At 47.7% G+C, this 133974-nt stretch overlaps 1 protein-coding gene across 3 annotated transcripts; it reads left to right on the top strand.

Moving 5' to 3' along the window:
- Nucleotides 1-14942: 14942 nt before the first annotated feature.
- Nucleotides 14943-91040, top strand: LOC125633741 (uncharacterized). 3 transcript variants are annotated; one of them, XM_075127042.1, is made up of 6 exons: nucleotides 14943-15587; nucleotides 37385-37463; nucleotides 38682-38880; nucleotides 41282-41772; nucleotides 70138-70191; nucleotides 88586-91040. In XM_075127042.1, the coding sequence occupies exons 3-6, from the start codon at nucleotides 38814-38816 to the stop codon at nucleotides 88712-88714; spliced, it is 741 nt and encodes a 246-aa protein (XP_074983143.1). In that variant the 5' UTR covers nucleotides 14943-15587; nucleotides 37385-37463; nucleotides 38682-38813; the 3' UTR covers nucleotides 88715-91040. The 3 variants fall into 3 exon arrangements, with proteins under 3 accessions (XP_074983143.1, XP_048699400.1, XP_048699399.1); XM_048843443.2 differs by lacking the exon at nucleotides 38682-38880 and having other exon boundaries at nucleotides 14944-15587; nucleotides 70141-70191; XM_048843442.2 differs by lacking the exon at nucleotides 38682-38880 and having other exon boundaries at nucleotides 14945-15587.
- The last annotated feature ends 42934 nt before the right edge of the window (nucleotides 91041-133974 follow it).

Raw genomic sequence — 133974 nt, 5'->3', positions numbered from 1 at the left:
CAATCTACGTCCACTATTGTCTTCCTCTAAAGCACTCCACCATCTCCCCTGAGACCTCCATTCACTTCCTACAAGCCATGGGCTTTCTCTCTACAGACAGCCCCATTCTATTACCCCAAATCACCCACCTTCTCCCCCAGACATCCCATTTCCTCCTTCCAAAATTATCCCATTTTCTCCACCAATGAGCACTATTCTCTCCCTCTACCCCACCCCACTTTCTCCCCAGGACACGTTCCATTCCCTCCTCAACTCCCTTTCTCCTTCCAACCCCTCTCCCAAACTACTCCACCTCTCTGTCTTCCTCCTTTCTCTCCAACCACCCCATCTCCTTGGGTTGTGAGTGGACACCTCTAATATTTCTAGTGGTTCTGTCCTGCCGTTTGCATCTCCTTCACACCACATGGGGTGGGATCATTCCTTCCTTTGAAGTTGCCTCTTAATGTACCTGGCATTGATCTGCGTTGCAGCTGGAGGTCTGCACTCTGTTGGGCTTAGCAGGAGGAAGTCCGCACTGAAACTCTGCTACAAAGGGGCCTGGATAATGGATGATGTGAAGCGTGAAGTGGAACAATATGGAACATTGCAGCTGTCAGGCAATGCCAAAATATTTATAGTTGTGAGCTACAGCACGACTGATTGTGGAAGATAGTAAAAATATACCACTAAGGGAGAGGGTGAATACAAAATTAACACCCCTCTGGAGATTTCGTAAAACACCCAGGCGATTTACATTCCTTAAACCTCTTCTTTGAGAAACCCCAACAAGATAATGTGTAGCTTTAATTATATAGGTGGCTTCTCCATCCTCAGTCACCTCTTTAGAAATGTTGGATGAGTCATCAGGTCTGAAATACCCAATGGCACATAGGCCAGCTCTGCTGGCTAATAAGACGATCACAATTCTGCACTTCAAGGAAAGAGGAAAGTGAGGTGACTAAAGGGTTATTGTTTTGTATTATTTGTATTGCAGGAGCCCCTAGGAGCCCCAGCCACAGACCAGGACCCCATTGTGCTAGGGAATGTACATGCACAGAACCCAAAGAGTTACCACTAGGTAATCTGGTTCATTCCAGGTTAGGTCAACAGTGATGGGCAGTAGTTGCTGTGTGAAAACTTGCTCTGGACTAGGTGGATACTGGCTATTCCTATGTCAAATTCAAATCACTTTCCAAATGTTAATTACCTAACTCCCCTGTCCCCCGCCCTCATTGTTTGATTGGTATTAGCTCTATTTTACCAAAGGAAAAACTGAGGCACATGAAGGAGTGGTGCCTTAGCCAAGATCACACTCAGATGGGACTAGACCGCATGAATCCTATTCTAACTGCTGGACCACACTGCCTCTGCCATGGCATTGAAACTGAAGCGCACAGACAAGCTTCCCGGGTTTGGAGGCAAAGGAGTTGCTCTCAGGTTGCTGCTGTTGGATTGCTTTTTTGTAACACTGTGCAAAGGAGCCACATTCTCAGAGTTCAGCAGTGGACCTGGCTGCAGATAAGGATTTCAGTCTCTGGTGTCACAGAAAGGCCACAGAAACAGAGCCTGAGGCTGTAGGAAGAGACCAGAGGCAGTGGGCAATGTGAACTGGCGTGGGCTGTGTCTTTCTGTCCCATGTAGGAGTGGGAGCATGGAAACAAGGGATCCAGAGAAGTAGAACTGTCACCTGATAAGTGAGTATTTACGTTAGGGCCTAACGTAAACAGAGGCTATTTATTTGGCATATTTCTTACCATCACAGTAGTAGATTTTGTTTATGCCCTGTACTTAGGTGGTGCATTTTATTTGACAATTTCCAAGTACTTTACCACCATCAATTAATTATTGTCACATTGTTACAGATGGGGAAGCTGAGGCCCTGAGAAGTGAATTGATTTTCTCAAGACCATACAAGATGTCAGTGGTAGAGATAGCACAAGAACCCTGCCTCCTTATTTGTTATCTTCACTAAAAGATCACATTGGCCAAACTGGACAGTCTCTACGTAAAAGAATAAATGGACACAAATCAGACATCAAGAATTATAACATTCAAAAACTAGTCTGAGAACACTTCAATCTCTTTGGTCACTTGATTACAGACCTAAAAGTGGCAATTCTTCAACAAAAAAACTTCAAAAACAGACTCCAACGAGAGACTGCTGAATTGGAATTAATTTGCAAACTGGATACAATTAATTTAGGCTTGAATAAAGACTGGGAGTGGATGTGTCATTACACAAAGTAAAACTATTTCCACCCCCCCCCCCCCCCCCGTACTGTTCCTCAGACATTCTTGTCAACTGCTGGAAATGGCCCACCTTGATTATCACTACAAAAGGTTCCCCCCTCCCCCCAACCCGCTCTCCTGCTGGGAATAACTCATCTTACCTGATCACTCTCCTTACAGTGTGTATGGTAACACCCATTGTTTCATGTTCTCTGTGTATATAAAATCTCCCTGCTGTATTTTCCACTACATGCATCCGATGAAGTGAGCTGTAGCTCACGAAAGCTTATGCTCAAATAAATTTTTCTTTTTGCGGATACAGACTAACACGGCTGCTACTCTGAAACCTTACAGAGAGCTTTTCATCAGAGGGATCAAATACTTGCAGAGGTGGGTATTATCCACATTTGTCACACTGAAAACAGCTAGGCAGGTTCAGAGATTTGTCTGAAGACAGTCAGTAGAAAAATCTGGATATAGGACCCAGGAATCCTGCTCCACTGTGCTACAACAGACCTGGGTTGTCGGCGGGCGGGATTGAGCTCAGAACCTCTGGAGTTTAGTGCATGAGCCTCTACCGCATGAGCGAAAAGCCAACTGGCTGTTAGCTAAGGCTATAGAGCAGACTCACTTAACTCTCTCTCTAAGTGGTCTTGGTGCCCCTAGATGGGACAGAACACCACACCCAGGAGGTGTGTGGGTTACACTACCCTTAGACCACACCAGCTACATAACCCTACTGCCTCAGGTTTAATTTTTATCCTCCCTCTCCAGTGTATTTTACGATCATCTCTATGCAGGCTGCACACCTCCTCACCTGTCTCTGGGTGGACTGTGCTGACAAACTAGGTGTGTGGCAGAGGCCCATGACTGGGTTTAGGTTTGCAGCTCCTCTCCCCTTCTTGATTAATTTGTTTTTCAAAGTTAGAGGTGCTTCAGCTGTGGCTCCTTTTGTAGCAGTACCTCCGGAGTTTGGGCAGTGGGATTCAGCTCTGCTTTGGGGGCCTGCTTTAGTAATTAGTGGTGTCAAAACTAAGAATAAAGCCGTTGCTGCGTTCAGAGAGAAAAATGGGGGTGGCAAATGACAAGGTAGGGGCTAGACAAGGCCCTATTGTTGCAATGAGTTGCGAGCGTAAGTCACTTTCCAAGGGGAACTCATGTGTGGTCTGGAGATGCTAATAATATGACTGCAGTAATTCCAGTAACTTAGCAGGATCTGGTGGGTGGGGGAAGGGGAAGGAACTCTGCAAGCCATCACAATGGGAAAATCTTGGCAAGGAGTTGCGACATCATCTAGTGTCCCAACTCACCCAAGACGGGAAAACTAGAGGGGGAGGTGACATAATGTCTTTTCTTGCTCTACAGCATCCTGCTTTCACAAAACCTCATCAACTATCTGAGGAGGGAAGCACAGAGGAGGGTGTGTGCAGGAAATAATAAATCCAACCACGCTATGCCATCCCCATGCCTGGAACTGCGTGTCTTACTGAGCTCTCAGATGGTGGGATACACAGGAGAGCAGACCTGACGGCAGGCTGCCTGTTGCAGGCCCCAGTTACACATAGCTAATCCCACTGAGTGACTGTAGTGGTGGGATGTCCTGAGATGCTCCATCAGGGCTAAGGAATCAAGACTGATTTTTTATTTTTTTTTAATGAAAGCAAACTTTAAACAGGCCCCCAGTTCAGTCTGGTTTACTGAAGATCTTCTATATGTCTTTTTGGAGGTGGCATTTTCTAGTGGTCAAGGGAGGCTTTGATGTTAGGAGACCCCCTTGTCTGCCACAGCCATGCTGTGTGACTTTGGGCAAGCCACTTTGCCACTCCATGCCTCAGCTTCTCCACCTGCAATATGGTGATAATATTCCTTACCTTGCATTTTGTTGAGGCTTCATTCAAAGTGCTCCGAGATCCTCAAATATAAGAGAGTATATAATTACCCAGGATTATTAGGTTCCTAGGAAGGGGCAGTTTCTTCTTGGGAACACATTTACTTCTCTAACTGCTAATAAAACAAAGTATAATCAATCAAATTTAGACAAGGTAAAACTTCATCAGCTTCAACAAGAGCTGGTGCTGAATTAATTAGGGCTGAATCTGGCCCGTTGCCTTAAAAACTGCTCTAAAGTTTCCCTTTTTAGTGACTCCAGTTAAAGATATAATTATGAATAACTTTGGACTGTGTCTTATGTATAAATGTGACTGGCTCTCACGATCACGTTCTTTTGCTGACCCCTGGTGGCTAATAGTCACATTGCTGTCTGCCTGGGTGAGTTCTGCAGGGCTTGGCAGCCCCCTGCTGTTCAGTACTAGCCATAGTGACAGCATCCACTTTGTTTTCCCTGCTTGGAGCAACAGGGACTGGAAAATTTGAGTGTCCTTTAATTCCAGCTGTTTCAATGAGTCCCACTGAATAAAAACACACATAGTAAGAGTGGGATTTTTTAACGTTGCCATTAATTGTAGTTAAAAAGGAGCCAGCAGCTCCCAGGAGTAACTTCCTGTTATTTAGAAAACATCACTCTGCTAGACTTATCATTCTTAGGTCAGAGGGTTTTCCTCAAGGAGTGATCTTTGTTTGGCCAGGAGAGTGTGACATTTCCTCTTGGATACAGGCCTGGCCCTTGTTGCCCATGCCTTTGCTCCCTCCTAAAGAGCACTCAGAAACCTCTGCTAGTGGAAAATGCGGCTGCTCCACGGCGTTCCCCACACAGACCATGGTAGAACATGCTGGCTTCTAATTCATTTCAATGCACTGTTCCGCAGCCTGCTTACCCAGCGGTCACCTTTCTCAGCTGTACCCAAGGGGCAGCTAGGACTCTCTCTGACAATCCTCAAAGTTGGGGTGTCAGTGCCGACCCCTTGACGCTGTAATCGTCTTCCCCCTTAGGCTGACAGAGCCTGGCTCTGCTGAACTTCAGGCAATGCCTATATATTTGCTAAGGTTTTTACCTAAGGGGTGATTTGATGGGGGAGGGGGGGCTGATTCTGCCTAGTATTTACATGGCCACTCTTACAGTAGGACCTAGGCATGTCTGTGAATTTATATTAAGTTTGTGTTTTTACTGGGCATCCTCTTTGGGCCCCTTGGCATCAATTTGGCTCTGCATTAATCGATCTGCCTTTAATGGCTATGCACATGTTCCTAGATGATGCAATGGATGTTTTGTATACATTTAAAATTAATAAATAAATTGCCTGTGTTTCTCTTACCCCTTTCAGAACACTGGATCCTTGACTCTTAAGGGATTTGGGCCTGGGCATGCACCTATTAAAGTTAGTGGTAAAACTCTCATTCCCCTCCTGAAGTTAGAATTAGGGGTAGGCATGAATGATATTTAATTTACCACAGACAACCTTAACTCTGACCCATCCTCCATGTTTTCACCAACAATCCCTTTCCAACTGACCAAACCATGGTCATTTTTCCACGTTCTACTTCTTGCACTGCTAATCCTCACTGCCCACCCTGGTAATCCTGATCTACCACTCCCTTTCTCATCATCACCCACAAGCTCCCGTTCCAAACACTGCTCTGCTTTGACTAAGACTTCCTCACTTATGCATCATACACATCCCTAAGGCCAAGGACTGTACTTGGTGTATTATGGTTTGCAGATTTGAAGACAGAATGTTCTTAGAAATCTGGACTTGACAAAGATACTTGAAATGATGGGATCAGATTCTGCTCTGAGTTACATTGATGTAATCCAGTGTTACACCACTGACATCAATGCTGTTACTCCACATTTACATCAGTGTCACAGGGAGCAGAATCCGGCTACTGGAGTATGATGTTGCTCTAAGTTTATAACTATATGAAATTCAAGCGATCTCTCGATGCATACACTTTTTGGGGACTGCTCAGGTTCTTCATACCCTGGTCTTGGAGAAGGTGGAGAAAAATGGGATGAGAACACCTCTATTTTAAAGACATCATCCTGGAGGTGTGTTACAGGATGGCCTGCCACTTTAAGGGCCAGGAGGCCTGGGCCAGGCAGCCCTGTTAAATTAGCCCCACCCTGAAAAAGAGGAAGAGGGTAGGCTGGCTAGGAAAGTGGGCAGGTTGCTCTGTAGGAGGTAGACCTGACTCAGATGATTCCTGGGTAGAACTGGTGGTTAGACGGTGGAACAAGTCATTGCTGCTTGGAGCCTGCCTGTAGGGAAGGGGGCAGAAGACTCTTGTTTTGATGTTTTTCTGGTCTTGGACTAAGGGACTTTTACCCTGGTACATGCTGAATGCTTTAAAGTGGCGTGGCTGGAGGGCCAAGTCACCTCCTCAGCGGGTGTAGGCTGTAGGGTGTTTGGGGAATCTGTGGTGGGAGAGCTGCAGTACTGAGTCATGCTGTGAGGGGGTGCTGTTGGGTGGTGAGACTTGTAACAGTGTGTAACATTCCTTAAGAACAGACAGTAAAGAAAGCAGGCCCCCCAGTGAGGGCCAAGCAGCTGTCAGACACAGGCACTGTAAGCCCGTGCTTAGAGACCCAGCTCCTGGAGTGGTGTGGTGAGATCAGCACCTCAGTTTTCATCTAAAACCCCTGCTTCTAGCCTTTACAGATGCAAAGAAAAGCTTGACAATGTGAACTGAGCGTGCTGGATGTCCACCTGAGTATGCAGGCAGCCTGAAACCCTAGCTCCAAGAGGTTTGAACTGCCTCACTCATCCTAACTCCCAAGGAGGGGTGGGGCCAATCATAGGGGTGGGCTACAGTATGAGGGGCAGCACCAAGGGAAGTGTTCCTTGGCTTTTCAATTGCCTGCACTTGGCCATGCTTGCAGGAAGAGAAATATGCACACTTGGAAGGAGGCAACCAGATGGGAGACTGCCTCTTGGAGAACCCTGTGTGGGGGACATGACAGAACTTGTTTGAGGCTGATGGCCTTTGACAAGAACAAAACAACACCTCTCTCTAATGCTCAGTCACTTCTTGGACCCAGAGACGTTAGCCACATGACCTGGGCTGACAGCTTGGCTCTGAATGGACTCTTGTGCCAGAGTTGACTTGGTGGTCCCCTTGGTACACAGACGGCTTTTTAAACTCTGGCTCAGACTTCTGAGCGATCCCCTAGCTAACATTCCCCACTTGTAACACAGGCTGCCGACTGCCGAGGGACACTTCTGGTGCTGTTGGCCCCTCTTTCACCGATTATCTCTCTAATTTTTTCCTCTTCTAATGAAGGCAGTCTGACATCGGTAACCACTGAGCTGGGTAGCAAACCCCACCTAGCAACAGGAGACCTTGGTTCTATTTCTGGCTCAGCCACATGAGTGTGGACAAGTCATTTCATTTAGCCGGCATCTCGGCTCCATCTGTCAAATCTGCCACTTCCCTAACTAACAGGGGTGGTGTGAGGACAACAATCCAGAAATGATTGTGAGGTGCTCAGATGCTATGTTGAAGGGGGACATAAAAATACCTAGGCAGAAGATACCATAAGAAATGTATCTGAGAGGCTTTACTGAAACTATGCAGGTCTGGAACTGTAGATTATAATCCTACTCAAATCCTTTGATAAATCATTGGTATGGCAAATTAATAACTATTCCCCAGTGGCCAGGAACTTGAGCTCAGAGTGAAAGCTGTTTATGGTGTCTCACCTATGAATTTCCTGACTTCCCAACTTTTGGTGTTTTATTTTAAACTTTGAATTTCCTGCCTTTCAAGTCTCTCTTGTGTGTGTAACTCCAATGCTCCAGATGGTTTGTGTGAGTCACTGCTGTGGATTTACAAACATTTATATCTGGGAATCCCTTGAAGATTCAGGTGCGGTGCATGAGCTCAGAGAGAATGAAACGCCTAAGGAGCCAGAAAGACGTTGTGAGTCCAGGACCCAAATATAGTATTGAAGTGCTACCTTCTATTTTTAATCCAGACATTTGTTCATCTCTGCTTAGCAGTACAGGTTTGAATTGCCACTCAGGCTGCTTTCTACATGGCACAGGTGCAGAGAGCTACTCACCTCATTGCAGGGTAAATAGCAATAAACAGGACAGGATGTTTTAGGGGAACCTGATTTTGCATTAACAAGGATGCTGCATTTTAATGAAACCATTATTGCAACCTTAACTGTGGAGTTTCTACCAAATGTCTCCAAGGGTGGGAAGCAGGGGAGCGCATCCCCAAAGGAAGCAAGAAGTGCACGGGGCGGTGGAGTGGGGTGGGAGTGGGGAGAGCATCCCCAACCAGGTTCTTTCTGATATCTATGGCAAGAGCGGCAGGGATAGTGAGAGGCCATGGCACATTGCATAGGGACGAAGTGGATGTCAGCCTTCCCGCTTTTCTGCAGCTCTGTGTGTATTTGTGGTGGGAAGGCTGCTGGAGAAGGAGATAAAGTGTGTGTGTGTGTGGGGGGGGGGGGGGGGGGAAGGAGAAGCCACACCCTCCTCCAAGGGTTAAAAGGAAGCAACTTCCTAGAGTTGGGAGAGTCTTCTCCTCTAGTCTGCCTTAGTTTGTGAGGTGCAGGGTTGCCTTGATAGCAATGGGCCTGGTGCCATCTGCTAGCTGGGCTAAGCACCTGTCTGCGGCCTACTACGAGCACTACTGGTATAAGGCACTGTGAGTATAACTGTATTACAAGGCCTCCCTCTATGCCAATCCACAGAGAATGAGTCTGTTACAGTCCCCAACTAGAGGAGTGTTATGACAAGCTGTAGCAGCTGGTGCTTTTATGCTGGAGGTCCCTGGCTCGATCCCTGGTGGCCTGGTGAGACAGTGGCTGCCACACTGGCAGAAGCAGAGGAAGGGATGAGTAGCCAGCTGTAGCCTGAATTATTGTAATAAAGCGGAGGGGACACAACAGTGCTGTTAAGAGACTGGTCCCAGTCACATGGCATGGGTCAGGGTTACAATGGGTGCACTCACACTGAAGGGGTCAGTAGCCACTGAACCCAATGTTACAGTTTCTTTTCTTTTCTTTTCTTTTCTTTTCTTTTCTTTTCTTTTCTTTTCTTTTCAATGCAAATAAAATATATCAGCCCAAACCAGCCATCACAGATAAATAGACACTACTCAAACACACTCTAGAGAGACCTCTGGGATGGGGTGAGCATCTGTCAATAATTGGACATTCTCAGTGTCTAGTCCTAAGTGGCTTTCTAATCACACACCCATTCCTTGTTCTCCAAACAGGATTTTTTTGACAGTGACCTACTCAGTTGATTGGATCTTGAGCCTAAGCTGTTTGCATCCCTTATTTCTAGTAGCCCTAGTGAAGGAATCCTCAGTGACTCATGGTGTGCAAGTTTTTAGGGGAAGCCACTGGGGGCTGCAGCATGAAGAGCACAGTGCTTGCCTCTGAAATCATGCTACCAGACATAAGAGGGGATGTGGATTGCACCCAGGCAGGCCACTTGTCCAGTTTTAAGCCGGACAGCCTTGTTTTTGTGTGGTCTATCCACTGTCTGGTACTGTGTAAAACCAGACATGGTTTTGTCCAGCATCACACCTGGAAGATGCCATTTTGAAGAGCATGTCGCTCCGTCCCCGCTGGTGTGACTTCGCATGTGCCATGCATGTGAGGTCACGCCAGCAGGGGTGGGGCCACGCAGACAGAGGTGGGCCCACAGTGTTCCCTGAAGTACCAGAATGCCCCATATTCTGGGGATGCAGGGGTGGCCACCCTAACCACAACACTCACAGCAATGCCTTGCAGTGGGGTCACTTATGTCATTATTTTTCATATTACAGTGGTGCATTGAGACCTCAACCAAGACTGGGACCCCTACTGGGCTAGACTCTGTACAAACACATTGTAAGAGACAATCTCCACCCCAAGGAGCTTATAATCTAAAAGGAATTGAGGATGGGAGGGAAAATAGAAGTGCAGAGTGGTTAAAGAGTTGCTCATGGTAGATTAGAGGCAAAACCAGGAATAGAGCCCAGTGCCTCTGTACGGTGGTGTGGCCAATGGTCCACACTACCTCTCCTTTACCACTTACAATTTCTTGAGAACATTTCTATACATATCAGGGCTATGTAAACAATCCTCCTCCCCCATTTCTTTTTACAGACACTGAAATCTGACTGACAGTCATGTTCCCCTGGATCTACCTCATTTTGGCCCAGTTTCCCTATGCAGCCTTGCTCTAGCTTCAGCTTTCACCCTGCTTTTGCTTTGCTGCCCCTGCTTATCAACTTTTGCAAAACTTTTGGGAACTTTTGCAAACCATTTGGGTCCCTGGTTCCATGCTTGGGGCCAAATTCAGCCCTGGGGTCATTCCAGTTCTGCAGCTTGTTTTGGTGTAATGACAGGAGATGCCCACTAGATGGCGCTTGAACCATCTGGCCTGCAGTTCATTTCCCCTGCAGCCTGGCCTGTTCAATCCACAGTCTAGGTTGGAGAGCGCGATGCAGTTTGGCTTGGTAGGTGAGGGAGGGAAGGTAGGAGAGACCATCAGTTTACAAAGTGCTGTGGGCCAAAAAAAATCCCCTAGTGATGTCCACAGCAGCTCTTCTCGTAGAAGAATCCTTCGCCTGGGCCTGCCTGCTTGGCTTGCTGCAAGGATGTGGTGCCCCGCTTGTTAGCTTCCTGCTCTTGTGTCTGGAACAAGGGAGTCAGGGGGTCAGATGGGTTGGATGAGCTGCCTCAGGTATCGTGTTGTCCCCTGGGGTGTAATGGACAGGGGAACATAGAGGGAATCCGTGCCCTAAATTAATCCTTGCTTAACCACACATGGTGTCCTGTCACCCCAGTTGCGCTGCTCTGGCATGGCTCCCACAAAGCAGCATCTTTGATGAGGAGGGTGCATCACACAGAGAGTTAAGGCATGTTCTCCAGGAGCTGCCTTCCCCAAGGCAATAAGAAATGCAACAGGTGGGTCTCACTGAAGATAGCTGGCTCGGCTCGCAGCATCATCCTTGGCCTGGCTGTGCAATTGCAATGTTGTATGTTGTGTTGTACAGGGAACTAGTCACTTTCCCTTCCTTAGTCTCCGTTCCATCCAGATCCCATCCCAGGGGATGGGGTCTGGTTTTGATGGGCTGTCTCATGTCCTAGGCTGAGGCTCACTGGACATTGAAATTGTCTCTAGGTCTGAGATTGTTTATGATGCTGCACCACAGCATGGGAATATGGGGGTGAAAATGTCACAACGCAGTTAATATGGGGTACAGTGGTAAAGGTGGTAGTGTTCTGGGGTCCCTGCTCTTGCCTTAACTTCACCCCTTTCTCTTGGCATGGACACAGGGAATGTGCTATTTTCACTAACCTTTTGAGGGGTGCTGAAGCCGATCCATGGGTTCTGTTTTACATCATCATTGTGCATTGTTCACCATTTTTGTTGTGTTTTCATTGTGCAGCCAGATGGAACTAAACCCTTTTGACTGAGTTTCAGTTTGAGATTGAGCTTTGGTGTGAACCCAATATTCAAAGCAAAACTCCAGGGGTGAAAAACCCACAAGAATCAAAACCAAAGCAAATGTTCATATGAAACCTTGGAAGTGAAACCACTGAATTCTGCATAGCTCCAGTACTATGATCCTTCATCGAACAACAAGTTAGGTGGCAATCTGGTATAGTGCTTAGCGCATGCAATTGGGAGCCAGGAGACATAGCTTCTGTTCCTGGATCTGCCACTGATTTCCTATGTAACCTTCAATAAGTCACTTAACCTCTCTGTCCCTCAGTTTTCTCCTTTGGGGTGGATAATACTACTTACCCACCACTGGAAAATATTTTGCAATCCTTGTGTGAAAGTTACTATGTTCAGATTTTGCAACCTGTACGCATGTTGAGGTGTAACATCCCACAAGCCATTGGGACTGCCGGTGGGAGCATGTGCTTGCCAGCATGAGAAAGTGGTGGGACGACTCATGCGAGTACGAGCCACTCAGTGTGAGTAAGTGTAACCCGCACACCTACTGGGTGTGCTGGTCTCTCCCATGTAGTGGCACCAAGACCACTTAGAGAGAGAGATTAATGAGTCTGCTTAACAGCCACATGGCTTTTAGTTCATGCAGTAGAGGTTCATGACTGAAGTCCCAGGTTCAATCCTGCCCGCCACCGATCGGGGTCTCTCGGTATTGCATAAGCACTGCGAGATGTGAGATGTTGAGATGTACTGAGTGAGATGTACTGCTCAACGTAAGTCCGAAACGGGCTTGCTTGTTTGAGTTTGTGCTAGTCAGCGTTAGTAAGGGCTGCAGAATCAGGCCTCAATACAAAGTATAATTATTATTGGTCTGCTCATGTTTCTGGCACAATCACAACCCTTCACGGTTGTTTTCTCTTGCATGCTCTGTTAGCAGCACCAATCCAGGAAACGTGTTAGATTCCACTGGTGCTGGACCTGTCACGTCACTTTCATGGTGGCTATTCTGCACTCCGCTGGGTCTATGCGGGTTTACACAGAGGCTGCCAGCTGCAGGCCTGTCAGATGGCAGGTTCTATCACAACCTGCAGGCCCTTTGGAATGGCACTGTGTTCTAGGTAGTTATTTTATCCCCTCTTCTGCCCTGAAGCAAACAAGTGGGCTCTGGAACGCGCCTGTCCTGGTTCCTGGTAGGAAATGTGAGCAAGCCTGGCATGGTCCCAGGGGTTGCTCAAATACAGGAAAGGAGTCAAACCCTGTAGTTTTAGCTGACTGAGGTTTACGGGTCATATTTTACAGCCCATACTCCTTATTTAGGCAAAGCTCACACGTCTCCAGTGCCTGAATATGGAGTGAATAAAGGCCTCAGGAACTGGCCCTGCGTGAACTTCTGCAGTGACACTCATTAGAACAACAACATTAGAAGGGCTCTGAATCCTCATGCGTCAGGGCATGTGCCTATTTCCAAATGGAGGTTAGGGATAATTCCTTGCCCAACAGGACATAATATCTCACAGCTTTGTGGAGGTTTTATGTTTTCGTCTGGCATTTGGTATTAACCTCTGTTGGAGGCAAGATGCTGGATTAGCTGGAACTATGGTCTGATCTGATATACCAACACCCATGTTCCGGTGTACATGAAACACATAGATAGAGATATCTAGACAGTCTCCTGATATTTGCTGAGGCATAGTTATAGGGTCTGAGTTTGATTTCACTTTGGTGTAATTTGGGAGTACCTCTTGGAGAGACATAGGGAAAATCCACTGAAAATGAAACAATCAGGCCTGTAGTCTGATAGAGGTGGAGTATGCTCTGAGTACACGATACCAGATGCAAGTGTTGAAGTCCTCCACTCCCAGCACCTTGTAAGGAAGCAGCATTGGAAGATGAAGGGGGTGTCTTCGTGATGTAGGCTCAGGGAGTGTGGTGGCCCTTTAAGAAAAATAGCTTTGCTGACTGGAGCTGAACTCAGTCCCTTTCTTGCGAAGCTAAAACATTCTTTCACTTCTCCACAGCCAGCAGATTATCAGTTCTTGCCTTATCTTGTTACAGGCACTTTGGCTGAGAACAGAGAATTGACGTGTTAACCACGCCAGCCTTCCTTGGGATTCCTACGCTAGCTGAGACCTCCTTTTCCCAGGGACAGGGGGGCTGAAAGGCTTGGTTGGCTTGAAGGGCGGGCAATGGGGCCTTTCACCTACAAACTGATGGTTCAAATTCAGTGTAAATTGGGAGTGACTGAAATAACTTTGTCATTACTGATCCCGAAGGCCACATGGTAGCCTATGTGAAACGAGCTGGTGGCCGACCATTAGTTCAGAGTGGCCAAGGACCACTGGTACCATTGTTGGCAGGGTCGCCAGCAAGGCTGAGAAGCATATGGCTCCTGGAACCTGCACAACCCCGGGTCGCTGCAGACACATTGGCACCGTTGTGTGGGGGAAGTTGGTGCTGTCACTACCCGTACTGCACCTGCGCTGCGGAGAGAAGAGTTGTCTCCAAGGCTGTCATTGCGGTGCCTTTCCCAAAGGGGCCTGGATGGCTGAGGGGTTAGATAGGGAATGTTTCAGTGCTAGGTCATGGGTTTGAATCTGACTTGGATAGACAGATTCCAGGAGGTCAGTTCATGTGGCCCACTCCCTCCTTCTCCTGTGTGAGCAGATTGCTAACAAGGGTGTCCTATAGTGATGGATACACCTGCCCACTGGACAGAGACCACTCAGTGCCCATTAGTTAATGAGGACTTTCTGCCACTATATGGGTGGATTCAAACCAGTGGTGAAAGACTCCATATCCCATTACTGATTCCTAAAGCCATCCTCACTCTGAACGTCTCAGTTCATGAGCAGAGGATACTCTTACCTTCCAGTATTCTGGTACGTGGGCTCACCCCTGCCTGCCCTCACTGCCTTGTAGTCCCTGCTGGAAAGGGAAAGCCAGACATTGTGTGTGCACTTAGGGGGGTTCAGGGAGCTGATGGGCTTCCTGGATTTCAGCTTCTCCCCCGTTTTTCAGTAGTTGCCATAGGACAACACAGGCAGCCATATGATCCTGTACAGCAGGATCAGATTGTGTATGAGAGAGGAGGGCAGGGGTAAGGCTAGTAGAAACCCACCTTGATTCTTTTTTGTTTTAATAAGAAACACTTCCTTCTGCTACACAGCAAGTGATCTCTCTTGAATCCCCCTTCCAAGGTTTATAGTGTGAGTGTGTGTGTGTGTGTGTGTGGGGGGGGGGGGGGGAGACCTGTTATTCTGCCACTCCAGGACCCACAAAGTGGTTTGGGGGAGGGGGTGGCTCTCTGCCCCCTTCCATTTCCCTTTAAATGGAAGCCCGGCCCACTGAAATTGACACAGTCCTCCTTGACTGGCCAATGGGAGCCTTGGCTGGGTGTTCTGTTTGTTACAAGTTTCACATTGCTGGAAGACACAGAGACTGAGAGAGAGAAACAGAGAGTCAGTGTGTGTGTGAGGGAGCGTGGATGAGGGGGGGAAGAGAGCAAAGAGGGGCGCGACAGAGAAAGGCAGAGAGGGAGGATGCCTGTTTGGAGCAGCAGGCATCAGGGAGAGAGAGAGATGGCATATTAGACCATTACCATGAGCAGAGCCCAGGGCCTCTGCTAAACAGCTTTTTCATTTCTTAATAAAAACATATTCCACCAAATGTCTCCTGTCCCTTGCAGAGCCCTGCCAGCTGGTACCTTCACTCCTTCTGCAGCCTGTAGAAAGAAGGGAAGTTTCATTTTTTTTTAAGTGTTGAAAAGGGATTTTTTTTTAAGTGAGGGCCAAAAGACAGAGCGTGGTGGAGGAGGAAGGGGAGGGGCAGTGCAGAAATCAGGGTAGCTGAAGCTTGGCCGCCTTTAGGAGGTCTGTGTACCTGGGGGGGTGCTTGAATGCAAGCTATTCTGAGTGCCTCCAAGCAAAGCTGCAGCAGCTCAGCAGATGTAGATGTGTGCGGGTGTGCATGCTTAACCCTTTCTTCGCTCCCTGGATTTATACCATGCTGAAGATCCTAACCAAAAAGCTCAGGGACCAGAGTTTGAATGAGATCCAGCCTTTCCAGCTAAAGGTAAGAAAAGCTCCCAGCATGTCTTTTTTTTTTTTTTGGCATGCTGCAGCTAATTAATAACAGGGATAATAAAGCTATTAACTTTCAGCATTCTGTGCACTGGGTCAGTTGCCTTTCACGCTGCTCAGAGTGCCAGGCAGGGTTGGAACTGGCCTGTACTGCATTAACGTTATTAAGACCCATTCCTTTGAAGGCAGGCCTGCCTTTTTGCCAAGGCAGGATATAATATAGAAGGGGTGTGTGGTGGAGAAACATATATATTGGTCTTTTAGCCTAGTAATATTTTTAATAAGGTGCATGTCTGAGTGCTGAGAGAGTTGCCTAGCAGAGGTGCGTGTATCTGTATCACACCTCTTTGATGTTGCAGTAGCACCTAGAGAGCTCAGCCAGGTTGGAGCCCCATTGTGGTAGGCACTGTGTAAACATAACTAGCTCTGAGCTCCATTCGCTTCAGTATGTTTGCAATTCTCTTTCTCTGTATCTGAAGGCCAGAATCAGACCTGGATTTTGCAGCCTGGCTCACTTCACTGACCTAAGGCTTTCTGAACCTTGCTTATATCCTTGTTTAGTTTGTACAGGAAAGCTAGGGACTGAAAACTCAGGACAATGTATATCCAAGCCCCCTCTGCAAAAGGCAAGGAGGAATTTATCAACCATATGCTGTGAAATAAAAATGGAGCCATGGTGAGAAGAATACAAAAAGTGCCGGGTTCTGGTTCAGGACACTGGGGGTGAATCTGGAGTAATCCTGCTGAAATTAGTGGAGTTTCACTGGATTTGCATTGGTGTAGGTGAGAGCAGAATCTGGCCGCAAATCAAAGAAAGGACCAGGGAAAAGTAGCAGCCTTTATTGCCTGGTTTGGGGGGGGAGGGCGCTATGCCCCAGTCTCCAGTGGAGTCTTTTGTATGCATTACACAGGGGAAGATTGTAGTATGCATCTGTGCTACTGCATAGTTGCTCTGGCTAGATTGGTGGCAACTTTATGAGAAATGGGGCTGATATTTCCTCCACGTTCTTGTCCCGTTCACTTCTTCCAGTTTGGATTGTGGATTCTGTTGTTTTTGAGGTGTGGGGGGGAGAGGGAGTTGTTAGGAGGCAATAGGGACATTTAGATTGTGGCGGATTGATCCCATGCTGGACACGCTTTGTGCGTGGGCAGTGTGCAGGACTATTTCTTTGGGCCTTGTGTGGCGGTAGCCACCTTTTGTTTTAATTTTCTTTCTCTCTTTCTGAAACTTGAATTCCGAAACCTGCAGGGTTTCTGGGGCTGCAGGTGAGACGTTGAGAACCAAGAGGGCCCCATAGGCTTTCAGGATGCACATATGTGTTCACAGAAACTGGTGCTATAGGGTATCAGCAGCCATTTTATTCACACAAGCGCCAAGGTTCTGCAGCGCAAACAAGCAACTTGCATTTTTGAAGGCCTATTGATACGGCCTTTAAATCTCAGTGTCTCCAAAGCCTGACACTTAGGCCTGTGCAAGTGGCATTGCAACTTGCCGGAGTTGCTAGTACAATGACTGGCACAAATGTGCGTGGGCACGAAGCCAGATTTTCCACACTCTGGACTCAACGTGCCTTAATGGCCACTGGGGACAATGTGGAGCTGAACCACTGTGGGGAGCTCTGGCTGGGATTTTACCTCAGGCCAGCATCCCTTCCCCACTGTTTCATGGAGTACACAATACTATCCTTTGTGTGTCTGGATAGATCTTCTAGCGGCTGTTGACTTGGGAAAGGTACCACTGGGGACACGTGGAGTCCCTGTGGTTTGGAGAGTTGTGCCTGGTGTCTGGGGCCTGCCCCAACCCCACACCCGCTCCTGTGCACATGCTGGGAGCAGCTGGTCGCAAACGGGCCCTCTGAGCTCCCCATTCTCAGAGCACACGTCAGCATCTCCTCAGCTTCCTGATGTGCACATTTTGCTGCGTGCGTGACGCATGTATTATTGGGTTACAATTACTCACCCAAGGCTGTTTCGAAAGTCTAAGGGGCCAGTCCTGCTGGCAGTGAAGTTAGTGGGAGTTTTGCCATGAATGGCAGTAATATCAGGTCCCTGGTTGTCAGACTAAGGATGAGTGAATCACTTCGGATAAAATAAGATCTGACCTCCAGCCAAAACCCAAACCAAGCAATTTCTGAGCTTTAAAAATATATATATATATATCTGGTTAGCTGATTCCACGCACATTGTCCTGCGCTTCTGCACTTCACATGCTTGCTGGAAGTTCCTAATACCATGGAACGGACTGTTCTTACATTTCTAGCGCTACTGGAAGCAGGCAGTATTGAAATCTTGCAACTCACACCATTCTTCAGTTGATTTCCAGCCCAATTTTGCAGACTCAGGAAGTTTGGAAAGATTTTTAGATTGGCACTCAAACTTTTGGATGTTTCTCAGAGTAGAGCCCCTGAACATTTTGTGGATCTAACTAATGGTACGGAATGTAATAAATGGGCTTAGTGTGTCTGGTCATGTTGCTTTAGTGGCTGGCTTCGTTGAGAATAAGAACCTGCTACCGTAGCAGCTGATGGAATTACTACTCTGGCGCTGCTTGTGCTGTCAGTGCTGGCGGCTCTGGGTTTTATTCCTACTAAAGATGGTGTCTTTATGCAAGTGGCCATTCCTTCCTTACACTGAGCTGTCCCATACAGCTTCACCTGTTGCCTTTGTCATGTGACCATATTTACTAGCGAGGAGGCCCAACTTGAAACGTGAAATACAAAACCCTCAATACCTCGATGGAGTGTTAGAAATCTAGAGGCAAAGCCAGATCTGAATTTTACAGTGTGGGACCCATCTTCTGTTACAACTGTCAGCTGTAGAACAGACTCTGTAGGGGCGGGGAGGGTGTCTAGAGGAATGAGAAAGGGAGTTTAAATTTGTGAGCAGCATTCTGTTGAAATTTTCCAAGTGAGGGAGTAAGAGAGAACCATACCTCTCCAAGAGTCCTGCTTTTTAGCTGGGCCTCAACGAGGCCTCCAGAATTGAACCCCTGAAGCAGGTAGTTAGATATCCAAATGAGTGCAGTTATTTGTACCCCAACATGACACACTGGCAAATGATCCCCAGTTCTTTGCTAACAAGTGTCGTTTCAGACCTGACAAACTCAGTACATCAAGTACATTGCTTACAGGGTATTTATCCATAAAGAGTAACATGTAAGGTCTCTGTTGAAAGCTTGCAACTTAGTGATATTCATAATCATAGTGTTACGTGTGTACATGTGGTATGTAAGGAATAATGTAGTTATATGGAAGTTTATGCCCTTGTGGTCTTAAGGTTAAAAGGATTACCAAGGGAACGATATTACTTGGTGTCAGCCTGTTCATGAAGGAGGAAGTTGCCGCTTCTCCCTAGTTAGCTGGTGAGGTAATTCCAGGCTCAATTGTCTACCATTGCCCCATCCCAGAACAGTCAATGGAAAAACATCAGACAGCTGCAAACAGGCAAAGCCACTTGGAGGTAAAAAAGGACCATTACAACAGAAAAGGGGATTGCCCTGCCTATGAATAGAGACAAATGAATGTTTCAGTATAACACAGAGGGAAGAGAGGCACTCTGGATCCATTCACTGAGGAGACATCTTGTTGAACAGGGGTGTTTTCGTGTACGTTTGGATCCTGGTCCCTGTGAAACCAGCCAGCTCTGCAACAGACTGAACTTTGGGGGGAAAGCCTCATGTATTAGATAGGAAAGGTAACTATTAATATGTATAGGCCCTAGTTTGTTTTCTGATTTTGTTTTGTATTCATTTGTTTCCATCACTCTCTCTTGTTTCTAGGGGAATTGCTATTCTTTCTTAAATAAACCTTCCTTTGTTTCGTTACAAGTGCTGTATATTATTACGAGTGGTGGTTTAAGGGAAACCTAGTAAACTGAGGCACAGAGGATCTGGGATTTCTGTGAGTAGCTGGTGTCAGGGGTTGGGAGTCACAGGGAAATGCTTCAAAGGGACATGGCGACGGGGGTGCACTTCTTGGTAATCTGCAGGGCAAAGGCAGGGCTGGCTTAGCCCAGAGGAGAGTGTTTGAATGGTTAATAAGCTGGTGGTATTAGGGAGCTAATACCCAGTGACCACGGGTAAGGGTAAGCCTCCCACTCTCTAGAAGCAGAAGATGATAAGGTGACTCACAGTCCTGGGTATGCAGAGAACCATCACACCCCAGTTTTGGGCTCACTGCATTGGAGATCATTTCTGGAAAAACTAGGCCTAACCACAGAAGGCCAGTTTTCAAAAATATGCCATGAAGTTGTACCTAGGTACATGGGATAAATAAGATGCAGGTAACCGGGTGTGCAAAAATATACAGCGATAGGAGCAAAATGGCTAATTGTGTCCAAATGAGTTTGCATGTGCAGCCGTAGCACTCTTTTTATTCACACAAATCACACAGATGCATTTTTTCCATCCACAATTAACTGTTGGCACCACTGCATGCATGTAGTTGGTGCAATTTACGAGTCTAGTTTTTAAGCCTAGATTTCAAGCTCTTTGGGGCAGGGACTGTGTGTTCATTGTGTGTCTATACAATGCCTGTCAAACGAGGGCCTTGAGTGGTGCGCCTACGTGCTACTGCAATGCAAATAATCAGTGACAGGTTGAAATACCTAGCCCAAGGGGCACAAAATTCATAGCGTTGATGCATCCATCACAGGTTCTAGCCAATCACTTTTTGTTGACACCATGACAACAGTGAATAACTTTATTGACAACACAGTAATTGTTGAATTACTGTAACATCAACACATTTATTATTTTAATCCTGAATATTATTGAAATGACTCTGTATCTGGAATACTAATTCTGTTCTGGTGTGAAGCACTGTTTTCTGGGTAGGGGAACGAGAAGGGTGTCTACTTTTTAGCCCATGAAAGGCAGGCAAATGCTGCTCTCATCTGAGTTTCATTGTAACAGAGAACAGCCTCTCATGACTGCTCAGTGCATAGAGCAATATGGTCTAGTCCAGGGGTGGGCAAACTTTTTGGCCTGAGGGCCGCATCGAATTTCTGAAATTGTATTCAAGGGCTGGTTAGGGGAGGCTGTGCCTCCCCAAACAGCCAGGTGTGGCCCAGCCCCCCGCCCACTATCCGACCCCTCCTGCTTCTAGCCCTCTGATGGCCCCCCGGCGAACTCTGCCCCATCCACCCTCCCCTGCTCTCTGTCCCCTGACCACCCCCGGACCTCCTGCACCATCCAACCCCCCTCTTCTTCCTGACTGCGCCCCCCCAGGACCCCTGCCTCATCCAACCACCCCTTCTCCCTGACTGTCCCTGAACACCCTGCCCCTAACTGCCCCCCGCTGCCCCATCCAACCCCTCCTCTCATTCCCGACTGTCCCCCCCGGGACCCCTGCTCCCATTCAACCCCCCTGTTCCCCACCCTCTGACCACCCTGGCCCCTATCCACATCCTCGACCCCTGATCATCCACTGAACTCCCCTGCCTTCTATCCAACCTCCCCCTCACCTCCCGCACTGCTCCCTGCCCCCTTACCGCGCTGCCTGGAGCACTGGTGGCTGGCAGTGCGGCTGCACCAGGACAGGCAGCCACGCCGTGCAGCACAGAGCACCGGGTCAGGCTGGGCTCTGCAGCTGAGCTGCCCCAGGAGCTTGCAGCCCTGCCGCCCAGAGCATTGTGCCGGCGGAGCAATAAGCTGAGGCTGCGGGGGATGGGGGAACAGCAGGGGAGGGGCTGGGGGTGAGCCTCCTGGGCCAGGAGCTCAGGGGCTTGGCAGGAGGGTCCCGCGGGCCAGATGTGGCCCACAGGCCGTAGTTTGCCCACCTCTGGTCTAATCAATAGAGAAGTCTCCTCATCAGCCCCCTCACTCCTTCAATTATTTCCCCCGGTGTCTGCCTCCAGAATCATCTACGGGATTCTGCCGTGACCCTCTGGGCTTTCGATGGGTCCTGACAAGAAGCCATGGACGGATTTTGAGCCCTGGATGAAAAAGGTGAACCACTGGTCGAGTGGGCTAAACATGGGACTGGCAGACAGGGACTTCTGACCCTGCTCTGACTCATTACTCTGTATTGCCATGGGCACGCCACTTAACCGCTCTAGCCATTTACCAGGTCTGAATTTGGCCCCTCTCTCTCTCTGTTTCCCCATTTGTAAGATGAGGTAAATAGTATTTACCATCTAGCTCATTACTAATGCTGAATGGGTTCCCTTACAAAGCACTGCATAAGTGCTCATGATTATTATTCGTCAGGGCAGAGTATTGGCTTTCTGATTTTTCTGCTGCTGCTGCAGTTGTGTGCTCCATCTATCTGCTGGCCTTCTACCAGATTGCTCATTCAGCTGATGAAAGTCTTGCTCAATGGAATTTATTTTCATCCCTGTCTCCTTAGGAGGCTATTTCCCCCGTCCCTTTCTGCTTGCTGCTCATGCCTGTTTAGTTCTTCCCATCACAAAGAATTCATTCCCTTAAGATCGTCAGGCTCCGTTTAAAAATCTGAACTGAAGACGTTTTCCTTTCCTCATCACTGTTCGTGGCTTTATGCTATTTTGGTTAGTTTCAGCATTTTTGGGGAGTCGAGCAATAACTAAGGACCCAATTTAGCAAGGTACTTTTAAGCAATGTGCCTAATTTTAAGCATGTAAGTACACCTACTGATTTAAAATGAACTGTTAATGTGCTTAAAGTTAAGCATATACTTAAATACCTAGTGGAACTGGGGCCTAAAATTACACCAGCAGGTTAAAATGAGATCCTTAGTTGATCCATATTACAGTATTGCCAACCCACAGCCATTCAAAATCATGACTCAGGAGGTTGCCAAAAGTCATGAAATTGACTTAAAAATCATGAGACCTTGAACAAATTTGGGGGTGCTTATGGGTTTTGAACTTTTAGGACTCACATTTGCCAGCTTTTCTCCTCAGTCACGAGGGCTAGAAACTTAAATAAACAAAAAACCTGAAAGCTGAGATTTTCATATAATCTCTTGACTTCAGAAACTGGGGATTTAAGAAAAATATCACACAGTGTGAGCCTTGTGTAACTAGAAGTGAGAAGCCAGTGAAATGACACTGATTTATATCTGATAAAGATCTAACCTGTAGTTTTAAAAAAGAAATGTCCTTAGCTGTGGGTCAAGAAGGGACCTCAGGGTTTGTCCCTATATTTACTAATCCCTGAGTTTATTGAATCTAAAAATTAAAAAAATCCTAATATACTTTACCTTCATTGTAACACTATTCATTTACTTTTTGAATTTCAGTGAAAATAGTTTGCTCTGGTTTATGGTCCATTTTGAGCTGGGTTCCCTTCCTGGATCCCAGGCAGCAGCGAACATGCACAGAAGTGTGTCTAAAATGCACCACAAGCGTTCAAGGTGCTACCCGAAGCCCTCTATCTGTGTGTGGCTTTGCACATTTGGCCCTTGTCGCTGGTCCAAGCGACCTTCCTAGTTCCTCCTTATTTTTTTTCCCCCATCCTTAAAAGTCCCAGAGCAAGTTCGGCATCTCTGTCCTTTTCAGGCTGGAGTGGGTTCGTCTGAGTGATGATTTCTCTTATCTGTGTTGGAGGTCGTAGCTTGCAGTTGCGTACATGGGCATGAGGTAGAAGAGGAGACCTTTGAATGGGGAATTTCCTCTCTCGATATGGGAGTGCCAGCCTGCCAGCCAGATACAGCAATTTGGTGGGAAAGGGTCTGCAGTTGAGCTGGGGGGAAAAGAAATCCTCCTTTGCCCTTTCACCTATTACATATGAAACAACGTGTTTGTTCCAGACGTTTGTCTAAAGTCAGATTTGTTATTTGGAGGAGATAAACAAGACAGTGAGGCAACTAAGAATTAATATTGCTGTTGGCACCATGGCCAGTGGCTTTTAGGGAGCTGTGCTGCTGCCAGATGTGTGCATGCGAGGGTGAGGGGGAGCCCAGCTGACAGACCGAGAGATCAACACCTTCTGTGTATATATTTTTGGGTAACAGAGGCCACTTCAGCTGGTTCGGATTGGACAGTTCTCTCTTGGGAAACCTGTCGGTGACATTCCTCAATCAGCCTGCAGGGGTCACTGTAGAGCAATGCAGCTCCCTCCCACTCTTTTTGCCTCCTCTCATCCAGAGACTGAGCAATTTTTTTTCCGGTGCCACAGCTTTCCCTGCCCTCTGCTAGCCTGAGTGAGCGAGAAGACGAGCACAGGGCTCCGGCTCAATGCACAGTGTATTGCATTGGCCACCAGGTTGGCTAGCTGGGTTGCTACTCATCTTGAATTGCGTGAGTCTAACCTGCAAGGGTAAAAGCAATCCCAGTTTCTGTTTGGGGCATCACTGGATTGCCGTGTAACATTGGCATGTAATCATGCAGAGGCTCAGGTGTGCTGGCCTGTTACCACTGGACCGGATCATGTGTGTGATGGGGAGGAAGCCCTGCCGGCTGGTTCTTGTGCTGCAAGATCAAATTCTCCAAAATGGGAGGACCTGGGGAAAATCTGCTGCCTGGTTCGAAAGGATCCAAAGCACTTAGGGTCACCCCAAATTTGTGGATGGTCCTGATTTCTGCCAGCAGCGTCTCCCGTGATCTGAGATTGTGGGCACCAGAACTGGACAACTGTGTGGCTAACAAGCTCTGAGATTTACTGAGGAGACATTTGAGCAGGTGGAGCCAAGGTCTGATCCTGAACGGCAAGTCCTTCGCTCTTGGCTCTCTTGGCGGTGAAACGCATGTAATGTAAATGATGTACATCCCGAGGGGATGGGGCACTTAGATCCACTGGCCCCGAAAGGGTTAAACTGGGATTTATCTGGGTTGCCTGAAACATCTGTGCTGCCCCTTACAATGCATTTCCATTGGGAGGCATGTGCATTTAAAGTCCTACGGCTTCCTCAGCTTCCTCTCTGACCTTGGATGGATCTGGGGATGGGACCGCTGTAGGCAGCACCCATCTCCCCACCCCACCCGTAGCTGCACGAGCTGCGGTCACTATTGTGAATAGGTATCACTCCCTCCCAATCTTCACTTCCCTTTCCCTTCTCCCTAACTTATTCCCTCTACTAAGTGCGTGCGGCAACTTTCTGCAAGTTCCTTCCTCCACTAACCCCCTCCCTGCCCAGCCCTGTGCCCTCCTGTGCTGCTCCCAGAAATCTTTTGACCACATCAGCAAAGCCATGAGCTTTGAGACACAAAAGTGGAGAGAGACTTACTGTGCGGCAGTGTCATGTGTGGTTAACTGCTGACCAAGGTGAGGCTGTGGCAGGGGTGTTTGCTCCAGGCTGGATTCGGGGTGTGTGTGTCTTCTTATGGAAGAAGCTTGTTGGAGGCCAGATACTTGTCTTGGAGGGTGAGATGTGGGATGGGATGTTTGACTGAAAAAGGCAAGACTAGAATCAGGGAATCACACAATTTTCCTCCTCCTCACAATAAATTGCTAGACTCTACCGGCCCTTTAGGCTAACAACGTATGATTGGTTTGAGGAGACAACGCCCCTGCCCCTCACCGCCTGCAAATTCACTAGTTACCTCTGCGGTTGGGCGTTCCAAGGCATAGGATCCCTACAGTACTGGACCCATACCTTTCTGCTGTCTGGCAGGAAGGGCAGGCCTTGTCTTTGCCGGCAGGACCTCGGTGGTATTCAGCGGCATTCACCCTGCACAGCAGAAAATGCCCAGCAGGCCAGGAGGAATTTGAAGGCTTTATGGCTCCAGGGTGGCTGTACTTTTCACCCCGTGCTCCATCTCGCCGTGGGCACCCTTCTAAGTGCCCGACCCAGCGCCTGCCCATCTCTTAAGGCGGAATGCAGCTCTTGTGGACACTTCTCCTCCTGTTCGCGATCATGCTGACTGCCTCCTCCCATTCATGAGCCTGTAACATCCCAGTGGAAACTACAGCCACCGCTTACCTGTAAAAAGAATACTGGGAACATATTTAGCAAATTGTAACAGTCTCTCAATTCAGCCTCGCAGTGGGGAAGGAAGCGAGCCAGCACCGGGGACCCAGTCTGTCTGTGGGGTTTGTAGGATGCCTATCACTGTAAAGTCTGGTGGAGGCACCGCAGTATGGTTGGGCAAACCATTTTGAATGAAGTGAGAGCTGATCCGAGCCCCTTGTCTGAAATCCAAGGGGGGAGGGGGCAGGAATGAGTTCTCCCTAGCTATGTAATCAGCAACAGGGCTGGGGCTTTTGTCTCTCTCCGACAGGTTTGTCTTTGCCCACTGCAACCACTGAGACTAGCTCAGTTAAGTCTCTCTACAGGGCACGCATGATCTGGGCCTTCATTTAGTAGTAGATGAGGTGCTCTCTGGAGAGTCAGGGCTGAGCTAAGCCCGTGCAGCAAGGAGCTCTGTATTCTGAAGCACAGCGGTAACTATCCTAGGAAGCCAGCGTTTGAGAAGTGGCCTGCTTTCCTAGGTGTGTCCGGGGTGAGACCAGCTGCCTCAGACACTTAATGTCACCAGTTTGGATGGAACAAGCTGCTGCTTGAGAAAAGGCAGGAGTTTTCCAGCTTGAAGGGGGAGAGTGAATGAGCGAGATTGAGGATGATTTGCAGTTAATCCCCTGCCCTTCCAGCCACGATGATGGTTTGTTTCATAAATGTATTTACACAGCTCCAGCTTCCCCCTGAGACGATATGTGCATCATGGGGAGTCCTGGAAACAGCAGGAGCAGATCTCTGATTCAGCACACGTGTGCGTCGTGCACTCGCATACGTTCCCAGCCTCTCTGTCCTGAACGCAGTCATGCGTGCTCAGCAATGTTGTCACACGCACGTTTGCGCGCAGAGATGAATGTTGCTAGCACCGAGAGGTGAACACAACCACTCGTTCAAACACTTGCATGGATGCACCAAAGCACATACCTTTGCTCTCACTCCCTGGTGCTCCCGTGCACACACAACAGCCACACATCTATACTTGCACCCAGACATGCTTCCAGATATACTGGCTTGCATTGTCTCACATGTGCACCGATGAACTGCCATTCACATGTAAGCAGAGTCAGGATGAGCTCTACCCTGACATCTGGTGGCGAGTCATGGTGGGTTGTGGAAAAGAACTTCAGGGGCTGATCTCATTTGCATAGGCACACCCACCCCGCCTAGATGGTCACTTTGGCTGCTGTAGGAGCCCCAGTTTCTCTGTTATTGGGGCAGGAATAAACTGTTATTATCCTGATAATGTGAATCAAGGACAGTGGAACTGTACTTGGCCTTTTGTTATGATGGAGGGACTCACCATCAACTAAGCAGCACTCGCTAGACAAGGGTCATGGGTTCCAAAACCCAGTGAATGGAGAGAGGTTGGGGATAGATATTAATACTGGGTGGTATGGGCCCTATGGGGAGGGTATTATATACTAATTGCACTTCCTCCTCTCTCTACGGTGGAATATCAGGGCTAATTTTGATTCCATTAGGAATCTAGTTACAGGCTGTTGAGCTGAATTCACTTTGGGCCAATGGTGCACCAGCACTGAGGCTCTACTATTACAAGCTGAAATCACTGAGTGTTGTGTTAAGTAGTGGGGTAGCCTGAAGATATATTGCGGAGCAGTTTGCGGGATGGCTGGCAGAGCAGAGCAGTTTGCAGGATGGCTGGCAAAGCACAGAGTCTGAGTGTAGCAAAGCCTTTTAATAACAGAGAAACAATGTGGCATTATGTTGGGGAAACACCACCACCAACAGGATTCATAACACAACCCATGAACAAACAACCCACCCCAAGCAAATTAGGGTGTGTCCTTTCCCTTTGGTTCTTGAGTCCAGCAACCCAAAATCACCCAAAGTCCCAAAAGTCCAACACCCCAAAAGTCTGTCCCTGGTCAGTGCAGTCCCAGAGTTCAAAAGTTTATCTGCAGAGTTTTACCTCCCAACCTGGGTGGAGATGGGGGGGGGGTTTAAGGGGCACCTTAAGGGGCAATCCAAAGCCGATTGCCCCACCTCTCCATAGGGCTCCGCTCCCCCAGCCGTCCCACGAATTGCTCTGCTCTGCCAGCCGCCCCATGAGCTACTCCAGACATCCCACAAACTGCTCCACTCCACCAGCCATTCTGTTCTGCCAGCCGTCCCATGAGCCGTTCCAGCCGTTAACCGTTTTACTGGTCTTATTACCCTATCTCGTCTATTGAGAATTTCTGTTGCAGGGGTAGGCAGGACATCTTCTTGAGCAACAGTTGGAGAGGTTTCCTTTGAGGATCCCTCGGCTACTGGTATAGGTCCCTGCATTTCCAGTTCTGACCATGGAAGGTCCAACGTGACTAGGGCCCCCTCCCCCTGGATGTCTCCACTGTCCAGTAATCTGTGTGCATCATCACAGGCGGGTCCCATCGGTGCCACAGGGGTGCCAGTAACGGGCCTAAATACCTCTGCCATGGGGTTTAGGGCGGAGGAGGGGGAGATCTCTCTTGGTTCAGCTGATCGAGACTGAAATCTTGTCTCCATTCCAGGATACACCATGGTTGTGTCTTCCTCCTCAGACTCACTCTCGGATGTGCTGAATAGGGGTAGGTTAGCTGCAGAGGGCCCGCTGTCCGTGTTGGATGGTGGCTTTGGTCTAGCACCTTTATCCTGCCCGGTTGCCCTGTTGTGGTCCATCTCATAAGGGGTGCCTACCAATTCCCCCACAGGGAGCAAAAGGTTTCTATGCACTGTCTTTATTTGCCCTGGACCCTCTTCAGGTTTGATCTTGTAGACCGGCAGGTCTCCCAGTTTTTCCATCACCAGGTAAGGTATTGCCTTCCATCTGTCAACTATCTTGTGTTTGCCAGCAATACCCAAATTCCGCAGCAGGACTCTGTCCCCTGCTGGAGCTCCTGCAAACGTACCCTAGCATCATATCGATGTTTGTTGCGGTCTGTGTTCTTCCGAGCCGCAGATGAAGCTAAGTGATAGGCATCCCGCAGCTTTTCCCTTAGTCGGGATACATATTGCTGATGAGTTTCATAACTATCTCCATCCTCTGATGCACCAAAGCACAAGTCTGTGGGTAATCTTGGTTCTCGCCCAAACATCAAGAGATATGGGGTGACTCCTGTAGCATCGTTCTTTGTGGTGTTGTAGGCATGCACCAGAAATGCGACATGTTGGCTCCAGGTTGTTTTCTGCTCTGGTTGCAAAGTCCCCGACATATCTAACAGGGTTCTATTGAACCTCTCTGGCTGAGGAACACCTTGTGGGTGATAAGATGTTGTCCTAGACTTTTTAATTCCCGCTATCCTCAGCACCTCCTTCAGAAGGTGACTCTGAAAGTCCCGCCCCTGATCCGAGTGTATCTGGGCTGGGAATCCATAGACTGAGAAATATGTCTCCCTGAATACTCAAGCGACGGCGGTGGCCCTCTGATCACCTGTGGGATATGCCTGCGCATACCGTGTAAAATGGTCAGTCACTACTAGAATGTTCCCAACATTCCTCCTGTCTACCTCTAAAGACAAGAAATCAATGCATACCAGTTCCAAAGGTTTGTTGCTGGTGATGTTCTTGAGATATGCAGCCCTCGTGGGCAGAGTTTTCCTTTGAACACATTGAGCGCAAGTCTCACATTTCTTGCGAACATCTTCAGCCATCTGGGGCCAATAGAACCTACTACGAATAAGTTTCAGGATCCTCTCCATCCCTAAATGCCCAAAGTCATCATGCAGGGCCCTCATGGCCAGGGCTCTGTACTCTTTTGGCAGCACTAGTTGTGCTTGTTACTTTTGTAAAAGGTCGGTGGTCATTCGGTGTAGCACTCCCTGGATCAGTTTTAGTTTGGTCCATTCTCTCAATAGTAGTTTACCCTCCGGGTTAGGTGGGACAACCGCAGCTGGGCTTTGCCCCTCCCTTTTGGCCAGTAGTGTATCATGAATGTCAATATCTTGCAGCTGGGCTTCTTGCCAGTCAGCTGCATTGAGCATGGGCAAGGGAGATTGGTCCAATGCAATATAGTTCACTGAAGCAGAAGGCACGCATTCAGGGGGCAGGTCCAAAGCTTCTGCAACACATCCATGAAGGCTCTCACGGGCCTCTGGCTCTCGGCAACTCACACTGCAAATAGCTCTCACTCCATCTGTGGGTATCACAGCAACTTCTGGTGCCTGCGGACGCCTGGACAATGCATCTGCATCTACATTGCTTCTCCCTGATCGGTATTGAATGCTGAACTCATAGCTAGCCAAGGCAGCCACCCATCTCTGCCCTGTAGCATCCAGCTTAGCACTTGTGGATAAGTCAGCGGATTGTTGTCTGTCCACACCTGGAACTGAGCACCATACAAGTAGTCTTGAAATTTCTCAGTGATGGCCCATTTCAAGGCCAAGAATTCCAGCTTGTGGGTGGGATAGCGAGTTTCACTATCAGACAATCCTCGACTGGCAAAGGCTACGGGTTTATGTTTGCCTTCCACTTCCTGGTACAGGACTGCTCCCAGACCCTCCAAACTGGCATTAGTATGCAGGATAAACGGTTTGCTTGGGTCAGCAAAGACTAGGACTGGAGCATGAGTTAGGCAAGTAATGATTTCTTGAAAAGCCCTTTCACATCTCTCATCCCACCGTGGCCCAAATGGTTCGAAGGGGCCATAGTGTTGCTGCACAGGAGGCTATGGGGACCTCCCCTTATTCTTGTTCTTAGATTTGTTCTTGCTGGACTGGTATCCCCTGGTAAGATCATTCAGAGGCTTTACAATCGTAGCATGGTTTTTCACAAATCTGCGGTAGTAGCCACTAAATCCAAGAAAGGTCTTGAGTTCTCTGTAGTTACTTGGACATGGCCATGTAGTGAGTGCTTCTATTTTATCGGGATCAGTACTCGCACCTTCTTGGGACATGATGTGACCCACAGACTTTACTGAGGTTCTGCAGAAATGGCGTTTGTCAGTTGAAAGCTTCAGACCATAATCCTCCAACCTATCAAGCACTTTAAGAAGTCTTTCTTCATGCTCCTCTAAGGTTCTTCCAAACACAATCAAGTCATCCAAATAAACCAACACTTGCAGTAAATTCATGTCTCCCACAACTTTCTCCATGAGACGTTGAAATGTGGCAGGTGCTCCAGAAATCCCTTGGGGCATGCGTTTGAACTGATAAAACCCTAATGGGCAGATGAAGGCTGTCTTCTCCTTATCTTCTTCTTCCAGAGGGATCTGGTATCCACTTCGAAGATCCGACACAGAGAACCACTGGCTTCCCAGCAAACAGTCTAAGGCATCTTGGACTCGAGGCATAATGTACTGGTCAACCACAGTATGGCTGTTTAGGGTGCAGTAGTCAATACACATCCGGATTTTCCCATTCTTTTTACGGACCACCACAATGGGTGAGGTGTATGGGCTGCGGGACTCTGTAATGATGCCATTTGCAGCCAGCTCCTGAAGATGATGTCGCACATCTTCCATCTCAGAGAGAGCAATCTTCCTAGATCTCTCCCTGAAAGGTCAAGAGTCATGTAGTCTGATAGTGTGCTCTACTCCTTTTGCACATCCCACATCCCACTCATGCAGTGAGAATACTTTGGATCTTTCACAAAGTTTCTTCCTCAGGCGATCTTTCCACTCTCCGGACACTGGTGAATCTCCAAAGTCAAACTTTGCTGGGTCTATTGCCGGAACTTGAGTTTCACACTGGGGTTTTACAATCGACTCAGGCTCAAAGAGGTCTGCTATCTTTTGTCCTTGCTTCACAACAACAGCACGACTCGTTTCATTAGCTATCAGTATAGTCACCTTGTCTTGGGCTTCAGCAGGCAGGGTTATGACTCCACTGGGGACCAGCACTCCTTCCAGGAGCTTTCCTCCCATTGGCTGCTCTATCGTTGCTAACGTCCCTTTACTGCCTTTCAGCCAGGTACTCATGACAAGCACTTCTTGCTCCGTCCTTGCAGGCACTACGAAGGGGGTGTGCCCGCGTACTTCAGTGCCCCAATCAGTAGCTCAGATGTCTCCCTTTTAGTGCTCTCAATTTTGATATAGGCTTCAGCACAAAGCATATGGATCATCAGGGTATTGAGGTACTGGTCCCCAGCCCGTCTTCTGCAGTAATCCGCGAGTACCTTGAAGAGGCTGAAGTTGGTCCCTATCAGCATAGACACAGACACAGGTCCCTTTAGGGTCAGGGCATATTAAGGCAGCTGTGTCTACCTCTTCTCTTACCCCAGCCACCTCCTCTGGGAATTCCAGGTGCACTATGACATACCCTTGGTAGGAGTATTCATCCATGCTGAGGCCACATAGGCCAAGGCCAGTCAGTGGCTGTATAGGCAGGTGCCTAAGCATCTGTTGGTAGAATGACTGAAATATAATAGTCACTTGAGATCCAGTGTCAAGCACTGCTTTACATTCCACCCCTTCAATGCTCACCGTGACCTCTGCTTGAGGCCCTATCGGTCCTGTGGGGATCCCACCTGGACAGTCTTTTCTGGGGGAATCTTCAAATCCTGCAGGTGGTCCCCGTCCCCAGACCCTCTGGCAGCTACCGGATCTTTCCCAACTGATCCTCAGCTTTCCATACACTAAGGAGGGATTTTCTTCATTACGGCACTTGGTAACACTGTGTCCATCCTGACCACATTGGTAGCAGAAGAATTGTCCTTTCCCCCTTCGCCTGGGTGGAACGGTGGCTCTATTTGCTTGGGGTGGGTTTTTTGCTCATGGGTTGTGTTACGAATCCTGTTGGTGGTGTTTCCCCAACGTAATGCCACATTGTTTCTCTCTGTTATTAAAAGGCTTTGCTACACTCAGACTCTGTGCTTGCGAGAGGGGGAAGTATTGCCTCTTGGAGGCGCCCAGCGAGGGTGGTATATATTTGTCCCAGGTCACTGGGTGGGGGCTTGAGCCAGTTTTGCATTGTGTTATTGGAATGGAACCCCTAGATACTGAACCCGGCCCTTGTTTCTGCCAACTCTGATGGGCAGAAGGGTTACACACATGCATGCAGACATTATATACACATTTGGCCCTTGTGCTCCACCCCATGACCTGTGGCTTGGGAACATTCAGATGTGTGTGTGTGTGTGAACTGGAGACCCCCATTCCTGCTAGTTTCACACACAGGTTTAGCGTGGTTAAGTAACAACTATGGAGATGCATGATAGTTGTCTGCAGATATTTGTAAGGTGGAAAGACCAAAAAGGGAGAGTAACTCTTAAGTGTGGTCTCTAGGGGTCTAACTATAATAAGAGTATTGGGATGTAATTGAACAAAGGAAAAGTCTAGACTGAGTATCAGGTGACATATTCTACTGGTAAGATCTGTTGGATGGTGCAATGGCCTCCCCAGGAAAGTGCTGGGGGAGAGATAGGATGACTTAGTAGGTGCCAGGGTTCCCCCCCCACTCTGAACTCTAGGGTACAGATGTGGGGACCTGCATGAAAGACCCCCTAAGCTTATTTCTACCAGCTTAGGTTAAAACTTCCCCAAGGCACAAATTCTTTGCCCTTGGAGGGTATGCTGCCACCACCAAGTGATTTAACAAAGAATCAGGGAACGGACCACTTGGAGTTCCTACTCCCCCCCTCTAATATCCCCCCAAGCCCCCACACCCCCTTTCCTGGGGTGGCTTGAGAATTAAACAAGATGAGCACAGACCAACCTTGGGGTTTTTTAGGACACTAAAAAAAATCCCAGTCAGATTCTAAAAGAAACAGAACGTTATTATAAAGAAAAAAGGTAAAAGAAGCACCTCTGTAAAATTAGAATGGAAGATAATCTTACAGGGCAATCAGATTCAAAACCACAGAGGATTTCCCTCTGGGCCAAACTTTAAAGTTACAGAAAGAAAACCAGGAATACACCTTCCTCTCAGCACAGAGAAAATCACAAGCCAAAACAAAAATAAGCTAACACATTCCCTTGCTAGTACTTACTAATTCGAATGGAGTTGGATTACTTGCTTCCTTGATCTGTGTCCGGCAAGCACACAGAACAGACAGACCTAAACCTTAAACCCCCCAACCCCAGATTTGAAAGTATCTTGTCCCCTTATTGGTCCTTTTGGTCAGGTGCCAGCCAGGTTACCTGAGCTTCTTCCTTCTTAACCCTTCACAGGTGAAAGGATTTTGTGCCTCTGGCCAGGAGGGATTTTATAGTACTGTATACAGGAAGGTTGTTACCCTTCCCTTTATATTTATGACAGTAGGTATTTTCCATCTCTAATTGCTGTGATTCTGGAATTAGACCTCACTTGGTGGTTTTGTGAATGCCATGTGAGGTAGAACGGAGCATAGCTTATTGTCGCGTGGCTAGTGCTAAAAACCTATTTGTCTCAGTATGATAAATAGTTATACGGATGCTAGAAGCCACATCTATCCATGTGGGCATTTATATCACTCTGCTCTCTGTACCAGAGTATGGGAACACTTATGGGCACTCCCGTAGTATTACTGCCACGGGCTCAGTTTTTCCATTCTAATCATCGTTAAAAGCACAGAGTACGCTCTTTGGAGTAGGGACCATCTCTTGCTGGGCATGCCTTCACTGAAGCGTTAACTCGTTATCTCCACTGGAGTTACTCAGCTTGAGCGAGAGCAGTCACAACGTGAAATGACACTCCAGCTGCCATGGTGTGTGGCATGCTGAGACTTCTGAGGGCATGTCCCTAGGGTTGCCAGCCCTCAAGGATTGTCCTGGAGTCTCCAGGAAATAAAGATCAATCTTTAATTAAAGATAATGTCATATGATGAAATCTCTAGGAATTCAACCAACCAAAGTTGGCAACCCGACATATCCCATGCTTCTTAGCACTACAGTAAGCTGAGCCGCTCTGTGTATTCTTTCCCAGGGCATTGTGGGAGAACTTGTCTGCCCTTTCTGGGCACATGGGGCATTGTGGGAAGGCACTGGAGGAGTAGCGATGCTCGAGGAGGTAACCTGCTTCCATATTGCAGAGTGGACATGTTAGCAGCTGACAAGTTTTAGCCTATCCCCCTTGCTAAGCCAGCCAGCTTGAGTTAACAGCAACCACAACTGAGTTCAGTGTGTGTGGACAGAACTCAAGTTAGGGCCAGCAATCGAGTTACAAGTTGTTAACTCTGCATTGAAGAGAAGCCCACTGTGTGTTTGTATAGCGTGTCCCACAGTGGGGCTTCAGTCTCAGTTGGAGCCTCTGGGCACTGCTGTAATACAAATAATAGCAACATATTGTATCAGCTCTGTGGACAATTGGAGGACTTCATACTCCATGGCTGTTAACGTGGCACCTCTCCTCAGCGCTAAATGTCCTTATTAAATTTTGTGTGTGTGTGTGTGTGTGTGTGTGTGTACTCGTGCACAATATAATCTTAGCTGCTGTGGAGAAACAAGCAACCGTATTAACTTCAGCAGCATGCCAAGCTCAGGAAAATCCAGCTCCTGCAGTTTTATGGTTTGACAAGTAGTAGTGGGAAATTATCAAACCGCCCAGGAAGGAAAATAACTTCCAGTTTCTAGCAGGGCATTGCAAATACAGGAGGGTGAGAAGCAAATGTGAAGGGATGTAGGGAATACTTGCCAATGTCCACTTACATCGGACTGCAGGATGGTGGGTTGGGTTGATACAGTTGCCGTGCCTGTGTTGGGTGCCAGCTGTAGACCTTCTCCACTCCTCTTATTTGTTTTTTCCACATATGGCCCCAGTGAAGTGAATTTTCTTCTTCACTGCTAGTCCTGCGTGCACCTGTTGGGCTGTGTCACTCCTGTGATATTTCCTGGGGACCAGTGGAGTATGAGAAGATGGATGTGTATCAACATCATGTGTGCATTCTAACTGGATCACCATGCAATTTAAAAGGCAGCCTATTAAAAACTTTTAAAGGAAGGATCTTTTCTCCCCCTCCCCCATACACAACTCATAATTAACCTGTGAGACTCATTGCCACAGGATACTGTTGTGGGCCAAGAGTCTAGAAGGATTCAGAAAAAGATGTTGATAATTAGATGAATAATAGGAACATGCAGTTATTTTAGGCATGATTAAAAATGTATGGGGGATAGAAAATTGTATGCTTTGGGCAACCACTAATTGCCTGGGATTACAAAGAAAATTCTTCTACAGGCAGTTTATTCCAAAATTGTCCATTACGTGGGCTTTCTTGGGATTCTTGCATCTTCTGAAACATCTGGTGCTGGCCACTAGCAGAGACGGGATACGGGCTAGCTGGATATCAGGTCTGAGCACTATGGTAATACCGATGTGTGCCACATTCAGCAGTGTTGCAGGCACAGCCTCCATAGGCGTATCAGCACATTTGGCAACACAATAGGTGTGTTTTCCCCAGCTATATGTGGAATGTTCAGCAGAATGTCAGATGTGTTCTATCTAGAATGGGACCCAAGCTGCGGCAATTTGATCCAGGGCTCTGCTTCAGTCCATCTCAGGCACAGGGGCCAGCCACCAAATTTAGATTAAAAAATTCCAAACAAACCCATACCCCTCATGTTAGTAGGTGCTTGGATATGGGGTTTTGGTTCAGGCGCATTGGTTGTCCAAATCCAGGTATATCTGGAATTGTCAGCAGCTTGAAATGTCTATTCCAAATATACCTAGAACATTTAGCACCAGTCAGAGTGGCTGCTAAATCAAGTCACTGCTAGTGGGGAAAGCCTAATGGTGGGGTGTTTGTGTGGGTTGAGTGGTGGCAGGCTATGTGCATTTGTGGGCGTGTGGTGGCATGGCATGTGTGCCTGTAGGAAAGGGGCATTGTGGGTGTTTTGGCTTTGGAGAAAAAGGTGTATATGCTGCATGGCCAAGTGTAAGGTCCTTTATGGAAGAGCCTATAGACCAGTGGTTCTCAAAGCCAGTCCACTGCTTGTTCAGGGAAAGCCCCTGGCGGGCCGGACCAGTTTGTTTACCTGCCGCGTCCACAGGTTCGGCCGATCACGGCTCCCACTGCCCGCAGTTCGCCGCTCCAGGCCAATGGGGGCTGCGGGAAGTGGTGCGGGCCAAGGGACGTGCTGGCCGCCCTTCCCGCAGCCCCCATTGGGTTGGAGCGGTGAACTGCGGCCAGTGGGAGCCGCGATCGGCCGAACCTGCGGACGCGGCAGGTAGACAAACCGGCCCAGCCCGCCAGGGGCTTTCCCTGAACAGACAGCGGACTGGCTTTGAGAACCACTGCTATAGAGCATAATAGCAAATGAGAACCTTTCTAAAGATCTTTTTCATCTGTCCTATAGGATTTAATTTGTTATAAAATTTTGGGAGGTGGTTCTAAAAGGCCTATAGAAAGAATCTTTCTGTCATATTCCATAGGCTTTTGAGAGTAAATTTTAGACAGCCCTATGACATTTCTATAGGATCTAATTTATATCATCCCTGGTAAATTTCACTGGACTCTTCCAGAAAGTGTGGCATGGCATGTATGTTCTTAGGTGGTTCATGTGTTCCTAGAAGGAGAGGGTGGGTGCGTACGTTGGGTGATTGGTGTAGGGCCATGTGTGTGGTTTGTAAGATGGTGTGGTTGTTGACAGGATGTGTGTGTGTTTGGGGGGGGAGTTGGTAGCAGCATGGTGTCTGTGTTGGTGGGGAGGAGTTGGGGAAGTGGGCGTACATGTGGGGTGGATGTGGAGACAGGTTGTGTGTGGTTACAGGGTGTGTGTGTTTGGGGGGATTGGGAGGAGGAGATGTGATTGTGTTACGGGGACATGGGGAGGTGAGGTGGAAGCAGGTGGTGTGCGTTTGTACTGGGTTTCGGTAGCTGGGTACTTGTGGGTGGGGGTGGAGTTGAGGTTGGGAAGAAAGGAGGATGTTTACGCAGAGTGTCTGCATGGTGGCAGCGTGATTGTGGTTCATGGGGGTGAGTGGGTGTAGGGTATGAGTGGGAGAGGTTGGGGAAGCAGCGGTGCAGGGGGCATCAGATGTTTAATACCAACAATGAAACCTTCCCTTTCTGACTTGTTGCCTAGATCTCCTATCCCCCAAGTGATGAGGAGGACAGCGACGACTCTGAGGGAGAGAACCAGGAGCTTGCTCAGATCGACAGAGGTAAAGGGACAAGGGAATCAAGAAGATAAATCAGGGCTGCCATGGTGGAAGTGCATTTTGCCTTGACCCTCTGCCCTGAAGGAGACCTGCCTTCCAGTTCATATTATCCCTCCTGCACCACAGCCAGTTCTACTGTCCTGCCCGCATCTCCCTAGTGGATGCTTTGCGTATGCTCCCATCTCCATGCACATCCTCCTTAGCTTGACAACCTTTGCTCAGGAAGCCCTATGGGGCTGCTGGAATCAGCAGGGGTTGTAAACAGCAGCTCGCAAGGGTATCAATAGAAAGGATTCTTTTTAAGCTCCCTGTACATGAACAGGTCCCAGCCAATGTACAAGTACACAATTGGACTAATTTCAGTTGTTCTGTTCGAGTGGCTTTAAGCCAGTCTTGCACCCACAGATTCTGAGACCATGCATAGACCTTCTCAGTCCCTGGAGTAAGACAGAGCAGCCTTGAAGTCAATGGGACTACTCACATCAATGAAATTGTGCAAGTGTTTGCAGGACCAAGGCCGCAGTTCTGTAAGCTGTTCTCTAAGGGCTTGTCTGCACAGGGACCTACCTACTGCCTCTCGGGGAGGTGGAATAATGACAGCAATGGGAGAACCTCTCCCGTCGGCATTGGTAGTGTCTACACTGAAGTGCACAGTGGCGCAGTTGCAGTGGTGTGGCTGTGTACTGTAGGATTTCAAGTGTAGACAAAGCTCTTAATCCTCCTTTAAAAGGAGTGAAGAAAAAGTGAACTAATTCCTCTTTACTTCTGAATGAGGCTATCCACGTGGCAGGGTGGGGTTCATGCACTTTAACTTTACACCTTTAGTTAATTCAATTGAGAGTCCTTGTGGAGACAAGCCCTAAGTATCATTAACCTCCTGTTAAGGGCAGGGAAACAGTAGCTCAGGGAGGAGAAGGTCTCAGGGCAGGTCAATGGCAGAGCTTAGAACCCAGTCTTCTGGCTTCCAATCCAGAGCCCTATCTACTGGACAATGCTTTCTCTTCATAAGTTTCAGATAACAGACCTAGTTTTTATATAATATCATGTTACTCACAAAAAAGTACATTAAAAGAACATGATTAATGTTGCCAAGTCTAGCTCTCAGAAGATAGGAAGTGCTAGAAGTAAGATTGCGTGTGCTACATTAAATCAGTCCCCTTGGGGGTATGCATTATGAGACAGTTTTTAACTACATGAGCACATACTGTTTTTTTTCCACAGGACCCATTGCTCACTGAGTGCCCAGAATGTACAATGCTCACTGAAGGACAGCTCTTCAATATTTTGGTTTCTCATCATTGTTGAGTGTTCATTATTTACTGCACACTCTTCAAACCTTGCTGTGAAGACACAATGATTCATTTCCTCCTGGGTTTTTCTATGGTGCTCATCACGACAGTATCAGAGTGCTTCACAAAGAGTAATGAATTTATTTTCCCAACACACCTGTGCCCCATTTGAGATACATAATACTTGATTTTTCAGCGAACTTATCATTGGATAGCACTTTCTATGTCCAAAGCACAGCTCCCATTGACTTCAATTGCAGCTGTGATGAGCACTCCCTTCTGCAGATGAGATCCCAGGTTTTCAGGTCAGGCACCCAGAAGATGAGGAACACACAATTCATGGCCACCTGTGAAAAGTTTGGTTGAAGTGTTTTGCCCAGCACCACGTAAGAACTCTATGGCAAAAGCAGGGATAGAATCCAATTCTCTAGAATGGCATTCAACTGCCTACATCATGAGTTCACTCCTTCTCTTTGCATAATCCCCTGCCTCGGTCACTACACACCTGATTCTGTTGAAGTGACTGGACCTGCACTCCACATATGAGGCAGGAGTTGTATAGGCCACAGTCTTCCTCTCCTTCGCTACGCAATCATGATTCATCTCCAGAGCATGGTCGATCCTGTGCACTGAATGAGGCAGGGTCCTGTGGAAAAAATAGTGTATGCTCATGTCATTGAGACCATCTCATAAGGCACACACCAAGGGGGCCGACTTAAAGAAACACAGGCAACCTTACTTCTGGTGCTGCTTGACTTTTGCGAGCTTGGTTTTGCAACCCTTCATATGGTTCTTTTAACTTAAGTTGTTTTGGGGGTGCCATTTCATAGGTTTTCTGAAAAGAAACGGAGAAAACAGAAATTCCATCATGTGGCATCAGATTAACACCCACGTGGGTCAGCAGCCGGGCGGAACCTTGAGATCCACCAGTGAGACCACTGCCACATGGGCTAACAAAGTAACAGGTAGCAGCAATAGCAAGTTGCCGTCCCCTCTGTGGACCAGCGTGAGAGGGGGATGAGACATGTGGCCAGTGGGTTTCATAGATATTCGCTGACAGAAGAGGAATGTGAGACTCAGGAATCTTGGGTTCCATTCCAGGCTCTAGAAAGGATTCCAGACTCTTCTGCCCATTTCCTCCCAAACTTGACCCCTTCTACCCCATACAGTCCTGTCTCTTCCCCGCTCTGGCTCCTTGTCCCACCCCATTCTCCTCACCTAGCCAATCCCTCTCTCCAGTCCCCTGGCTTCTCATCCCCTCCAAGTCTGGCTGTCCAGCAAGTCTTAGTCTCATCCCTCCAGACTGCTTGTCCCGCTCCCTGCACCCCATCTCCTTCCCCACGCTTTTCCTTCTGCCGGCTCCATGTATCAATCTTCTTGCCCAACCATTCCCAGTTTCTTCTCCCAGAAACTCCCAGTCTTCTTGCCCAAATAGTACCAGTCTCCACTTCTCCCAGACTCCTTGTCCTCACTCCTTTCTGCTCCCCAACTCTGAGGTCTGGCTCTTGGCCGCTCTGCATTTGAACAAGCAGCATCCATCTCCACACTGTCTGGACCCAGCAGGGGAGTCATTGAGAGCTCTCAGCTCCAGGGCATGGTCCACAGCAGCTGGAAGTGCAGGGGAAGTCTTGCTCAGCCTTCAACTGGAGCAGGCCCAGTGCAATGAAATCTCTGGAGAATTTAGCTGCAAAACTCTAGCAAGCCTCTGCTGAGCTTCTGTGAATTCATTTTTTTGGGGGAGGGAGTGTGCAAATCTGGGTGGATTTTTATGGGGAGGGCAAAAGGCACATGCCTGACATAAAGGGCTCCCCATGCCAAATTTTAACTCCCTGCTGTGCGAGGGCACTAGAGCTTCTCAAAGAAAAGGTCAGCAGAATTTTTTTAACACTGGCAAAACAAATGTGTTTTTCCCTAGCCTTGTTCTTGGAAACCAGTTGACCATTGTGGCTGAAGTTTTCTGGAAACATTCAGCCTGAGGTCGACGCCTGGCATAGAAAATTTTAGCACAAATGGTTAATGTTTGGCAAAGTTATAAGCAACTGAAAACAGGATCTAATAATGAAGTGTTCCGCGACTTTAATAATTGGAGGGGGGTTGGTAGTGCATATGTAGCTCAAAAACACCACTTCAGCTGTTAGAATCTCAGGAAAATTCCTTTAAATAACACTACTTTTAAGTCCCATATCATCTCACAGAGTCAGCCACTGGAAGGCAACGTCATCCACTTGTTCACACACACAAAACCAGCACATTATATAGGGACCCAGCTTTTTAATAGATTCAGGTGCTGAAATAACTGGTGTGTCAATACACTTGCTGTACAGTCTGTGTCCAACTGGTGGTTCTCCGGCTGGGGTCCAGTGAGCCAGCTTAAAGTTGAGCTGTGATCTGTGGACTTCCAGCCATATGCTAACGAGCAATTGAGGCGATTATTTGGAGGAGCAAGGAGGGGTGATCAGAAGCTAATGGGCCTGATTGTATAGCAGGTGTGATTCAGACCTGTTCTACCACTCACATTTCTCCTTCCCTCAGAGAGAAGACGGAATTGCGCACTGACCCCTCTTGCGACCAATCAGCTCCAGAACCAGGAGAATCAATGCTGTAAGGTCCGGGCCCTTTTCCATGCTAGCCTGGATCGCCACAGCTCAGAAGAGGAATTGGAGCGCATCAACCGAGAGTTTGCCACCGAGAAGCGGAAGTGGTCTCAGGTCAGCAGGCTTTCTTGCTGCGGTGACAGCAACAACACGTCCTCCAGTGACGAGGAAGTGAAGAACTTGTGTGGCATGTCCTTCCGGCCCGTAGTGGAACAAGCCGATGGTCTGCATGCTAGCCCCAGCCCCGTGCTGTTCAGTGCCTCCCCTCCTAAGAGACTCCAGCCCCTGGTGCGGAACCCAGCCTCCAGGCCTCTGATATTCACAAGTGTTGGGGCCGGCTTTGAGCAAGTCATGCCTTGTAAGAGACACCGGCAAGGCTACGGGGACAAAGTCAGCAGACCCAGCCTTGACCTGGAAAAAATGCAGCAGGTAAGTCAGCTTCACACAGGAAAAGTCAGCAATTCACAGGGGAGAGGCAATGCTTGATTTAGTCCTCAATGGAGCACAGGGATCTGGTCTAACAGGTGATTATAACTGAACCCCGCTTGGTAATAGCGACCATAATATAATTACGTTTAACATCCTTGTGGGGGCAGGAGGGAAATACCAAAGAACACCACCACAGCAGCATCTAACTTCAGAAAGGGGAACTGCACAAAAATGAAAAGGCTAGTTACATGGAAATTAAAAGGAACAGTCACAAGAGTGAAATGCCTGCTAGCTTCATGGAAACTTTTTAAAAAACACCATAATAGAAGCTCAAATGAATTGTATACCCCAAATTAAAAAGAGGACCAAAAATGACACCATGGCTAAACAACAGAGTAAAAGAAGCGGTTAGAGGCGAAAAGGCATCCTTTAAAAATTGAAAGTCAAATCCTACTGAGGAAAATAGAAAGGAGCATAAACTTTGGCAAGTCAAGTGTAAACATATAATTAGGCAGGCCAAAAAAGAATTTGAGGCGCAACTAGCAAAAGACTCAAAAACTAAGCAAAAAATTTGTTAAGTACTTCCAGAAGCAGGAAGCTTAACAAACAACCAGTGGGGCCACTGGATGATTAAGATGCAAAAGGAGCACTTAAGGAAGACAAGGCCATTGCGGAGAAGCTAAATAAATTCTTTGCATTGGTCTTCACTGCAGAGGGTGTGAGGGAGATCTCCACACCTGAGCCGTCTTTTTAAGTGACAGATCTGAGGAACTGTCCCTGATTAAGGTGTCAGTGGAGAAGATTTTGGAACAAATTGATAAATTAAACAGTAATGTCACCAGGACAAGATGGTGTTCACCCAAGAGTTCCGAAGGAACTCAAATATGAAATTGAAGAAATACTAACTGTGGTATGTAATCTATCACTTAAATCACCTTCTGTACCAAATGACTGGAGGATAGCTAATGTGATGCCAATTTTTAAAAATGGCTCCAGAGGCGATCCTGGCAATTACAGGCTGATAAGTCTAACTTCACATGAAGTCAAGCAATGTACAGAGTTACTACCCCTACCTCAGCGGCAACCAGGCCAGTTGCATCATCAGTCCATCCCTCTTCTCCTCTCTAGAATTTTAGATCCGTGGCCAGCTAGGACTTCTTGTTTGAGGTAAAGGCTCCATTAGCTGTATTGACTCTGTGTGACACAGTTGAGCAGTCCTGATTTCCACCCATTAAGAGGGCGGAGAGGACACAGCCACGCTAGCCAGTTCATTGTGCTATAGAGAGCCAGATTCAAGTCGGTTGACTTCAGTGGAGTTATAGCTACTATTTCCAGGTCTTAGGTTCACCCACAACGCTCAGTTATTCAGAGGCAGGGATTGTTGTTTTTAATGGAAACATTTGGGAAACGGAAGACCATTTTTCCAGTCTTGTTTTTAAGTCTCATTGTATGAATAAATGTAGTTCTGTAAATCAGACAATGTTGGATCCCTTTCTAAATGTTTTGGACTCTTGAGCCTACTTTTTCACTGACTCGTATGGGTTTTACTCAGGTGTAACTATTGACTTAAATGGCACTGCTCCTGATTTCACAATGTAGCAGGATCAAGACATATAAATCACTGGATCTTGCACTGACTCTTATTGAGTATAAATAAACTTGGTATTTATGGGCTGGATAGATGTCCTGCTTCTGGAAGGACTGGCTGTTCTGTTTCATGCCTGTTTGATCTGTCTCTTCACTAGAATATTATTCCAGTGTTGAGTATCTGAACTCTCACTTTATTATTTGCTTTTCTTCCTACACTGATGTAGTGTCAAGTTTTTAAAATCCCACCAGGTGGAAAATGGGTGTAATATGCCTCTGGACATCTGGTGACCCTAGTGGAGTGCAGTAGGTTAAGGACAGAGCCTCTTATTTTAATTCTGAATTTCCTGCCTTCAGGCCTCTAACTCAGACTTTTCCTGCTCGGTTTTTTGCCTTGGTGTACTGAATTTAGCCTTGTTAACAAGGCCCCTTTTCAACTTGTGTGAGGGTCCCTCTAAAAGAAAGATCAAATTTGTTCTGTATCTTTAAAAAAAATACAGAACAAAGGGCCCCTTTTTCCATTGTCTCCAAGACATCATCACTCCTATTACAATAGCTGTCCCTCTCTATCACGGCTGGCATCATGTGCTCCATGAATGCATAATGCCCAGCCTCGTGATTTCAGCACATTACCCCCATCTGCCCACCTCTCTGCCCTGCTCAATGAGCAATGAATGACAGAACATTCAGAGGGCCCAATTCTGTACTCCTGGTGCACCCAAAACTTCCACTGATGCCTACAAAAGTGTTAGCTGGGCAAGGAGCACAGATCAGGGCCCTGCATAGTTAGAGAAGAAAAAAAGAAGAGCCTGTGCTCAGCTGAGCAAAATGCGTCCGTTTCGGGAGGTGTGTGTATGTATGGTTGGAGGGACTGGGACCCTTTCTTGGGACCTGACACATGTCTCTAATCTCAGAGTCAGGGGCATGAATTGGTTCTTCCCATGGTCACTGCGCAGCACCATGATTACGAGTGTGCGTTGGCAAAGGGTGAACTTCAAAAGGGTTGGAGGCTCCTTCGATTCAACTTCCCAAACTGCTGAGGCTTTTCAGAACCCGTGAAGTGGAGCTGGGGAATCTTGCAGAAACAAGCTTCTTCCTGCTTCCAGCGAGGATAGAAGTTCCACTGGACAGGCCTTTTCCACAGTAGTTCCTCTCCGCTCGGATCACAGCATGAGAACTGGAGGAGGAGAGTAGGCTGGAATTATTTTGAACATGATGTTTTTGTTTTTTTAATGAAACATTTTGCAAGTTGCCGTTTTAGATTTTTTTTGTGACTCTCTTCAAAGAAAATTTGAGAATATTATTGACGCTTTTCATTTTCAGAAACCCCAGGTTTTGGTAAATGAAAAACTTCAATAATGGTTTTGATTTAAAAAAAAAAGGGGTGGGGAGGAATAAAATGGGTCAGTCCATCTTGACACCTGCGAAATGGAAACAATTTTGAATTTTTTCACAAATTTATTTTTAAAAATATTGAACATAAGCTAACCAAACACTTGCAGACTTAGAGCTTCATGATCACAGCTCAGAAGGGCTGTCTGGCCTCTAATTTATGCCCTCGTTGGTTGCTACTTATGCCCAGTTCTGCAGGACAGACCCAGGTCCAGGGGAACTCCCTTGTGTTCTGAGGATTGGTCTAAAAGCACCAATGAAGGGTGGCTACTGCCAGAAAAATCCGTATAGAAGTAACATGATTGAGTGGACTGTTGAGGCCATGTCTACACTACAGCGACTCAGTTACGGCACCATACACTTCCTACAGCAATGGAAAGGGATTTTCCATCACTGTAGGAATTCCACCTCCATGAGCGGCAGTACCTACATTGACAGAAGCATTCTTCTATAAGCCTAACAGTGTATACAATGGAGTTTAGGTTGACATAGCTATGGTGCTCAAGGGTATTTATTTTTCATGTGCCTGAGTGCTGTAACTGTCAACCTGACTTTTAAATGTAGACCAGGCCTTAGTTTCCCCCACTCATTTCAGATTCACTTTGCTTCAGCTAAATCAATGATCTTGTGGATTAAGACACTTGGCTGGGACTTTGGAGATCTGATTTCTGTTCCTGCTCTGCCACAGACTTCCTGTTTGACCTTGGGCAAGTCATGTAATTTTCCAGTGCCTCAATTCCCCATCCATAAAATGGGAATAACCTAATAACCCTTTCTTTGTCTGACTTGACTCTTTAGATCGCATGCTCTTCAGGGCAGAGACTGTCTCTTTTGATATGATATGCTTGTATAGCACTTGGTGCAATGAAGCCCTGGTCTCTGGATACTGGTGTAACTCAAATGAGTAGTAATAAAAATGGCCAGGAGTTGCAGATGCCACCTGAGCTTTGAACATCAAGCTGTTCCTTCTGCCTTGTTCATTATCTTTACTAATACACATTCAGCCAGCAGAATGTAGCTGATGCTTTTGTTTGATGCAAGGAGGAAAATAAGCTGGCTTGCTTTCCCCTGGCTGCACTGGGTCTGCACGGCCAGCAGTGGGTGCTGGAAGTTGGCAGGTAGGACTCAGACAGGCAGGGAGCAAAGATGTGGGGCTGAGCAAGAAGGAGCCTGTTTGTTTTGGTGGAGTGGGGACTGCATGGTTTAGAGGCAGAGGTGGGATGTTGAGTCCTTCACCTCTATGTCAAACCCAGTCTAGGTTGAATAGTGACACAAAGTGGATCCAGACAGTTGCTTGGGTCTCTGTGAAATGAGATGGTGAGTCTCAGTCCTGTTCCCAGTGTCCAAAGAAATTGACACAATTGGCCACTCCCTGGCAGTCTCTGAAGAGAGGCCAAGGACTGGCTAGTTAAGCAATCTGGGGCAGGGACTATCTGTTTATTCTGTGTTTATACTATGTGATGGGGGCAAGGCCAGATGACTAAAGTAAAGTAACGGGAGACAGATATATTAGCCACAGGCTAAACAAATCCCTGTTACCAGAATAAGCAAATGGCAGCTGCTCCAGGTCAATTAAGGCACCTGGGGGCAATTAAGATCTTTCCAGAAGGCAGGGAGGACAGCTAGGTTGATTGGGACACCTGAAGCCAATCAGGGGCTGGCTGAAACTAGTTAAAAACTTCTCAGTTAGTCAGGTGGGCACGCGTGTCAGGAGCTGTAGGCGGAAGTTGCGCTGTTGGAGAAACTGAGTGGTACAAACCATATCAGGCACAAGGAAGAAGCTTGAGGAAGTAGAGCCTGCTGTAGGGAAGCAGCCCATGGAATTGTACGCGTCCTGTTTCTAAAAAGTCAGCTACCATAGCTGATACTATTAGGGTCTCTGGACTGAAGCCCAGAGTGGAGGGTGGGCCCGGGCTCCCCCCTTTGCCCCCCTGATTTACCACTGAGACTGGGAGACAACAGAGACTGTGCAAGGGAGGGTAGCTTCTCCTCACCTCCTTTTCTGGCTTATGATGAAAATGGCTCAGTAGGCTATGACCCTTGCCTCTAGAGAGAGAAGGGCTACGTGGAGGGTCACAGTGAGCCTCTGAGGCCAGCGAAATCTGCCAGGAAACACGGTACCCACGGAGACAAGGACAGAGCTTTGTCACAACAATGTCTAGCACAACAGGGTCCTGGGCCCTGATGGGGGGAGCTCCGAGATGCTACAAGAATACAAATAATGGACTTTGAGTCTGAATTCCCCTCTCTCCTCTGGAGGTATGGTGCCCCTGGTTCAGGACTGATACACATTTATGAAGTATAGTGTATGGGGGAAGCTTGCCCTGCTGTTTCTCACACCTTACCGGTCCTGTAGATAACCAGAGGACTCTGGCCTGGCCTCTCAGTCTAACCTAAACAGGTGGAGTTTTAAAAGAAAATCATTATGGGCAGGTGTCTGGCTATCCCTTCCCAGCATTACATCACAGCGTGATGGTGCCGCATAGTGCCATAGCAACGAGCTTGGACAAGTGGCAGCCCCATTCCCTGCCATGCCTGGCTGCCACACAGTCTCTGCCTTTTGGAGCTGGCATGATGCGGTCAATAAACTTTCTTTGCTACTGCAAAGAATTAAAAAAATTTAGCCCAGAAGATCTTTTTCCATTCTTTCTTTTAATTGGGCTGAAATGCCCCGGCATACGCAGGCACACACAGCTCCAGTGAATAGCCGGTCCAGCTGCCGTTTGATCATTGTCTTTGGGCAGCGTCCATGCCAGCTGCATGCATTTCAATGAGGGTTGTACATGTCCCTGAAAGGCTGGGGCTGCTGTTGGCCTCTGGGGTTGGGTGCGGTGTTTATTTGGAACTCCCAAACTCTGGGCAAGTCACTGCACCTCAGTGCCTCAGTTTCTTCATATATCAAAGGGGATAATATCTAACTCCCAGAGGGTGATTTGGGATGTAATTCATTCCTATTTGTAAAGTGCATTCCAATCCTCAGATGCAAGGGGCTATAGAAAAGGAAAACTTATCCGGTGTTTTCATTTGGAGCGTATCCTAAGGGAGAAATGGAGCTCCCCCTGTTGACTTTGTATCCTCTCTGGCGGGCGGACAAACCTTCAGTGTGTGAGCAAACCAAGCTGGGAGGAGGGCCTAGTGATATCATACCAAATGTGAAGGATCTGAGAAACTTCTGCTCCACTGACTACTCAAGGCAATCCTCTCCTCTGGACTTATCCACAAAATCCACCCTTTAGCTCCTTTGCTCCAACTTCTGTATGGCTGCAGGTCACATTGCCATTCCTTTCTCCTGCTGACGAATACTGGCATTTCAGGTGGAATGAACCTGCCATGTGGGGCAGCATTGAAAGCTCACTTGGCCCTCATAACGGTCATATGAAGGAGCAGAGAAAGAGTGGGAAGTGTGTGCGTGCGTGTGCGTGTGTATGCATGTGTCTGCCCCAGTGTGATGGGAATTCAGCACCCATTTAGCTCTGGTTGCTGAGCTGTAAACATGCAGCTGACTTCACTGCATTAAGTAAAAGGGGACGGCGGGATGGTGGTGATTTACAAATCCCCATGGCGGTTGGGGCTTGCCCTTGTCTGGTAAATGGAGACCGGAAAAGCAGCCTCTGGACAGAGAAGGCTCTAGAGGTCACCAGTCTGAATCAAGCCCAGGTTGTTAATGACTGAAAATTATTACCGTCTGCTGCAGAGGCCCTGCGAGCCCACTGGGGGCCCTAAGCAGGAGTATTTTTGTGCCTCTCCAACACATACTAAATAGTGAATGGGGGCCCCTTTGAGCTGCTCGGGATCCGGCCTAGACTATTGCTTAGAATGCTTATCTGCTGGCTCTTTTTAACCCTTCGTCGCCTGCTTGATGGATCCTGCAAAACAGCTGCCACAGTTGGTGCTAACTTGCCACTACCTATGTTGCTCTTCTTTTGTGGTTAAGTGGCGGACTTCAGTCTCCAGGGCCATACATCATGAAATTTCCTGGCCTGAGTTTTGCAGGTGCTCAGACCAGATGAGCCCAGTGGTCCCTTCTGGCCTTAAAAATCTATGAATCTAGCCCCAACAGCTTCTATTGGTTTCAGTGGAAGTTGTGATCATTCAGCAGCTCTGAAAATCAAGCTGTTGACTGGGTGGCGTAATGATAGGCACTGGAGTTTGAAAATGTGGGCCTTAGCTGCTGTTGTGTCTAAGTGCTGCTCTGCTTCCTAGTTGGAGCCATATCATGAAAAACCACGACAGCAGCAGCCTGATCCCCAGGGCACCATCAGTGTCCTGATTCCTGCTTTTCATAACCCTCTGGCCTCTGCAATTATGGAATCCTGGATTCCCCACCAAATTGCATCTTGCAATTCCGCCTTATCACAATGGGGGAGTCTCCTGCCGCTCTGTGCTCCTTCCCCCAGCCAACATTCTGGGATGATATGCCAGGCACAATGAGGGGTTCAGAGCATTATGGGGGGGTGGGGGGGGGCTTGACTGCTGTGAGGTAGGACTGTAGCAGTTTCGGACTGAAAAGATTTATTAGCTCATCTGATCCGTCAAGCCCACAAAGATCTATAGCCCTGCAGCAGAGAAGGGATCAGACATTACCACACTCGCTGCCCATGAGGAATGGCAGATCATTCCCATTCTCTCTCCCGCCCCCTGTCTCTGTTTCCCTGGAGGAGGCAGGGAGATAGCGGCTGTTCTGTCCTCTTGGTCCAGTGTTTACTGGAGAGAATCTCTGGCTCTGTGCCGTCGGAGCTAACGTCTGGTTTGCTGATTAAGACATTTATAGAGTCCGTGTAGGCAGAGAGCAGGGGAAGGAGGGAGGGGTGCCATCTGAGAACACCCAGGTGCTGGGAAGTAGAGAGAGGCTCAATGGGGAGGGTGTGGGCACCCCCACCCTGCCTCTGAGGAGGTGATTATAATTCTGCCAGCCAGCAGCTATCTCTCTCTCTTCCATTGTGCCCTGTGAGTGCGCTGTGGATGGTTATCATCATGGAATGCCTGGCAGATGTTTTCTGTGCAAACACACATGACAGTGGAAGCTCTTGTACGCTGGCACGGCTGGTTGAATTGGAGTAGGAGGAGAGCTGCTTCTCAGCTAGAGATCAGCCACTGTTCTGCAGGAGCTGCAGCTCGCTTTGATCAGCAAAGCTGCCTCTGAGCATGGGTCACCACGAATCCTTTGGTGCGTCTCCACCTCAGTGACTCACCGTTCATAACTTCTCCTGCAGCTCTGATTGGCAGTGCCTCCTGCTGTTCCAGTCGTGGGCTCCCTGCACGCAGCTCTCTGGGTGCACATCAATAATCCTGATTTGTGAGCACCCCTCTGCTCTTCCAGTTCCTGCCCCCCGGTCTGCTCTGCTATTGCCCCTCAGTGCTGACTTGGAGCTGCTGCTCCATTTCTAGGTCTCCTTATAGCTGTGCTGCTAATGAACCCAGTTCCCACCTTCTAGCATCTCCTGTTATTCCAGCCACAACTCTACCAGGGCACTTCAGTCCTGATGTGGAATACATTTGCTATTCCATTCCTAGGCCCACACATCTCTGCTACTGTCCCTCAGTGCCTTCCTTCTGGTTTAGGTCCTGGCCTATCCTGAGCCAGTTAAGAGTTGCCTTTGTCATACACGCAATGGAAGCAGGCTGAAAGAGGATGGATGGGTGAGTCTCTGCATGGGTGCCTCTGTCAGGAAAAGACAGCTGTGCTTCCATCTTGTTCTCCCTAAGGGACCAGCAACACAGCATCGCCTCCTCTGTGCTCTCCGTCCCTGTGAGCTTGTGCAACTGAGAAACCTGCACGGTGGATATAGCTGATCTGAGCGTCATGCTATCATACCACCACGCTTGCTGTTATCAGCTAGCAGCAGCAAACTCACGTCTGTTCCTTCTGGGAGCATCTGGAGCCTGTTGCCCTGATGAGCTCCTGCTTTGGTTCCTGACTGAAGGCAGGATTGGGCGTCTCCTGAGGGAGCAGGAGTCAGTCTCCTGAGATCTAGTGGTCACCTACCAAGCGGGAGGTTACACTTGGATTAATAGTCCCAGTCGCTCCTTCCCCAAGACAGCAGAGAATGGGAAACAGTAATGCATTCAGCCCTCATGGAGAAAGGCAGTGACCCAACAGCAACCCCTTCCGGCTACGTAATGGCGGCATCAGCAAGTCCCCAAGAGAGTCTTGTTCAGTCCTCACGATGCTTGTGGCTGCATTGCAGGGCATTGAGAAGGGAAGGAAATCGGATGTGCATGGGCTGGGGGAGAATGAGTTGAAGGGTATAGAGACCCAGAGGAGCCCACTGAGGAGCAAGAGAGGAAGCCATCTGGGGTGTATCGGGATCTTCAAAGAGACAGTAATAGCACCTGGCACCAGGGACACTAAACTGTGAGCCTGAAGTTGAAGTTACTGGCTTTTAATTGGGGTTGGCAGGCTGGCTGGAAACCTTTCCAGCCCTGCTGTCTGGTGCTCTGGCTGCAGGCCAGAGGGAAAGGAGGTCAGATGGGCACATTGGCATGGATACTTCAGAGATGATCCAGCACAGGGCAATGTCCGGAGTGTTTCCAGTATCTATGATTGGGCTGGAGCTGAAATGTATATGTGCCTCTAAGGACCAAATCCATGAGATGGGGTGGTCTAGCCCAAGTTACTGGTGAGAGGTGGCCTGGCCTGGCTGGTGAATGGCATGTGACTTTGCCCCCGAGCAAAAAGACAGGCCGCTCACTAAGAGGCTGTTGGGGAATCTGCATGGGGGAGGAGCGTGCTGGGGTCTGAACCTTAAGTGTCTTTGTCACTCAGTCATATCGTTGCATATGGCAGGGCTTGGCAAAGCCTGACTCCTCCTCCTCCTCCTCCGCTGGGTGCTTGTCTGCCAGTGTCTGGAATTGTCCGTGTTGGACTGGCAGGCCGTGTACAGGCCAGACAGGTTCTTGGGGGTGGGGTTGTAAGTCGAGGGCTGTCCTAACACAAAAGTGACTTGATGAGGAACGAGCAACTTTCACTACGTGGACGCAAGGCTGGATCCTTAGGAGCAGCGGTCCACTGGGATTTCCCTCCTACTTCTCTTTCAGATAGCTGGGTGCTTCCTTTCTGCAGAGGGTTTCCCAAAGGCGTTCTTTCAACCCAGCCCAGGAGGACAATGCCAGCTTTCTTCCTGGCTTTGGACTTGCCCCAACTGGCTCTGAGGGCTCTGGCGGATTAAAAAGTTTTGCTGGAACCTGTTTGTACTTTCCTGCAGGACAAGTTAGTAGATGCTGCTTGGGAATGTACAGATGGGGTCTGACCTGTGCACTATAGGTCTTGGATAGAGAGAGGGGAGGGTTGGGTTATCCCACCGACATTCTCCTTGGCATATCAAGGCTAGGAAGACAGCTAGGATTCTGAATGGACTGTTTGTCTCCTGGGCCCAACCCACCCTGGTGTGGGTGCTTCATTGTGATGCAAATACCGCACGTTTTCTGCACACTCCTTACTGCACTGTGAGAGTGGGAGAGGGCAGGCAGCTCCTCCATATGCTGTCGCTACCCATGTTGTTTTTGTTCTGTGGGTGAATCAATTTCAGTTTCCAGGCCTGGAAAGCCACACCTTTTGCTAGCATTGAAAGCCCGAGCCCCAAATGGAATCCCCAGGGGAAAGCATTTGATGGCTGAGGACCAGGAGGTGTTTGGGCAATGGAAGGCACGTGGCTGTTGGAACATGCTCAGCTATTCTCCACATAGTTCGGCTAATCCAATATTAGTGTCAGTGATATGTTGCACTTTGGCTTGCATCCGAGGGTTTCAAAGCACTTTACGCTCATTAATTAAACCTCACAACACCCCTGCGTGTTAGTGTGTATCTCCATTATATAGATGGGGAAATTGAAGCAGAGAGGTTACGGGCCAGATTTTCAAGAGACCAGGTCCTGTTTAGGCACCTAATTCAGTGGCCAGACTTTTGAGAGGGAAGTAGTGGGAGCTGGCCGCTGAGCGCTCTTGGCTGTAAGTGACTTGCCCAAAGTTATACAGAGTTGGTGGCAGATGTGGGAGCAGAACCCCAAAAGACGTATCTTTGCTCTAGTCATTATACCCCCTCCCTCCAATAGCATCCTCCTGCACTTAACTGACAGCACCAAGCATTGCTGCAATGAGACATGACACAGATGTGTCTGGATCATGTAATCTCCCCATGGAGAGATCCTGGGTGCAAGAAGAGCAGGGAAGCGAGGAAGAGACTGCGGCTTGGATATGGAAGCGGTAGAAACAGGATGGTCTCATGATGATATGGGATTAGCAAGTAATGCCAGGCTTTTGCACTCCCCTTGTGCCACAACAGAATTAGAGAGACTTATTACAGAGCTTTCCTGTGCCAAGTTTGAGAGTCTCTGTTGTTCCAGTTCGATGCGCAGGACTGGGTGTGCCATCGGTCCTGTAACTAGTGTTAATACTCTAGGAAATAATCTTTTGGAAAAGCTTTGGCTTGGGAGTCTGTGCAGCCCAGCTGTTACTAGCACAGCTGTCCTAGCGTGGGCTGAGTTCCTAACTTAGATTTTTCCGCCTTAACTCTGAGTAGTCCATCTCTTGTTGGTTCAAAGGAGACTTTTAAAGTTACAAAACTGCACCTTTGTGGGCCTATCTTGCCTTTCTAGCACCCATTGAAATCAGTGGGTGTTTTGCATTCAGGACTGGGACCTTTGTGTTTGAACCCCTAGGCTGAGATTTTTAAAGCCTTCAATGTTGGTCTAACTCTGCTCCCCCTGGAGTTAGGCTAATGCTGAGTGCCTTTGAAAAATCTCACCCGGCTCTATTCCCGTACACATAGCTCTTTGGTGAGCTGCAGTTAATGTGGAGAAAGGTCAAGGGTTTAAAGGAAAACCCCTGGAAAGCAAAGTGTAGTTTTAAAGTCACGCATCGAGAAAATGTAGAATTTCTGCTGGCTAAAGGGAAGTGAAAAAATAAAAATTGGAGAGTAGAGCTGGGAGATCTCCCCCCCCATACCCTTCATGCCTATTTCTTAAACAAGTGGTCTCACATAGGAATGAGCTTGCAAAGCTTGGAGTTCTCCTAAGGGTTGTAGGAATCCTGTAGCCTGTGTTGTAAAATCTATGGCCATGCCTACGCCAGGAAAAAAGGTGTGTTTTTTACAATGAGATAGTTAACATTGTAAAATCCTAGTGTAGCCAGGTCAACCTGTAGTTTTACCTCTCTGTAGCTGGTTAAGGTGAACCCTAGTTGCCCAGGTGCATCAAGGTAACACTACAGCTTGCCCTGCCTATATTAGGATTTTATAACACGTTAGCTATTTTGTTGTAAAAACACACACTTAGTGCAGATATCACTTTGGCTACTCCTGCAGAGTTTGCAAGCTCTGTAGGGTAGAAATCCCCTTGTACGTTCGCCAGATGCTCTTGCAGGCTTTGGCTTAACGGTGCATGGGGCAAATGTAGTATTCAGGAAGCATCTGGCAGGTTGGTAGATAATTTCTGAAGCTCATATAACTGGGCCTACACTGTGGAAATGTGGAAATGTCTACAAAGTGAGAACACCTCTGATTTTGCCTCCTCCCCGCCCCGTTTCATTTCAAATACCTTGTCCAATTTTCCTGGATGGATAAATTCTGTGCTGCTGTAAGTTCATGCTTGTGACATTGCAGGCAGGGTGGTGTGGTGAAGCTGTTGGAGATCAGAGAGTATAATGAGGTTTATAATGGAAGGCTTGTTTCAGCCTTTACCTCTGAGGAGTCTAGTGTCACTCTGTACCGGAGAAAGAGAAGAGACGCATGCACACCGATACAGAGAGAAAGAACACACTCTGCCTAGCTAGGTGAGAAGACTATAAGTTCAGCGTATCTTAATGCAAACCTCCAAAGCAAAGTTGGAGTGCTTTGGTCAGTACTCACTGCCTGACATGTCGCTGTGATATCATGATGGGTGCTATTTGGTTGTCGTTTATTTATAACACAAAGACACCATGTGCAAAGTGTTTTTAAAACATTCTTTCAGTTTAATCAGGGTTCTCATCATTCCCTAAATCACACCTTTACCCCTCTTGTCTCTTTTTGAAATGCTTTTTGGAGTGAGTCTAATTGTCAAGGATGGAATTGGTGCCACGTGGAAAATGCTTTCAGGGCTTTTGAAAAATACATTGTGCACTGATCAAGATAGTGATAGTACAGGATCCTCTTAAATATGCCTGTGTCTTCTCTGCAATTTTGATCATCACCATAATGTTTTTTCTGTAATATCTGAGTCATCCTGCATGGTGTGCTTGAAAGGCATTTTATGTTGCCATAATCCTTCTCTTCTGCTCGCTACATTTTGCAAGCTCTCCAACTACAGGCAGATGCTCTGAATATTCTACAAGGAGACCTCAGAGATGGGTGAAACCATAAACCACAAGAGGTTGAAAAATATCAGGTTATTTTCCTCTCAGTGCGGCTGCTGGGTATGTGGTGGGGCTGTTGGGTGAGATAGAAAGCGGCTGGAGTTAGCAATTTTGAAACTTGCATACATTGCTCGTTCTGCAGTACAGAACTCTCCACTAAATTCAGCCACTGGTTTCTTTTGCCCTCCAAACTTCTGGATCCAAATCATGTGTATTAAAAGACATAGGCATGTGTGGCATGAGTTTATATATATACATAAGCTCATGCCTTTTTTTATCCTAATGTCGTTAGGCATAAGGGCCAAACACAACTTGTGAAGTTCAGATTTGCATCTGTACTCTGACTGTTGCTATTATGGACTGAATCAAAATCTTGGCTCCAAATGCATCACTAAGGCAGCAGCTTGTTTCAGTCAAGGTGCTAGGAATGAATTTGCTTGAAAGAAGGCACGGACATACACTAAGATCACGAATGCAGAGGAGGCAGAAGTAGTTTCAAGAGAGGTCTGATGAAGTCCAAATGGATCTCTCTTGCCATAAGAAATTTAAAATGGTGTGACGTGTGGCGGCTGATGTGTGCTAACAGCCAGGGGCAAGGATAATTGCTGAAGCTCAGTCCTGTATGTGTTGAAGTGTGTATGTGGGTACGGGGAACAGTGCTGCCTATTGAATTGCCCACTCCACTTCCTGCAGTATCTAGCTCCTGTTGGCCTGATTCTCCGCCACCGTGCACCACCTGCAGTGATTTAGAACGGAGCAAAGTGGATGTAAAATGCTACCCGATCCAAACAGTGCTTGGAGACTACAGTGATGAGGGCCATATACATGCAATGCATTGAAAGACAGACAAAGCGCTAAGGCGGTGGAATAGCAAGTCCGACGTGTTCCGTAGTGATTACTCAACCAGGTGCATGGTCTAGCCCTTTAGCACGTGAGATCAAACTCCATCACAGCCCAACGTGCTATTGCCACAGATGGGCCCTAAGCCTTGCCAGCTAGTGAAACGATCTTGATATGAAGCAGGTGCAGACAGGGTTCCGTTGCATTCAGGCCTCATGCAAGTCTTAGGAAGCCGAGCAACTGCTGGGGAGACTGTTCTGCAAGCACAGCGGTTAATTACGTGTCGTATAAATGGATTAGCTCACTGGAGAGTGAGATCCTTTTATCCTATTAGCCAGCCAGCAACTCCAGTGTGTTCCCCTGTGTCGTTATTATGTACATGGTGTTCAGAAGGGAATACGGGGGCAAGTGAATGGTGGAGAGCAAATGGGTTAGTCCAGCATTTCCCTCTGTTATTTATTATTTTATTTATTATTCTAGTCATCGTCTTGTATTATTCTCATCCCCTGGTAGCTCATAATGCTATGAGAAGTAGTCCCTTCAGTCTGTTAATCATCCTGGCCTGTAATTTCCAATATTGTACTTATTTATGCAAAACTGTGCTCATTTGCATACACAAATGAAGTTAATCCTTCATAAAAAAGCCCAGGCATGTGAAGGTGAAAGGCTTTCTAAGACATTGATGGGCTGTCGTGACGTGGGTGCGTGTATATTGGGAGGGAGGGATGGCGCTTAGAGAGATCAAGCAAACCCCAGGGTCTCAGCAGCGGCCTGTGTGTCTGTTTTATGCAGCCTTGTTTTGGCTTTGCAGAGCCCTTGATGCAGTCAAAATAATGAGCTTTTGCCTCTTCAAAGCTGCTCCACCACGCAGGCATTTAAATCTTAGGTGAAGATCAGATTTTGTGGGGGGGTTTGTTGACCCCCCCCATAAATGGCTGTCTCCCATCAAGGAATTCCCTCTTGACATGATTGCCAGGATGTCTCAGTGTCTTCCCATTAACATCATTTTTTGTCCTGGGCTGGACATTGGATGGTTATTTGAAGCCAGTTCCGTGTACACATCTGACTTTGGAAGCGCCACTCCTCGCTTAACTGCTCACCACCCTGCCATGAGATGGAGTTGGAGTTTGTGGAGTTTTCTATATACACAAATACATAAATTCATAACCATGATCTGTATACATGTCTTGTGATGACCATTGAGTTCAGAATATTATAAGCTTTCATAAAATACCCTACTTGATATAATAATACAGTATGCAATCAGATGGTTTAACGACTTATTTTGGGGGTTTAAACCTTCTGTTTTCCCCGGGGGTTCCTTCAATTTTGATTTTTCATGAGTGCCTCACAATTTTTAATGTATTTCTCCTTCCAGCACTCCTGTGATGTAGGAAAGTGCTATTATCCCCAAGTTTCAGATGGAGTATTGCGGCACAGAGAGAGTAAATGACTTGCCCAAGGTCACACAGGAAGTCTGCAGTGGAGCAGGGAATTGCACATGGGTTTCTGGATCCTAGGTTAGCACCCTAAGGCCCAGTACTAGTCTGATTTATAATCACTAGGGTCCTCCAGCCACTAGAGGGCTACATATACAGAAAGGCATCAGCAGGTCTGACTTTCCATTCAGCAGAGGGCAGTGTTACATATATACATGAAGAAGTGCATTGCAAAGGCTCCTCAAGTTCTGGAGGGGAATGTTTGATTTGAAGCAATTGAAGGGATTTTATTTTGGGCACCAAAAGATTATGTTTAGCAGCGCTGTTGAGGCTGAGGGAATCAGCTTTCCCGTCATAATACTCAGGGCCACAGATCTCCTTGATCAGCAGGCATTTACTGGGGAAGAGAGCAGCAAACTACTAACAATACGAGTTGGTTTCCACCTTTTGTTGATTCCCCAAGACCACTCCCTTTTTAGAAACATTTATGCAGTATAGGGACATCTAATGCCTGAATAGCATAACTGCAAAGACATAGCATTACATCCCTGAGCCTCTTGTGCTCCACATAATGCAGTCACCGAACCTGCATTGCCTAAAAGCTGATTGCTTTTCTGGCAAGGGCTTAGTCTCAAGTGTAGATGATAGTGTCCCCTCCTAGTGGCCCCAGCCTGTATTGGTTCTAAGTCCCCGTGTTATTTGCAGGTTGGCACTCATATCGTAAAAGAATAAATGGACACAAATCAGATGTCAAGAATTATAACATTCATAAACCAGTCGGAGAACACTTCAATCTCTCTGGTCACGCAATTACGGACATGAAGGTCGCTATCTTAAAACAAAAAAACTTCAAATCCAGACTCCAGCGAGAAACTGCTGAATTGGAATTCATTTGCAAATTGGATACTATTAATTTAGGCTTAAATAGAGACTGGGAGTGGCTAAGTCATTATGCAAGGTAGCGTATTTCCCCTTGTTTTTTCCTAACCCCCCCCCCCCTTCCTCCCCAGACGTTCTGGTTAAACTTGGATTTATGCTGGAAATGGCCCACCTTGATTATCATACACATTGTAAGGAGAGTGGTCAGTTTGGATGAGCTATTACCAGCAGGAGAGTGAGTTTGTGTCGGGGGGGGGGGGGTGAGAGAACCTGGATTTGTGCTGGAAATGGCCCACCTTGATTATCATGCACATTGTAGGGAGAGTGGTCACTTTGGATGAACTATTACCAGCAGGAGAGTGAGTTTGTGTGTGTATGGGGATGGGGGGTCAGAAAACCTGGATTTGTGCTGGAAATGGCCCACCTTGATTATCATACACATTGTAAAGAGAGTGGTCACTTTGGATGGGCTATTACCAGCAGGAGAGTGAGGTGGGAGGAGGTATTGTTTCATGGTCTCTGTGTATCTAATGTCTTCTGCAGTTTCCACAGTATGCATCCGATGAAGTGAGCTGTAGCTCACGAAAGCTTATGCTCAAATAAATTGGTTAGTCTCTAAGGTGCCACAAGTACTCCTTTTCTTTTTGCGAATACAGACTAACACGGCTGTTACTCTGAAACCACTCATATCTGATTAACTTAGAAATCCCAGTATTCCCAGTACAACTGCTAGGCATTTGTGTAGATTGGTGTGTGCGTCTGTTCTTCCTTCTCCTGGAGAAAACCTGCTCAGCTGTATGTAATTATGTTGCCCATGAAGCCTAAATAAGCCCCTCCTTTAGCTTAAGTTGTAAGTGACCTTTATTTTGGGAGCAGAAGTTTCTGAATCCTGTCCCTCCTGATGTCCAGCTAAAAGATAGCTGTTGACAAGGAAGTCTGCGTCTTGCAGTGATTTCTTTCCCGTCCAGGGACTACAGCGGAGGTTCCCCAGCTTGAGAAGTCCCCGTGTTGCTGTTGAAGGAACAATCCTGCATATACACCTTAATTTACTCTACTGCCTGATTTGTGTTAACAATTTAACCCCTTCACAGCGCTCAGGGCCATCATTCAAACAACTAACAAGAAAACCTTGGATGGGCACATGTTGGGCCTTGTGGATGAGAGGTACCCAAGAATTTCCTCTTCTCTTTGGTGGTGCTACAGCACTTGAAAGGGAGCAAGAAAGTGGTGCAGGAGATGTCTCCATTGGTGTAACAGCTCTGCCAATGGCAAACATTGCTGGCAGGATTGCAGCTCACATCTAAGCCAGGACTTATTTGTTAATATTTCCAAGGCTCTCTGGCGGTGACTGCAAAAGTGAGATGAACCATGTAGACATCAGATAATACGTTAGGCGAGACTGGACATTCCCTATGGATTGCGAGGGAGCCGGCACCAGGAACCTGGGGAGGAAATGTCACATTGGCAACAATGAATCAAAAGCCTCTGAGCTGCTTCTGAGGAGTCCCCTTCCAGGCTTGACAGCTGTGAAACTAGAGCCCCAGACATTTCAGCAGGGTCTTGCAAACAGGAGAGTTAACTTGTTGTCTAAGCAGTGGCTAATCTTGGCACATACTGTACAGACGAGCTGGACTGAAAGGGATTTAATGAATGCTGCCTCCGTGTTTATTTTTCACCTTCCAGGTGTCTGTATTTTCAAACAGGGCTATTTCCATGTGCAAATGGAGTTTTGCTTGCCTAAGGCCTGAGAGAAAACTAAGGACTTTAATATTTGGCTGTTTGTGAATAGATGGACCTGATGACATGCTCTGCAAATCAACAGGCATGGGCCAAATTGTCAGGTCAAATTGGGAAGTGAATGCAGAGCTGAGGACTCTCCTCTGAGGATATCCAGCTCCCTGGCCTCAGAAATCAAATCTTAGGGCTGTTAGCAAAGATGCCTTTGCTGATCTTGCCAGTTTGAGCAGTGCATAAGGAGATGAGCTGTCTATAAAGATACCTGGAGCCCATGCGTCATAGAGACAACACAGAAACAATAGAGAGTCAGTCACTTACGTATATTCAGACAACCAATTCCCTAGAGAGCTCATAGCTCTGTGCAAGTGGGTAACTGCACTTTGTACTGCCTGTAGCTTCCAAGTGCTATTCAAGGGTGGTCCCAAAAAACGTCTGTGGGCTTGTCTGGTGTCACTGACGCTATCTTGGACTTTAAGAACAGGTGGGATCCAGAAGCACTGTCATTGCAGACCCCACCGAGCTGTGATGCAGAAATTAGGGTTCAATTCTATTTTGTTCTGTTCTAGATTGGTTCTTACTGTGTCCTCCTCACTATAGGATCTGAGCGCCTTCCAGCAGTGCATTAAGTGAGGTGACTAACATCTGTCACCTGTGGTTTGTTTAGTCTCTCATCCTCTCGCGGGGCAGGGGAGAATTTTGTGTGTAGTGAAGTAGTTGCTTCCTCACACTTAAGCTCCAATTTTCATATGTGCCCCCTGATTTTGACTCTCTAACCTCAGATGACACATAGGATCTGATCTTCAGAGGTGCTGAAGATCTACAACTGTAACTGAAGTCAAGGGGAACTCTAGGTGCTCCATAGCTCCGAAATTCAGGCCCTATATTCACCCAAAAATAAAGGCTCCTACATTTAATGGACACTTTGGAAAACGTACTCCTTAAACTTCGTAGGTCTCAGCTGCTGCCCCATCTGTAAAATGGGGTGGTAATACTTCCCTCTTTCCCTCCAGTGGGTGTTAGTGATGCTATGTCCATCAATGGTTTTGAGGAACTAAGATACTATCTTTGGAGATAAGCATAATGGGAGACCGATGATTAATAATACATACACAAGAAAGAGATACTCCCTCATATGTATGCAGTGCTGTAGCCGTGTTGGTCCCAGGCTATTAGAGAGACATGGTGAGTGAGATAATGTTTTTCATTGGACCAACTTCTGGGACCTGAAAAAGAGCTGTGTGTAACTTGAAAGCTTGTCCTTCTCACCAACAGAAGTTGGTCCAATAAAAGATATTACCTCACCCATCTTGTCTCTCTAATACTCCCTTAAAGAAATTCAACGATATTCCATGGTAAAGGTCAAAATCACTGCAGCTTACTCTAGTATTACCCCCCTCACCACCTCTCCCCAGGGTTATGGACTGATAGTGTATTATTTTTCGTTAGGGCTACCGGGGCAGTGACTGTGTAGGTGAATCCAGCAGCCATTTAACATGCTGCAATAACTCAGATGCAGCCAGGGATGTTAGAATCTATTTTATTGCAAGACAGAAAGAGGGGGGATGGGCCAGGATACCTGAATTATCCCATACTCCTTTTCCAAAAGTCCCAGGATGTCTGTAAGTTCCAGTTGAGCAGCTCCCAGAGCTGCGTAGAAGAGATTTTGGTGTAACATTTTATGTGAAAGACAGCCCCCTGCAGTTTTAGCCCTGGGCAGGGACTCAAGTCCAAGCGTGGGACATGAGCTCACAGGGCTTGATTCATTGTGCTAGCCATAAAGCCAGTGGATCCAGCCACTGGGGAATTCCCTTCATAGAGAGGAATTGGTTTAGAGCAAGGGATCAATTCTCCCTCCCCCACTTGTAACCTTCTCCTGCTGTAGGGGGCGTAGCTGAGGGAAAGAGTACATAAGCACAGTGACACTGGCCTCTGGTTATTCCCAGCTGCCTCAACAGCCCCTTGGGGCCACAGATAGCCTGGGATAAATTAAGGCAGCCCTGAGAACAGGGGAGGTGTAAAAGTGTTGTAAAGCCACCTTAGCCTTCCTTCCTTACCCCACCTTGATGCCTGTGTTGAGTGGAGCAAAAAAAAGATAGACTGCCTATCTGTCTAATCTAATCTAGTTAATTAATAATCTGTCTAATCTGCATCTGTCGATTTGCCTCTCTGATTCCCCCCACCATCCAGTCTGAGCCTGATTCTGATCCCACTACCTGGTGTAAATCTGGAGCCAGTGGAGTTACTCTAGATTTACTCCAGTGAAATAGAGATCAGAATCTGACCCTTCCCCCCCATGCTTTTTTGCATTGTAGGCTCCTCACCAGATGGAAGCATTTGTGCCCAAGGTCTAGCAACAGTGCTTAGTGCTAAGGAATTCAAAAACCAAATACCCAACCCAAGCCTTGACAATAGGGAAATCGCTCTTTGTTCTCTCCAGACTCACAAGAAGGTGAAACCTGTCTTCTGCTTTGGGGAAACCTCTTGCCAAGGAAATGAAATGAAGGGACAAGTGAGGCCCGGTTCTCTGTTGCCCTGCACCCTACGCAAAGTGCAAAGCACTGTTGCCCTGCACCAGTGCAAAGCACAACTATTGTGATCAGAGGTGCTGGCACTGTGGGTGCTGCGGCACCCCCGTGCTTGAAATAGTTTCCATCATAGACATGGTTTACAGTTTAGTTCAATAGCTCTCAGTGCCCCCACTGTACAAATTGTTCGAGTGCTTCTGATTGTGATCTGGCAGCATGGCACTGCTCCGCTGTGGTGTACATGACTGCACAATGTGTGGGGAGTTAGGCTTTGAGATGGTTTTATGGCGAAACTGTGAGGTGGCAGGGGAAGGAGAACCTGAAGGAGCTGGGTCTGATGCTGAGCTCTGATTGTGTCCTGTAGGCATTTTAGAGGAGGCTCCTGGCGGGGAGGGCAATGTATGGGAGGGCAGCCGTTGGCCAGTTATTGGAGATGGCCTATCTCCATGTCCTCAATCATTCTTTCTGGCCTTGTTTTGAATAGAATCCAGCTGAAATCCCATTTGGGCTGATGGGGTGAGGGATGGGGCGAGGCTGCAGCGTGTTAGATGGCACGGGTATGCCATCCCCCCACCCCAACCCTGCCTGCGTCCTGCCACGCGGTGAGACTTAGGTGGAACTCGGTCAAGCAGAAGCCTGCAGCGGCGGCAGCAGTGTGCCTCACAATAGCCACTTTGTGCTGGGGCCTGACCTCATCTGTCCACCAAGCTGCAGCTGCTCCCTCCCCTGCATGGGTGTTAACCCTCAGCGCGCTGGGCCAGACGCAATAATTGCTGGGGAGGTGGGAGGAAGTCGCTTTGTTCCTTCGCTGGTGCTGTTGGCTGGGGTGTGGTAGGTTGCTGTTCCCACTCTAATGATGGGCCGGTCTCCACTGGGGCAGTGGGGGGAGACTGAGCTAGCCCCTGGTCTCCTGGAGCGCCTACAGAGGAGGGATACTGTGTGGTTGCCCTAGAGGAACCTTCACCTGGTCACATGCTGCACTTTACTTTTTGGCAGCGGCAGTTCTTGTCTGTAAAGCGGATTAGTGCCCCTGAAAAGCGACAGCCCTGGAGGCTGAACCCTGGACAAGGAGAATTTCTCCCACCCCGGCCATCTGTCTCATCCCACCTCTATGGGCAAGAGGGGAGTCTTTCGGTGGCCCCATTGAGTCTTTAGCTTCTCTGGTGGCTCTGCCAACAAGGGGGCTAATGAGTTATGTTGGTTTTGGTGATGTGGACTCCTACCCAGTGGGAACTGGACAGGGAACCCCCCACTCCTTTCACCTCAGCCACCAAGGAGCCATTGGAGGGCCATGGCTTTCCACCGCAAGTGCCCTCGGTCTCATTTGGCCTGTTGATCTAGAGGTGAAAGGGTTGCCCATTGCCAGTCCCCTGAGCAAACAAACTAGTCCTCAACTCTTCCACGGGTCCATCCAGTTCTTTATATATGTTTCTCCTCCCCCTTGCTTGCCCAGTATTCTCCCTTCTCTCTCACCCCAAAATCATCCTGATCCCCACTCTCTGCAAGTTTGAAAGCTTCTGCTGTGCTTAAAAAATGATGTCTCCAAGTGCCATATGTTCCCTTTGTGTCACAAGTTAATGTGGATGTCTTAGAAGGCAGAATGCACAGGGCAAGACCCTGGAGGCAAGGTGATTCTTTAAAGGTGTCCCGCAAAGGGGGGAAAATGTTCTCTGCCTTTTTTACTTCTTTATGATGGATTAAAAAAAGCCTGAAAAGTTCTTTTTCTAGCAATTGTTTCCCTGCATGTTATTTTTACTTTAGAAAACCAGATCTTGCCTGCCCTGTTTTTCCTAGAAGACTCTTTGGACTACTGGAGAACTAGTAAGGGTATGATATCCTCTCTAAAATGGAAAGTAAACCTGGCTGAGGACAAGTGACTTTTATTCAGGCTATTTACCTTTTTTTGCTTCTTTGTGAACACCTATTTAACTCCAACCCCTGACAAAAAACCCACACACCTTCAATAAAGGCTGAGACCACTCCCAGTCCTCCACAAAACCAGGGAAGGGCAGATTCGACATTCCTTGTATTATAACGAAGGCGTTATCTGCACATATAGTTACAGCAGTTAAACTAAAAGGTGTGTTTTAAAATTATTTTCATTAAACTGGTGCAAAACCTCTAGATGGACATTCTTCATTCACTTTCAACTTGATTTATTTCAGTTTATCTTAAGCTGATCTCTTGTTCATTTAAATTAAATTGATGGAAATCAATATTAAACTGAATTAAGATTCTTCACACAGGAGTTTGCACCAATTTGTCTAAATTGATGTAAAACCCAATTTTTCTTCTACTGAGTTTTACTTTGGAGTAGAAAGAAGCCCAGCCATTAAAAAAAGAACAAAACAATCTTTTTTGGTTTGTTTTAAGTTGTGGAGACAGTAAAAATGAAACCGAGATTTCTAAAAATTGTTTCATGTATACATATTTGAGGCTGAATAGGCATATGGGCGGAGAGTTAAGGCTGGTTTTCAGCTTGTAGTGTGATATTTTACACTTGTACATTGAAAAGATTGTCTCAGCTGCAAGTGAATTTGCATATTATTAACCCACAGCTCTTTCCTTTAACTGTTCATTTCCATAGTTTTAAATGCTCATTTTCTAAAAACTGTAACATGATTTAGAATTTGTATCTTTTAACATTCATGTTAATTAGTGAAGCAACCTTAACTTAAGGGATAATTATGTTTTTGTCTGTTAATATAGATTGCAAAGAACTTGGTAGCATGGTAGCTTATGTGTGGTTGTATAAACATAAACGTGCAGTGACTTCTACTGGACAGAAACAGAACTGCTCCAAAGCATATCATAGGCTCTATACTGCTAATCCTACATGGAGATTTTCGCTGTAGCACAAGTGTTAGGAGGGTGGTGCTTTAAGAGCAGCAGGCTCAGTATTTTGTCTCTGCTGTTTACATGCCACTCTGAATGGCTGTGATATACAGCCAAGTCCTAGGGGATCATGGGTTAGTTGCAATATTTTATTCAGTGGCTATGTAACTCTCTAAATGATTGTATTGAATCACTGGAATTTTCTTTTAAATCCCAGTCTGGGATAAAGGGGATCGCTGTGGAGCTCTTGTGTGCAGGAGGTGGAGTGGGTGGGAGGATTTCATAGGCTGAACTGATTCTGCTGTGCTCAGAAATTTAACCCTCAGTCAGCTCACTCAGCCTTCACTTCAGAGCTGCTCAGCATGTGGTCCTGGAAGAAACTTTTCTTTTCTTCAGTCAATTTGTTTTTGCCTTCACTTTGGGAGCCACCGGCCTGTTACAATATGCTTTCCATTGCTCTGGTAACTGTAGTTCAGCTTGTAAAGCCTACAGCCAATTTGTGGTCGACAAGGAGGACATTTTAGTTTAAATGAGGGGGTTGGGAGTAGGAAAGGTGCCTCTTTCATCCCGTTCCCTTTATTGTAGAGGGAAGAAGGATAGTCTTGTGATTAAAAGGCCTTAGAATCAGCATCCAATTTTATTCACAACTCTGCCACTCATTTGCTAGTTTGTGACTGCAGGCAAATCATGTAACCCCTCCTTGCCTCAGTTTCCCCATTTGCAAAATGGGAAATGAAGGGTTACTAGCAAGGTAGCACAGTGGTAACTGGCCATGCCACCTTTCATCTAGGCCTTTCCCCCTGGCTTTAAGCTGCTCCAAGTCATGCAGCCAAGTTAATGTTACTTCAGCCATGTCTGTACCTATGTGTCTATGAATTAATGAGTCTCTGCTTCTTAGAGCCGGACCGAAAGCTCCAGAGAGCCAGGATGAGAAGGGGCTGCCTTGGAAAGCCCCCACGTTGTTGCTAGGCAGCAGCATGCTTTAGCTTTCTAATCTGAAAGGCAGCGCTCGGGCTTGGCTCTGGAACAGGGAACCAGAGGGACGTAAAACCATACAAAGAGGCTTGATTTTATTTTGTAATTGTACCATTGCTGGGGTGCTGCAGCCCAACCTGGAGAGGGGTTATGGCAGCGTGGTTAGGAGCAAAGCAGCAAGAAATTTCACTGGATAAAATAACAGCTGGACCCAGCCTTATTTTGAGGGGCAAAAACATTTAATTCACCGCCACTTCATGCCCCTCTGCACCTCCTGGATCCTCATGGCAAAGCTGAAACGCTGCAACACAGTTGCTCTCCCCTTATTTCCCGGCTAAGCAGAAGCCGGACATCTCTGCAGCCTCAGAGGAGAGAGCCTTTTCAGCAGAGATTTATGGCCCAACTTTGCAGACCCAAGAGCCTGGGTGGGGGCACACATAGAGGCATGGAGTTTAAGGCCAGAAGGGACCACCAGCTCCATTTAGTCTGACCTTCTGTACATCACAGGCCACCAGCACCCCTCAACAGCCACACATTAGACCTGACAACTAAACTGAGACTAAAGTATTACAGCCCACAGGAGACGAGACCATTATGTGCGACAGGCAGAGAATCAAAAGGACTGAGTTGCACCAGAACCTCAGAACCTCTTGGAATTCCCTCATCCCTAGATTTTACTTCTGAACCCAGGGAAAGTCCAGCAGGGGGCATACCAGAGAGGTCATTACCAAATAACATGTCCATGGCTGCCTAGGGCTTCATAGCTAACCAACATGCTGTCTACCACAGCTACCTGGAACTTCATGGCAGAAGCAGGGATGGAACTAAGATCATCTCACTCTTAAAGCTTAGCCCTGCTACTTTAGGTAAAAGAGAATCTCCATTTATCTGTTAGCAATATAGGGCTTATGATACAGATGAGCAATACTAGTTCCATTCAGAGGGCTCTGTCCATCCATCTATCCGTTCACTCCCCCTCCCCCCCAAGCCAGTTCATTAAAATATGTAGTATTTATTCAAGTAATTTTTGGCTTCTTCTTTAACAGCATTAGGCACTTACGTAAGTGCAGCTGCAGTCACAGTGAATTGTCCCCACGTTTAGTCAGAGGCTGGGTTGAGTAAACACCAGGGCCTTGGTGTCCAGGCTAATTTGAAGCTGGCTATTTGGAACGGTGTGAATACATGGTGCCTTGCCGGAGTAAAGGGATCTATGAGTGGGAACCCTTGAATCAGTGGACGCTGTGCAGGGGAGACTGGGAGGTACCATGCTTGCCTCCTGTAAGCAGGGGCTGGGCTAAGCCGGCTGCTTGACAATGCTTTGCTCTTTTCAGCTGTGGAAGATGCTTTACAAGTATTGTTGAATTAAGTGTTGAAGCTCCCTCCCCCCAGGGGATTGCTGAGTAGTATAAATTCAGTTTTACAGTAGTATAAATTCAGTAGTATAAATTCAGTTTAACTTTTGTTTCGGGACAAAAAATGTCTGTTTTTTTTTTTACCTCAAGTCAAGTGACTTGCCTAAGGTCACACAGTTTATAACAGAGCTGGGATTGGAACCCAGGAGTCCTGGCTGCTCAGTTCCCTGCTTTAGCAACATTCCCCTCTCAGAGGTGGGATTAAAACCTAGGCTCTCACCACTAGACCATGCTGCTCCCCTTTGTATGCAGTTCCTCCCCTCAGAGCCAAACAGCATGTAAACTTGCTGTCTTGGGAGGACTCACCTTACCCTCCCAGCCAGTGGGTAGATATGGTGAGAGTGAGACTTCACACAGTGGCTTTGAAAGAGAAGCTTGTGGTGAGGACCAAACCCTGTAACACCCCACGACTCTTTGCTTCCGCATGCCCTGTACCATGCAGTCGGTCTCTTTGTAGAAGGACATTTAGCCCCACTAAGTTCCCCTCCCTGAACTCCTCTCATCTCACTCAACAATTGTTGGGGGGGGGTCTTAAAAACAGGCAGTCACCTCTCAGTAAATACCAAGTTTAGAATAACTCCCCCATAGCAGTGCTGGGAATGGAGCCCTGCATTGTTTTATAGGAATTCCCAAAAAAGTACTCGCTGATCCAGATGGCACAGACCTGGGTTAGTTCCGCCGTTCTCTTTGTCTGCTTGCACCTACTTTGTGCTAATCGCTGCTGGGGTCCCTTCAGGGTGAGAGACCTTGGGGCTGCACTGACATCACAGGCTGTGGCTACAGGGCAGAATTCTGGGGCGGGAACTAATACGTGTGGCTGCGACAAAGCCCTTTGATGGCCAGTGAAAATGGTAGATTCAGGCAAGTAACTAATTATATTTGTCAGCTATTAACAGTCCTCAGCGCACCTATACTTTGAAATGTACTTACTCTAAACAAACCCAAATCTGTTAGCTTTCAAGATGTACTGCAAGACCCATCTCTTTCCCCAGGTATCTGGGGAGGGATGGTTTGCGGAGGGCTGGGTGCCCTGCCCTGGTATTTGTGCTGGTGGTGGGTGGCTTTTTCTTCCCTTTCTAAGTTTTGGGAGGTTGCTGTGTTTTCTTTGTTTGCACTAGTACTGTAAAGGTGTGTTTACTTGTAGTAGATTACTTAGAGCTGGTGAAAAAATTGAATTATTTTTTCCACAGTGGATCAAAATTTTTTGGTTTTCATGGGAATTTGTTGTTTTGTGTCAGGACAAAAAATGTTTGGTTTTTTTTTACCTCAAATGTTTACTTTTGTTTCAGTTTTTTTAACTGAGTATTTGTGGTTTTTTGTTTTTTATTTTAGTTTTCAGATGCTTTGTTCTCCCTTTATGTATTTTGCCTGTTTTTTCACTGGAAAAATGAAGAGAAAGGTTTTAAAAAAGTGTGAAAAACTGGGGAGTACCCTAGTCTTCTCACTTTGTTACTATTTTCCAATTGGCAAAAGTTGGAAATCAGACAGAAAGTGGGGGAAAGTTTCTCAAGTTGAAAAACAGTAGCAAAGTGTAGGAAAGCGAGGAAGAAAACACTTTTCTATACTTTTACTGTTTTCCAGCTAGTAAAAAGTGGAAAACAGAAAGGGCGGAAAATCCACTATTTGTATAAAAAAATAAATAAAATAACTGGTTTTTCCTCCAAATTTTTCATTTTGAAAAATTGAAATATTTCACTGAAATATTTTTCCATAAAATATTTAGTTTTCAATAAAGCTCTTATTTTCCAACTACAAAAGTTTTTATCAGATTTTTTTGGACTAACTCTGATGTTATTCATCCCCTACTTGTCTGGGTGCTGTATAACTTTCTGATGAACAAAGGAGACAGAGCTGGGACTCAAGTTGTGTGGAAGCCTGGTTGTCTCTGTAGCTGTTTTCTGTAAGAAACTCCTCCTGTTCAAGGTGTATGGTTCCATATTTTATGACAAGTGTGATGGCTTTTTGAATACCTGCTAGAGGAACCTAGAGCCATGAGTCAGTGCTTTTAAAATCTATTATATAACTCTAAATAAATAAATATAATAAATACAGATAACCGGAACATCCACACGTACATTAAATAGGATATTTTTTTCTTTCAAAAGGAATATAAACTCTCCTGCTTCAGGGCCTGAACCAGTCACTAATTGATGAAAACTAGGAAAAAAAACTTCCCCATGGGCAAGTTCTTCAATAATTGTTCTCTATAGGGTTTCTTTCACTGTCCTCTGAAGTACTTGGTATTGGCCACCATAAAAGACAGTATGCTAGATGGACCACTGGTCTGATCTGGTATTCCTGTCTTATCTTAGTCCTCTGAACCTTCCATCCTGTTTGACATAAAGTGACTCCATGCAAGCTTTGTGTTCCCACCACACCACTGCTACTAATCCCTGCATTCTGTTTCTCTTCCAGAAGATGCTGCTCAAGAAGAACTGTGGAGCAAAGACAAGAGTTATTAAAATTCGTGTAAGTTGCCTATTTCCGGTGTGTTTCCAGATGTGTATGAATGAGGTGGCACTCTTTGAATCTCTACAAATGAGAGTTGGTCTGTAGAGGTTTCCTTTGGGAAGGGTTACCTCTGAGTTGTCGGTCTGGAGGGTTTTTCCAAGCCTGAACTACAATCAACATTATTGAGGCGTGGTGCTAAAGAGGATCATATATTGGCCTTTCCGCTCTGGAGACCTTGGGGTCAAATCTTGCTTGAAGTGAAAGTCTACGGCATCCTGTAAATGCATGTAATTACACAAAGCCACTCTTTGATAGAGCACTTCTGATCCTCCTCGATCAGGAGGGGACCAGGTCTGCAATAACAGGGTTATAGCAGTGTGGGAGTGAGATGCATTGGCAGGGCTGTGCGGGAGTCCCAGATACAGAGTAGCAGGGAGCGTGGCTACAGGTTACAACTGAAGAGAATTGTGTGGGACTCAGGACTGGAATAACCAGGGATGGGAGCTGCAGGTCAGGACTGTCTTAAGTATTTATGTGGCCCCCATTACCAGAGTACCTGAGCGCCTCACGTTCTTTATGAAGGTATCCTGACAGCACCCTAGTTTGCAGGGCAGTGCTATTAGCCCCACTTTACAGATGAGGAGTTGAGGCACAGAGAAGCTAAGTGACTTGTACAAGGTGGAGTGGAGCAGGGAATTGAACCCCGGTTGCCAGTGCCCTAACCACTGAACCACACTGCCCTTCTCCAAGGGGACATTGGCATCGAGGTCCACTGGTAGAGCTTCATGGAAGGGTTTGCACAATACTCTCCTAATACACTGACTTTGTTCTCGCTGACACTTTGACTAACCACCATCTCATTCAGAGGTATCTTAGCTCCATATTGGTGAACAGTAGCTAGCAATTCTATCTATAGGGCATTGTGGGAGATTTGTGTGTGATATCCCACACTCTAGCATTCCTGAGACTAAACCAAATGCCTCAGTCAGCTAACAGCTGAGTCCCAAATGATCCTCAGATGATCTGCAGTGTAACTGTAATGTACAGGCGAAAACAACATCATCAGCTAACCAGAGAGAAGAAAGCAAATGTCCCTTGTGTAAAAACAGCCACTATCATTGCAGTAATTGCATTCAACAGTTAGGCAGCTGTAGGTGATGAATGGCAAATGCAAACCAACATGCATGATAGTGTCTTCCTGGTTTACGCTGTATTCTCATGACATCTCACCCCAAAAGCAAACTGAACTGAGAACTGGAGCATCGAGGCCCTCTGTGTACCCAAATCTGCTGCACTATCTTTCCATGCCATCATTCCCCGCCCATCCCCATATTAATCCCCTCTGCCAAGGCACTCCAGTTGCGTCCTGCAGGAACCCCAGCTGTGACCCAGCACAGCTCGTATCAAGTCTCTCCATCCTGACTTGAAGTGCACCCCCTCTTTTTCCAGCCTGACCCTCTGGAGCGCTCTGTCAGTGCAGCTCACGCCTTCCCAGCAACCATCTCTTGCTGTTGCAGTACTGGGCTTCCCCAGGGCGGTATCTGTCCTGCACACACACGCTGCTAGTCTAGTCGTGGCCCCCGTATTTTGGTGCAAGCTGTTTATCAGCTTCCTTCTTTTCCATACACCTGTGCACACGCACTTTCAGTCCCCTTGTCTTTTCTGTCCCTGGGCTGGTGGCTACTCCTGTGCTGCTTGGGTAACCGGTCCCCACGAGTTTCAGTGGCACCTATTAAAAGGGAGGTGAGAGACTCAAGGGAGGTTTCCCCGAGTGCTGTGAGCTCATTACTCCAGCTCACTTCGTATGCCCTGGAGAAGCCGAGACAGAATTATTCCTTCCCTCCCTATTGAGACCGTGTCAGGCCTCACTAAAACAAACAAGTAGAGCACAACCTTTCTGACAGGTGGGGTGAGATTCATGCTTCTGAAGTCACCCCAGGAAAACAGGGATAAGGGCATCTCTCAATCTGAGATACTTATGTGAGCCCCATTACCATAGGATTTGAGCACCTGATTGTCTTTGATGGATTTATTCTCACGCCCCCCCCCCCATGAGGTGCTGTTATCCCCATTTGACAGCTGGGAAACTGAGGCACCACACAACTAAGTGACTTGCCTGAAGGTACCCAAATAGTCTGTGACAGAGCAGGGAATTGAACTCAGGTCACCTAAGGCCCAGGGGTACCCTAACCACTGGACCATTCTTGTTGTCTAGCCACATAACCAGCTTCTTACATGGAAGACTTCTAGTGCCATATGCTCAGCGTTGAGTTGGGTGGTTGCCTTGATTTTGTGTGACATTGGTTCGGTAGCGGCTCGGACTGGGTCATTCCTGTTGCAGCATTGCTGATAAATAACAGTGCGGTGCAGTCCTAATTGGTGATGGGCTAAAAGAAAGCCATTTGGAGGTTTAATTCAGAAAAGAGCCAAATGTTAGAAAGGTAGAGTTGTGGTTAGTGGTTAGAGCTGGGTCAGAAACCACTGCCTCACTGTGTGACCTCAGGCAAATCTCTTAACCTTTCTGGGCCTCGTTTTCTTCATCTATAAAATGGAGATAATATTCAAAACATGTTGAGATCCTTAGGTGTGAGGACCTATTGGAGTGCAAAGTATTACTACACTTGTATTGGTCCAACTCCTGAAGCATTTACTCAGTCCTTGCTCTGGCGGAACTCACAGGGACTTCACAGAAGTGGAAATTTGTCTATCTGGGTTCTTATGACACCATCCAGGGATGTAAAATATCAGCACCTTTCTCTCTTGCTGCTCTGCGGAAAGGAGCAAGTCTTGTGATTAGACTGTTGGGGTTTTGTGAATGTGAGAGGATCGTATTGAGGGGAAGCCATGTCAGTGATAGTTTTGCATTTGTTTCTGAATGAGGTGACATTCCTGGTCATCCTTACCTCTTGTGAGGGGTGAGTTCCATAGTGTAGGCCCAGATCCTGTCAAAGTTCTGTACCCCATGCTCATTTCTTCCCCCCTCCCCAATAGTTTCATTTTTCCAGTGGAATATAGTTGTTGTGGGAGAGCTGACCCCTCATGTAGCTAGGCCCAGTGCCATTAAGAGCTTTGAATATCAGGAGACACCTTGAACTGGGCTAGCACTTCTGCCCTTGTGGTTGCACTGTTTCCCGTAACTGCATCATGTACATGTTGAGGAATATGGGAGAGAGGACTGAAGCGTGCGTGACTCAGAGGGGAGGGCTCTGAAAGATGCCCATAATGACCTTCTGGGTTTGGTATGAGAAGAAGAATGAGTCATTTCTGTTCCCCCTTCAGCTGGTGGGATAGGAGTACTTGGTGATGAACAGTATAAAAGGGGCTGAGAGACCTAGCAGGATGCGTACGGAGCTCAACTGTCTGAGCAGCAAGGCTTCTCTCTGTACCATGGCCCGACCTGAAACTTGACTTCGAGCGATCCCGGATTATGGCGGCTGACAAGTGGCCCTGGAAACTTTTTTGCTCGGTGCTCGACTCAGCTTGCCTGGAGACAGCTGCTGAGACACTGAATGGTCATTTCCATAGGTCTCTATCACCAAGTGAAAGTTTCTTTTGTAGTGGTCAGACTCTTAAATAGTTGAAGGTGAGTGGTAGACTTGCCTCAGCAAAGGAGGTGTTGACAATCTATGCATGTAGGGCCCCAAACATTTTCTACTCTATTTACCATCCAGGAAGGTCAGAATCACAAGCGAAGTCTCTATTTACCATCAGTGCTTCCATGATTACCGTTTGCGGGTGGGGGCTGGGCTGCTGGAAGGAAGCCGGTTGCATTTCCGCTCCTGTGCGTGGCTTGCTGTTCTTGGTGGCTCATGCATCCACCGTGGAAGTCAGTGATCTTCGCAGTGAACTGAGACGATTGCTCCTCCCACTGAGAGTGCTGGGTCCTGAGTGGAGATGGAAGTATTTCCAAGTAAGGATGGTTTGACATTAGAAGCAGGCAAAAATTTCACATTCCAAATACATGTACATCGTTGACGCAAAAATGGCAAGCTTTTCAAGGTCTTAGGTGTGTAAAGGTGCGAGTGTGCACCTGGTGGGATTTTCAAAAGTGGCTAAGCAGGTTAGATGCATAAGTACCTATGTGAGATCAGTTTGCATTGCAGTAACGACAAGAAACCCCACTCAAGGACCAGGACCCCATCATGCTAGGTGCTGTACAAACACAGAACAAAACAATGGTCCCTGCTGCAAAGAATTTACAATCTCTCTTTAAATTCAGATTGCTAGCAACTGCCTAGATTCTGTCGCAGTATAAGGAGAGATTGCAACAGAGTCAGCCTGAAGTGTAGGCAGGGGGAGAGGCAGTGTGGTCTAATTGTTTGTACAGGGACAGGGCTAGCTCTAGCTTTTTTGCCGCCCCAAGCAAAAAATTTTTTGGCCGCTCCCCCTTTTTGGCCGGAATGCCGCCCCTGGAAATGTGCCCGTAGGTGCTGACTCCGTGGGTGCTCCGGGGCTGGAGCACCCCCGGGGAAAAATTGGTGGGTGCTCTGCTTCCACCGGCAGCTCCCCGCCCCGCCCCCCTACCCCAGCTCACCTCTGCTCCGCCTCCGCCTCCTCCCCTGAGTGCGCCGCTGCTTCTCTTCCCTCCCTCCCTGGCTTGCCATGAAACAGCTGTTTTGCGCGGCAAGCCTGGGAGGGATGGGGGAGAAGCGAAGTGGCAGCGTGCTCGGGGGAGGAGGTGGAACAGAGGTGAGCTGGGGTGGGGAACGGTTCCTCTGCCCCCCACCAAGTGTTACTTCCTGCGGTCCTCCCCTTCCCCCCCACCCCAGCTCACCTCCACTCCACCTCCTCCCCTGAGCGTGCCGCCGCTCTGCTTCTCTCCCCTCCCTCCCAGGCTTGCCTCAGCAAAGGAGGCAAGCCTGGGAGGGACAGGGGAGGAGTAGAAATGCAGCGCGCCCCGGGGGAGGAGTGGGGCAGGAGATTTGGGGAAAGGGCTGGAATGGGGATGGGGAAGGGGCGGAGTTGGGGCGGGGCCGGGGGAGCACAAGCACCCACCGGTGCTGGGTAAAGTCGGCGCCTATGAATGTGCCGCCCCTGGAAACGTGCTTGCCTTGTGGGTGCCTAGAGCCGGCCCTGTACAGGGGCCTGCAGTCAAGGGCCTCCTGGGTTCTGTTCCTAGCCCTGCCACTGACTTGCTGAATAGTCTTAGGCAAATCACTTCACTGCTCCATGCCTCAGTTTCCCCATCTGTGAGATTGGGAGAGGGATACTGATCTACCTCCCAGGGGTGTTTTGATGCTTAGCACTGTAATGTCAGGGGAGCACTTTGAGATCTCAGATGTAAGGCTCTACAGGAGGGAAGCGTACATCTCCGTGAGAGAGTTGCCATTTCAAAAATATTGTTCTTGTAAATAGTTGTTGTGACGTGACATCTTCGGGGCTCCATTGCCAGCGTTATCGTGTCTCAGTGAGACATTGTGAGGATGTTGCCCATGTCCCTGGAATATCTGGGACTCGGGAGCATTGTGTGAAAAGTAGCACCGCTGAGCAGAGGTCAGGATGAGCGATCGCGGTTTTGGCCCTTCTGCTCTGGAGCACACACGCTGCGTTAGCATTTAGAAACATTTGTGCTCCCGGGAGTGGGCTGCTGACCTAGCCTGGGTTTTACCTTTGCATGGACTTTGTCTCACCCAGCCATTTGCACTAAGACGCTGCTTTCCTTATGCCAGCTCAGGGCGTGTGAGGCAGCAGCCCTTCCATCCCGCTCAGCAGTTCTTTTTCTTAAGCAAGGTGATGGGCTATCAAGAACCTAGGCAGATTAATAGAGAGTGATTGATAAAACCCCAAACATTGCAGCGACTTGGCCTTGTAGGAAACACTTGCAGGAGCACCCGCAGAGCAACTCTGAGGCACCAGGTGCTGTGGTGGAAGACAAGATCCCCAGAGAGGGTTCAAGGCATAATGGAGTAGGAGGATCACCACCCACAGGCAGGAGCGAAGAAATAAATAGGAGGTAACGAACTGTGTGTGAAATACGGATGTGTGCGTAATGGATATGTGGAGTATGTGTCCAAGCAATACCTTCATGTGTAATGCAGGTGCATGTGCACAAGGTGTGGTAAAGTGCGCATTGGGTTTCTCTGTGTGCAACGTTTGTAATGGCTATATGCAGCTGTGATGTAGTGCGGGGATGTGTGTGTGTAATGTGTGTGTTGGGGATTTGCGTGAGTGCATGTGAGTAGTGCATTTTTGTGCAGTGTACATACGCATGCGGAATAGCGTGTGTGTGTGTCTGTGGGTATAATGTACATGAGTGGGGTCGGGTGTGGGTGTGTGAAGGGAGGCATCCAATTGGCCGAGGAAGGTGGCTGCGTGATAATATTGGAGAATCTTTTGTCCCCTGCCTCTTGGGGATCACCCTGTGTTATTTTCTTGTTCTTCGCTCACATACCGTGCGTGCAGGAGCCCTGAATGGGAGCCTGACAGAGCTGTTCTTATCTCAGCAGCAACAGGCATGGAGAGGACGCAACCTCTAAGAGCCCATGTGTCTCAAGAGCTCTGCGGGGGCAGGCAGAGAAGGAGTGTGGATTTTGGGCCAATCTGATAATCTGCCCGCTCAGGGAGATGTTTTCTGCAATGTGAAAATAAAACAGGGATTAAAAATCAGAACATAAACTCCCTTGTGTTCTTGCCTCAGTCTTATCAGTGCCTGAGAATGTCCCCTGCTTGGACAGGGGCCAGGTCCCGGGAATGGCTTCCCCGCCTCTTATCTTTGGCGTCTGTATCCTAAATGGCTGCTGGAGAACCGCACCATGTTCTCTTCCCTTAAAACAAGGGAACCTTTCATCTTGGAGCCAAAAGGAAGATGTGCTGGCCTTAGCCCCTTTGCCAAAGGCCCGCGCTGTTTGCCAGTGAGAAGTATGCCAGGTGGCAGAGCATCACTGATGCACATCTCCGCTCTGCAGTAAGGCGCAAAGAATGTGCTTTCCCAAGGAGCTAGAGGGCGATGGCACATCTATCAGCACATCTATCAGCGCTTTGCAAGTGTTAATGAATTTAGCCTCACAGACCAGTAAATCTCATGATCTTCATTTCACAGAGAGGCAAACTGAGGCACAGGCAGGCGAAGTGACTTTGCCAAAGCCTCGCTGGGTGACCTTGGGCGAGACAGGAAGAGAACCTAGAAGTCTTTAATGAGGTGAACTCAATCCTGGGCTTTAGTCCCAAGACCCTCTGTTCTAATCATGTGGATGTGGGAGGAATGGCTCTAGTGAGGAGGCATCATTGTTCATCCCATACCATGTAGTGTTACACCCCTTCCTTCCCTTCTAGGGAGCTCGGGCTGACAGCACTATCGTGTACCGTAAGGAGCTCCAGTGGCTCATGGAGAGAGGAGTGGGATATTAAAGTTGCCCAAACTCTCCTTGAGATTTTCAGTACATTGTTGAATCTGAATCCAGAGAAGTATCCGGATATTCAGCTGCTCCTCCAAACTGAAACCTTGCCCCTTCTGAGGCTGGCCCAGCACCAACGGAGGCGCCATCCTTGATGTTTGCTGCTGTGCTCCTACGTGAGGGACTTGCGAAGAAGATGAGTTGGAAAGCGCCGTTCACATGGAGAGCTGCAGCAAAGGAGAAAAAAGCAAAAAGTGACAGTTGTGGGGGGAAGGAAACAGGCCTGCGGGATCACAAGTGAGGTGGCGGGAGAGACCTATAGGGTTGCACAGAGGAATTGAGACGGGGGCATGGGGTCACACAACTAGGAAAGGGGCCTGTGAGGTCACCTGGTGGGTTCTGGGAATGAGTGGCCCATGATGTGGCACAGCACGAGTGTTTTGGGGTGGGGGGGAGATGAGGGTTGCACCGTGGCTAGTGGTGCTGCATCAGAACTCTTCTGTTTGCCGGCAGGAAGTAAAATCAGAGGTGGCGGGGCACTTTCCTTGTTCACTGCATCTAGTGCTGCTGCAGTTGTTTCCAGGCTCCCCTTTGTTTGCGAGGCTTGTGAGAAGCTGGCTCCCATTCATGCTCACACAATCCACAGCAGAGTAATCCTCTTTCCGTCTGCGCCTCGTGTCATCCTACCCCCAGTTACTGTACTTGGCTTCCCTGACTGAGGCTGTTTGTCCAGAGGCAAGTGCACTGTGCCAGCGGCCTAGTTATGCCAGGATGATTAATATTCACTTTGCACTGTTAATTTTGATTCTTTCTAAATTGGAAGGATAATCTCCTCCATGCCAGACTACCTAGTTCTGTGGAATTGCACTGCCCTGGGCTAACACAGAGTGGAGGATGGAGGTCACACATAAGCACACAACATGTGCAAAACAATTGGTCCCATTGCTCTGCAGGTTCCAGGGCCAGCCTCTGAATGGAACTAAAAGTGAGTGCAAGTTTCAGACCCAGGCCATGTTGCCTTTTGTAGAGGGGTGGATGTCCTTGTCATAGGAAGAGGACAGGGGGGCACTGCACTTCAGCAGAGTACAGACAAGTGATCAGGGAAGACTTGGTGGAGTTGTAACTGAGAGAATAAGGACCAGGTTGTCTCTTGTCCATGCATGGGTGTGCTAGGTCAGGAGATCCCGCCTTGTGCCCTTGGCACAGGGGCCAGGCATAATTGCAGTCCCTGCACTATACAGGCTACAGCTTGGGGCACTAGCTATTCCAAAGCAGCGAGGGACAAAGCAGATGAGCTGTGACCCTGCTGTGCTTTGCAGTGGCCGGTGCATGGGAGCATAGCGAGAACAGTGTCTAGAATGCAGGTCTTCATTTAGTCTCCGTGGCAAGTGAGCCACGCAGCTTGAGCCATACTGCATTCAGAAGCATACCTTGCTAAATATATTGCTGTTTTCATTTCATCACATGCCCTCTGGGCCTCAGCTTATTAGGCAGGCTAAATCAGGGCCTGTGATCTGCTTTCTCAAAGGCACAGTAACATGCCAGAAAGAGGGGAGGAAAAGGCTTATCTTGTAGGATGGCGTCAGCAAGAACCCAGATCTGGCACATTTCCTGCTCTCCTGGGTTATGGGTAACTGACCATAAAGCATGTGTTACGCCTCTTCGAAGGTCTTCCCAAAGAAGTTCACATATTATTGTCTGGTGGCACCTTTGTAGCACTGCCAGTTGCCACCTGACAACCCTGCAAACACATTTGCAAACACTTGGCGGTTTTGTTTTTTCCCCTCCCTTCTGTGAGGGCACCGGTGTGTTTATGTGACCTTCACAAGCTGAACTGGCCCTAGCAACATTGCTGTACAATGTGAAGTGGGTGCTGGGTAGCTCTTAGCTGATGGAGGAAAAGACCTGAAGAGTTCCATGATTGTACAGAAGGATGTGGGGAGATGGAAAAGTCAGCAAGATGTCCGTAAACATTAGGGACAGGCCACAGCTGCAGACTTCAGCTCTGGCTCTGAACTCCCTCAAGCGAGGGAGTGTTTGGATCTGGGATTTCATGCCTAACTCCAATAGAGAGACCTGTGTTTACATATAACCCTGGTCCCAAAGTTAAGTTCTTTCAGGAGACGTATTTTGGATATTATCCCAGACTAAGCTCCAAAGCCTCAGCTGGTGCAAACCATTGGACCCCCATGGAAGTTAATGGAGCGACAGCAGTTTACCCTGCCTGAGGATCTATATTTTGCAAAGTACCTGAAGCAAGAGAGTAAATTATAGGAAACTGCCTTTCTGTGGATCTCAGCACATGGACATTAATTGATTAGTCCTGAGCACATCCCTGTGGGGTGGGGATTATCCCCCTATTTTGCAGATAGGAAACTGAGGCACAGGAGAGGTGATGTGACTTGCTTGGTGCCACACACCGAGTCGACAGGGCTGGGACTAGATCCCTGATTCCTCCCCCACAGTTTATGAGTTTATACATCGAAGTTGAAAGGTCTCTGGTGCTTTGTGACAATGTTGCAGGGGTGACAGGAAGGAGAGAAGGAACTGGCATTAAAAACACTGCGCCCGCCAATGCTGCCACGTGGACTCAGGCAGCATTAACTCTCCCCGACTTTTCTGTAGGCTCCTCTGCAAGCGGTGGCTGGGAAACATCCTTCTGTACACTTCTGGTCCTGCCCACTCAGGAAGGCAGAGCACCACGCACAGTCATGGTTTTCCTTTGCAGGGCCCCACTGTGGACTTTTTCCTTTCCATACATGGTGGGGGGATCGTATGAGCCTTTACATGGTGCCTTTCATTTCAAAGGACTTCACAAATGGACCTACAAATTTCACCCACCACCAAGAGGCAGCCACCTCTGGTGTGCAATGCAGCAGCTATTTAACAGAGCACAGCAACACTTCGCAAGAATGTCGATCAAGGAGAAAAGAAGACTCCTGTGTCCAGTTGAAACTGCAAAGGAAATTTAGGCTGGCAGAGTGTGCGAATTAACCTGAGTTTGAATTTGGCCAGGAAACCAGTGCTAAGTTCCTCGGTCTAAAGACAAGGACCAGGATTTTGTTAGGCTGTCAGGCCCCTGGTTTTCTATCAGCTCCAAAAGATGGCATCGCCAACACAGCACCCTACAGCAGTGTGCTACAGCATTGGTTCAGCACTGGCTTCATCCTCTTCCGTCCTTGGGTTTTCCTGGGTAGTGTTAGGTTTTAACTCTTATATGGGGCTAAGCTCTGCAGCCCTAAACCCACCATCTCTTCCCCATTTAGCTTTTTCCATGGTTCTTTATTCATGCCTAAGGTACAGTTCAGGCAGAAAGCCAATTTGTGGGGTAGCTGCAAACTCCTCTGCTTTCACAGAGAGGCCAATCAGATGGGCTCTGGAATTCTGGATTTCTTCTGTCATCTTGAATCTGTGTGGTGTCCCTGCCTGCCTTTGGGGCCCCTGGGTCCAGTCGTCATCCAGCCTTTCTCTAGTTGATCTTTAGTTAATGTGTTTCAAGATGGGTTTCTTATTTATTGCATTTGTACAACGCTGGTAATAGGCTGTTGTTATGGTCGAGATTTGCAAGAGTGTGCAAGTGGGCGAACAGGAGTCCGCATGAGCAAGTGTGTCGAGTGAGTATATACAAACAAGGGCAAGTGTGTGAGTTTGTGTGTGTGTGTGCACGTGCATTAGAGCAGTGGTTCTCAACCAGGGGTCTGGGGCCCCCTGGGGGGGGCTGCGAGCAGGTTTCAGGGGAGCCGCCAAGCAGGGCCAACATTAGACTAGCTGGGGCTCAGGGCAGAAAGTGGAAGATCCACTGCCTGGGGCTGAAGCCCTGAGCCCTACCACCCGGAGCTGAAGCCAAAGCCTGAGCAATGTAGCTTCGCGGGGGCTCCTGTGGCGGGGTGCCCCGGGCAGTTGCCTGGCTTGCTACCCCCTAATGCCGGGCCTGGCTTTTATATGCAGAAAACCAGTTATTGTGGCACAGGTGGGCTGTGAAGTTTTTATAGCATGTTGCGGGGGGGGCTCAGAAAGGAAAAGATTGAGAACCCCGGCATTAGGGAGTGCATGTGATTGAGGCTCAGGGCACATCTACATTGTAGATGGGAGGGTATGAATGGCAGATGCTGCTAGTTGGACTCGAACTAGCTCGCTAACAATAGCTGCCATGCAGCCACAGCAGGGGCTTCAGCACCAGCTGCATGAGCCCGCCTGATCCCCCCGGTCACCTACGCTCGTGCACCGCCCACGCAAAGTCCAGGCTGCAGCGTCCTCCCTGCTGTTGTGAGTGAGGTGGCTAGAGAAGGGCGAGTGCAGGTACAGCTACCGGAGCTGCCATTCACACTGCTCCGGTTCTGCCTAGTGTTCGCCTAGCTGCAGGGTGGAGTGGCACTCCAGCTGCACAGAGGGACTGGATTGCTGCACGGGGCAATGGGGTCAGCAGCTGGCGATGGTGCAAACTGTAGCCGGATACCTCCCGCCAGGCCCAGGCAACATGAGTTAAAAGCACCACCCCACCCGCGTGAAGGCTTCTGGGTGTGGCTGGGACTCAAGTTAGGGCAACGGTGCACGGAAGCCAAGCCCTGTGAGTGCCTGCATGTCACAGTGTGTGGGGGGCAGGGTGAGCGATCCGTGCAAGTGTGCTCATGCAGGTGATTGTGTGGGAACGAGTGTGCACGTGTGAAGGGGCAAGTGAGCCTGTGCAAGCAACTGTGCCAGTCGTTGCCAGCTGTGTGTGTTTGAGCAGGTGTGGGTCCACGCAAGTATGCGCCCTTCTGTCAGCAGCTGAGTTGTGGCCTGTCAGCCTGCTCTCCAGCTGTGTAAATACATTGCTTAATCCATTAAGGCCGCCCCCCGCCCGGTTAATGATTGCAGTGAATGTGCGGCCATCCTAGACTGCGGCCTGTCTGAGTCTCCCAGCTGCCCAGAATGCCATTACAGTGGAGGCCGTGCCTTGGAGCCTCACCCGCCACAGCGTTGCCTTCCAAGGCGCTGCCCCAAGAATCGGGCTGTGGCCGCACAGCAGCAGCTGCTGAACAGGTTTATGGCAAGCTCTGCGAAGACCTGCCAACAGGGGAGTGACTTGGATCTCCTGTGTCAGCAAGAGTCAGCTCTCCTCACCTTGGCCACAGTGCACAGTTAGATGCCGGAGGAAAGGACAGGGCTGGTAGGAAAGCTTCCCTGACTAAGTGAAGGCACTAGGCAGAACCAGAGGGTGACTCTGTTCTCCAACCTGGCAGTCCTCCTTTCTGGGAGGAGATCAGTAGGGCTTCGCATCATCCTGAGTATTAGAGCGAGATGACCACACGCTGCACCCCCAAATGGTCTCGTAGGGTCAGGTCTGGAGGATGAGAGGCTGACCTCCAAAGAAAACACCAGCTCTGCAGGAAATGATAATGGCAATTCAGTCAAGGGTGCTCTTCCCTCTGAACCACTACTGAATCCATGGTGCTCAGGGGTGCTGTGCTGCGGGAGAGCCCATCTTTTGGATCAGACAGCAAACAGATCCTGACCACTTGAGATTTTAAAAGATCCAGTGGCAGTTTCTGCAAGTCTAAGGGTGTCTTAAGTAAGTTTCAATTTGAGAAATTCCATTCATACAAAATGAAAACCGATTGCCTAGGGAAGGAGTTCTGCAGAAAGGGATCTGGGGGTCATAGTGTATCACAAGCTAAGCAGTGTGAACAGTGTAACACTGTTGCAGAAAAAGCAAACTCATTCTGGGATGTATTAGCAGGAGTGTTGTAAGCAAGACATGAGAAATAATTCTTCTGCTCTACCCCACGCTGATTAGTCCTCAGCTGGAGAATTGTGTCCAGTTCTGGGTGCCACATTTCAGGGAAGATGTGGACAAATTGGAGAAAGTCCAGAGAACAGCAGCAAAAATGATTAAAGGTCTAGAAGACATGAGCTATGAGGGAAGATTGAAAAAATTGGGTTTGTTTAATCTGTAGAAGAGAAAACTGAGAGGGGACATGATAACAGTTTTCAAGTACATAAAAGGTTGTTACAAGGAGGAGAGAGAAAAAATATTCTTCGTAACCTCTGAGAAGCATTGGGCTTAAATTGCAGCAAGGACGGTTTAGGTAGGGCATTAGGAAAAACTTCCTGTCAAGGTGGTTAAGCACTGGAATAAATTGCCTAGGGAGGTGGTGGAATCTCCATCGTTAGAGATTTTTAAGAGCAGGTTAGACAAACACATGTCAGGGATGGTCCAGAGAATACTTTGTCCTGCTATGAGTGCAGGAGACTGGACTAGAAGACGTCTCGAGGTCCCTTCCAGTCCTACGATTCTATGATTCTGTCTCCCCTGTGGCTTCAATTGGATACAATATTCACTTCCTGTCCGCAGCTGTTGTGTGGGGCTGTTGTGCACTGTGAGCCAACTTCTACCTCAGAGGTGGCTGCATTCCAATGATTCTTACAGTACCGTCTCTACAGTGCCTTTGTCTTAAAGGAGTGACACAAACGTAACATTATTTATTATTCTTTTATTATGTCATTATTACCCAGACCAAGAAGCCAGAATCAGGGATGGGGTTCCCATTGTAGAAGGTGCTGTACATAGATATAGTAAACAGACAGCCCTGCCCCAAATCCCTTTCAACTGCGCGTGATGTGAAACAACAGCTGGATACAACTGTAACCCTTCTGCCCATCAGAGTTGGCAGCAACAAGGGCCGGGTTCAATATCTAGGGGATCCATTCCAATAACACAATGCAAACTGGCTCGAGCCCCCACCCAGTGACCTGGGACAAATATATACCACCCCCGCTGGGCGCCTCCAAGAGGCAATACTTCCCCTCTCGCAAGCACATAGTCTGAGTGTAGCAAAAAGCCTTTTAATAACAGAGAGAAACAATGTGGCATTATGTTGGGGAAACACCACCAACAGGATTCATAACACAACCCATGAGCAAAAAAAAAACCCACCCCAAGCAAATTGGGGCATGCCCCTTTCCCTTTGGTTCTTGAGTCCAGCAACCCCAAATCACCCAAAGTCCCAAAAGTCCAGTGACCCAAAAGTCTCTGTCCCTGGTCAGGGCAGCCCCAGAGTTCGAAAGTTTATTTGTGGAGCTTTACCTCCCAACCTGGGTGGAGATGGGATGGGGGTAAGAGGCACCTTACATGATCTGAAGCTCCATAGGCCTTCGCTCCGTTCCGCCAGCCGCCCCACGAACTCCTTCGCTCAGCTCTGCTCCGCAGCCCACAAGCAGCTCCCGCCATCCCACAAACTGCTCCACGTCCCACCAGCAGCTCCCGCTGTCCTACGAACTGCTCCACCAGCCTGTCCACAAGGCACTCCAGTCGTCCCGCAAACTGCTCCACAATATATCTTCAGGCTCCCCCACTACTTGGCACAACGCTCAGTGATTTCAGCTCTTAGTCAGTTCAGCTCTTTGGTGAATTCAGCTTGTAGTAGGGGAGCCTCAGTGCTGGTACACTGTTAGCCCAAAGTGAGCTCAGCAACCTGTAACTAGACTTCTAATGAAATCAAAATTAGCTATGATATTCCACAGTGGAAAGAGGAGAAAGTGCAACTAGCACATAAGGCCCTCACCAAGGGGCCCATATTACTAAGTATTAATACTTGTCCCCAACCTCTCTCAATTCACAGAGTTTTGGAACCCATGACCCTTGCCTAGCAAGTGCCACTTAGTTGATGGTGAGTCCCTCCATCATAACAAAAGGACTAGTACAGTTCCAAGCACAGTTCCCATAATCAGGGTAATAACAATTTATTCTTCCTGCCCCAATAACAGAGACACTGGGGATCCCACAGCAGCCAAAGTGACCATTTGGGCAGCTATGGCCTCATTCTAGGCATGGTGGGTGTGCCTATGCAAATGAGATCGGCCCCTAAAGTTCTTTTCCACAACTTGCCACACCTCACCACCAGATATCAGGGTGGAGCTCATCCTGACACGGCTTACACAACAAACAGGCTGGGCTCGAGGCAGGGCAACAATGGATCAGTTAGAAGCAGCTCTCGGAGCAGACCAGCCTCCTGGGAACTCTTCCTTTCCTACCATGTCTTTCTCGGCTCCACCTCTGCTCTTGCTCTGTGCCATGCTCCTCACGTTGGGTTCTTCAGGGGCCAGTGTGAAGGCCGCTTCATCCACACGTGGATCCTAGAGGACGAAAGAGCTCCTTTCTGCCCAAGACATGATGAATTTTGTGGGTGGCTTTTCTTAGGTCCTCTGGGTCCCTCTCTCCCCAGATCTTTCTCTTGCTGCGTGGGTCTTTGCTCCCCCCTGCAGAAATCATCTCATTTAGACATCTCCCCTCATCACAGCTGGCATTTCAAAATGGAGGGCACCGCCAGCTCTTTGTTCCCTTCCCCTCTTCGCATTGACAGGCAGCTTCTTTGCTCAGGAGAGGGACAAATCTGCTGATTTATTCTGCCCCCTTAGCTCTGAATAGGGGTTGCTATGTTACTCTCCAGCTCCAAGTCCTGCCAGAGCACGCACCATATATAACCCCACAGCAGGTGTCTATTGAGCAGAGGCTCTTAAATATGCCTCTCTTGTTTCTCATTGGGCCGGCCAGGGTGTCAGGGGAGGTAGCAGGGCACGATTTGTTGGCTGGAGCTGTGGGCCGAGCTGATGCCACGCACAACCTTGGCATCTTCCATGCTGACGGACCACCTCGATTTGGGGATGAGGGGGCCGCCGTGCTTGCAAGGCAGGGCGCACGCATGCTTTTGTGCTGGTCTCCTTTTAAAATAAATGCTGTCACTTGGGGACACAGCGGGTTCATGGCAAAGCTGGGAATAGAACCTAGAAACATTGATTCCCCCCGCACTTCCTGCATCGCACGCCAATCCCTGCTCTCATCGCTACACTAGAGTAAATGCTGCAGGGACTGGATGATCTAACAGATTTTTTCCATTTCTAAGGTGTAACAACCCCATTGACTACCTCAGCTGGCCAGAAAGCCTGCAGGGAAAGGCTGACACACACACACACACACACACCCCCCGCTGATCACAAATTAAAATTCATCAGGGAGTGAGAAGAGGGGATCAAAGGTTGAGGCCTCTGGTTCTGGTGACCGCCACATGTTAGACATGACCTTGAGGTGTCAGAAGTCATGGCTCTGTACCATGGGACAAAAGAGCTGCGAATAGTTTCTAAAAGCTCTGCTCGTTCCACAAAAGGGCCATCCACCCAGGCTGGGCGAGTAACACTAGCATTCAGGAAAACGGCGAGTCCTTGTTAGGGAATGCAGAGGAGAGACTGTGCGGAGGCTGGAGTCGGGTCCTGGTGCATCCAACCAGCAGCCTTTGAGCCAAATGTAGCCCATGGTGGCCTAAGGTGTAGCCCACAGCTGCCCTCTCTTCTGGCGACACACTGCCCTCAGTGATGACCACAGCCAAACTCCCAATGACTTCAGTGGAAGCAGGATGGGACTGGAAGGAGAGGACTGGGGAATGCTAACCATAAATTGACAGTATCCCAATTCCAGGGCATAAACTCTCTGTGGGGCTACACAGGATTTCCACCTGAATGCTCTGCTGCCCCCCGGTGGTGCTAATGGATACCCACTCCTGGCCAAGGGGGAGATGGTGTCATGCTCTAGGGGTAGATTCGTTGTTAGAGAAGTCTATGGGGGCTGTGGTACAAACCAGGCTGTGAGGCCCTGACTGCGATGATCTGTAGGGCCCTGAGTGAGCTCCGGCCAACTCCTGAGCATTCTTCGAAGGCAGTGTGGTTTATTTTGGGACTGCACTGTCTGCTGCGCGGGACAGGCTCTCTCCCAGCTCTGCAGATAAAGATCAACTCCATTGGTCACCACCTACCCGCTTTCCATCCTGGGCTGTCTTTGCAACCTTGTGGGTTGTTATATTTCCTGTTTATTCAACCTGATTCACGCATGTGGAATTGTTCCCACGAAGGAAGCCTGGACAGTGACGCTGGTCTGAGGCGTGGGGCTCAGTTTAGCCCAGAATGGATGGCAGGCTGGATGTCTCAAGACCACATGTAAAATCCAGAGAGGGCATGATTATTAGATATGCTGAGCGCATGCTGCTCCAGCCGATTTCCGTGGGAGCTGCAGATGCTCAGAGCTTCTGAAAATAAGGCACATACAGAGGAACCTGCCTATATTGAACTGAGATAGGGTAACTCCTTTGGGAGGGAGGGAGGGAGACTGCAAATCCAAGAGGTTCATGGGCAAACTATAATCCCAGTTAGACTCAAACCTCCCCAGAGAAAGGGTGACGTGGTTCTAGGTAAGAAGCAACGTACGTGTGTGTGTGTGTGTGTGTGTGTGAGAGAGAGAGAGAGATGGATTTGATAAGCAATGGGATAGATTGGAGAGGTAGACAACAGAAAGCAAGAGGTGGGTGGACTAGAGAAGGGAAAGTTTAAAGAGACATTAGAGATCAATGGGGTAGAATAGAAAGAGATTAGCGAGATCAAACAGATTAGAGAGAGAGAGACAGAATAGAGAGAGATGAGAGAGAATAGATGGGAGACTTGAGAGGGACATGGTAGAGATGGGCCCAGGGTGCAGAGTCTGGATCCAGATCCTCAGTGTTTCAGGGTGCATGAGCCCAGGGTTTTGGGTCTGGGCCACCTCTAACAGATACTGACTGACATACCAGAAGCTGCTTATTTTGTGATGATAATCTGGAACGTAGCTTGGAATTGACAGGCCTGGGAGTGATGATTCTTAAATTCACATCCTAACCCAGCACCCACTTGAGGAGCTAAATTCAAGTTCACTGGCCATAACTGGGATGCTTTGTGGTTGCTTGACTGTTCTGGCCCCCCTGACTCTGGTTGCACCCTGTACATCCTTTCCGCTATTTCTCACTTCTGCATTACTGAACTACTGGCAAAGGCCAGGGGTCCTAATCACACAGGTACCCAGGTGCCTCCAGTCTGACATGGTTTTGGGACGAAGAAAAAGAGGAAATAACTTTACCGTTTGTGCTGTTGCTATTAGCTGTTGGTGTAGGGCCTGTGACACACATTGGGGCAGATATGATTGCATCCAGGAGAGGATAGTCATGTACGTACCTACAAACCAGTTTGCTGCTTGCATGAGCACTGACAAATTCCTTTTGCCTTTATTTTTTTCCATTCAGAGTGTGAACGGGAGCCGCCCACCATCCCACTTGGTGTACGACCCATCAACCTTTGCCTTCCGTTCCCTCAGCACCTTGAAGTCCCTGAGCCCAATAGTTCCAGTTGAAGAACCGTCATGTGCCTACTGAAGGAGTTTCTCCAAAACCTCAGGAATTGTCGTACCACCAATCCCCCTGGCAGGGATGGGATGGAATGTGGGTGGGATGGGGACATCTTTGCAATAGCAATCTCCGTGGCAGTGGAGAAACAGGTGGATTTGCACCAGGGCCCAGTTTCACATCATTCGGAGTGAAATGAGCAAGTCTGCTTCATAAGCTACTGTGAAGCCATGAAGATGGCGTCAGCCCCACGGACATGCCAGGTGTATTTAGCCCTCCAGGGCTAGCAGGCAGTCACTGCATAGAGGGCAGTGGTGGAGACCGGGCAGGTTGCTACCGCATGCCCACCAGAACTGAGCAGATTTCTCCCCAGATGCTCTGCCTTCTAATGGTTTGCTGGAGGGCCAGCCGCTTCCCCCAAACTGAAGAGTTCTCAGGGCTGGAGACAGAGGTTGCCTAGGGTGCCCTACAAAGAGAATGGGCCCCTTCTGCGAGGTTGCTCATTTGAAGCCCTGCTGCAGTTGACGGGCCCTGGGAATTGGGGGGGGGGGGGGAATGTAGAGCCTGCAGGTGCCTACCCTGATTATTCTGCTGTTGGGGCATCGATCCGATCTAAAGATGCTTAAAATGGGCAGGCAGAGAGCACCGGCGTTAAGGGAATCCCCATGTCCTCTGCTGGGCTTTGCGGTGGGAAATGGAAGGTCTGTCCTCAGCAGTCCATGGATACAGTGAGACATCCACTTTCAGTCCTCATGCTACAGGGCTAGAGTGAAAAACCGAGTGGGGTGGGGCGTCCTTGGGGCCCCTCTCCACTGGGGCTGTGTCCACCCTAGAGGTGTGGTGGGGTTCGGCGTCGGGTGTCTCCCTGTGACTGGCCCCAGACAGGGTTGAGTTTGGTGACACCACCCGACGTTCAGCAGAGTCCAACACACTCTCTGGGAAGCCTGCTGAACCCTCATTCTGCTGGTGCCTTGTAGACTGTGCTGGGGTGAATGTTGAGCTCACCTGAGTCTGGTCACAGCAGCAGAGCAAATGATTTTGACACAGGCATGGCGGGTGGTGCGTGTTGGAGAGAGCTCTTGTTGTCAGACCACGGCAGTTTCCAGAGGGTAGGCATGCCACAGGCATGTCACAAGGCCTCGTCACCAGTGAGACTTGAACCAGTTTTGAGGTCTCACTGGACAGCCGGGAAGGTGTGGGGGGGTTGTGCCATGAAAGGTGCAGTTAACGTTGGGCTGCCCTTGTTTCACTTGGCTGAGCTGAGGAGGCCCCGTGCTTGGTGCACTCAGATCCTGTGTCCCTGTCTGGTGCAGAAGCCCCTGTTCCCTGGCTGCTCCCCCGCTCTGAGCAAGTGTTCTGAGTCTTGGGCAGATACGAGAGGGCATAAGCTGCATCCTTTGCACGGCTGCAGTAACTTCCTCTCCTTCTCTGGCGTACGAGGGGTCCAGTGGAGGAATTGTGAGTTTCTGAAAAATTTCCAGGAGCTCTCGTATGGAGAGCTCTTTGGTGCCGCATATAAAATGAGCTGGTGGGCTCCCAATCCCACTCTCCTAGGACAGCTCACATGGCAAACCAATACTAACTGGCCTCTTTGCTGCGAACCTCAGCAGAGAAGCCAGCTGGGCCACAGAGACTGAACACCCCTTCTTTCCTTGCACTTCCGAGTTGAGGCACATTGGCAGGAGAGGGCAGTGTGGGGGGAATTGTGTCCTGACACTGCCCTTGCTGTGACTAGAGGATTTCAGGGCCGCAGATAAAGCCCCTTTCACCAGCATTAAATAAAGGGCATTGGCTTGATTTATTCCCTGGGTGCTTCTGTTGGGAATGAAAGCTCTAGTGCTTCCGGCAGGGCATGCTCATTTCAAAACAGATGTCGCTCCCAGTTGATCTTTCTCCCTGCGGGGGTGAGGGGTTTCTGTTTATACCCTCTACATGATCTTTAACTGCCTCCGGCTCAAGCTGGAGCATTGCACGATGAGAACTGTCATCCCCTGGGGCCGCACCCCTCCCTATTAAAGACGAGGGCAGCCATATCATGGCTCCCTTTTCTGCATATTCAGTATGGGCCTCAAACTGCCAGTGTAGCCCTCAGTGTGGCAAAGTTTGGGTACCCCCAACTCTAAGGCTTCAGTCGGTGCTGCTGGAATCAGACCCTGATCGCCCAGCAAGGTGAGGTGTTTTTATTGGCCCGAGGAGATACTGTGTGCTGCCGTCTCTTACGATATTCCACGAGGTGGGACTGGACAACAGAAAGTTCCTGTCAATATTGTTGCCTTTCTTTAGTACTTTTGTAACTTTTCTCTCTCTTTTCTTTTTCAATCAGAAGAAAAATAAAGTTAAACGTTAACAGCTGCTATATTCACGCCTGTTGCTGAGCTCGTCTCTTTGGCTTTTAAGGCTTGGGTGTGTTTACAGAGGGAATGGAGAATGAGACAAGCTCTGAGGCAGTACGGCCATCTCCAAGTCTTCAAAAATTATGAGTCACGCACCCCCTCCCACCCAAATCAGGAGATTGACTTAAAAACCCTGCATAAATATGTCGTGGGGGGGGGGGGATCATTTGCTTTTTGGTTTCTGAGCCTTTAGGGTGCATTTGGGTCATGTTTTCAAGCTTTTCTTACAGCCATGAGGGCTAGAAGGTTACTTCAAAAAAAATTCCAAAGCTGAGTCTCCGCCCATGTCATTTGGCTTTAGGAGCTAGGGCTTTAAGTTAAAGATCAAATATCACAATTCTTGCGCTAAGATCCCGCGAGCTGGCAAAAGGGAATTTCTCAATCAACTACAATAGCAGTAATCGAATAAATAGCTTGGATGTGTGCAGCTCCTTTCAGCCCTGTGGATTCCCAAGTACCTTGTGCAAACTATATCCAGGAATCATGTCACCCACTATAAAAATGCGATATGTGAACAAAGCACGTTCTAGCTCAGCATAGCTTCTTTTTGCTCCTCCTGATTCCTGGGATCTCAGCGTCAGAGTGAGCCCTTCCCCTGCTACACACAACTGGGGGGGAGGAGGGCGGGGGGTTGCTTGTGGTTGAGTAATAGGGCAGAGCCTGTAACTTCTCTTCCCAGCCCTCACCCCTGCTACTAGTGTCTCTGGCTGGAGACATGCAGGTGTTTCCCCTCAGAGCAGAAAACAGACTGTTGGGCTCTGCGTGGGAAACACTGTCGTGCCTCAGTGTGGCCCAGAAGCTCCCATTCTGCTGCCTTCACCATCCCTGGGGAGGTGGCTGGGGAGAGGGGAGCCGGATTCTCCATCGATCTTGGAGGCCTTCCTCATGAATTTCAGGGACATGAGAGGAGAGTGTGGCCCAGGACATTACCAACTGGGCTGCTGTATGTGCCACCTGACCAGAAATCCTATTAACTTTATCTGGCCCCATTCCCAGGGCAAAGAGCTTGAAATGAGCATCTGACCTTTTGGTTGCTTATCCAAACTGCCAGTCCTTTTGAGTTTCATCCATCCCCATAGAAATCTATTTACTATCCACTTGACCATCCAAAGTCCCCCCTCAATACGCCCAGACCATCCTATGCATTGCTTTACTATGACTGGTTTGCGTCACACCTGCAGCAGGCATGTCTTTTTTATCATCCACACACTAGGAAAGGTAAGGCATTTAAAAACCTGCTCTAACCGCTAGCTGGTGTTCCAGCACAAAGCTCTCACTAATAACCCACCATTAGGCAAATTTGAGGGTAAAACAGAAGTCATGGCACCGAAGCAAGGGGACTTATTCCAGTCAGTGAAATCATAATCAGGCCCAAGATAACTAACTGAAAAACAAACACACCATCATAACCCCTTCTTAGCCAGGAGGAAGGAGATATACAGTGGGGAGGGGGCTGATGGGCGTTGAGGTCCCCTACAGTATGTGTGTGGAGGGGGTGGGGGGTGGGCAGGACATGTGTGTTGGGGGGGGGAGTTGTAGGTGGAGGTGTATGCATGTAGGGTATGTGTACACATATTGGGTCAATTTTTGGAGCAGGGGAGACAGCAACATTTCTGAAATGGGATTTCGGCAATTTGCACTATGAACTGGCAGACTTTTTGGCACCCCTTGCCCAGCTTGTCACACTGATAAAGTCTCCTCAAATTGTGTTGACTGAAAAGTCAAGAATTTTGAGAGCCTCATTCTGCACCTTTGACGTCAGTGTGTGTTTTTGCTGTTCACATTAACAGACACATGATCTGGGCCTTAAATGGACAACTATAATTAAAAACAAAGATGCTCCATCACAAATTGCCCTTTGTCACTGGACAAAAGTAGTTTTAATTCTGTTTCATAGGAGGTCACAGTCTGCTACCAAATGTTCTGATTCTACTTGCCTTGAAGCCAGGGGCCAAATTCCTGCTCCCTTAAATGGGAGCAGAATCAGGCCTCTATTTTGTAAAAGTCTTAGCAAAGCAAGACCTCACTAGTGACTCTGCCCTTGAATCTCTGCTGAGAAATAGCAAGAAGCCACCGTGCTTTTGTGTGAATTCCACATGGGCATAGTGCAGGTGAGCAAGGATCTATTGTCTGGGATTTGGGACAAGCAAGGGCAGGCTTCCCTCGATGATTTGCTGCCCCATGATGCAACGGGCAAGTGGACTCACTAAGGGAGAGAGGAACTCTTCAAAGGCCAATGGCATCCTCAAAAGGAAAATCAGGCAGTATTTGTGAAGAGAACAAATGCATTTAAACAATAGGCATCTTGGCAGAGAGTCAGTTAGATTTTAATTGACTTATTCAAGGAACAAGCAATGAGCTAAGGAAAGAAAAGACGTTGAGATTTCAGGAGCTAGCAAATGGCGTAGCTGTAAGCCAGGCTGACAGTGCTTGACCACATGTTTTCAGTTAGCCCGGGACAGGATATGCAGATAGCTCCGGACATACAAGGAGCCCAACAATCTGTTTTCCTTTTTGTGGCTACAGCACATCATGGCCCACTATAATAATAGCTCTGCCTGTTAGCGGGTTGGCCAGCTTGGTGTCGATTGCCTGTCCCAATGCGACTCGTTCACAGCCTACTAGCTGCGAGGTCAAATGAGTGCAAGCACTGAAACTGCTGGGGGCGGGGAGAGGGGGTCAAAGCGCTGAGCCGAGAAACGCAGAGAGGGATGTGTTTAAAAAGCATCTTATGACAAATGTAAAGAGTAACCACTTCTACTTGCAAAACATTCATCATCTTCAATAGCAGGAAATTTGCTTTCTACAGAGTGGCCCTCTGGGAATTTCACTATAATCACAACGGTACACACCACAGCCACCTTGAACTAACATAGTAACTGATGGCAGTAGTACACTGTCATCCCCTATCAGCGGTGCTGGACCAGTTTTCAGAGTGGGGGTGCTGAGCTGCGCCCCCCTTTCTCCTGTCTGCACCCCTCACCGCCCCCTAGAGCTGGGGCCGGGAGCAGGGCTGTGGCTCCGGGAGCGGGGGACGTGGACAGGGGTAAGCCGGCCAAGGCTGGGGCTATGGCTGGGGGCAGGTGTGGAGCCCCGGGCCAGGGCTGGCAGCAGAACACCTGGGCACAGGGCCAGCAGCCGGGACCTGGGGCCAGCAGTAGAGTCCCCGGGTGTGGGGCTGGTGGCCGAGACCCTGCACAAAGCCTGGGGGTGCCCCTAGTTCCTGTGAGCATATGCTCTATGTGGGGATGAGAAGGGGATGAGACACACTTTGCCAATGGATTTCAGAGGAATTTGCTGACAGCAGAGGACTGGTAAGACTCAGGAATATTGGGTTTCATTTCAGGCTCTGAGGGGGCGTGTTCTCTAATGGTCATACAACCTTCTGTCCCTCTTCCCTGCAAGACTAACCTCTTTGCTCTGTGCCCTCCAACCTGTCGCAGCCCTATATCTTTTACCCCTCACTCCAGTCCACCCCCACCCCTGGTTCCTTATCCCAGTCTCCTTGCATAGGCAGCCCCAGTGTCCCCCCCACTCAGACCTCTGAGTCCCAGTCTCCTTCCCCAGGCTCTTTGTCTAGCCAGTCCCAGTCTCCCCCACAGAGCATCTGATCCTAGTGTCTCTACCACACGCTCTCGCTCCAGTCTCCCTCCCTGGGCTCCTTGTCCCAGTCTCAGTTGTAAGAAAGTTTTGATATGGGCAACTGTAGTTTTCCTTAACCCCATTCCTTAATGGCTGAGCCATTTTTGCTGAAACTTTCCAAAACCAATTCTGCCTCAGGCAGGCACTTGGCATGGAATATTTCAGCCTGAATGGTTAAAGTTTGGCAAATGAATACAGGTTCTTATGGTGAGAAGTGTTGGGCAACCCGAGCACTAGGCAGTGCTACCAATCCGTCTATAATAGAGCAAAGCCCTGAGTGTATAAATCTCCTTTGAATCTGAAGTGCCTTTGTAAATTTTCCAGCTTGTGAGTGGGTTATTGGTCCCTCTCCTGAAGGGATGCTTTGCCCTTTTCTAGCTTTAAACTAATCCCCCCAAATAAATCCACCACTATTTATGGGCATTGTTCAGTGCTGACAAATAATCAGGCCAATTATGTTATATTCATGTCAGCTCTGGTGGAAAATAATTAGAACAATTACTACCCAATCAAAGTGCGGCTGTTTCTCCTGGTGTCATTAGCATGTCCCAGACATTTTGTTCTCGTGCTTTAAAGTGCAATAATAACACAGTCTCGTACAACACCCTTTTCAGTGTAACTCCCCAGCACTGCAAGCTTCCCAGCCGCATCGCCTCTGCCTCCTCTGAGAGGCTGTTAATTTTCAATCATGGCCTCAGCTCCACTCCTACCTCAGGAAGAGTGCCTGTTAAGCCTGTGATTTACCTAATTTACTTGGGTAATAACTGAGCTGGTTGTGTGGCCATCTGTCTGCTATACATGGTTCTCTTCCCACCTCCCCCAGGCATACAGAGCAGGAGCAGTGTCCTCGTGGCAGGAAAGAAAGCAGAGACAACTTTACCTCAGTTACGAAATGGTCCTTGGTGCACTGGCTGCAAAGGGTGCTGCTCCTCCATGCAGCACCCAGGAATGGTAGCGGTGAATGCAGCAGGCCTGTTTCTCATTGGCTTTGTGAGATTGTGCCTGGCACTAAGGGTGTCAAGTGCTGGTGCTGTTCAGCTTCAAGGAACCACCAAGTCATTTCAACATCAGTCACCAAACAGGCTGTTGGACAATGGACAGTGATCGCTTTAAGCCTCTCCTGACCTACACCTGGATTGGCCCCAGTGATATACAGGTGAAAAGCTCTCTATTCCCATGAATAAGCCCCCAAGATATCCAGTCCTGTTAACTTTGTTTTGTGATGGCATGTCAGAACAGCTATACTCAGGCTGTACAGGGTTCTTGCACTTGGGGAAAGTCTTGTTAAAGTCCCTCAGTCTTTGAGTCTGATACTTGCTTGAGGCAAGCCGTAACCAGCCAGGTCAGAAACCCAGTTTTGGCTTATTGCTACAGTATTAATAATACCTGGAACTTCCATAACACCTGCTATCCAAGAACAGTGAAGGACTTCAGAGATCTTAATGAACTGAGCCTTACAGCATCTTGGAAGGCAAGGAAATGTTATTCCCATTTTACTGATGGGATCACTGAGGCACAGAGAGGTTAAAGATTTGCCCAGGATCATATAGGAAATATGTGGCAGAGACAGGGCTAGAACCCAGAACTGCTGAGTCTCTTTCTTCACGAGTGAGCACAGTAACATGTGATTATGACAGTCAGACTAAATGAGTCAATCTGGCTTGACTACATGGATCCACCACCCATTCCTCCCCCTGAAGAGGAGGAGGAGGAGGAGGGTTTTCACAGTAGCATCAGGAGCCACTGCATCCTTGAGATGGTAGCAGTGGCCATGGATTAGCTCCCCTGCCACTCCATGGCCTGGCAGGAAGTTTGTAAACTACCAGGATGTTTGGGTACTCTGCTATGCACTGGTCCAGCATTTGGGCCTAACCATACTGAACCCTCAGTTGGATGGGGATAACTCTGAAAGGCTCCAAGGGCCGAATTGAGGGCTCAGGGTCTGCTCCAAAGCCCATTTAAGTAAATGGAAAAATACACACTGATTTCAGAGGGCTTTGCATTAGGCCCATAAACATAAAACCCATGGTGGTACCATATGCTGCTGTCTATGATGATAAATACTGCATTAACTAGATCATTATAAAACATTTAACAAAAAACCCCAGTCATTTGTGGCCTATGTAATATTATTCAAACATACCCACCCACCTCTGTTTCAAAGCAGATATTAAACAAGAGAGGGCAAAGCAGAGGAGCCAGGTCAATGGTAATTCAATAGCACAATTACCTTAGACCGCTGAGAAAAATCCAATACAAATAGAAGCAGAAAAGGAATTCAAAGCCATCACAATTGTACTGGAGGAGCATCTTCGTCCTTTATAAATCCAAGAATAAGGGGTGAAAGTGCAGCATATATGTATATGTATCCAACACATTCTTTACAAAAAGAGCTGATTGCTTACAAGAGTGGAAGGACTAGAAGCCAGATTGATGATTGCCTTGATTCCTGGTGGAAAATAAAAGATATAAGACCTCAAGGAGATTGCAGAAGGGAGTCTTACTAGTCAATATAGACCGCTCATCTTATATATGTCTCTTAGAATGAAGATACAGAGGAAATCAAATAGTATAACACCAAAGATAAGGTGGCAAAAACTGCAGGGTAAGGCTGAGAAGGACTTTAGGGAGCTGGTTATGGAGAAGAAGAGGTCCGTACCACATGGAAGGAATGGATAAGTTTTGGGATTTGATGGCCACAAATGTACTGGAGAGTGCTAAGGAAGTTATGGATGAATCGAAAGGGAAAAACCTTTCTTCAAAAAGAAACTTGGTGGTGGAGTGAAGAAGTACAAGCAGTGATAAAAGATAAGAGAAAAAAGTTTAGGTTCTGGCAAAGGAGTAGGAGCAAACAAGATCTGGAGGAATACAAAGATGTAAAGAGATTGGCCAGGAATGTCGCTGCAAAAGTGAAAGCATTGGTGTTTGAGGAACTTTAAGTAGGACTAGGAACAAAGGAAGTGGGAAAAGACGCACACAGACTAGTGAACACATGGAACAGAAGTAACAAAGCTCTAAAGGAAGTGAGGTTCATCAAAGATGGTATGGTGCTGATTAATAATAGGCAAATAAAGCACCGAGGGAGAAGGTATTATGAACAGCTTTTAAGTGCAGAAAACCCAAGGGCACAATGTGACTTCAAAATAATGAACTTTGGTGTAGTGGAGCCTATCACACCAGATGAAATAAATGAAAAATAATAAGACCCTAGACCCACACAGAATTCATTCTGAAGCATGGGAAAAGCTTGAACTAGAAGGCATCCATCTGCTGACATTCCTGTTCAAGTCAATCATGAGATAGTAAAGGATCCCTAACCCATGGAGGTAAAGTCTCTTGGTGCTGAGATACACGAGAAAAGGTGCTGCTGGCAACTGCACAAATTATAGCAGTATAAAGCTGATGAGTCATACAATTAAACGATGAGAGAGAGTCATCGATAAGAGACCAAGAAAGGCAGTAGCTATTAGTGCAAATCCATATGGCTTTGTGCCAGGAAGGTAGACGATAGATATCCACATGGTGCTCATTGATCTGGAAAAGGCCTTTGATCAAGTTCCAAGAGTCATCTGGCGGGGAATAAGCGAGTAAAGGGTACCAGCACTTTATGTGCGGCTTGGTCCAGCCACGTAGGGTAAGTGCTCAGAATTTCTAGTGGAGAAACAGATGAACTGTCGGTAAAATGGGAGTGCATCTGTGTCCTTTCTTGTTTATTCTTGTCCTGGATACCCTCACAAGGAGCATACAAAAGGAGGCACCTTGGTGCATGCAGTTTGTAGATGATATCATTCTATGTAGTGAGGAGAAAGACTGTCTAGAAGAAGATCTTGATAAATTGATGTGTTGGAGAGACATGGACTCAAAATAAGCAAAGGACAAACAGAGCGTATGGTATATCATTTCAATAATCTAAATTCTGAAGAATTATCCTTGAAACTAGATGGGCGCACAGTACCAATAACACAAATTTTTCAGGATCTGGGTTCCACAAGCCAGGAAAATGGAGGATGAAATTGGAGCTAGGATAATAAATACCTGGCTCAAATGAGAAAGACATAAGTAGTATAGTATGCGACAGGAAAATATCAGTCTATAAAATGGTAGTTTGTCTGGTTTTAATATATGGTGCTGAATGCTGGGCAACAAAAAAGAAACATGAACAAATGATCTGTTCCACAGAAATGCGAAGGTTAACATGGATGAGTGGTGTAAGCAAGAAGACCCATGGGAGGAATGCGTATGTTAGAGACATGTTCAAAGTAACACCCATAAATGAAAGAATGAGGGAGTGCAAGCCTAGACTATTTGGTCAGGTAAAGCGCAGTCCAGACAACTATGTGGGTAAGAGAGTCCAACAGACCAAGACTGAAGGAAACAGATAGAGGCCGACCCAAGAAGAAGTGGTGGCATGTCATAGAGGAAGACATAGAGGATATGGCATGGAACAGAGCACTTTGGAGGGAGAAGAAGCCTCATAGAGGGGACTCCACTTGTTGGGATTAACACAAGGAAGAAGAAGAAGATTGCAGCAACCATTGTAATGCAGTGGTTCAGGCCGAGTCCAGTGCAAGGGGCCACTCAGGATGCTGAGTTCACCAGTAAATATTCCTTGGGTAGTATACACAGTTCATATTATGCCACAGAACCTCTCTCTACAGTGGTATTTATACAGTTCTCATCATCATTACGAGATTTCAGCCTCACAATACCCCCGTGAGGTATCAGCCCCACCTTACAGAAAACTGAAACACTTGCCTAAGGTCATATGCAAAGTCACGGTAGAAGCAGGAATTGAACCAATGGCTTCAGAATCTCAGTCTACTGCCCTGTGCAGGGGACCATCCACCTGTGCCCCAGAGGCAGCCTGTGCTGTTTGCTCAGCTGATTGATGTTTCCTACTCCCAGGATGTATCGTTTGCTCACAAATCCCCCCAACCCCTCCCCAACTGGGTGGGCCTGATTTTCATGGGTGCTGATCAACCACAATTCCAGTTATAATAAAGGGGCATGTAAATGCTCAGCAGCAGCTCCCGAAAATCAGGCCCTACATACCCTGGAGCCCAGAACTTGGAAGCGGTTGCTCCCATTAAAAGTGACGGAACTAGAGGCCTGGCGTGGTGTATGTACCCCCTGCTGGTGGAGTGGGTGTTACACTGATTTCTTACCGGCCCTGCCATCTCACCCACTGATGAGAAAATTCATCCTGCCAAAAATAAGAAGGCTTCAGCACTCACCCTGAAAGCTGACCTTCCTGGGCAGTAAAAGCTTCTGTACGTTGAGGCAGCTCAGTCAGTGGTTCAGCCCCAATACTCCATCCGTACAGCCCTGCTTAACACTGGATAGCCACAGGGAGCACATCCTGCTGGTGCACCATATGCTGCACTGGTTGTCTACTTCTGGGAGCAATTCAAGGTGCTGATACTGGTCCGTACAGGACCAATCCTGTGAGGCGCTGAGTGCATTCAACTTCCACAGGGATGTTGTGAGTCTTATTTAGTATTTGCCAAGTGGGATGTTCACAGATCCCATCCACCAGTGGCTGTGTTTTAATAACTGTACTTTGTCCTGGTGCAGAGCTTTCCATCCAAGGACTGCAAAGCATTAGTAATCAAAGCCTCCAAACAACTCGGGGAGGCAGCAAAATAGCTCAAGCTCCATTTCACAGACTGGGAAGCCAAAGAGATGTGATGCAAGCTGCCTGTCATAAAATATCTGAAGCAGAGGTAGGACTAAAACCCCAAAATACTACCCCCCCACACACACATTAACCTCACCACCACCCTTCCTTTATAGTGCACAGTGTGCCGAACACAGCTGAGCAATGGTTGGATTGTGCGGCCATTCAAAGACTAGTAATTTAGGTGCCCCGCCTTCCATGCGCACACAGCCAGGTGCTATAGTACTGCTGAAGATCTGTTTTCTATTTTCACGTGTGCTGCTTTCTGAAGGTGAATATGCCAAAGCTTCAGTTGTGCTGGGAAAAGATGAACTGTCCCCTTCAGCTGCCTGCTGGTTGAGTCAGTGGTGGATGGCTGGTAAATTTGGTAAAGCGGTGATGGGTTCTCTATCTCCTCCTAATGGTGATGTCATCAAAAAAAGACTCCCCCCACATCTCCAAAAAGCCTGCACCATCCCTTTGCCCCTCAGATACTCCGATGGAGCTGTGCAAATCCTGGTGGTTTAGTTAGCAGAAAGTTATGTGAACCTTTTTCCTTTGGTTCACGTGGCTTTGAAGCCCTTGAATTAGAAGTTCAAATGCCCCAGAAACTCAAAGCTAAGCTCAGCCAAAAAAAAAAAAAGTTTTATGATGAGGCAAAACCATACCATAAGGGCTCAGCCATTTCTTCTTCCAAGGCTCAAAGAAAAGTTCGCCAACCTGGATTCATCATCATAACCTTGCCCAAAGCCAGGCGAGTCCTCTAAAAACAGTGAGGGACACAAATCAGGACGTTTGGAGCTGGAATTTGGGGTGCTCTGGGTTTATAGTTCAGCCCAGCATGGTAAGGGGCTATTTGCAAAATTCAACCAATCCCCCTCCCAAATTCCAGGGTTTTGGTTCAGGTCCATCCGTACTGAAAACTCCATTAACATTGGAAAAATGAGCCAGTAGGATACCAGCTTGACAGAGGGTGACGATTCAGCCAGTAAAGCCCAGATCCTCCAAGACATTGAATTGAAGTGGCAGTACGGAGCCTAAATACCTGTGAGGGTCTGGGCCTAAGAGTGCTCTGCCTGTGCACCTCGCTGCACAGCTCAAGAGCAGGACACTCGCCATATGCAGCCCTGCTTTCTTATGTACAGCCCCGGCTACGGGGCATTAACTAATGGTGTTAAGAATAAAACTTGGCACCTTGAAGTGAAGATCTCAAAGTACTTTGCAAAGGTGGAGGAACATTATTTTGCCCATATGGCCAGTAAGAGCATCAGAGCATTTAAATGACTGGCTCAAGGTTACACAACAAGGTAGTGGAAGGATCAGAAAAAGAACCCAGGTGTCTGCTGCCAAGACCCCTGTTCTAACTGCTATACCACATTGCCTTCCTTCTTTTCATGACTTTTCCTCTTGAGGACCAGCTATGGAAGGTATCTTGAACCAAGACCTGGACTTCAGCTGATCAAACTTCAGGAGCACGCTTTTTAACTTTGATCTACTGCTGTTTCAAATGGGATTAGGTCAGCATGCTCTAGGGAACTGATAGTGTGGCAGTAGGGTCCACACAGACAGTTAGTGGGCTGCAAACTCGTGCTCCACAGCTTGACACCCCTAACTTGTCGCACACAACCACTCCAGCTAGACAAACCCTCAGAGCGTCCCAAGTAGCCCGCAGACGGCTGAAGAATCACTCAAATTTTTCCTGACACGTAAAAGGAATGTACAGGAAGTGAGTCAGTACTGGCCACATGCTGGGCACGACTGGCCAAAACTGAGAGATCCAAGCATCTTGTTATGCTGAATTCCCTCCAGTGGCTGACTTGGAATTTATGACTGTGGCAGAAATGGAATTGGGTGGTTAAAGTGTCTGTTCTATCCAGGAAGCTTTAGCTAGATCTTGCAGGATGAGTAACCATCCAAATTACTACCAGATAACTGGCAGTATCCCCGGCTGGAGTTATGTTAAATGAAAAATGTGTATTACCGTTTGTGGGTCATGGGAACCCTACCTCCTTTGTCCATATATTTTTGGCTCAGGGCAATGCTGTCTAGGTATATTAATACTAACATAATAATAGTCAGACTTCACACTTACTCACTGGGAGCACTGGTCCTCTCAGAGCATGGGGCAAAAGGTGACCTTATTACCCAAGATCACACAGTGAGCTAGTAGCGGGTTGGAAATAGAACCCAGGTCATCTCACACAGCTGTACTAGTCACTGCTGTCTCCTTGCATGGGCCTGTTAGACTAGAGATTTCTAGCACTTGCCTGGCAAAACTGAGCTCCTTCCTTGCAATAACCCTGTAGTGCTTCAGGTCTTCCTCAGGGTAAATTCAGGGCGAAATTCATTCTTGGTGTAATCCCATTGGCTTGAACAGAGTTACCCAAGAGATACATTTGGTCCATTGTACCCAATTCTGCCCTCATTGTCGGAGGCAGGGCACAATTTCTGGTGAAGTCAGTCCTCGACCTGAGGTCACGGCTGCTGCACTATGTCAATGAGGGTAGGAATGGATCCCTTGCCCTAAGCCCTGTCGGATTTGACCCTTTGTGTTAGATCCTTAGCTGGTGCAAATTGAGGTGGACTTCAGTGGAGTTATGCTGATTTACACCAGCCCTTTGGGTGAAATCCTTGCCCTATTGAAGTCAATGGCTTTGCCATTGATGACGGCCCCAGGATTTCACCCTTTATTTTGCGTGTGTGTTGCTTGACTCTACTGAGTCTGCCCATGAGGGCTGGCTCCACTGTGGCATCTTGCTTTATAGAGATTGTTACAATGAACCTTTCTCTCCAGCTATGGCCACTTTAGCCTGAGGTGGAACAGTCTCCGGACAAGTGCCGTGTCTTTTAAAGCCAGCCCCTGGGCCTGGATGTTTCTTGGTGAGATTTAACAGAAGGGAGTGACAGATTTCCTTTCTTTGCTGTCTGGGCGGGATAGCGATATAATACAACAGAGTGGGCAATATTTCTTCCTCCTTAAAATCAAAGGTTTCTTGATCACAAAGTCATTCCCCATCCCCTCCCTCAGTGTCTGGTTAGCAATCTGGATTGGGATTGGGCCAAAAGAGCAGAGATGAAAACACACAGGATGTAGCTCAGATTGTCCTTTCATGTTATGAACTCGGCCTAACTGAGCTGCTTGGTATACATGACAGCAACAGAAACAAAAAAAATCAATGGGGCAAAACTGGATTGCTTTCTCCAACAGCCCTCTCTGGGTGACTCTGCACACTTGGAGGAGTGAGACCAAAATGAGAGCTCTGGTTTCACAAACCAACTGACAGCGTCATGCAAAATGAAAAGTGCCCCTGATCTGAAATAGCGATAGCCCCAAACAACAAAGAACCAGTTAAAAAAACGTTGCATGTGGGACTTGTTTCCTTCCCAGCAAATGCAGAGCCTAGAAACCCTCATGTGGGCTCAGTTAATACCAAGCCCCAACAAAGGTAGAGATAAAAGGAGTTGTTTCTACGCTGAGGTTTTATTAAGGTTACAACTGTTGGTTCAGTAAAGCAGGAGGACAAAGTGCATCACCGAAAGGGCATCCTGCTCAGAGTCTGGGCTAGAAACTCGAGAGCAAAGGCCAAGCAGCCCTTCAGCCTCCCCACACACTGACAGGCAGCCAGCAGCGATAGTCTGAGCTGGCATCTCACCCAGTGAGCTGAAAGAAAGGTGAAGGGATCGTGGGATAACAAGACTCAGGCTGGCGGCTGGCAGAGTGGCAGCACTTTCAGTATTGCAGTGAAATAATAAACCCTCCGCCCCGCCGCAGTCTGCCTCGGCTTGGAGATCGCTGTGGTAACGGTCAGCCCTGAAAGACATGAGAATGATAGAGGAGCCAGCTACCTCGTGCTCCAGCCTGCCAGACGTCGGGCCTGTTACAAAACAGATGATTAGAAGTACAGCTGAGGGAGCCGGGCACAGCTTTAACCCATTGAGGGTGCAAGCAGGAGCCATTCCTACTGGGCAGACAGAACACCCAGTTGCTCATAGACCTGCTCCTTAAATAAGGTGGTCTGCTATCATGATAGCTGCTGGAGTCAGTCCATGCTGAGCCTTGCCATGTGACAACGGAACAACCTATTGTAACCCTGGCTCATGTCATGTGACTGGCATCAGGCAATAACATCGGTCTTGTCCTAGCATTCCTTTGTGTATCCTCTTGCATTCTAGGGTGGCAGGAGTAAGCTTAATCCAGAGGACGCGGTTGCAATGCTTCCAAATGCTCCTGAGGGCAAGCTGGTCTGAAGAGAAGTCAGAGAGAGTGAAATCTTCCACACTGCACGTGGCTGGTCCAGTGGCGCTGGAAATCTGCCGTACAGCCCATAAGGTACATCCACAAATGTCAAGAGTCCATTGATCCAGGCCAGTATGTCAGTTTGGAAAGGCACACACATTACGAGATGCTAGTACCAGTTGAGAGCATCGCATGCGGTACTGTTGTAGCCGCGTTAATCCCAGGGTATTAGAGAGACAAGGTGGGTGAGGTAATATCGTTTATTGGACTGACTGACCATTGACCATCATGCTCCAGACACAGGTAATGAAGTGAACAGTTGTGTCCATTTGAACAGGTAACAGATGTAGTATTGTTAACCTCAAGTCTTCAAAAATCATGAGTTGGGCCCCCAAAATCATGAAATTGGTTTAAAAGTTATGAGATTTAAAAAAAAAACATTTTGGGTTCTTCTTCTTCTACCTTTAGGATGCACTTGAGTCTCATTTTCAAGATTTTTCTTGTAATCTCAAGAGCTAGAAACTTACTTTTTGAAAAATGCAAGCTGATGTTTTCATATAATGACCTGGCTCCAGGGGCTGGGGCTTTAAGAAATACACCAAATTTCACAAGACCGGTGATAAAATTGCAAGCATAGGCAATGCTGCAGACACATTAATTAGAGACTAAATTATTGGCTCGCTCAATACATTTACAAAAGGGAGCTGTACAGCAGATTGGTTTGTGACGCTGGAAGTAAAGGACCAAAGTTAATTCAGCCTGCTGCCTCTCTAGCAGGCAAGTAGCAAAGGCTTGGTTAACTCAGTACATACAGGGCCAAATCCAAAACCATGGAAAGGCTCCCATTGAATTGAATGGGCTTTGGATCAGGCTACTGTGGGGGCGGAAACAAACCTTGGTCTAACTTATGCCACCATGTGTGGGAGGAGAGGGGGACTGCTCTAATTTACTGCCAACTTTCCAGGGTGGCCTATGGCTTGCAGCACAAGCCACAGTGGCCAAAGCCTGGTATGCGGTGGCCCTGCCCCCACTCCGTATGACATGCCTCCTCCGACCCCCAACACAGCCCCTGTGTCCAAGCTGAGGGTGGGCCTGCATAGGATCCTCCATGGTGGTCCAACATAGTTTCAGCTCTGGAGAAATTCCTCATTTGCACCTTGCTGGCTATCTATGACCCCTGCAGGCCACCACAGCAACATAGAGGGGCCAGAGCAGGAGAGAGACTCCCTCACTCTGTTTTAATGAGCACTTTTAATGATGGCGAAAGAGAGACAAAGTGGGAGGGGATGTGACTGGGGTAAGAGGGATGGGTGAAAGGTAAAAAGGAGGGGTGGTTAAGACAGAAGAAAATAGGACTAGTCTGTGCAGGATAGAGCACTAGATAAAAACAGCCCCTCCCTGCCCTGTGCCTAAACACCCCAGTGCAGCAATGTGTTGCCAACATTTTAACCAGGGGCTCCCATAGAAATAGCACCCCCATCCCCAGTGATGAATCCTGTGCCCCATGGGGGTAGTCGGGGGTGGAGCTGAATTTGCAGAGGCGTTCTGTGAGGGACATGGGAAGCTAGTTTGTTTGTTTTCCCATTTAAAGAGAAACACTTTCTCCTAACCATGGCCAAAGAAGGAGGCAGCGCCACTTGGCAAACCAAGCTCTATGAAGTGCACTTGCTGCTGGAAATGTTTAGATTTTGTTCCAGAAAAAGATCCTGAGCATGCTGAGATATAGCACGGTGCTCAGCTAGGGCTGCTGGTGGTGCAGGTGGGGGTGAAGAACTTGTGTGTGTGATGGGGGAGAGAGAATCCTCCTCTGGGACATTTCAATCTCTGCAATGGTCTATTCCAAAGGCACAAATAATTGCACTTCAGAAATATTTTTGGAGCCCCTGGGATGGTTTTACAGCATTCACAGAGGAGGTGACTCCATCAAAAGCTAGGACATCCTCTCAATATGGTGGCAGAGTTTTAGGAACGGTCTTCCCAAGGACCTCACTCCTCTCACGTACACCACTGACCCCCATCAAATGCTGACAGGTATTTTTATCCCTGAGCCAGGGGTTCTGTGCCATCCTTCACTTTCATTTATTTCTCTACTTACACAGCCCCTGCCTACTCATTATCATACTGTCAGAGCACCTCATGATCTTCAATGCACTCACTCTCAACCCCCCTGTGAAGTAGGGCAGTGCTTTTAGCTCCACTTGACAGACAGGGAACTGAAGCACAGGGAATTGAATCCAGGTCTCTGATGTTCCAGGCCAATGCAACAACCACAGACCCAGCCTTCCACGATACACATAAGATGCAAAAAAACAAAGAGGTCCTGCCCACTTTTGGAGCTAACGCGCCCACACAAGATCAAGGCTATTAACACCACTCTCCTGGCCAAATTCTAACTCAGTTACGACATTCTATTTCCCTAAAATCCCCTTTGCACTCTCAGTTGGAGAGAGTGACCTACACTGTCCAGTGACTAGTGATTTTGGGTGCCCAAAGGGGACACATTACCATAGCCCGATTTTCAGGCAGTAAGGGAGCAGAACTTTCTGAAAAACAAGGGTTGCAAGTGGGATACCACCAAATTGAGGCGCACACAATTGCTGGTCACGGGTGTTCTTCTGCACGTGTACGAAATTGCTGCACAGCATTGCCATAGGCTACAGAACCGGTAGCAAGTGCCACCTGCCAACGGTGAGCAAAGTGACTCCCCTCTCTGCCGAGTTTGTAATGCACTTTGGGATGAACTATAGAAATGTAAGATCAGTACAATGAGTGTGCTGCTTCTGGGAAAGATTTACAAATGCTTAACTAACCCCATCTGACTTCACATTTCCTCTGACTTTCACCATTTCTATTCCAAACCAGTGCCAGCTTGTTAACTGCAGGATGGCAGGGCTCACGTGCATCCCCACACTTGGGTTTTTATTGTTTTTTAAACAAAATACATTTGTGATGTTATGCAACTCTCTACAAAGAATTCATTCGACTGCATATGAACCCACAGCACCATTGGCTAACACAACGCTGGTGGAAAATGCAGTCCTCTGAATTCAGAGCTCTGGAGGGCAGCCATGTTGAAATTATGATTATTTTGGTCCATGTCTTTCATTAGAGCCTGCCAGATAAATATTTACAGCTGACAATGGACGGGGGTGGAAAGGAGGGACAGCTGCAAATTCTTTGGAATCTCACTGCTTTTTTTTTTTTTTTTTGGCCTTCCCATCCACACATTATCAGTGTCTCCTTTCTTAAACACTAGAGCAACTACAAGAAGCTTTTTCTGGACATGTGAGAAACAGAGGTATTGGTGAAAGGCTAAGGGGCCGGATTCTGATCTCGGTTCCAATGGTGTAAAATCCAGAGTAACTCTGTTGAAATGAATGGTATAACTGAAAGCAGAATTTAACCCTGGCTTACTAATGGGTGTAAATCTGGTGTAACACTATTGATGTCAGTGGTGTTACTCTGGGTCTTATTCTCCACTGCCTTTCACCCAGGGCACTCATTTACACTCAGGTAAACTCAGTGTAGAGTAAATGTAAAATGCTCACAAATCAGCATGATAGTGTTTTCACACCCATTTCACACTGGTGTGTCTGACTCCCACCCATTGGCCTATATTTTCAAGTGACTCGCCTGATTTTGGGTTTCAGAGTAACAGCCGTTTTAGTCTGTATTCGCAAAAAGAAAAGGAGTACTTGTGGCACCTTAGAGACTAACCAATTTATTTGAGCATAAGCTTACCTCAGCTTTTTTTTTAAGGGGCCTTATTTGACACAATTTAGGCCTGATTTTCAAAAGTGCGGAGCACCTGCCTTGTGAAATTCCATGCCCTTTAAGGTGTCTCAAGCTGGGATGTTGGCCCTTATCTCCGGAGGCTCTCTGTGCATATGTATGCCTAGCTCTGAAACACATGCAGGAATCTACAGCTATAAAAGTAACTGCACCACCATATAATCCAGCCCATATGGAGCTCTCCTTTCATGGTGCACTCAAGAGATTGCTGTGAATTAAAGCAGGCTGTGTTTGAAAGCATTGTTAGAGTTTACTAAACCAAATTAAAAGGGACCCTCAGCAAGCAACTAGCAGAGCTCCAGAGCTCCTCCTCTCCTCCATAAAGCTGGTAGCAAGAATTGACTTCAATGTTGGGGTCAGAACACAAAGCATCTGCGCTTTGGCTGAGCTGTCAAAGAGCATCCTGAGGTAATCAACAGAGCCCTGTCCCCATCACGAGCTCTATGAGGAAATAAAACAGGCCTCAGATTCCTGCTTGAGCTTCATAAGCTTGTTAACCAAGATCCAAATAGATACGTTAACCTCTGGAGAACCATTGGCGGGGGTTACAAGCTTCATCAGGATTCCAGCAAGAAAAATAGAACCTGGCTAATGACATTTTGAATGACCTTGCAAATGTGCACTACTACTGCCCTCTATAGGAGAAAATGAGAATGGCTCTACTGTGTGTCATAGGCCCTAGTTTGCAAGCAGATAAGTGGGATCCTCCTTCTGCTCGACTGAGAGCAGCCAATGCTTTTTAGAACAGAGAGGTCTGAGAGAGGCATTTAGCCCCATTGTTTGTAGCGAAGTTTCAAGTGACAGGTGTGAAGTACTGCAACAGTTGTGAAATCCCAGGTTATCACAGTTTTGTTACAATGTAATCTGGGATGTTAGTATTTATATAAGCATCATAAAAATCCATGATACTTAACGGAAGACTAGAAGACAAAGTCCCTATCTTGGGACTTTACAATCTAAATCTGAAGGGGTTAGTTATAAACAAAGTTTGAGACTCCAGGAAGTAAGTTTATGTCTGGGAAGATAGACTATAAGCCAAGATCCACATTAGTTGTAATGTCAGAGTTTATTAATATATTCAGAGATTTTTAGGCCAGAAGGGACCATTGTGATCATCTGGCCTGACCTCCTGTATTACACAGGCCATAGAACTTCCCCATAGTAATTCCTAGAGCAGAGCTTTAGACAAACATCCAGCCTTGATTTAAAAATGGTCAGTGATGGAGAAGCCACCACAACCCTTGGTAAATGGTTCCAATGATTAATTACTCTTCTCATTAAAAACGAATGCCTTATTCAACTGCCTTATTCCTGATTTACACAAATGTAACTCCATTGGAATCACTGGATTTACACCAGGATAAATGTAGAGCACTGCAGTGGAGAGTCAGGCCCTCGTCATTTATGAAACTCACAGACATAAAAGCATCTCATTGTCTGAAGACCTCGGCAGGGTTAGGCTGTTTCCATAGGATGGAACAATGCCACACAGTTAGTGACCTGTTTTCCCATCAGAACCTTACACTCAGTGTCATCAGATTTCTGACAGTGATTTGAGTTTTATAGCCAAGTTCACACGTGTTACTTCCCTAAGACTCCCAGTGGTGATATTACCTCAGAGCTGTGACCTTCATTGGTAGCCCATCTGGAAGACTCTTGAGGTTCCAAATGTGAAGAGAGAAGGATGGAACCGTGTGAAGCTCATGGAGATTTGAAGGACGCAAGGAAAAACATCTACAGCTCTCCCCTTCCTCCCCTCAGCTTCCCCATGTTTCTGTCTCTTTGTTCTTGACTGGAATCTGTCTTCACACTCCCTCCTGTGTGAAAAGTAAAGGCATCCCACCACTTTGTCCTGACTTTATCTGTCAGTCCAACATCTGCCTGAGATTTGTTAAGGCATTCCCAAGCCAGCCCTACTATTTTTACTAGTCCTTCATACTGCAGGCAAGGCACTGAAAAGCTCCTGAAACATCTTCAGTGACAACACAATATCTGACATCTGCTTTGTGATCTTTGGCATTGTAATGTTGCAATGTGGCATTAAACCACCCAAGTGCAAATGTCTCTGTGCATTCATGTGAGACTGGAGGAGCAAAATGTAAGCAGGGAAATGTCTTTTGACAGCTCCTGGGATAGTCCATTGAAGCAAGTCAAGATCAGAGGGTGGCTACCTCTCACTGGAGTCTCTGCTGCTCAGCGGAGATAGGCACCACACTGGTGTTTACTCCCATGCAGAAGTATTGCTGTTCATCTCAATGGCTACAGCATAAGAACGGAGGAATCAGTTTGGGAAGACTGCCGACCACCAATAGCACCCAAACTGGGACCTTTTACAGAAGTTCTGAAAGGTTCGATAACTTTGAGGTCCAGATCCCTAGCTAATGTAAATCGACATAGTTCTTTGGGTGCCAGCTGAGCTACACTGATTCACACCACCCGAGGATCTGGCCCCATGTCTCTAAACTGGGCTACCAGACACAAACATACCCATTGGTGCCAAGGCTCCTGATGTTATCTCATGTCTCACAAAAGCCCCAGCTCCTGGAGTCATGTGATTATGTGAGAATTTCAACTTTCATTTACAAATAAAGCACAGTTCTAGACCTCGTGGTTGTAAAGAAAAGCTTGAAGACATGACCCCTAAAGACTCAGACACCAGAAGGCAAAGAAAAATAACCCCACATTTATTATTATTTTTTAAATTTCATGGTTTTTTGGGGGGAGAGAGCAGGGGTTCAAAATCCATAGCTGAACCTGAACTTCCTCCAGGTTTTGGATGGTCAGATTTGGCTTATTATAGAGACAGGTTCAAGGTGAAAACTCGGATGTTTGGTTTGGGCCCATGTCTCTGTTATTCCTGTGCACTGCCTAATTTTGATAGGAAGTGAGAGTGGAAATACTTCAGTTAAAAATGTATTTCTTGAAAACTTTTGCCCTTATGTAGCTCCTACCATGTAAGGATCTCAAAGCACCGCACCAACATGCACAAGCTAAGCCTCACAACCCTCCCACTCCCATCTTCTGTGAGGCGTAAGTGCTATTATCTTTTTACACATGGGGAAACTAAGGCACAGAGTGTTGCAATGACTTAGCCATCCAGCAAATCAGTGGCCACAGTAGGAACAAAACTCATCTCTCCAACTCCATCCCCAGGCTTGCACTGTAACCACTAGTGCTAGTGTTCATTCAAATGTCCTGAGAAGGGCTGTTATCACTGCATTTCTAACTTGACCTAAGAGAGGTATTATGAGAAATCTCATGAGAAAACCAGTTTTCTCAGGGTTTTCAGAGCTAAGAGTCTTGACTAAGGTTCAGATGAGAATCCAGGGCTTGATTTTCCTCTCACTGACACTGATATAAATCAGGAGTAACTCAAGCGACATCAGTAGCGTCAGACCAGTGTCAATCTAGTTTAAGTCAGAGGAGAATCAGGCCCCCAGACTTCTGGATGCTCACCTGAATGGAACCCCTGGGACCTGGTGATGTTTGTCCATCTCTAACAGAGTGCCCATGAATTCCTTCCAGTCTCTGTTCAGATATGGGTCTGGAAGGTTAGTTACTGTGTCCTAACCTGCTGTATGGAAGTAGGACAGCAGGGGCTCTTCTCTCCCATAACAAGTGTCAATCACACTGAAGTCAGCCCTCCTTGCTGTAGGCTTCAGTGAATCCTGAGGCAGGAAACGGCAAGACTCCTGAGACAGAAGCAAAAAAATAAATGATTAAGCATCTCAAAAGAGAAAGGAGAGAGTGGTTAGAGCATTAGCCTGGGACTCATGAGTTCTAGTCACAGTTCTGCAACTTGGGGCCAGTCACAACTTCTTTGCGTCTCCATTTCTCCTGCAGCCATCACTCACAATAGACTATCCCTCACTGATCTCTGCCTGACAGAAAATGCATAGTCCACTCCTCAGCAGAGAGCATCTCATCCACAAACCTCAATCAAAGCAGCCGTCAACGGCTTGGAGTGATAGGCTGAGAAGCAGCTGGAGTGAAAGCTCTTTTGAGATCGTTAAAACCGTAATGGAAAAAAAAATCCATAACAGATTATTGGGAACTCTGCATTCTGCTCAGCTCTTCTGCCTGTGATATACAACCTACATCTGTCTAAACACCAGCCCCTTCCTCCGCTTCCCTGAGATGAATCAACAACAGCTCGGCATGGTTTGCTTCCAGCTCACACTGAGGCCTATAGAGCTCACCGGATCCCCCTTGTCAAGTTGTCTCACCAGGACTTGAACTGTGTCGGATGTCAGGGGTTGGTTAAACTCGCTCAGCAGTATTTACAGGAAATTAATTTGCGTCAGATGATTTCTTCAGTCCTTCCTTTGCTTTGCTGTTTTTGGGGGAGCAGAGGAAGGGAATATGAAGAAGAAACTGATTCAATAAGCCACTGATATTCCAACTTACCCTGTCCCTGCTGCAGTGCATGCTGATTCTGGGAACATATCTCCACTGGATCGACTGCTAAAAGCCAGAGTGGTTGCCTCAAAGCATGACGTGAACCCCCGAACTCCTATACACTTTGGGGGATGGCCAGGCCTCTACAACCTGGGGCAAATGGGAGTGGGAGGTTATGGAACTGGAAGGCTTGGGCCTAATACTTGTTATGATCCACCCCTTTATGCCTTGGGTGGGTAACTGGCCCCATGGAATGTCCCCAGTGCAGGGGGCCTCCCCAGTCAGTCTGGAGTGGTGTCCAGGTACTCCCCATGCAACCCCCAGCTGTTGCCACATTTTCATTTTTTGATATGCCAAAGATTTCTCTGTTGACAACAAGCATCTGCATTGAAAATGCTGTCAGGGGAGAAGCTGGAGGTTTTGGCAGGTGAGCAAGGGGCACTTGGGGCTTTCGGTACCAGAGGAGGTGAGAGAGGCTGGTTAGGATTGTGGCACTGAAACCTCAGCTGCATGTTTCTGACAAAATGCCCAATAGTGAAACAGTTAAACAAAACTGACACCTGAATCATCTTTAGGTTTCAGAGTTAACAAGCTTTTTGAGATGGAAAAAGTGCATCACTCTCAGACCTATTGTTTCAGGCTCTCTGCAGACTCAGGAAGACAACATTGTATCAATTACACTCAAGTCATATCTTCAAGGTGGTTTTTTTCATGACCATAAGGGCTAGAAACATTTTTTCAAATGGAATCTTGGATTCTAGAAGCCCAATTCTGTGGCCAACATACTGCAGAATACACGGGGGCTTGACGATTACAAATATTAATGAGAAGCAGTGACTTTCCCTTACACAGCGCTTCACAGAATCTCGCCTCCCTTAACTTCATACTCCCAGCTTCAGGCCGCCCTGCAGACAGAGTGGAATCAGCTTGCAGCTCAGACAGTAAGCTCACAGTTCTCCTACCTCCTGCTGAGAGCCTGTCAGTTCATATCAATTAACCAGGGTCAGTCCAGGTCAGTACATGGATGTGAATCCTTAAAGGGAAAGCCTGGCTATTGCATAATGTGATGTCAGATCAGCAAGTGGCAGTCTTGTCTCTGAGCCACGACTGACCCTTAGCCCGGCATAGGACTAGGAGGTACTGTGTTACCACTGCTGCCATTTTGTTTTTGAGTGCTTGACTTTGCAACCTTAATAATGTTCTTTTAACCTAGTATTTTTTTTGTGTGTGTTATACATTTCTGTCATGCTTAGAACTCTGCTATGTCCATTAACACAGTCTCAGTGTGTTAGCAGAAAGTAATGTGTTAATCACAGTGGTGTGTGGGATGGGGGTTGCATGCCACACATCAAAGGGAGAATTCATCCCTACAATGTTTATTTCAGAAAGTGTATCTGTTGCTGTACTGCTGCTCAACGTCTTCAAAGAGCCTCTGATTTATTATCTCAGCAGAACTGGGAGATATTTGTAGAAGATTAATAATGGATGAATTAAGGAAGGGAGCCAGGGATGTAAATTGCTAAGTAAAAATAGGAACGGTTGCATTAGCTGGCTGTGTGACTTTGTGATTTGTTGGTTTTTTTTTTTTTTTTTTTTGCTGTGATTATAACCCCCGCCCCTCCTTCATTCATCCTTCTGGGCCAAGGAATCCTGTCTGTGTTTCCATGTGTGGCCACATGGACTGTATCCTGACAGCTCTGCTATCTCCTAGGTAAACATTGACATTAGCCAGGCATGGCTCTGAGGCAGAGAAACTCAGCCCAGGCCATTCAGCTTGGTTTTTAATATTGAGAAGAGAAGGTACCGTTTCATCTCAGCCCCTTTATTCCCACAGCAACTTTCCTTGCAGGAAAGTCCTCAACACACTATATGGCAAAGAAATTAACCCTAAGCAGTGATCATGGATTTAAAGACAAGAAGGGACCATTAGTGTCATCTAGTCTGACCTCCTGCATAGCACAGGCCAGAGAAGCTCACCCAGTAATTTCTGCATCAAGCTCATCACTTCTGGCTGACCTAGAGCATCTCTTTTAGAAAGATACCCAGCCTTGATTTGAGGCTTCCAAGGAATGGAGCATTAATAGGCCTTATCTTCCGAAATCTCACTCACCTACACACGAAGACAACAAGTCCTGTTGTTTTTCATTATTTATATTACTTTAGCGCTCGCAGCTCCCCAGCTGAGATTGAAACCCCACTGTGCCAAGGCATAGGCACTGACTTACTCAGATCCCAGGGGATGCTTGGCCCCCGCTCCACCCCTTCTTCCAAGCCCCTGCCCCGCTTCTTCCCACCCTTTTTTTCCATGGGAGCACCCACAGAGTTGGTGCCTATGGTGCCAAGCACTGTACAAACACATAGTAAGAGACAGTCTCTGCCCCGAAAAGCCTACCCTCTAAATACACAAGACAGATACAGGGTGGGTGGGGAAACTGAGGCACAGAGAGGCAAAGTGATTTCCTGAAGGTTGCTCTCACTGGGAGAGTCAGAAAGAGAACCCAAGCCTCCTGAATCCTAGTTCAGTGCCTTAATCACTAGCTCACACTGCTTCTGGGAGCCCTTTAAAATTCCTCCTGTCTTACAGAGGATTTCCTACCTCAGGGTGAATTCCACTGAGTTACACTGAGCTTCTTCCTCCAGGACTGGAGCAATTTTAAAGGGCTAAATGTATGATTCCACACTCTGTAACCCCAGGGATCAGGGAAGTGCGTTTTCATAACAGATGAAGCTCAGAGCTTTCAGAGACTTGTTTTACATGAGCACCCAAAGAACAGATGCCTGCATCCCAACTGTGGGTCCGGTCCTGAAAGGTGCTGAGCACCAGCAACTCCCATGAAGTAGAATGGAGATTGTGCTCAGAACCAGTTTGGAACTTCTTTGGTCTTCAGAAATGGGGCTGGACATCTCCTGAAAAGGGCTGTCTGGTGAGATTTCCAGGATTGCCTGCTTCCAGCCAAAATGGAAACAGTGCTCTTTCTGCTTCCTCTCTAGCCCAGAGCCAGGATGTGCAGAGAGATCCCCAAAATGAAAAATGACAAGAGGGAGTGAGGCAAAATTGACGGAACTTTTACCAGGCTTTTAAAGTCACTGTGGCCAACAGCGACTAGTGAGAGACATGGTCTAGCATCTACCATAGTGCATGTGATCATGTCTCCCTCTAGTGGCTAGTCACAGTGATTTCAACAGCTTTTTACTAGCCTACACTACTTTAGTTCAGATTCAAGTGCTGTGCTTTGGGTGAGGAACATTCTGGGTTCAATCTCCACTCATGACCATTGTGCCCTTGTATTTATGGAGGTTAGTTATACTTGTGTGATCCTCCCACTTTTACCAGCCTGAGCATCTCCAAAGCAGTTCTCACATCTTACCCATGGATCCTGCTTCCAGCTGCAAAGGCCACCACACTTTAAAAATAGGCATCTCCAATGAGGTTTTCATTTAGAGTTAATATCACACTCACGGCATGTAAACTAAATACCACTCAATTATTAAACCCATATTCCAGGAGACTAAACTCCCATGCAAGAGATGCATGTGCATTTAATTGCTGTTAAACTTCTGCAAATGTGCTTTCAATAAGGCACTGGTATTGTTTAGTATACGGATAATAACAACTACTGAAATCTAGAGCCGATACTGGAGTTTACTAAGATTGGGTTTCGAACGCTGCACTGGACAACAGATTATTGCGAGCCAGTTTTCTGAAGTTGTGCAGCGAGAGGCATGCTGTGTCAGTGCTCGCCATCTCTGGCCTCAAACAACTCCACTGGCTCCCCTCCCTGCTCGTGTCAAGGTCCAGATCCAAACTGCCCTCCTTGCTTTTAAAAATCTTCCAGGACAGAGCTAATTCCACCTCTCTCAAGATCCCGGAGCCTGATTCCCCTCTCACTGACATAGTGAAAATCCAGAGCAACCCCACAGAAGTCAATGGAGTTACAGGGATGTAATATCCCGGAGAAAGGGGAATTAGGGTCCTGACATCTTTTTACAGCCCTCCCACCCTCTCTACTCAGATATGCCCTTTGTAGCCCTTCACTCCCTCCTCACCATCTTGGCATTATTGATGCAAGAGTCTTCTCCTTTGCAGCTCCAACAGTCTGGAGCAGACTTCCTGTATCTCTTGGCTTCTCTGATTCTCCATCTCTTCACTTATTCTCTAACTCTCTTTTGAAAAGTTGCTGTCTCTTTAATTCCATACCAGTGCTTCTTAACACGCTCCCCTCCTCCTCCTGCTATTGAATACGGTAACTGTGTTGTCTAGCTCTGGCGATGTGTTTTGGGATAAAAGTATCTATGAAAAACACAAGATTTGGTTCTCTCTAGCACCTTCCAGGCCCTATACACCCCACAGATCTTTGCTAAGTGATGCCTTGGATCCTGAAGAGAGAAGAGGTTCTAGCTTGAACCATTTGATTAGGGACTGGGGGAAATGGTATTTTTTAGGGTGAATACATCCTAAGAAATATGGGTCTTGTTCAGGTTCTAGATTCATAGTTTCTTCAAACTCTGATTGCATCACAATGTGTTTACATAGTAGTAACGTACATAACATGATGCTTAGCACAGTAGAGTTCATGCTATGAGGATGAAGCATGGGTGGTAGAGAGGGGCTGTCAGCATGGAGAACTCTCCTGACTTCTCTTTCATGATGTTCCATAAAGGGGTTTCTGGAATGCCACCTGCTGTAGAGACCCTCCTACCACTCACAGAGTTCACCTCCCAAATTGTAGGCTCTTCTTGTCCTGTCACAGACCAGTGTCATGAGCCTGCTCCTACCACCTTTGCTCTGGGGATGGGTTCCTGGAGCACGAGTTCTTCTGGGCTGCAGTTGTAGCACAATCACCTGGCAACATGAACATCAATTACATGGTGGCATTGAGACTGCTACGCCCATAAGGTTGGGTTTTGGATCAACAGACTCAAACAAGCCCGTTCAGAGAGGCTCAGAAATCCCCAGCCACCCTATTTTATAAGGGATCCTAAGAGTGAAGGGAAGCAGTAGACTATCTGTGAATGATACTTATTGTGACAGGTATGGCAATTTCTTGGCCAAACCTGATTGAATTAATGTACACCTTACAGAATTAAGTTTAAGTATTTTAGCAGCTCATTGTATTAAAAGGGAAGCTGCCCCCTGAGGAGAAACCCACTGTCCGCTGATCACCCGTTACACGAGGACTAGACCAGAGGCTCAAACTGCATAAAGGAGTGATTCTCAAATTCATGGGGGTGCTTGTTCTGAGCTAACAGCTGTTATAAACTTGTGAGCTTGGAAAAACCCCTTGGGCGGGGTCTGAAGGACTGTTCACTTGCCAGAGTCCTTGCTGGAGTTGGGGGTGATCTGGTAACCTTGTTAGCACTTGAGTCGGTTCTTTTATTGTTTAGCAGTTTTCTCTGTAATGCTTTTACCTTAAGCATGAATGTGCTTGCTCAGAAAGGGCTGTGTGGTGCCATGTACCTAGGGGCAGTTACACTGTTTATAGCCTCTGAGGAGAAAGCTAAGCAGACCTCCTGAGGCAGTCTGACTTGCTGGGGAACTCACAATGTGGTCAGGGAACCATTTAGCCTGAAGATACCCCAGTCAGGAGAGAGCGATACGTGTGTCTCTGCCCAAGAAATGGGTGGAGAGCTGGGTGCCTGAATGTGGGTGCTCTTCCTGGACCCTAGAGGGGAAATACAGATGCTGTTGTCCCGAACTGTGACACTTATGAGCGACTCACAATCTTTAATTCATTTATCCTCCCACCAACCCTGGGAGGCAGGGCAGTACTACAATTCCCATTTTACAGATGGGAACAGAGAGGAACTGAGGAACAGAGAGGCAAAGGCCCAGATCCACAAAGGTATTTAGGTTCCTAACTTCCATTGAAATTAGGAGCCTAAATACCTTTGTGGATCTGAGCCTATGTGACTTGCCCACAGTCACAGAGGAGGTTTGGGGCAGAACAGGGACTTGAGCCCAGGTCATCCAAGCTCTAGGCTGGTGCCCTAAGCACCGAGACCATGGTTCTGTATGTCATGAGACTGACAAGAAGCTTGTTGATGCTTCATAGTAGGTAGCGCTCTTCTCTCTGACTCCCTATTAGATCCATGTCCCAGCATGCTGGTGGGAGACACTGTGCTGCTGGGGGTTCAGTCTTTTTAAGGACAGGTGAGATCAAGGTTCTGACAAGAGGTGGGTGCTACTCTGTTCTTGTAAAATTCCAGTTGGGATAGTTACATTCTGCCTACCTTAAATTCCCCCTACTGGATGCAATTGCCTTCTTCATCTCATGAATGAAACTCTTTAGCATCATTGGAGGGTGTTCTTCTGGATCTGCAATACTCCCCCCTGTGGCTTCATTGCAGCAACAGACAAAGTGATAAAGCACTTTGGGATCCATGTGGATGAAAGGGTCTATATAACGTAGCAGAAGACAAGAACCATCTATCCCAACTGCAGATCCAGATACAAACTTCTCATCTTGCAAAGAGAACAAGCTAAATCCCTGCCTGGATCTGTGCAATCCTAAACAGTGGGATTGCAAATCTGAATTGCCACTGATTTCAGGGTGATGGAAATTGGTGTTTGGACTTGGGTCAGCAAGCTCCAACCTGGATCCAGATCCAGAGATGGTTCTGACCTGTCTTTAATATAAAGATTGCTCTCATTCTCTAAATATACCCTTGACTAGCTCAGGGAAAATATGGAGTCTGACATGAGACTAACCTCAGGAGCTCAGCTTTCAAAGAGGAAAAGGTTAGATTAGAGTTGCTGGAACTAGGGGTGCTGCTGCACCCCACCTTGCAGTGGTTTCCATCATAGACAGGGTTTACAGATTAGTTCAATGCCTCTCAGCACCCCCACTATACAAATTGTTCTAGTGGCCCGGGTTAGATATTCTAGCCTTGTGGGTGTTGGTCACGATATTCTAGAGACCACAAAAGGTGGGGGGGAAGGGTGGAGACAGAGAAAGGGAGTAAATGGAGATTTTTCCTCCCTCCAAGACGCTTCAGGGCGTGACACAAAATGGCCTTCTCAGAATGGAAACGATGACCGCTCTTCAGGCTAAGTATTGTTCTGTGCTTATGAAGGGTGGGAGCAAAAGTTGCTATTTACTGTCCATACCGTTTGCGTTTGTTGACAGCTGGTATGCAAAGAGCCCCATAGCAACAGCCCCTCTTTTTAACTCTACCTGGCCAAGCACTTGGCCAGGGAGGAATAGCTGTCAACTGACTTCCCAGCTTGCCTTTGGGGGCAGAGAACCTACCAAACCCACCTGATGTCAAGGGCATGGAGAGAGTGAGTTGTGAAACATACAAAGAACATGCAGCTGCATGGGGAGAGAGGTCCGAGGAGAAGAAAAGCCAATACATCCAGGAGCTGACAGGAAGGTGAAGAAGAGCTCCATGTGAGACAGAAAGGAGGAGGATCCATGAAAGAGAGTGAGCTTGTGTGTACGCGCATATGTAGATGGGCTCCCATGTCTGAACGTCACTGGAATTGTGTGAGGGGGCTCCCCTCACAAAGATAGGTTGTTCCAAACTCGCACCCCTTGCTTTGGGGAGGCAAACCCTACTACAGCCCTTGGGGAGCTGGGAACTTACCCAGAGTCACAGAGCTAGTCCAACAATTTTATCTGCGTGGCCAGAACCACACTATCATTAACTGGCAGAGTTAATGCAAGTAGAATGAATAAATCCAAGCTGCTTAACAAAGGAGCTCTAACGCCATCAGTGACCGTACAGTCCAATGGCTCCTCCAGCTTCAACCCACCAGCTCTCAGAGCAGAGGCTGATTCTTGAGTGAAGTGTAGCGCAAACCTAGTGACTTCATACTCAGGCATGCACCCCCCGGCCCCTTTTATGGTCTTTTATAGAATGTCCTTCCCAGCTTCCAATGAGAGTACAGCTAGCAACAGGACAGGGTTAACATTTCCTACCAGAAGCCATGATGGGGATGGTCAGGCCTCATGGTCAGAGCCGTGGGGCCATAGCCAGAATCAGGAGTCCAGAGCAGGGTTGGAGCAAGGCCAGAGTGGGAGCAAGCCGGGAGCAGGACTAGGAACAGGTCTGGAGTAGGCTAAGGTTTGGGGAGTCTGTTGCCACTGTCAGGCAGGGAAGCACTCCAAACTCTGGAGAGACATTGAGCAGACTAAGCTGCTAGGCCCCTTGTGAGGCTTATATACCTGCCCTGAGAGTCACCAGACCAGTTCCTAGCTTGTGGATTGGCTGGAGCCTAGCACAGGATTGACTCATCACCTTACACTACCCAACCAGGGCTTGGAGGAGAGTTTGTCCAGTCAGTCCATCTCCTAACCAATCAAGGTTGGTCTTCGCACCACTGCTGCTGCTATGCAGGGTGGAGCTCCATATTTGTGCATGAGTAAGACCATGAGGGGTTTTTCCCAAACCTGGGAAAGTTCTGATCCAAACTTGGTGGCTTGGACCTGTCGTGGGGAATGTTTGCGCCCGGCTCTGCACTGTGTGGCTCAGGCACACCTCTTGAGCATCTCAGGCCCTAGACAGAAGTGAGGAGGGTCATCATCGGCTGCAGCAACGTGTGAAACGCCACCGTTCCCGTTTGCAGGGGTTAAGACATGTGTCAGGCTGCAGGGCTTCGTGCAAACCCCTGACCCTGCCCACCCCCGCCCTTGTTTTTCAGAGTGTGTGGGTTCATACTCTGAGTCTGGGGTTTGGCTTAAAATGATATTCATTGGAAACTGCTAGCTGCTGCATGGTTTCAAAGGGAACCATAAATCTTCCCTGGAAGCCAGGGATTCACTTGGAAGAGGGTGAGAGAAGCCGAGACCTGAAACCACGGAGTGGTTGGGGGCTTTTGAACAAAAGTCTTCCATAGCTCCCTGGAGGAGCTCCAGTGAGAGGCATGGCAAACGGATGGACAGACCCCGCTGCCCTCGCTCTCCAATCTGTTCCCATGGAATAAGGACCTGCAGTTCGGGGCTTCCTGAAATGGGCTCTGTGTATTCGCTCAAAGGCTGCCTCTGAGCAAATCACTGAGACTCGCTTCCCATTAAGTTCTTGCCTCCCCCATTACTCTTCACAGGCCAGACAGCATCTGTCTGACTAATGACTGACTAATGACTGACCCGAAGCGTCAGGTTTCAGTTCTAAAAGTGATGGACAGTGTGCGTGGAGGGGTATGGCTATATGGAGGAAAATGGGACAAGATTTACCCTGCAGAGGACACATTCCCCCACCTTAGGGCTCATGGAGTTGCACCAACAGTGTGTTAGGGTAGGAGGCTTTTCTTTCATTTCACATTCCTTGATAGAAGCGCTGACTGCTTTGGGTGTTTGCTTCATACCTGCTCTAATCCTGCTGCTGCCACCAATGTTATTCCCCCCCATGACAACCCTCCCCATGCCACCCCCTGAAGACCAAGAAATGCCTGCTGAATACATTGCCCGGGGGGGCACTCCGCACAGTCAGACCGGCCAGCCACTGTTCCAAACAAGGTACTAGTATTTCACAGACCAGATGTTAAAATAATCCTGCCCTCCCCTCTCTGGGTTTTTAATTGATCCCTCCAATAACCCAAACTTCCTACAAGAGGACTGGAGGCCTTTACTCAGATTAATGAATCCCAGAGCAGGATTTTCATTCCTTCAGCTGGAGATCATTAGAAATTGTTATGGCTCCTTCACCAGAAGAACCCCCCTCACCATCTTCCCCCCGACAACCAATGGGGACTCACTGCTGTTGCTTTCTTTATCCTCCTCCCTTTGCTTTTGCCCCCCCCCCCACTCCCTTTCCATTCTGGGATTTCTACTGCATGTTTCGGCCCCAGTGGAATATCCGCCTCTCACAGCTCCCTGCCACGCCACTCTACATGCGTACACGTGTCACACGTCACCTTCATCACAGTACATGCTTGGGAAATCTGCTACATGGAGCAAGGGAGGGTGATACATTCCTGTCAGTAACTCAGAGACCCCCTATTTCTGGCCCTAGTTCTTGGTCTCTATCACCCCCCTCACTTTACTCACTCATGATTCACGATGTTACTTAGCATAACCCCCGAGTGTGGAATACTTAGCTACAGAACAGGCTATAGCTTCCTGGATCTTGAGGGATCAGCACAGTTTAGGGGTGAAGCGCTGCTTGTCCCAGGGGGGTGGCAAACCGTAACCCCTTGATGGAACAACTGGCGAAATCCTCTGGTAGGGGAACCACATGGAATTTGGCTCATCACCCTCCCCACTCCCCTGTCTCTCCTTCCACATGCTTTCCCTGGGGGAAGCAGTGATCTGGCCCAAATACTCCAGCTGGCCTAATTCCTCACGGCACAGTGCAATGGTGCACATACAGAAGTCATAGATGGCTAGGCTAGGCTGTTAACAGCTGTGAGTGGAGCATAGCACTGCGGTGGAGGTGCATTCGTTTTGATGGCACTTTAGTCTCTGCTTTTTCTGAGTGGGGCAGCGCCTCAGATGCCTCGCTGGCGGGTCAGCCACTGCCCTTCCTCCTGTGAATAGTAGGACGCACACGGTGCACTGCAGAAGCCACTCCGCCCTCATGAGGGGAGAAGAAATTAAGCTGAACAGACATCACTGAGGTGGTTCTAGCTGTTCATCAAGGACCAAAGCATGTGCCCTCTTGAATGGGCACACAACGCCTGCAAAGCACGGGCTCTGCAGCGGTTCTGCGGTGAGGGAGGTCAGGCCAGAGAAAAGCCCTGCAGGAGGCACTCCTGCAAGTGAAGGGGTTGGTGGAGTGTTGGGGAGATAGGCAGCAGGGGTGCAACTATGTGCATTCAGTGGCCCAAACCACTTTCTTATGTACATGGGGGTGGGGGTAAAGGAAGTGCAGGCCACACTATGGCCTATGGGCTGGAATAGCAGCAACAGAATGACTGCACTGGTATTCCATTCCCTGCCCCTGGGGATGTCTCATGTATTTAGTCTTTGCAAAGGCAAAACAGGATTTGGTCCTGAGGGAGAGGAACAGTCTAGTGTCCTGAGTACAGGGCTGGGAGCCTGGAATGCCTACAGCTCTGACACCCACTCCGTGAGCTGCTTTGGGCAAGTCACACTGAAGCTGTCTGTCTGTGAGCCCCTCTGTAAAGTTTGCTCAGTTGTGGGAGGCCAGTGTGATAGCGGATTAGCTAATGTCTGCAAAGGGCTAAGTACTTTTAGCCAATGTCCCTGACTTCAGGCTTACCAGGGCCAACGACAGAACAGTGTTTGCTCTGCTATGGTACTCCAGGGTGTTGGCAGCATGTGAAATTACAGCCCCTTGTCAAGGGCACATGTGTGGTCTTATAACTCCTTATTACTACACACGTCCACTCACTTGCATGTTAATTTATATATCCCACGATGCACTTGTGCATCTGTTCCTTATTTCCCATGTCTGCATTTGCTTTCCTAGTAGTCTTGAAAATATTGAAGCAGGGAAGGTGAAATGCATTGAACATTTTGATTTACTATTTAAGTCTTTCATTAATTCCTTTCAAAACACTCCCCATTTATTATGGCAGGAAAAGCAGCTAGAAATAACCTTAACAGTGAATTACCGCACGCACACACAGATTCTGGGGCAAGCTCTCGTCACGTAGGGATCTCTGGAATCCTGGCGTGTGGGCTCCAAGCTTGCTCCCCACTGCCTGGACACCCTGCACGGCACTGATATCACACTCATACTATAGCAAGAGGCAAGATCCCCTAAGTGAGATTTGCAAGGCCTTTGGCCAAGCATGGAGAGCAATATATTTAAAAGGTGCCTCCCATGGATTACAGAGGTACTGTTCTGATTTCCCATGTTCTGATGCTCCCTATTGTGTATTGCAATTGCTGGAGAATATTTTCATTCGACTAGTAAGTTCCCTAGGGGATCAGTATGAGGCAGGTGCATGACTGTACAGTGACTCCCTATATTATTTTATATGCTTGAAGGTCATCACAAGTTGCTCTGTAATACTACCAACAGCCCATGACACATCTCTCTCCCACTCCTGGAATTATGCCCCTATTACATTGTCACACATTATAGCAGTGTTCTATACCCATGCACATGGTTCAATCCCTCCCCCCAGAGATTTTCTGTTTGATAAAGGTTCAACAACACAGCTGACAACTGTGTATATAGGCTTATCTGAAACAAAAATATTCCACTTGACTCAAGAGGGTTACACCAAGGATGAATTTGGACACTCCCTCTTCTTCTCAGATTCTCCACTACATTCCCTTCCTCTTTGCTTCTTCAATCCCCTGTGCCAGTAAAAGTTAACAAGCGTAAGCCAAGGAGATTTGTTACCATGGGAGAAAAGGACTAACTCCATCCAAATGTTTGTCTTCAAAAATGTCCCCTTCCTGCTCATTGGTTGTTAAAGACAAACAAGATGCACAATAGGAGGGTATGTGTATAAATGGCAAATAAAGGCAGGCAGGCAGACAGATGGGGGGAGTTGGGAAGGTGAGGTCACCCAACAACTGGTGTGTTACCCATGTAGCTCAGCAGCAAACAGTCACTCAGCTCTGACGCTCCCCCTCGGATAACGGTGGGCGCTAATCGAGCAGGCAGTCTCCGGTGCAAATCCCATGACAAACTTCATCCCATTAATGTTAAGTGCCACAGCCTGGGCAATGAATGTTGCATTGTGCACAAATCACAGCACCCGTGTACGCACCGCTGGGGGTGGGTGGGAGGTGGTAAACCGAAAAAGAAAAGGAGGGGATCGCACATAAAGTAAATGTCACGGCGGGTTCCAACGTGTCATGGTACAAATGCCGCTGCTCTGATTCACACATCGGAATGGCAACAGTATATTGAACTGGGTTAAGAAGGTGAGGGCTCTGACTCTCCTATTCTCTTCCAAGGAGGGAGAACTCCGGGGCTAAAAGGCCCACAACTACAGGTGCTCCCTTAATACCAAGTCTTTGGCTAGAGAATAGATCCTCTTCCTCCCTCTGGAAATTCATGCTCTAAAGCCAGGCTCTCTGCAGGTTTGTCATTGTTGTCCTGGAGTCTCCTAGTGTTGCTGATTGGTGAGGAATTGCTTTGTCAGCAAATGTCTGGCTCCAATTCCCACAAGAAGGAGCTTCTTTTGTTCTGGAGTGATAGCTAATTTCCTTCCTGGTTCCCTTGTCAGGCACCATCACTTACGGAACAGGGGGCTTATCACGACACCATTTGGAAATCTGTATTGGGTCATAGCTCAATGGTGCTGAAGGGCTGGAATTCGAGCAGATTAGGACTAGGGTTCCCCAGATAAGACTCACAAGGAGCCCAATCCTACTCCAATGGATGCCAATGGGAGCAAGAGCAGGACCACATGCTGAAGATAGTTCGTGTTCCCCAGGCAACCTTCTAGTGCGGAATCCCCCATGCGCTGGTTCACAGGTGGTGCTGCCCCTGTAGGGACTGTCTCACTTCGATACTGAATCTGGAGTCTCAAAGGAAAGCTGTTTCTCAGCTTGTAGAAAATTCTTTGCCTTGGTTTACTGGCACTATTTGTTTGGGTAGTAGTTGGCCTGGAGATGTCTGGGTCCACTGCATCACAGCCCACCCCGTGTAAAGTGCAAACACACTGCCTGTCTGGGGTTTGACCACAACAGTGGGATAAAGCTCAGCTCATGCCTTCTGCTCAAACTTGGCTGCTCCTAGGGTTCCTACCATAGGATTGTTCAACCCACACCACCTACCTCACTCAGTCAGCAGATCCTATTTAACTCTTTCCCAGCAGGATTAATCCCTGCTAACAGGGTGGGGAGTTTCAGACAAATGCTACCACCTTGCTACTAACCTTAGACTGGCACTGGATTTCGCTGTTAAAGGAAGCCAATAGCTAGGGATCCTCATCTTGGGAACTGCTCCCCAGTCCATGGGACCACAAATACTGGTTTCCCTAACAATCCAATTCTTTGAATAAGAGAATCCTAAAATTCCCCAGAACATGGCAAAATCTACTGAAGGCAGTGCAAATCACCGATATAAGCTCAAAATCAGAGGAAATATGGCTGCAAGCCACGTTCACAGCTGGAATCTCCCGCTGACCAAATGAGGTCGCCCCATCAGATTTCGACCCATTGCATGGAAAACTATTGACTGCACAATTAAATGAAGCTAAAGATCATTTCGCAGCTTGACAGAGGGATTTGTGATGTACACAAGGAATTACCAGCTATTTCAGCGTAATAATTGTTCACCCATTGTTTCTCTGCCTTCCACGGGCTTTTATAATTCATGCCGTGCAGTCTCCCACTTGACATTTCCAAACCCATTCAAAAGCACTGCCTTTTCCTTTTCGTCAACACGAGAGCAGTGTTTTCAATCACGATACACCCTTCATGTTTTCCTGACAAAAGGTTAACCTAGGAATTATTCTTAGGGAAAATATTTGCCTGTTTAGAAAGGATGTGTGCGTGTTGGAGTTCGCATTTACTCTGGTTATTTACAGGCTTCTGAAATAAGAGCTTCCCACGCACTCACAAGGGGAAGAACCAGTGCTATAAATGCAGAGACATTATTTCAGGCTGAAGGGAATTCAGAAATGCCCTAAGTTTCTGTGCAAAAGGTGACAGGAGCTAAAGGAAAAATAAGGCCCAATCCAGGATCTCATGAAAAGGGAGTTAAATGGGCATCTTCCTCATACAGTGCTAATTTCGAACACTCTTTTATTGACAGAAGAGAATCATTTAATTGGTTCAGAGAGCTGATCATTTAATTAAACCGTAATAACCATCTACTGGTGTCACGGAGTCACAGTCTCAGTGCTCTGGAACTGCTCTGAACGAAGTCAGATAGGACTTGAGTGTAGTATGTCTCCCCTCAGGGCACACTCTCATGAGGGCAAGAAGCCTCCTCAGCATCAGTGCCCCCTGGGTCTGACCTCGGAGCGTTCAGCATCCCGGTCATACCATCAGCTTCACGCAGGGAGTCCACCTGAATGGGACACCTGGGGAAGCATTACATGGGCCCTGCACCCCAACTTCGCAGTCTGCAGTGACTCTCAGCCAGCATTGTAAAACAGAATGGTTTATTAGTTGTTGGGAACACAACACAGAACAGATCTTGTTAGCACAGAAAGTAGGAAGTTACAGCAAAGTCCATCTTGGAGGAAAGGGGGAATCCAGAGCCCAGAGCTCTGCCCCTGAGTCCCAAACCAGGAGACTGATCAGCTTCCAGAAGCCCAGACTCAGTCAAGACCCTCTGCCCCGCCTCCATCCTTTGTCTCTTTTCTGGGCAAATAGGTCACCTGGCCTGCACCTCCAACACCTCCAGCTGATTCTTGCAGAGGATGGGCCCGAGACAGCAGCTGCCAGGATATAGTGTTGGCCCTTGTCTGTGCCTAGGCAGCCAGACGGCAGTCATACCTGCCCTCTTGGGGTCTCTGCAACGATCACACACCCTTGTCCCACCACCTAGATACTTGAGTAACACATAAGGGAAACTGAGGCATACACACAGTATTTAGAAAAACATTCAGAACATTCCCACTGCATCACATCTAGCCAGAAGATTGCACCAAATGATAGAATCACAATGGAAGATTAGTTTGTCCATCCACTCCTGCCAGGACAGGATAGCTTCCTACAGGATATTCTCCACTGCTTTCCCAGTCTGCTGTTATATGACTAGCTATGAGCCAGATCTTTCAAACACACAAATGAGTAGCATTACTCGCAGGAGTGGCCCCATTGCATTCAGTGGGACTATTTGCATGAGTAATACTACCTAACATGCATGTTACAGGATCAGGACCAATGGGGATTCCACCATCTCCCTGAGGAAACAGTCCAACTTTCTATAGCAGAGGTTCTCAATCTTTCTGGGCTCAGGACCCCTTTGTAAATGTTTATAGCCTATCACAACCCAGTAAATAAGTCTTGGGGTGGAGGTCCAGGGGTGGTTTCCGTGGGTCCTGCCCGCCCCGGGGGAGTTGGGTCCTGCCTGGCACTCACCCCACAGTGGCAACTCCTGCGCTTTGGGGCTGGCTGGGCTTGGCTCTCTGCTCTGGGCCCTACCCCCTAACTGGATCAGATTTGTGCGAGTGGAGTTATGACCTGCCTCCTTGGGTTGCAGTGCCACTCACTCAAATTTGGCCTACCCTGACTCCTGTCATCGTGATGGCTGGGCCAAACCTGAGTGGCACTGGGATCCCAGAGGTTGCAGTGCCCTGCAGCAGGGAGGCGAGCCCAGACAGCCCCGTGAGACAGGAGCTGCCACGCGACTCTTCAAAATGTTCTGGCAACCCAATTTTGGGTCCCGATCCACAGGTTGAGGAACCCTGGTCTATAGAGTCTGCCTTGCTGTGTATGAGTGACTGTGGTGTTTGCCTCTTTCCAGTGTTGCACAGACCCTCAGTTCCTTTGTATTCTTTGTATAGATTGATCTAAAACACACCCCTTCATGGCTCTGAACACACGGACACTTATTTTCCTTTAAACCCTACAGATATAAAAAAACTGAACAAACATTCACAGTTAAACCCCTCTCTAATCTACTGAGGCTTGGTCTATACAGGGATTGTCTTGGAGAACATGTTCACTAACACAACGTTAAGCACATTTTAGCACCTAACACAGACCGAGGCAAGTCATGATTAAAACGTGTTGGCTACTCCTGGTTAAAGCGTAGAGCTGCCATAGGTTTCTTCCTAACCCCCATCAGTCAGAGATTGGCTTATGCCCTAGAGCATGAAATTTTTTATTCAAATGAGATTGCAAAACTGTTTATAATCCTAATTACATAGTGGTCACCTTCTGCAAACACTTCAGATGTGGCCAATAGCAATGACAAGATATCAGAACATGGCGGCATAAAATACATTAGATAAAGCTGTGTGTGTTCTTGTTTGGGTGGATTTGGTACTAGGTCCCCAAGTGGAATGAAACCTCCTGCTCTTTCCTGAGCTGGGACAGAAACTGGAAAATCTGTAATTTGTCACTCTGATCTCTGAATGAGGAAGGTATCATTCTTGATTTCGGACTGTCTCAGTTCACTGATTGACGCTGGTTCACGTGATCCCAGCTTGTGAATGGAAGATTAGAGAACACCAGGTGGATGGAGTTCATACATGTGATGGCTGGTTTTGGTGGTGGTTATAATGCTGGAGGCATTTCTCCTACGTGCAGGTAATGGGCTGAATATCCATTTCTCTGCTAGAGAGATTTCTTTGGGTTCAGCTGTACTGCATTTTAAAAGATGAACATACGTATCAATCAGAGCTGCAGTCTCTAGAATTTACTTCTGATCCCCAAAAGACAACCTCTATATTTGTGGCACCTTACAGACTAACAAATTTATTTGAGCATAAGCTTTCGTGAGCTACACTCACTTCATAAGCTCACGAAAGCTTATGCTCAAATAAATTGGTTAATCTCTAAGGTGCCACAAGTACTCCTTTTCTTTTTGCGGATACAGACTAACACGGCTGCTACTCTGAAACCTGTTCTTAAAATGTGTTTGGCAAGCAATGCATAAGCCCAGTCTGCCCTAGAATGTGTATCTGCTTGGCTGAGCAGCTGGTTTTCAGGCAGAGACAATGAAGGTGCACTTACATAAAAGGTAAACAAAGACATCAAGCTAACAAGGGGAGGAGGGAACGACTCAACTGTCACCAGCCGGGAAGGAAGTCTTCAACCAACCACATGGCGTCTCTTCCCAGATGGAGAAAAGGATCGTTATCCGAGACTACATTTCAATGGTTTACTGCACTATAAAGAGAGTAAACCAAATGATAATTAATTGAATCAGCTGATTTATATAATAGTACTCTATTATAAAAGTGTATCAGGTAAGATCTTATATGAGAGCTAATGACACACTGGTGATTAATGTCATTGTAAAATGTACATCTTAACACTGTATCAGGAACTATGAATACTCACAGGTTTCAGAGTAACAGCCGTGTTAGTCTGTATTCGCAAAAAGAAAAGGAGTACTTGTGGCACCTTAGAGACTAACCAATTTATTTGAGCATGAGCTTTCGTGAGCTACAGCTCATAGCTCACGAAAGCTCATGCTCAAATAAATTGGTTAGTCTCTAAGGTGCCACAAGTACTCCTTTTCTTTTTATGAATACTCACTGACATTATGCTTCCAAGTCTATGACCAAAGGGATAAACAGGTTTCCTCCCAGACAGGAGGGAAGGAGGCTATTCACCTATCTCCAATGAAATTAAGCTAGGTGTGACCAAAAACAATGGAAACCCTATCTACATACAAATCAACAGGGGATGGATGGGCAGTCCACAGGAAGGGAAGAACAGCATGAAGTCAGCCTGAGTCTGGCGACGAAAGACTGAGTTTGGGAAGATATAAAGAGAGAGAAGCAGTCATCTTGGCATCCATCACTGGACAGACACAAGGGACCACAACTCTTGCAAACTGAGAAAGATGGGTCCTTCAGCCAGGGGGATTGAAGCCTCTGGGAACTGAATATAGGTGAGAAACCTGCAAAGATCTCTCACCTAAGATGACAAAGAGAACCAGCACTTTCTACTTCTGTGGAAGGTCTTGACTCAGAGAAAGTCAGACATGGCTGCAAAGAAGAAAGGTTGGGAAGAAATCTGCCTTGAACCAAGGCTGCAGCTGATTAAGTCTTAGGGTATGTCTACACTATGAAATTAGGTCGAATTTATAGAAGTCGGTTTTTTAGAAATCGGTTTTATATATTCGAGTGCGTGTGTCCCCACAGAAAATGCTCTAAGTGCATTAAGTGCATTAACTTGGCGGAGTGCTTCCACAGTACCGAGGCAAGCGTCGACTTCCGGAGTGTTGCACTGTGGGTAGCTATCCCACAGTTCCCGGAAATGAGATTCAAAAGTTCGCGGTTCTTTTCCTGTCTACCTGGCCAGTGCATCTGAATTGAGAGTGCTGTCCAGAGCGGTCACAATAGAGCACTCTGGAATAGCTCCCGGAGGCCAATACCGTCGAATTGTGTCCACAGTACTCCAAATTCGACCCGGCAAGGCCGATTTAAGCGCTAATCCACTTGTCAGGTGTGGAGTAAGGAAATTGATTTTAAGAGCCCTTTAAGTAAAAAAAAAGGGCTTCATCGTGTGGATGGGTGCAGGTTTACATCGATTTAACGCTGCTAAATTCGACCTAAAGTCCTAGTGTAGACCAGGGCTAAGACACTAGAAAGCATATTTTACTTTTGCTTGTAACCATTTTGTATTTTCCTCTTGTGCTGAAACTCACTTAAAACCTCTCTTTTTGTTAATAAACTTGTTTTACTTTTAATCCAAACCAACCCAGTGCTGTGTTTGAATTGAAGGGATTGTTAACTCCAGTTAAAGCAACAAGCTTCTGTGCTTTTGTCTCTTTAAGGAGCAATGGACCTTATTACTCCTCCAAATCTTCTAGGAGAGGGCTGGATGTTTCAGGGCAGATGGTTTTGGGGAAATTAGGGACTGGGGATGCATTGGGATCACCCTGCAAGTAGTAACCAAGGCTGGGGGAGACCAGGGTGGGGCAGTTGCATTATAGGCAGGCTGCTGGGGTCCGAGTGCTGAACCAGGGCTGTGCAGCACACGGACATTCAGGGAACTGTATGCTTGCCTGCTTGCTGTTTCCGGACTATGAGTCACAGCAGCAGAGCATTTAAGGCACCCAGGGTTACAGGGCAGGCGGCGATATGGTCTCTCACTGGTCTGCGTTGAACCTTAGAATGTGTCACCCAACCCATTTGCTGTCCACCACTAGCCCGTCACTGCTTTCCAAGTTCTGCTTTTCACCCATCTGCTCCCCCTTTGCTAGCCTGCATATGTCTTCCCTTAAGTGGCCCAACTTGCATTTGTCTAAGTAAATGCTTTAGCTCTCATTGGATTAGTTCCCTATTTTCATGGGTGTTCATATCACTTCTAACTATATATGCAGATTTTAGGTGTGACCACAAGGTGCTAGGCCTCCTACTCATCCTTTGACTTCAGACCTCTAAATAATAATAATGCATTCAGGTTTCTCTTCCTTCTTGCTCTATCCTTCCCAGCATCTCCATGCTCTCCAGCTGCCACAGTGGTCCTCATACGGCTTCCTTTTTATGATCTCATCCCAATCCTCAGTACTGGTTTCTGACAGTAGCATCAGCTGCTGTTCACACTCCTCCTCCTTCTAGGCAACAGAGATCCATTTGCCCTTCAACCATACTTACCCTCCTCTGCTGCTCTAATAATACATTTTACATAACACCTTTCAGCAGAGGATGCTAAAGCACTTTCCAAGCATAAGATGAAATCGTGGCCCCATTGAAGTTAAGGGGAGTTTTGTCATGGATGTCACAGGGGTCAAGATTTCACCCGATAAGGACATGGGTACCCTAGAGAGTTTACAGCAGCGCAGCTACACTAATGCAGCTGCACCACTGTAAGTTCTCTACTGAAGCTGCTCTAAGCTGATGGGAGAAAGCTTCTCCCATTGGCTTCATTACTCCAGCCCCTGCTAGCAGAAGCAGCTCTGTCAGCAGAGAAGCTCTCCTGCCAACATAGTGCTGTGCACACCGGTACTTATGTCCATGTATCTTATGTCACTCGGGGGGGTGTGTGTGTGAGTGTGCGCGCGCGTGTGATTTATTCACCCCTCCAGAGTGACAGAAGTTATTCCGACACAAACTGTAGGGTAGACATAGCCTTAGTTTCTTAACGTCTCTGAGATAAGTTAATTATCTCCCTTTTACAACAGATGGGGAAATAGAGGTGCAGTGATTAAAATGGAGATAAGTAACTTCTTGTAGAGATGTTGAGAGACTTAACAGATGGAACTTTGATCCCTGGACATCAGTGGCAAAACTCCCATTAACTAGGCATTCAAAATGCCTGCATTCTGATCTTGACTCCCGTGCCTGAAGTCAGAGAGCGAATAGGAGTCAAGTTCAGAATATAGGAGTTACTAATACCCAGGCCTGAGCTTAAGCCACTGGCTCACACTTACCACTTATCTGAATGATTAGAGAGACAGAAGAGATACTGCAGCTTATCAACTATCAACACATCACAGTACATTTCCTTGTGTGACTGCTTCTCAAAAACAGAAGCCAGAAAACAGAGTTCGCAGGCAGTGCACTAATTTTTAGAAAGAAAACGGCTGTATCCGCTTTGTGGTGAGAAACACCTGAAGCTAAGGGAGCTGCTTTAGAAGCAAGAACAAAACGGTCTGCGGGGCTTACAGCTGTGCTTTCAACACTGGAAAATAAATCAGCATTTCAACACAGACCCCAGCAGAATTA

This window comes from Caretta caretta, chromosome 3 (assembly GCF_965140235.1).
Source record: "Caretta caretta isolate rCarCar2 chromosome 3, rCarCar1.hap1, whole genome shotgun sequence".
NCBI classification, from domain to species: Eukaryota; Metazoa; Chordata; order Testudines; family Cheloniidae; genus Caretta; species Caretta caretta.
This window is presented reverse-complemented; position numbering and strand designations above follow the sequence as displayed.

Coding starts and splice junctions, on each gene's coding strand:
- LOC125633741 (XM_048843442.2), top strand. CDS start 15,483: ATGCTTAACCCTTTCTTCGCTCCCTGGATTTATACCATGCTGAAGATC. Junction 41,773..70,137: donor ACCTGGAAAAAATGCAGCAG/GTAAGTCAGCTT, acceptor TTTCTCTTCCAG/AAGATGCTGCTCAAGAAGAA. Junction 70,192..88,585: donor CAAGAGTTATTAAAATTCGT/GTAAGTTGCCTA, acceptor TTTTCCATTCAG/AGTGTGAACGGGAGCCGCCC.